This window comes from Eulemur rufifrons, chromosome 10, assembly GCF_041146395.1.
Source record: "Eulemur rufifrons isolate Redbay chromosome 10, OSU_ERuf_1, whole genome shotgun sequence".
In the NCBI taxonomy this organism is placed as follows: domain Eukaryota; kingdom Metazoa; phylum Chordata; class Mammalia; order Primates; family Lemuridae; genus Eulemur; species Eulemur rufifrons.
In genome coordinates, this window is record NC_090992.1 from 25,555,481 (window position 1) to 25,689,534 (window position 134,054).

Below are 134,054 nucleotides of genomic sequence, written 5' to 3' on the forward strand. Positions count from 1 at the left end.
ACCCTCCACCTCAAACGCGACTCATCCTTCCATTTCACCTACTCTAGAAAGGCTTCCCTGATTCCAACCCACCCACAGCGACCTGTTTCTTTTCCTGCTCATCACCTGTACCCTGACTAAGCACTGGGAACGTGCCAGCTGTTATCAGCAAGTATCTTTCTATGGAAGTACAACTTCCTGCTTCTTTATAGGCACAAACTGTGCCTTTTCCTTATCTGTATGCCACGTAGCACCTGATTGGCACAATCACTGCTCAAAAAATATTTATTGATTAAATGGCAAAAAGAAAAATTCACAGTAACTTCAGAGCTTGACTTTCAAAGGATCTATGGAGACCTTGGAAGCACACAGAATTCCTTTTCCTCAAAGGCCTATCTGATGGGGTGCTATGCCATTCATAGAAGGATTCTGCTTAGAGAGGCATCATTTTGAATTGCTGTTATGGTTTGAATGTGTTCCCAAGTTCATGTGTTGAAAACTTAATCCTCAGTGCAACAGTGTTGAGAGGTGGGACGTTTCAGAGGTGATTGGGTCATAAGGGCTCTGCCCTCATGAAGGGATTAATGTTGATATTGATATTATCATGGGTTCCTAGTAAAAGGATGAGTTCAGCTCCCTTCTCCCATACCCATCTTTCTCTGTCTCTGTCTCTCTGTCTCTCTCTTTCTTCTCACATATGCATGCACAAGCTCTCTCTCGGTTTTCTGCCTTATGCCATGGAATGATGCAGCAAGAAGGACTTCGCCAGATACCTGCACTTTGATATTGGACTTTCCAGCCTCCAGAACTGTAAGCAATCAATTTCTTTTCTTTGTTGATTACCCAGTCTGTGGCATTCTGTTAGAGCAGCACAAAATGGACTAAAACAATTGCTTTTGTTGTTTTTATTTTGTAACGGATTCCCATTTTATCACAGTATTATACATATAGTAACAATGTGTTTCTTCTACTTCCTCTCATGCCTAAGGCTAGTAACATTTTGTGGTGACACCCACATGAAATTTATTTTACCCTCTATCATGAGGGCTGGAATTGGGGTGACAGGTGGGAAAGAAAGAAAAGTGGGGCAAGAATAAGAGAAAGATGAGATAGTCAATAACGTGAGTTCACTAATAAGTGCAAATCTTTATCTAGAAGCATAGTTTTTAGCTGGGGGGAGATTCCCCTCCCATCCCATATGTTGCCGTAGTTAAATTCACACACTAAAAATTATTTTTTGTTTCTCTAAAATTCAAATTTAAGTAGGCATCCTGTAATTTTATTTGCTAAATCTGGCAACTCTACCTCAGGGGACATGTGGCAATGTCTGGAGACATTTTTGACAGTCACAACTTGAGGGTTCTACTGACATCAAGTAGGTAGAGGCTAAGGATGCTCTAGTGCACAGAACAGGCCCCCCACAGCAAAGAATGATCTGGTCTGAAGTATTAATAGTGCTACCATTGAGAAGCCTGATTTAGAAGGATGATTTTATCACTACAAAGTACCCAGTATCACTAAAAGCACAGTAGGAAAACAGTCAGTACACATACATATGTGTAAGCACATATTTGCGAGAACATGTTTGCAAAATTTCTTTTAAATCTACAAGTTATTATGAACTAGAGTTTTATAAGGGTAATTTCCACAACCCTGGGGAGATAGGACAAAATTCACTTCACATTTGGAGGGGAAAAAAAAAACAACCTCAGAAATATTAAATGATTTTCCAAGAGCCCACAGTGCCCTAAGGAAAATAGAATTAAAACTCACAACTGCTAAACATATTGCTCATTTCAATAAAGCCAACCTATCTACACACCTCTACTGCTCAGTTCTCACCATGCTTAGAACAGGGCAATTGCAAATGCTGTCGTTTTCAAGAGGAGATCAAAAGTTTTCACAACTGATTAGCATCCAGAAAGCACAGCCTCCTTTAACCTTGAGATGTAAATAGCCCAAGATTGTCAAGGGATCTGAAGGGCTGGAGGATTTGATGGAAGATCAAATTCCTGACATTTCCAGGGCAATTAGCTTCACATGCAAAGTCACAGGAAGGTGCCAGGCATCCTCCACAAGCAGTAAAGCTGTAATAAGACTCTGAGCTTTGCAAACTTGGACTAATTGGCCTGCACCCACCCAGCAGAGTTCATTATCATTATCCCCATTTCATAGGACAGAGGTGGGTAAAAATCTTTTCACTTCACCACCAGGCATGGGCCTCTTGAATATTTCCCACTTCAGATCACTATACATAAACTCCAGGCACCAAAGGTTGGAATTGCTGTGCTAATTGTTCATACTAGTGGAAAGGAAACTTCTGGAATTAAGTCAAATCTCTTCGCAGGTGCCTCTTAAAATTCCACTTGAAGGTGAGTCTTGGCTTCAAAAAGGTTTAAAACGGGCTCAGCACTTTTATCTAATGGTTAAGGAAACCAGGGGGGAAGTTGCTGTCAGTTCCAGCCAGGACTTGGAGCATGAGCTAAATTGATTTTGAAAGATTTGATTGCTAAACCGCTTTCCTCGCACGGGCAGCCCAGGCTGGAGCCACGGCTGACTTCTCTAGACGTGCCATGGAGGTCAAGTTCCAGCCAGGTGGCAGAATACATTTGGTGACTCACATGAAGCCTGTTGTCACAGTGGATTTTCCCCTTGCAAATGTACAGTTACACATGTCCTTTGTCATTGCTTGGGCTCTCTGAAGGGCAACATCAATCAGCATCCTCCAGGGGCCATTCAATGCTGGAGACTCTTCCATCGGGAGGCTCTGCCTGACTGACAAGGTGTATGACAACCCCGGACTCTCTAGGGCTTTCATCTCTGTGTTCCCATTCTCTACCACTGATGAGGCTTTAACTTATTTGAGGTGGCAGCCCGCTTTGTCACATCGGCCAGGGGACACTGGCTGCAAAGTCTTGCCCCAACAGAACGTGGCCGACCAGAGATGCTGGTGGCATCCCTGCTAGCAGGATCAACTCCCAACCGAGCAGCTCAGCACTGGCTTCCTCACCTTCTGGCTGTCCACTAACCTTTCCTGCAAAAGGTGGGGCTGCCCAGAGGCAGCCCAGGCGCTACAAATCTTTCCACCCATTTCCGCCTCTGGAGCAATTGTAATAATAAGGCGTGGCAGTTAAGATTAAGGGTCTGGTCTCTTCCACTTTACTAGCTTTGTAACCTTCCACAAAGTTATTTTTTAACCATAGTTTCCTCATCTACAAATGTGGGATAATAACGTTTAGACTGTGTAGAGTTATAGGGAGCAATAAATGAACCACCAGTACATGGTAAGGGCTGGATAATGTGCCCCTGAGTAGTGGTGGTGACGGTGTGGGCTTCCCCTGTCAAAGTCAGGGGCAGATTCAAGCCTTCAGGCCAACTCTGTGATAACCACAAAAATACCAAAAAAAAAAAAAAAAAAACCCACATGAAAAAACCCAATTGCCTTATTCTCCTGTTTGCCTTCTGTTGCATTTTAAAACCTCTGTCTCCACCCAATTTCAATGCCCTCCTGCTGCCCCGTTTTTACCGAAATCTGCACCGTCCTATTGACCTTGACTCAGACAACCCTCCCACATGCACCCTGGCACACAACATTAAAATCCTGCCACTCATTACATCCAAACTCCCACTGTCTCTGTTGCTTTGGTCTCTTCTGCCATCACAGCAGACACACCGGACCAGCCCCGGGCACTGGCAGATCACACTGCTACCTTCAAAGGATGATTTGGGGAGGGCAACAAGGCCATGCACATCCAAGGATTCCCCCCACTGGTCTGCTGCAGAGCCTTTCTTTCGTTCTTACTGGCCTAAAATGCCCAGTTTAAGCAACATTCTCCCCCATGGGCTGCTATAGAGATGTTCATTTATTACATGGGCAGCAAAGGAAAGCCACTTCCCTTACTAGGGACCCAATAAGCCATTAGTTCCCCCAAATTGATCAGATTAGTGCATTGAAAAGAGAGCCAGGTGAGAGAACTGGGCTTTAGATGGGGAAGTTTCAATGGAACCACAGGGAGAAAACATTTTACTGCATGAAAATCAGGCTGCTCTGGAAACCATAATTATTAGGGGAAGAATGAAGGCTCAACTGCCAGGAACTCAGCCGGTAATACACCCAAGGTTGTAGGGCAGAGCTTTAGAAAGGTCAACGCCTACTTCCCCTTCATGTAGCCTGGGCTCTGCCTTCCTGAACCAGAAGACTGCAGCTGTCTGGCTGGAAATACATATTCGCAGCTGCTGCAGACACGGAGGCGTGAATATTTTAAACCCTCGTCTTCTGCTTCTGTCGTGAGCTTGAAAACTTTTGCAATCAATCGTGGAAGGCAGGAAGTTTTGAGGGAAGAAATCATTACCTTCTTGGGCTTATAGAGCCATAAACATCTTCATCTGCAGGGACTGATGGGCAACGGATATCAAGGGAAATGGGTAGGGAGTATCCCATGTAGGGCTTTATCATGCCCCCATGGTGGGTCACCTTAGATGGGAAAAGAATCAAGGGTACAAAGAGCAATAATAAATGCAGAGACCAGAACAACACAGGCTTCTACAGTTTCCCAATTTATAAAGTCATTACTTTAGATTAGCTGAAGCACTTGAAGTACCAAATGTAATTTTTATTGACTTCCATGCATGCCATTAACATTTGGTATATACCTTCTCAATGCCTCCACACCTACAAATAAAAAGAAAGAAGAAAATAAGGTAAACAGATACATTCAGATAACAACTCTCCCCTCTCCCAAATCTCAGTGGCTTGAGAGATCAAAGCTTATTTCTCATTCTATCAAAGTCCGATGTGGGATGCAGTTGCTCAGGAGCCAGATCCTTCCTGTGGTTTCTCTGTATAGAACCAGCCAATAGGGAGAAAAAGGGAACACAAAGAAGGCTCCCCCGCACTTAACCAGAGGTAACTCACATGCTTCAGCTGACATGACATTGGTGGTACCTAGTCTGTGCCCCAAACTTAATGCAAAGTGGCTGGAAAACCATAGTCCAGTATGTGCTAAAAATGGGTTGGGGAAGAGAAAATGGATTGGTGAGCACCTGATCTCTTTCACAGCAAGCAACATTAACTTTGGCATCTAGTCGGTTTCACATTTGGTTTTTCTCTTCATTGGCACAATATATAAGGCAGACATGGCTGAGTTGAGCAGGATTGATATTCGTACGAGCCAGAGAATCCTCTTTCCTTGGATTGGTACGTCTTTGGTGGGTTTGCTGTCACTTCCCATTTCCTGACCATGTTGGGCACAGCTAATTAATCATGACATTCCTTCTTTACAACTCTAGTCACTGTCACACAATCCTTCTCAGTATAGCTAGAGACACTCAGGACCAGTGGATCAGAGTCAGCATGCAAAACAAAACCTAGCTACATCCCAGATTCTTTTTACCCCTTACATTTTATAGATGAGGAAACTGAAACCGAGGGAAGTAGTTTTCATTCATTCTTTGACAAAATTGTATTAGTTCCTACCATATACTAGACGCTATGCTAAGCTCAGACAATGTTATTAATACTTCACACAAGAGATAGGCCTGCCTTCCAGAACTTAAAGGAGAGTAAGAAGTCAGATGAGTACACAGGGAATTACAACACAGTATAACAAGTGCTAAGAAGAGATGAGGGAAGGGTGTTATGGGAAAACACAATAGCATAAAAGAAAAAAATTATTCTGACTCTGGTAAGGAAGACTTTATTCAAAAGACTATTTTAATAGGGTTTTGCAGTAGAGGAGAAAGATTGGGCACAACTCCAAATACAACAAGGAAAAGTGGGGATATATAGCCAAGAAGCAGGGTAGAGGTGTCAGTGGATGGGAAATTCCTAAGAGGTTGGGATAATTCTTGCTACACTGACCTAACAGGATTTTTATTGAAGGCAGGCCAGGGTGATCTATAGCGAGGGTTGAGATTCTTTCTAAGCTGACTGTCTAGTCCATTTTGGGTTGCTATGACAGAATACCACAGACTGGGTAATTTATAAAGAAAAGAGGCCGGGTGTGGTGGCTCACATGTATAATCATAGCACTTTGGGAGACCAAGGCAGAAGGATAGCTTGAAGCCAGGAGTTTGAGAGCAGCCTAAGAGTGAGACCTCATCTCTACAAAAAGTAGAAAAATGAGCTGGGTGTGGTGATGTGCACCTGTAGTCCCAGCTACTCAAGAGGCAGGAGGATCACTTGGGCCCAGGAGTTTGAGGTTGTAGTGAGCTGTGATGACACCACTGTACTCTAGCCAAGGCAACAGAGTGACAGGCAGTCTCAAAAAAAAAAAAAAAGAAAAAGAAGAGAAATTTGTTTCTTACAGGTCTAGAGACTGGGAAGTCCAAAGTCGAGGAGCCCACATCTGGTGAGAACCTTTCTGCTGCATGATCCCACCGTGAAAGGCAGAAGGGCAAGAGAACATGAATAGGAAAGAGCAAGAGGAAGGGGAACTCACTTCTATAGTGAATCCACTGCCGAGACAATGGCATTAATCCATTCACAAAGGCAGAGCCATCATGACCCAATCACCTCTTGTTAGGCCCCACTGCCCAACACTGTTCCCCTGGGGATGAAGTTTCCAACACATGAACTTTGGGGGACACATTCAAACCATAGCACTGACTTGGGATTCTTACTAAAATTGGGCGATGAAAGCCCCATAAGGTTGGACACTGGAGGTCATGGCCTAGCAGGCTAGAGGAGCCTGACTAGAGTAAGGTCAAGGAGCCTTTGCCAGTAGTGACAGCTAACCTAGTCATGACAAGGGTTGGGCAAAACTTGCTGGGGAAAGACATGTCTATGCTGAGCCATGAGAAGTGAATAAAATTTAGCCAAGCAAAAGGTGAAGCTGGAAGATAAGAGCATCTCAGACAGAGGAACCAACCTTTGCAAAAGCCAAACTGTGAAAATGAGAATGGCATATACAAAAAACAGCAAGAAATTTAGCCAAGTAGAGCCCACAGCATAGAGAGATGGAATTAAGGGAATACCAATTAGCTATTGCTGTGTAACAAACCACCCCAAAATTCAGTGGTGTAAAATAATAACAGCATTATTATTGCTCATGGTCTTTGAGTCAGCTGAGCAGACCTTGCAGTCTCAGTGAGACTCGTTCATGTATGGGCAGTCAGCTTAGTGCCGGGCAGGGAGTTTTCTCTTGCATGTCTGGGCATCGGCTAGCTGTAGACTGGTCTAGTATAGCCTTGGCTGTGACAGCTGGGCTGTCTTCCAAATAGGCTCCCATTCTCCAGCAGACTAGCCTGGCCCTGGGCACACAGCAGTGGCAAGATTCCACGAGAAATCAAAAGTACTCCAGACCTCTCGAGGCTTAGGCTCAGAACTGACATAGTGCCACTTCCAGTGTATTTAATAAGCCAAAACAAGTCACAGAGCCAGTCCAGACTCAAGGCATAGGTAAACAGACTCTACTACTTGGTGGGAGAAACTGCACAATCTTTTTGCAAATCATGTGAATACAAGTAGGGAGAATTTGGCCTTCCCTCCACCCCCCACATCAATGTACCACAGAGGGAGAGCAGTGGCAAGGAGGAAACCTGGACAGACAGACAGGCCCAAATCATGAAAAGTCTTATTTACCAAACTCAGGAGTCTGGAGAGGTGATGGGGAGCCAGGGAAGAGTGACATAATCAGACATGAACTCAGAAAGGCTTTGCTTTAACCCAAAAGATAGTTGATAAACACCTCGCTAATGGCAGGAGAGGTGGGATGCAAGATTCAGGAGATAACTGTGACCGTACTGTCTGTTGTGGGGATGAAAGAGAAACACCTAAGATTACACAACTGGTGGGTAGCAGAGCGGGAGTAAGGCAAAGTCTTCTATATTCCGATCTGATGTCATTGCCATTTCTCTTCTGGGTACAATATTATAAGTTCAGGGATTTTTTCCATCCCTCCCCTGCCAGTTGCTGTGTTTCCTTGGCTGCTTTCTGAATCCATCACCAGGAAACAGGCATACCAAGGCCATGCTAAGAAGTAAACCTCATTGAGATATAAGGCCCAGTTTATCACAGCTAATAGAGCCTAACGCCTTTAGACATAAGGAAATAAAATAGGCAATAACAACTAGCATGTCTACCTGGTATGGCTTGGACAGTCTTTAACCATTGTTAGAGAAGAAAAGCATTGCTGTTACACACCCAGGAGCGTGCTTCTCAGCGTTGTTTATGGGAGAAGCAGCTCAGTTGCAAATCAACACCTGCCATTAGGAGCATCCACCCTTTTGACTTTCAGCTGGGGCTCATATTTGAAACCAGTTTGTTCTCTCTGCCCACAGCATAATTCCTTGGCATGTCCTCCCAACCAGAAGTCCATGGGCCTCAGTTCAATTTCAGCTGCTCTATGGAATGATTCTCCAGAGCTCTGCACAGTGAACCACATGTATGCCAAATAAATGTTGCCTATATTCTGTCTGATCATTGCAAAAATACCTTCCAAATCAGATTCAATCTACCTAATTGATTTTGCACATCATGGTGACAAAGATTACTCCTGTTTATTTACAGTGGACGACTTTGACTAGACACCACATTTTTCTGTAAAGTGCTCAAAACACCGTGTGAATGTTATTGCATTTAATATTACACCCTTGGAGTTAGGTATGAGCCAGCTCTCCTTCCTCCTTTTTATTCTGGTTCAGTGTGGTAGTTGGTTTGTAAAGATGGCCTCAGTAATTCCACCCAGCCCTTGCATGTACACAAGTACAATCTGTTTCCCCACGTCTTTTTTTTTTTTTTTTTTTTTTTTTTTTTTGAGACAGAGGGTGGCTCTGTTACCCAGGCTAGAGTGCCGTGGTGTCAGCCTAGCTCACAGCAACCTCAAACTCCTGGGCTCAAGCCATCCTCCTGCCTCAGGCTCATAAGTAGCTGGGACTACAGGCATGCACCACTATACCCAGCTAATTTCTTTCTATTTTTAGTAGAGACAGGGGTCTCACTCTTGCTGAGGCTGGTCTCGAACTCTTGATCTCAAGCAATCCTCCCACCTCAGCCTCCCAGAATGCTAGGATTACAGGCGTGAGCCACCACACCCAACCTGTTTCCCCATCTCTTGAATCTGGTTTGTCCTCATCACTTGCTTGAAGCAATAGAATATGACGTAAGTGACATTAGTCAACTCAATAGGCCTTGTAGCTTCTGCTGTGGCCCTCCTGGAACTGCTGCTATGTTAACTAATGAGACCTTCCAGACACCAATGTCAGCCTGTCCAAGCTAGCCTTTTGGAAGGTTAAATGAGAATGTGTGTGCTGAGCCCCCAGCACGTAATAGGTGTTAACAGTAGATGTTAGTTTCTTGCCTCACTTTCTATGGCAATCAGTTTCTATCTAGGGAAGGCTGGAATTAAATTAATAACTTCTGTGTATCTTTTTTCAAGAATAAGAGAATGGTTTCTCCCTTTCCCTTGTTCAGAAATGTATTTAGAACCTGGCGTGATGATGGCCAGTTGAAGTGTGTCAAATATGATTACCATCTGAAGGACAGCAGCAGGGTTCTTCAAAAACCCTCTGCCCCTTACTGGGAGAAAGGGTTCACTTTGTAATACATTCGCAAGCAATGAGAACAGAGAGTACTTTGAGTTCTGAATACTAAGTATAGTTCAAAAATCCAACTCATTGGAAAGGAGAAAGGAAAATCACAGGTTTTACAACAAAGTCACTTTTCAGGTTCTCAGAATCACTTGAAAGACCTATTTTACTGTTTGCCTGCCAAACTTGAGTTTTTTGTCCTATGGCTGCTAACCACCTAGGTCTCCAGGGCCTCAGAAACGAGGGGCTGGGTTGCCCTAGCAGGAAAAACCAGTCAAACTAGTGGAGGCTGGTGCGGCAGGTGGCAACTCCTTCCTTTCAGTCCTTTGAGGTTTACAAGGAGAGAGGGGTGTGAGAGGTGGAGAGGGGAGGCAGAGAGGGTGCGGTGACATTCTCTTGCCAAGACTGTGTGTGTGTGTGTGTGTGTGTGTGTGTGTGTGTCCACAGCAGCAGCAGAGCTGATAACAGTCCAAAATCTGGGCAGCCATTAAAAGAAAAAAATATGGGGCCTGCTAAAATACCATCAGGAAATCAATAATCCAGGGTCGGCAGCCTTTCAAAGGTGCCCGTCAGAGACTCTGAAGCATGCCCTTCCGTCCTCTGGGAGGCAGGTACCAGCGACTGAGAATAGAGAAGGGAGGAAGTGATAGAGGCAGTGACACCCGATCAGGTGTTTTAGCTGGGGCGGTGGGTGGGAAGTTTCCTCCTTTGCCAGTTTTCTTTGGCATCTGAGTTGGAGCTTGCCAATACATGCACCATAACTAATGAATTGAAGCCTGTATAAAAGTGTCTTTAATTGAATAAAAATTGTGACTCAATACTCCTGGTTTGAGCAATGTCGCGTGTTCTTATTTTTCTAAACCCACTTTCCTGCCCCACACACTGAGGTTACGGAGAAGCATCGTAACTGCCGTGTTTGTGGCTTCCCCTCTCAGAACGTGGGTGCTGACGCAGTCTGGGGAAAATGGAAATGAGAGTTCTAGTCATCAGTCCCCAAACACCACTGCTCTCACCACTGCGCCTTCTAATCCACGTGCCGTGGGGGAGGGCTGCCCCCTCCGTTTGTGGAGTGGCTGCTGTGTGTGCTCCTTCAGCCTTCCTCTCCCTCACCCCGAGGACTCAGGCGCTAAGACCCTCTTTCCAAGAGCACAGCATCCACACAACCACCCTTTAACCAAGGGCCTGGAGAGCTTTGTACAAAAAGCAGCCTAGATTTTGGACGCCCCACCCAGAAGTCTACAATCCCTATCCCTTCCCTGTCTCTAAGAAAGGACTTCAACACAACCTTCCTTCTCTTGTCTGGAAAATGAAGAAAGTTGTTAACGAACTTGGGTTGCAGGGGCACCCAAAACTCCAGGTTGCCCACCCTTCCTCAGATATGGATGGGAAATTTACCTGTTTGTTCTTTGGCCCTGATGTTACCACAATGAATAAAGCAACGCATAAGCTAAATAATTGTTAATGACAGCCTGCCACACACGGAACCATGGCTGTTTCTCCCTCCTTCCACTTTTGGTAAAGAACAGTAAACTTTTTTGTTTATTGGTAGGCATAGAAATGCAAAGTTGCTTACGCAAGTTGTTCCTGCTTTCTTTGTGTAAGCCAGTGTGGTCTTGAAGACAGTAGATTCCCAGGGGATCATCACCACATGTTTACTTTTCAATATAATTATAGTATGATGCACAGGTGAGTCGTTATTTATGATAATCCCTTCTAATCATCATTGTCACCATCATTATCATATATTACCATTTATTGAGAGTTTATTTTGTGGTAAGCATTGTGTCAAGAGTTGTACATGTGGCTGGGCATGGTGACTCACGCCCATAATCCTAGCACTCTGGGAGGCCAAAGTGGGAGAATCACTTGAGGTCAGGAGTTCAAGACCAGCCTGAGCAAGAGCAAGACCCCGTCTCTACCAAAAATAGAAAAAATTAGCTGGAGGTGGTGGAATGAGCCTGTAGTCCTGGCTACTTGGGAGGCTGAGGCAGAAGGATCACTTGAGCCCAGGAGTTTGAGGTTGCTGTGAGCTAGGCTGACGCCATAGCACTCTAACCCAGGCAACAGAGCAAGGCTCTGTCTCTAAAAAAAAAAAAAAAAAAAAAAAAAAAAGAGTTGTACATGCATTACCTTGTTTTATTCCCAAAAACCCACTAAAGTAGGTGTTATTACCTCCATTTTCCAGTTGTAGAAATCAAATTCATGGAGATTAAATTGCCCAAGATCACCAGCTAATATGCAAAAAAACTGGGGTTAAGGACACGTTGACTCCAAAGCCTAAGCTGTGAACCTCTGTGATACACAGTCTTCCTACCACATACAGGACATATCCCAACATGCTGTTTTACACCTCAGAGTCTTAGTATATACGATTCCCTAGGCTAAGATCACGTGCTCCCCACCATATTTGCTATACAAATCATTCATCTCACACAAATCAGCTAAGCCAGGAGCTCCCCTGGGAATTCTTTGCCAGTCCTTTCCCCAGGCTGGTTGTGTCCCATGCGGCACCCTAGCACCCTCAGCATTCTTCAGTCATTGTCCTTACTACATTGTATTGTAGTATTTCCTGTCAATGTATCTGTCCTACTAGACTTTAAGCCCCTTCAAAAAGAGGAGCTATATTTTATAACTATATATATTTTTAAATCTCCAACCTTAGTGTATCACAATTACATATTATCTACTCAATCAATATTTGATGACTTGCATTGCTGATGATGTTAAATGAGTTTCCAAAGCCTATCTAAAAGTAGTATCCACTGCTTTGGAACAGTAGGTTTAAAAAAATCACCATTTAACTCAACCAATATTTATCACAAAGAGCAGGAAAGAAGGAACCTTAGAGAAAATTTAGTTGATAATGTACATACATGAAAGAGCCCAGAATATGGAGCAAGGAACTGAGTTCAAGTCCCTCTTAGCTTCTTTCCAGCTCAGGCAAACCTCTTGACCTCTCTGTGCTTTAGTGGGCTCATCTGTGGAATAGGGTTAATCGTGACTAATCTGCCACACGTGGTTGGTGTGAAGCTCAATTGAGATAATGCTTATGGATATATTTTGCATACTGAAAACACTGTAAAATGAAATTCTTTTTCTTTTTGCTTTTCATGAAGCCTAGGACATAGTAAATGTTCACTAATTGCCATTAAAATAAATTCATGATTCAACTCTTCATTTCCTGGTTGAGCTATTTATTGGAAAGCAGATTAAGTAATCTGCCTGAGATTCCTCCTAGACTGTAAGCTCCTTGAGAGCAAGTTTTTTATTCCCAGCACCAAACAGCCCATGGTAGGTGCCCCATGAACGTTTGTGAATGGAAGAAAGGGAGGGAGAGAAGAAATCTCATGTAGCTGGGAGTGATAGAAAAAGCCCAGGGGTGCTGATTTCCTGGTCATAGGTCTTTCCTGTGATGGTAGCGTTAGGTGCTGTAAGTCTGTGGCTCCCGAAGTGTGGGATCCTGCAGCAGCAGCTTCACTTGGCAACTTGTTAGACATGCAAATTCCTGGGCCCCACCCCAGATGTACTGAATTAGAATCTCTAGCGTGGGGCCCAGCAATCTGTATTTTAATCAGACCTCCAGGTGATTCTGATGAATGTCAAAAGTTTGACGTCATTGCCGAAGGTGAAACTCTTCATTCTCTGCTTACATTAATATTTGATAGTAAATAGGCAGAAAAAAGGTGGATTTATTAATAGCTTTTAATAATTTATTCTAGATACCTAAAGTACATTATTTTTATTGTCATTTCCTGCTAACTCAAAACATTTATGATACAAGGGGGATACATTTCTGTAAAGATTGCATCAATAATGCAATACGTTTTTGGTTAAAAATAACATTTACTAAATTGTTTTCTAAGGATAGAAGACTACATATTTATTGCTAATAATATGGATAATACTGAAAATTATAATGACATTTATATAGTGTTTGCTATGTGACAGGTACTATTCTAAGCACTTTTCCTGTCTTAACTAACTTATTACTCCAAACAATTCTATAAGACAGGTATAATTTCTATCCTCCCCATTTTAAAAAGAGGAATTGAGGCATGTAGAGGTAATGTAGTTTGAAAAAGATCACAGAGCCAACCAATGGTGGAACCAGGATTTGTATTCATGTGGTATAGCTTAAGAGTACATGAGATTAACCACTATGCTATACTATATAAATCACCCAGAATTTGGGATAATCACTGATGATTAATATTTATGGAGAATTTAGTATTTCCCTTCATGTTGGTAAATATATATTTATATATATAAATATACACATATAAAATATATGTTGGTAAATATATCTATTTATAATGTATTTACATGTAAATAATTTTCATGTGTTTTTACATTTTGTGCATAGTTTCTTGTTTTGAAATTTTTTTGAGACAGAGTCTTGCTATGTTGCCCAGGCTAAAATGCAGTGGCTATTCACAATCACAGCTCACTGTAGCCTTAAACTCTTGGCCTCAAGCAGTCCTCTTGCCTCAGCCTCCCAAGTAGCTGGGATTACAGGCACATGCCATCATGCCTAACTTTTTTTTTAACAAGTTTTTCACAAATATATGCATTTATAATTAAGGAAAGAAAGTCAGATACACACTGCTGTAGCTGAATTCTTTCCTTTAATAATATAAGCACATTCCAATAATGTTACAATTCTAAAATAATTGTAATATCTGTTCTGAATTTTCTTCTAATTTACTTAATTCTCTATTGTTGTCCAGTCAGATCATATCCAATGCTTTGTGTGGTAAATAGCACTGTAATGAACATCTCGGAACTTAAAGCACAATGATTATGCACTTCATTTTTAAAACCTTACATCATTCTTTAACATGAGCCCACTTAAATAATGAAAAATAACTCTGCACACAGTACATGTGATCTATAAACTTTCTCACTTTCATATTTTATGACAGTGAAACCAAGTTATACCCCACTATCCAACAGCAACGCTTAAGATAATTACACAGGTCATTTAAAAATACTTTGAATGACAATTTTATTAGCTTTATATTAAGGAAACCCCTGGTACTATATTATCAGAGATTCAGAAATGCAGTAATGGAAGAACTGAGTAGCAATAAAAGGTCAAAATATTTATGAAGAAAAACAAAAGCTTTCCTTGAATGTAGCTTCATCACATGGGCTAGACAGTGTCTAAAACACAGCCAATGTCTTGTGAGGGAATGAATAGTAAGGCCCAGTAAACAGATGAAAATACGAAGGAAACTAGAAAAAGGAGAAAAAGGGCCCTCTTTCCTGACCTTGCTGAGAAAGGCTATTCATTGCATGTGGCAAAGAACTTGAATATGATTCACACGCCAACTGCAGTGCGAAGTATAAATAGCAAAGCAACTCGTTTATACACTACCACATTCCTGCTGTAGACTTCTAGGGCCTTCGCATGTTTGGATTTGGCCTGCCTGTCTCCCAAATACATTTCCCAGAGACTTTGAAGGAAACCAAAATATTTAAGCCAAATTGGAGGGGCCCATGATGTCCGCTGCAAGCTAAAAATAATAAGATCTCTGTGTCCACACTTACTACAGGGGGAAGGAGAGGTGTAACTCTTAATACTCCAGACCCAATCAGAGTGTCAGCGCTGGGGAAAACGTTGCAGGGAGAAGATAGGTTGGTAGTACCAAAAGTTTCGGGCAACTCTCTCTTTCTCTGTGTGCTGTGTGACCTGGAAATCTGGAAAACGAAACACCTAATGGTTCTCAAAGTCAACGGACACTGCAGTACAGAAGCTGGGCCTTAGATTCTGAGTAGATATTATACATGAAATTGGAGAACAAAAAAACAACTGTTGAAATAGATGTAGACTGCTAAGAGCAAGCAGGTCCTTTTAGTGTCAGAATCTAAGGAGAGCTCTTTTCCCATAATTATCTCATTCACTTTCTCACCCAAGGAAGATTTCGTATTGCAGAGAGACAGGTTCTTCTGGCATAACTGATCCTTCTGGATCTCGTAACTAAACTTAAAGGCATGCCAAACTGTTGACTTAAACGTTTGAGAATTCCAAGGTGCTGAAGTTGGAAGGACTTTAGGGTTCAACAAATCTCATTCTAATATTTCTCAGTTGGAGAAATTAAGGCCCAAAAAGATGAAGTGACTTTTCCAGAATCACAGAGCAAGTCAGTGGCAGAGCCAAGACAAAGGCCAGAGTCTTGATTCCCATGCCTGGGCCACAAGACCATCCTATAGTCGTCCCTGTCTAGTGAATGGCACTGCCACCCGCCCACTGCCCTATGTCTGTGGCCTCCTCTGCAGTAAAATGACCTTCCTCAGGCATCAACCAACAAATATTATTTCACTCAATGCTGCTTCTTTCCATTCCTTAACTCCATTCCTTAACTCAGTGCATACTTACTGGGCACTTTCTACGCATCAATGTTCTAAATGCAGGTAAGAAAGTAATTAGCAAGATAAGTGCTTGCCTTCATTGCAGGGCGGAAACAAACAGATAAGAAGCAAGTAAACATAATAAACAAGATAATTTCAAGCAGTGGCAAATGCCATGAAGACAGTAGAACAGCATGATGTGGCAAGGGCTGTCTGGGTTGGAGAAAGACCACTGCAGGGAGGGTGGCCAGGAAGGACTTCTCTGAGCACATGACATTTGAGGTAGAACCCAATATAAGAGTAGGAGTTGGATGATCAAAAATCCAGGTGAAACACATTCCAAGCAGGGAAGAAAATAAGTACAAACCCCCTGAGGCAGCAGTTCCAGCTCCGGCTAAGATGGAATAAGCATATTCTGTCCTGTCTCTCCCAGGGGAAGTAGCTATAAAACCTGGGCAGACAGCATGGAGCTTTCTTCATTTAAACACTAAAAAGCAGATTGGAAAAGACCAAAATTTGAAGTACCACCGAACTAGCTGTGAATTTCCCATTTTTTTTCCTGGTGTCCCCAACCTCATTTTAAGACAACCCTATACTCAGAGGAGAAATCTGGGGGAAAAGCTCAAGTTCTGCCTTCAGGAGAGGGAAAGGGAACTCTTGATGCTAAGTAGAGTGGAAAAATTCTTTGGGCTTCTTCTTTTCCCTGTTCTCTCACATACCAGCTCAAAGCAATCCAGTGTTTGATACGGTGGAAATGACAGCGATGGTAATAGCAATGGGGGCTCCCAGGTGCCCTATGTTCTAAGGTGGAGAACCTTCTTCTCTGATCCTGATCGGAAGGGCTGTGGACCCAAGAAGGGAAGAACACCTGCTGCTTTTGTTTCTCTTGCTGTTCTGGCAGCACCTGGCTTCAGAGGGAGGCACAGTTGCAGGAAGTGCACCTCGGAGTGTTGTGTCTAAAGACCTAGGGACTGAGCAGGGGACACCAGGGACCTGAAAGGACTGGAGAGCACAGACAGGGAGGAGCTGGGAAAGGCACCCTGTAAAGTTGTTTATAATGGACCCCAGTCTGTTTGTCATTCACATGTAAAGAGCTAAACACAGAGAACAGACCAACCCTATAGAAAAATGGATGAGAGGTAGGAACAGAGGTGATAAAAAAAAAAAAGAAATATGAATGACTTTTAAAACACACAAAAAGATCACTCTTGAAGTCCAAAAACCTAATAGAAATGTATGTCATTGTAACTTGAGAAAAAGAGCAACAAAGTATACTCCATGTTAAGGGGATAAATCTGGATAATAAAATATCTTGGTTGTACTTAAAAAAAAAAGATCACCCTTGCTCATAATGAGAGCAATGCAAATTAAAGCCATGCTGAGATACATACCACTTCTCACCTATCAGATTGGCAAAAAATCCAAAAGATGGACAACATATTCTGTGATAATATTCTGGGGAAATAGGTCCTTTCATTTGTTGATGGTGGGAGGGCAAAATGGTACAATTCCTACAGAGGAGAATTGGCGATGTCTATAAAATTTTCACTTCTATTTTCTCTTTGACCAGGAAATCTATCCCCCAAATACACTTACAGAAATATGAAAAGTTGCATGTATACTATGCCAAAATATAAAATGACATTATTTGAAATAGCAAAGTACTGGAAACTGAATAAGCTGGCTGAATAAATAATAGTACATCCCTGCAATGGGTTCTCTAAGCTTTAAAAATGCTATGAAGTAACATCCAAGGTATTATAACCAGTGAGAAAGCAAGACCGAGAAAAGTTATTTTAGTAAGCTATTGTCTAAACATGCATGTACTTATGTATACATTACATGTATGTATATATACACGTGCACACACACAAATACATGTACATATAATATGCTTATATCTATTTAAAACAGAATATTACCCATTGAACAGAGTAGAGGTGATAAAGTGAGACATTAGACTCCTGAATATATTAATGACATTTTGTAGATTTGACTTTGAACCATATAAATGTTTAAATGATTAACTAACAAAAATAAAAATAGAAATACTCCTTAAGAAACAACAAATAAAACAAAAACTAACAGTATATTGAAAGGAATGATTTTGCATGGCCTTAATAATTTGACTACACGTCCCTAGAGGAATATACCCTAAGGAGAAAAAGAACTACAAAAACAATCTAAAACTATTTTCAGTAATCATACTGTTAGTAATATTGCCATTATTATTCCAAAGCTGTTCTGCTCATTGTAGGGTAAAGCAAATAAGTCATTGCTGTTGTTAAGAACTAAGATTTTCAGAATAAAAGAAATACAAATATAAAAATCAAAGTTTAGTAATGCTCTGTAATACTAAATTTTGAATTATTAAAAACTCATCACATTCCTCTTCAAAATTGAAAAAAAAAAGTATTTCCAAGCTCTGTCCACAAGAAAGTCCTGAAACCAATAATAAGCTCAATAGTAATGAGCATTGCTAATGGCCAGATCAGAGCCCTTAAATACCATTTCCTTGGGGAAATACTTGACTCTATGTTGGGACAGAAAATGTAGATGATCCTGGATAACTTGTCATGATAAAAAGCAAGGAAGCGATATTAAAGAAGACTTGTGTTGTATCAAAAGGACTCAGGAGCTGTGATGAAAAAGCTCACACTGGCCATAATTGAGATAATTTGAAGATCAAAAGGAACAATACTGTAATTGATTGAAATGGGTCAAATGTATTAAATTCCATGAGTTCATTTTTAAAAAAAAAGGAACAACCACTCACTTTTGCAAGATACTAGGGAACCAACATATTATTCTGAATACTGGTGAGTAAAAGAGAAGATTAAGCATTTATCCTTGCTCTAAGAGTTTCCAAATAGTCAATGACAGAAAAAAAAATTCTCTTTATAAAAGAATTTCATTTAAAAGAAATGAAAAGTTGTGGTGGCTCACGCCTGTAATCCTAGCACTTTGGGAGTCTGAGGCAGGAGGATCACTTGAGCTCAGGAGTTCTAGACTAGCCTTAGCAAGAGTGAGACACTATCCCCCAACACTATCTCTATTAAAAATAGAAAAATTAGCTGGGCATTGTGGCATGCACCTGTAGTCCCAGCTATTGGGAGGCTGAGGCAAGAGGATCACTTGAGCCCAGGAGTCTGAGGTTGCAGTGAGCTACAACGACACCACTGCACTCTACCCAGCACTACAGAGCGGAACTGTCTCAAAAAAAAAAAAAAAAGAAAAAGAAAAGAAAAGAAATGAAAAAGGAATGACATAATTAGAACATGACAATTTTTGCAAACTCCAGATAAAATAATGGATCTAGGAAATAATCATCAATGGCAGCTAATATTACTATAGAGATAACCCTACCCCATGCACCTCCTGATGGAAAACTCCGTCACCACCTGTCTTAGTCTGCTAGGGCTGCTTTAACAAAGTGGCACAGACTGGGTAGCTTCAGCCACAGAAATTTATTTTCTCACAATTCTGGAGGCTAAAAGTCCAAGATGAAGGCATTAGCAGGTTTGGTTTCTTCTTGGGTTGTAGATGGCCATCCCCCGGTCTCCACATGGACTACCCTTTGTATTAATAACTGTCCGTGTCCAAACTTCCTCTTCTTGTAAGCACACCAGTCATATTGGAGTAAGGCCTACCCTAATGATCTCATTTTAACTAAAATACCTCTTAAAAGACCCTATCTTCAAATATAGTCACAGTCTGAGGTACAGAGGGTTAGGACTTCAACATATGAATTTTGGAGGGAGACAATTCAGCCCAGAATACCACCCATGAAATATTCTTGCCAAAAACTAGAATGTGAATCAGAGCAAGCCCAGAACAAAATACCAACTCACAGGGAATATGGGGGAAGGGGAGAGAAAAACATATCAAGCAGCCCAATGGGAATGCAATCGGCAAAATTCAGAATTTGGAAAACTCTTCCAGATAGTTGACCTGTTTCTGTAACAAATAAATTATAAGGACAAAAAAAGAGAGAGAGAGAGAGAAATACCTGTACATTACCAGACTTCGGAACAACATGAACCCAATGATATGTGTGGGTCTTGTATGGATCCCAAAGAAAATAAATACATTTTTTAAAGACATACTTATGAGACAATTGGGAAATCTGAACATTGGTTCTGAATTGTTTTACAATACTTTGGAATTATTGTTATTTTTAGAAGTGATAGTGGCATTGTGGTTATATAAAGTAGTCCTGGTCTTTTAGAGACACATATTGAAATATTACAGATGGATGATTTGATGTCAGGGATATATTTCAAAGTAATCCAGTGGGGAAGGAGATGGAAGGGGTATAGGTGAAACAAGAGCAGCAATGAGTTAATGATTGTATCTGGGTGATGAGTACACTGAGGTTTATAATGTCATTTTCTCTACTTTTATGTATGTTTGAAGTTTTTCTTAATAAAATGTTTATAAGTAAATAGATGAATGAATGAATGGATGGGTGGCTAAGCCGTGCATCCCACTGGGCAAGAGCAAACCACTGAGATGAAAACAGGGAAGACCAATGTCCTAAAGGAACACAACTGGAAATGAAATAATAGCAGCTGCCCTTTGTAGAGCACCAGCTAGATTCCAGGACAGGCCCTAGGCAACATTATCCATCTATATTTATAGTTCCAAATCTCTATTGCATTTCATACATTCCTGAAGCAGGGAGAAAATTGGTTCATCCACATTTTACAAATAGGGAACCCAAGATTCAGATGCCTCAAACCATAAGCTGGTAAGGTCTTGAGATAGAGCAGCATCCAGAACTTTGGCCTACAACTTGTATGATCTTTCCTTCCCCCTCTCTGCCTCTGGGGCCCAAAGGGTATGAAATAAAGGCAGACCCTTGAATAAAGAGCGAGTGGCCTCAATCTGGAAATAAACCTTTTGGGTTTCTTTGTTTGTTTTTAAGGAAACTTGTTTTAAGAGTTTGCCTTGCCTTGTCTCCTATTTAGTGCTCTTTGTTCATGTATTTTAAAAATAAATAAAGCACTTAAAAATGGTCCTCATCCAACAGAAGTGCTTACGGTCACGTCTCTTCTGCAGGTTCACTTTTCCAGGAATGGACACCAAACCTGCTCTTTGTCCCTATGATGACACATGTGGAGTTAGGACAATGACATGCAAATGTGAAGGAAACACAGGCAGTGTGTAAAAACGTATGCATTTTTCATCTTCTGCGGTGAGTATCCACGTACTCCTCCACGGCAAAATGAAACTCCTCAGGCATGTTCACACGCTCATGGTACCTCAAATAGAATAACATCGATCTTTTTCATTTGGAGAGTATGCTTTGGTCCTGTTTTTTATTTTCACTCTGCTCTTTTTAATAATGTAGGAAAGTACACTCCATTTTAGAAAGATTTCCATCAAACAGATAAAAATGAAAGTCTCAGCCCAGGAGGCTGAAGCTCGGATCTCCGGCCATACTCTACAACCAGGCATTACTCAGGCTACTAGAATGCCAGTATTTCTCTCCCTGCAGATTTTTACCTCCCTCATGAATATTGGGATGAGAGTTTGCCCCTTCCAGAATCATCTTGTTGACACTGCACCTTCAAGCTGCTTATTCTCTGGCCATTCCTCCCTCTGCAAAGATTGGGGTGTGTAGAGGGAGGGGTGCAGGAGTAGAGGGGTGCAAAAGAGCCTTTTGGTCTGGTCTCTCATTTATGAAAGGACTAAAACTTTGCCTTTAAAGTTATTTTCAAACAAGATTATATATAGTTAATATATAGAAAGATAGGCTGATAAAACTAAATGTTGCTGTTCACCTTTCAGCTTTATGCTTGTATCCAATACCCGAGCTACAGTGTCTGCAGTACACAATTTGTATACTGTGTAATTGCCCTGTGAATAGTACAGCTTTGCTGCTTGTATCTTTTTGTATTGCAAGGCATTAATTTGTTATATGTAAATGTTTAAAACACACCACCCATATTTCGCAATCTTATTTTGTAATTTCCTTATTTTTTAATAGACTAGTAGCTCCAAAAAGTGGAAGTGTCCCTGACCTCTTTAAATATCTGAAAGTCTTCAAGAAAGATAATCTGAAGCTATCTCAACATCTAAAAGGCCTTCCTGAAGAGGAAAAGGAGGAGAAAGTGTTGAGGTTATTAACCGCTGCAACAACAGTTAACACGTACTGAGTGTTTTTACATGCCAGGCACTGGCAGATGCCCTAACTTACTTCACGTTCATTAACACATTTAACATGTACTAATTCATTAAACCCTCCAACAACCTTATGAAGCAAGTATTATCTCCATTTTACAGATAAGGAAACTGAGGCATGGCTGGTATGTAGCTGTATATCATCACACTTTACTGGAGTGAGGGAATTACAGAGTATGAGAGAAAAGGTCTAAAACCATATACAAAATATAACTTTTTGTGGTTACAGGGAAAAGCACCTACGAAGTTAAACTCGTCATAAAGGCAATTCCCTTCTGGAAGTCACATAATCCTAACCTCGTGTCTTGATCTTCATATTCTCATATAAGAGCACTGCCTTCCTCTATGATACTCTCTGGAAAATTCCACCCTTCCTCACAAGGACTGTTCTTGCCCCAGGGCCAGCCCTCTTCCTCTACCAAGTGAAATGTGTTCCCCATAAGTGAAAAACCTCAAGGTCTGAGTTATTCAGCCCAGAACAACACTGAGAAAATTGGGGGTAGGGAAGTTGATACTCCAGGTGTCTGGTCTTCTTTAGTGTGTCTCTGACATAGCAGGTGACAGTTAGAGATCTTTATTCTATCACAGCCTGTCAATAACTGTTGGATCATACCTGTGTCTCCCAGAGATTAGCATTAATTGTCAGAGGCAGTTGAGTTTTAGCCAACGCATAAGGATGGAGAGAAACTTCCCTAAATGCTTTATAATTTGCAAATGTGTCTTCTTCAACAATGAAGTTAGTGCTTTGGATTACTATGGTTAGTTTAATTGGCTCACTGTCCCCTCCCCTCAAACTGTGTTCTCTTGGACAAACCAGGAAGCTGCAGCTCCGCTCTTCTGCAATACCCTACAACCTGGCACTACTCAGGCTACTAGAATATCAGCATTTCTCTCCCTCCAGCCCTTTACCTCCTTCATGTATATTAGGATTAGAGCCTGTCCCTTCCAGAATCACCTTCTTGACACTGCTCCTTGAAGCTTCTTATTCTCCCCGTAACTGCCTGGGATGTGAGGAGGGTGGATGAGAGTATGAAGGCTCAGGCCTTCCAGCTCCACCACAATATAAAATAAGGTCACCTGAGATTTTATTAAACACTCTTCCTCTACAGTCTAAGTCATCAATACGAGAGACTGTGGTTAATATTCATTGGTCACATTCTAGCTCAGCACCAAAAGTATCAAGAACTCCCTGAGGGCCGGGTTGTTATTAAACACTGTAGAACTGCTTTCTTTGATGCAAGTATCAGGCTCTGGCCCTTACCCAGATATGTGGTGAGAAATCTCATGTTAATGTTCCATTGTGGTAAATATCACTTGGGGCTGGCCCTAAGGAGAGGAATATTGGGCACTATAAACAATTCAAAGGCAGTTTTTAGAATGAAAGCAAGCAATTCTCTATGAACTGTTCACAATGCCCAGAATAAAAAGTGTTCCAAAGCACTTTTACACCTACTATATTGCTTCAATCTCACAATAACCTAGAAAGGTCATTAGACTTGGCATCATTACCTACATTCAATAGACCAGGAAATTGAGACTTGGAGAGTTTAAGTGATTGGACAAGGTCACCCAGCTAATTAATCACAGAGTAAACCTTGCTTGCTGACATCCTAGTCCAACTCTTGCCAAAGCGTTGAAGTTTGCCTTCTGTGTATCTATAAAGCCTTTTACAACTATTCCCTCTAATGTATAGTTCTATCTATTGACATCAGGTGTTTTTTTTTTTTTTTGTTGTTGTTGTTGTTTTGAGACAGAGTCTCACTCTGTCACCCAAGCTAGAGTGCTGTGGCATCAGCCTAGCTCACAGCAACCTCAAACTCCGGGGTTCAAGCAACCCTCCTGCCTCAGCCTCTTGAGTAGCTGGGACTACAGGCAGGCACCACCACACCTGGCTAACTTTTTTTCTACTTTTTTTTTTTTTTTTTTTTTTTTTTAGTAGAGACAGGGTCTCACTGTTGCTCAGGGATCAGGCTGGTCTTAAACTCTTGACCTCAAGGAATCCTCCCGCCTTAGCCTCCCTGAATGCTAGGATTACAGGTGTGAGCCACCACACCTGGCCTCTACTGACATCTTTTAAACCTCACTTAATCCCCACAACCACCCTGTGGGTAAGTACTCTCATGCCCATTTTATAGACAAGGAAAATTTACCAAGTTACTTACCCATGCACTCCCATATAATTACACTTAGAGTGCCCTCCTAGCATCTTAGTATGTTCAATGTTGCATTAATCAAGATAACAAGCTTGAGATCTTGGAATGGTCTCTGAAACAAATGTTCTTAAAAGGGAAGGGGCGAAGGTTCTTGATGTAAACCAGGAGCCAGCAACAATTCTAGTCATCATTGTTGACATTAGGAATAACTTCTGAAGAGTTATCATTAGTTGGCCGGGCGCGGTGGCTCACGCCTGTAATCCTAGCACTCTGGGAGGCCGAGGTGGGCGGATCGTTTGAGCTCAGGAGTTCGAGACCAGCCTGAGCAAGAGCGAGACCCCATCTCTACTAAAAATAGAAAGAAATTATATGGACAGCTAAAAATATATATAGAAAAAATTAGCCGGGCATGGTGGCGCATGCCTGTAGTCCCAGCTACTCGGGAGGCTGAGACAGGAGGATCGCTTGAGCTCAGGAGTTTGAGGTTGCTGTGAGCTAGGCTGACGCCACGGCACTCACTCTAGCCTGGGCAACAGAGTGAGGCTCTGTCAAAAAAAAAAATAAATAAAATAAAAAAAAATAAAAAATAAAAAAAAAAAAAGAGTTATCATTAGTTGATTTTCAAGTACTAAAACAATTCGTTGGGGAAAGAATAGTCTGTTCAACAAATGATGCTGGAACAACTGGATATCCACGTGTACCAGAATGAAATTGGGTCTCTACTTCGTACCATGTATAAAATCAAGACAAAATGGATCAATGACTTGAACACAAGAGCTGAAACTACAAAACTCTTAGAGGACAATGTAGGAGTAAATCTGCAGAACCTTGGATTAGGCAATAGTTGCTTAGATACAACACCAAAAGCACAAGTAACAAAAGAAAAAAATAGATAAATTTGACTTCATCAAAGTTAAAAACTTTCACACTTCAAAGGACATTGTCAAGAAAGTGAAAAGACAACCCACAGAACAGGGGAAAATATTTGCAAACCATTTATCTGATAATGGACGTATATGCAGAATATATAAAGAACTCTCACAAATCAACAATAGAAGGACAAATAATCCAATTAAAGTATGGACAAGAGAGCTTGAATAGATATTTTCCCAAAGAAGACATACAAATGACAAATAAGCACATAAAAAGATGTTCAACATCATTAGCCATTAGGGAAACACAAAGCAAAACTACAATGAGATACCACTTCATACCTACTAAGATGGCTATAATCAAAAAGACATAACAAAAATAATAAGTGTTAATGAAGATGTGGAGAAATTGAAACCCTCATTCATCACTGGGAGGAATGTAAAATTCAACAGCTGCTTTGTAAAACAGTCTGGCAGCTACTCAAAAGTTAAACACAGACTCGGAAGGCTGAGGTAGGAGGATCGCTTGGGCCCAGAAATTTGAGACCAACCCGGGAAATATAGGGGGACCCTGTCTCTGAAAAAACAAACACCAAAAACAGAATTACCAGATGACCCAGCAATTCTATTTGTAGATATATACTCAAGAGAATTGAAAAAGCATCTTCACAAGAATTTGTACACAAATGTTCATAGCAGCATTATTCACAGTAGCCAAAAAACAGAAAGCACCCAAATGTACATCAACTGATGCATGGATAAACAAAATAAGGTATATCTATACAATAGAATAATATTCAGCCATAAAAGAGGAATGAAGCACTGATATGTGCTATAAGATGGATGAAACCTGAAAACATCATGCTTAGTGAAAGAAGCCACACACAGAATGCCAGGTATTGTATAATTCCATGTGTACCAAATATCCAGAAAGTACATGAGTGGTTGCAGGGGATGAGTGGAGAAAGGGAAGGGAAATGACTGCTAATGGATATGAGTTTTGGAGGGGAGGGTCATAATATTGTTCTGGAATTATATAGTGGAATAGTGTCATACCTTGTGAATATACTGTACTAAAAAAAAAATCACTGAATTTACACCTTAAGAGAGTGAATTGTATCGTATGTGAATTATATCTCAATAAAAAAATAGCTTCTGGCTTCTCACAGGTGCTACATTAAGAAAAACAAGTCATCTCATCCAGGGCACCTAAGCTGATCATCAGGGACCCAAGTAAGAAAAGAACAATGCTCAGCAAGTCATTAGGGAGACCAGATTGGTTGTAATAACTCTAGAAGTGTTCTAGTAGCACTCCATGCTAGTCCCTAGGGAGCATGCAGTAATGCTTTATACTATGACAAGCCACAAAGTGATACTGTGGCTGAAATCTAGCCTCAGGACCATGCTGGGTTTTTTCTCACTAATCTCCATCCTGTAATCTTTCAAGCATTTCCCCTGCAGCATCTGAAAGAAGGAAGGTCAAGTTTATAATTCATTGTCAGATAGTTGAACCCAATTCAACATATTTTTACTGAGCACCTGGGAAGTTCCAGACAGTTGCTAGACACAAAGAAATCAGCTGTGATCAGGATGGCCATGTCCTTGCTTTCATGGAGTTTATATTCTAATGCAAAAGGCAGGTAACAAAAAGTATGCTAGTTCTCTAATTTCTCACCCATCCCCAACCCATTCTATGGTCTTTTCTGACCCACTTTGTCTCCTGGAGAAGTTGACCTCTGTGAATTGTATCACCCAGGCCCTTTTGCACTGGCGTGAGTTTAGACGGCAGGGAAAGGTTAGGATATTTCTTCTGCCATTCCTTCCCTTCTTCAGCACTACATTTCTGGCAGTAGCGTTCAACTGCTACATCTCCTGCAGGACAGACCGTCCTCCATAGTTCCAGCACTTACTGGCAATTCTATTTTCTTCCTTTGCCTTTTCATATCTAGGCATGTGTGGTAGAGCAGTGGTCCCCAACCTTTTTGGCACCAGGGACAGGTTTCATGGGAGAGAATTTTTCCATGGACCACGGGTGGGAGGACGGTTTCAGGATGATTCAAGTGCGTTACATTTTATTGTGCAGTCAAACCTCTCTGCTAGTGATAGTCTGTATTTGCAGCTGCTCCCCAGCACTAGCGTCACCGCCTTAGCCCCACCTCAGATCATTAGGCATTAGATTCTCATGAGGAACATGCAACCTAGATCCCTCACATGCGAAGTTTACAGTAGGGTTCGAGCTTCTATGAGAGTCTAATGCTGCCACTGATCTGACAGGAGGCAGAGCTCAGGCAGTGACGTGAGCAATGGGAGCGGCTGTGAATACAGATGAAGCCCCACTCCCTGGCCCACCGCTCACCTCCTGCTGTGCGGCCCGGTTCCTAACAGGCATGGACCGGTACCAGTCCAAAACCCCGGGGATTGGGGACCACAGTGGTAGAGTATCTGCAAAGACAGTCACTAATGATTCATTTCAACCCTGTATGTACATGCTGCTTCTCTCCTCAAGAGGTATTTCACCTCCCCTTGGATCTGGACTTGCTTTGTGACTTGCTTTGACCAGTAGAATATGGCAAATGTGATGCCCTGTCAGCTCTGGAACAAGTCTGTAAGTGGTCTGGCAGCTTCCACTTTGACTTTCTTGGGATCCAGCCGCCTATTACGAGTTTGGGCTACATTATTAAATAGTGAGAGGCCACACAGAGAGGAAGAGAGACGGGCCCGGCCCACCCCTTCCCATTCCCACCACCCCAGCGGGGGCAGCAGCTGTGTGAGCGAGCCCATCTTGGATCCTGCAGCTCTAGTCTAGTTGTTCCGGCCAAGTCCCTGAGGAGCAGAGTCGAGAGGAGCCCTTTGTACCAAGCCCTGCTCAAATCAAAGAATTGTGAGCAAATAAATGATGGCTGTTTTTAAAAGTCATTATGTTTTGGGGTGGTCTGTTACACAGCGATGGAGAACAAACGCGTGGTGATGGCTTCCCATTGCCGCTAGTCCAGCTGCCTCCGCATCCTGGTTAATTCCCTTCACCCTAACCTTGACTCCATAAAGGGTCCCTTCACTTCATTCTGTTCAATGAAACCCTTTTGAGTTCTGTTTTCTGCTGTGACCCTGCCTAATACAACAAGTAAACAAATAAATCAAACAACCACAGGTTCTTGTTGGTACCAGGATGGAAATAAACAGGTTGCTGTGATAGGAAATGACAGAGAGCCAACCTCAGGCAGGGTAGTTAGGGAAGGCCTTTCCGACTCACTCTGCCTAAGCCAGTGAACATCTACAGCAAGGAGGCTGATGGAAGTATGATAGGAGAGGAAGCAAGGTGGTAGCAAACTCAGCAGAGGAATCCACTTCAGGTGCAAGCCATCCTTTTTTCAGACTCTCTGCCATAGGCCACTGAGCTACGGCTTGCAACTGCATTTGAATCTCTGTGCATATCGCTCATTTCATTCTTCCTACTAGGCTAAATATTTGGAGTAGAAGAAAAGCAAACAATGGGAATGATTCCTGCCCTGGTCACATGCCTTCCATCTTCCATATACCTAATGGTGCAATTTTGAGGGGTCTGTGCCGTATTGACCAAGAAGAAACAGAACGGAAAACTGGGAGAGATGTTCACAGGGACTTTACACAAGGTATGAAAACACAGCTTTGCTTCAATGATAAGCACTTTGAATTTAAGGCAACATATTTTTATCAATCCAATTGGCAAAAATTCAAAAGAGCAATAGCATTTAGTGCTGGTGAGGATGTGACAAAACGGGCTCTTCAATATGTTGCTTGTGGGAGTGAGAACTGCTCCATAACCTCTTTGGTCTACAATCTGCCAATATCCAATTAAGTAACAAATGCATATCCTCCCTGTGCCCGCTTTTGAGAATCTATTCTAAATATCGTATGTAAAGACACATATACAAAGTCTATTTTGTTGCAACATTGTTTAGAGTGGCAAAAATATTACAGAAATAAACTACCCATCAACAGGAGAATGTTTCAATAAATAGTAATCATTCATATTAAGGTAGTACATCATTATTAAAAAGAATGAGTTAAATCTATATTTATTGAACCAGAGGGATATCCATGATATATTATTCAGTGTTTTTAAAAGCAAGCATCATACATAACATGATCCCAAAAATAAAACCTACATATGTGCACAAATTTTGATTTCTATCTGTCTGAATATGGAGTGTGGAAAAATATATATTGAGCTTTTTAACAAAATTACCATATTAACTTTTTCTTTACACAGTTGTGGAGTATTTTACTTGTTAAAATGAGTGTATGTTACCTTTTTTTCAGTGTATATTACTTTTTTTCTTTTTTTTTTTTTAATTCTTTTTTTTTTGAGACAGAGTCTCACTCTGTTGCCTAGGCTAGAGTGAGTGCCGTGGCGTTAGCCTAGCTCACAGCAACCTCAAACTCCTGAGCTCAAGCGATCCTCCTGTCTCAGCCTCCCGAGTAGCTGGGACTACAGGCATGCGCCACCATGCCTGGCTAATTTTTTCTATATATATTTTTAGCTGTCCATATAATTTCTTTCTATTTTTAGTAGAGATGGGGTCTCGCTCTTGCTCAGGCTGGTCTCGAACTCCTGAGCTCAAACTATCCGCCCACCTCAGCCTCCCAGAGTGCTAGGATTACAGGCGTGAGCCACCATGCCCGGCCTAGTGTATATTACTTTTAATTTTAATTCTCCTGTTTCCACCCTTCCTACCTCAGACATGCATGGCTCTAAATTTTTTCACCTTGGATTAGTTTTTCCCATTCTAGAATTTTACATAAATATAGTCATAACTTTTTGTGTCTGGCTTCTTTCGTTCACCCTTATGCCTATGAAATTCATCCAGCTTGTTGCATATATTGGTAATTCATTCCTTTTTGTTGCTGAGTCCTATTCCATTCCAATGTATACCACGATTTGTTTATCTATACCCTGTTGATGGACATTTGCATTGTTTCTATTATAGTTTGTGGGTATTTTGAATAAAGCTGCTATGAACATTCTAGCATGTGAATTTTGACACAGCTTTTTATTTCTCTTGGATAAATGCCTAGGAGTTGAATTGCTGGGTTGAAGGGTACACAGATGAGGATGCATGAGCATCTTTTACTTTTGTAATAAGGAAAAACCTAGTAACAACATTTTAAAGAAAAAAATGTTGAAGAAAGAGAATAAATTTGTATGAAAAATAGTAATATTAATACTTGCTACCTTTTTCTCCACTCCCTCCCCTCCTGACACTCATTTGAATCTGTGAGATCTTGGACTTTTCAGGTCAAGTCAGTGACTTACTGCTTTTCAGGGTGAATCATCAAACATGGGGAAATTCTACTGGTAAACCTGCCCAAGAGGAACTAGGTTTTGATACCGCCCATCAGAAGCCATAAGACTCAAGTGAAAACTCAAGAGAACTGCTAGCACACACGAAAATTAGCCTCCGTCGGCAGACACTACTTGCAAACAAAATAAAACTCCTGACACTTGTATTCCATAATAACAGGGTGTCACCAGAATAGATACTTGACATTAAAAACAAGAAGAGAATATGTTCTGAAACTAGTCAAATCAACACAGCAAGAATGAGAATAGCAGAAGTAACCTCAGCCTCAGTGAGGGTTTGTAAACAGATTGTGAACCAAACCTTGGTAACTTCCAAACCTAAACTGAAAGTCCAAAAGTCCATTCAATACCATGAAGACCTATTCTTAGGAAGGATTCCTAAGATTGGCTGGAATGTAAAATACGGTGTAAAAGAAGAATGTACAGTAGCCCCTCCCCCACCTTATCCACAGTTTTACTTTCTGCAGTTTCAGTTACCCATGCTCAACTCTCGTCTGAAACTATTAAGTGGAAAATTCCAGAAATAAGCAATTTGTAAGTTTAAAATTGCCTACTGTTCTGAGTAGTGTGATGACATCTCATGCCATCCAGCTCCATCCCACCTGGGAGGTGAATCATGCCTTTGTCTAGTGGATCCGTGCTGTCTGCGCTGCCCACCCGTTGGTCATGGACGTTGTCTGCTCCTGACATCCAGCCATCAACATTGTCGAGGCTCAATGACCCAGGACCACCTGAAGCAAATGCTTCTCCTTCTGACAATATGTCAGAAGGTCAATAGTAGCCAAACACTGCATCACAATGCCAACGTCACTCATCTCACTTCATCTCATCACTTAGGCATTTTGTCACCTTACATCATCACAAGAAATGTGAGTACAGTACAGTAAGATATTTGAGACAGAGGGTATATTTACATAACTTTTATTATAGTATATTGTTAAAATTGTTCTATTTTGTTATTATTGTTGCTAATCTCTTACTAAGCCAAATTTATAAATTAAACTTTATCACAGGTATGTATATACAGGGAAAAACATAGTATATATAGAGTTTGATACCATCTGTGGTTTTAGGGATCTTGGAACGTATCCCCTCAGGTAAGGGGGACCACTGTACTGCCACACTGTCAATGATAGATTTTACCAGTAACTGCTGAGCTCATGGCCACCACCACCCCTTTTTTTGACAACTGGCCTTGAGTCCTAACACATCGGAGGGTCACAGTATCACTCTTTCCTCCTGCCTACAGATGTTTGGACCAGGATAGACACCTGGCAGATCAGGTTTGGATTCTAAGTGCCATGGGAAGCCATTGAAGTATTTTGTGCAGGTAGTAACAGGGTCCAATTTATGATTTGAAAAGTTTTTGGGGTATCTAAAGACATGATTATAGTTGATACTGGCCTCGGAGAAGGAGAAAACTAAGCCGCAGAGACCCCACCCCTCCAACATCTAGAAGCAGAAAGAGGAAAAAAAGTTTTCCAAGGAGCCTGGAATACAGGAAGAACCAGAAAACTATGGGGTGATGAAAGCTAAGAGAGCAGTTTTGAAAAGGAGATTTAGTCAACTGTGGCTTAAGAGACAATGAAGGCCGGGCGTGGTGGCTCACGCCTGTAATCCTAGCACTCTGGGAGGCCGAGGCGGGCAGATTGTTTGAGCTCAGGAGTTCGAGATCAGCCTGAGCAAGAGCGAGACTCCGTCTCTACTAAAAAAAAAAATAGAAAGAAATGATCTGGACAACTAAAAATATATAAAAAAAAAAAAAATTAGCCAGGCATAGTGGCACATGCCTGTAGTCCCAGCTACTCGGGAGGCTGAGGTAGAAGGATTGCTTGAGCCCAGCAGTTTGAGGTTGTTGTGAGCTAGGCTGATGCCACGGAACTCACTCTAGCCCGGGCAACAGAGAGAGACTCTGTCTCAAAAAAAAAAAAAGAAAGAAAAAAAGAGACAATGAAGAGGCCGGGTGGCTGGGTGGCTCATGCCTGTAATCCTAGCACGCTGGGAGGCCGAGGTGGAAGGATTGCTAGAGCTCAGGAGTTCTAGACCAGCCTGAGCAAGAGGGAGACCCCATCTCTATTAATAATAGAAAAATTAGCCAGGCGTGGTGGCACATGCCTGTAGTCCCAGTTACTCGGGAGGCTGAGGCAGGAGGATTGCTTGAGCCCAGGAGTTTAAAGTTGCTGTGAGTCAGGCTGATATCACGGTACTCTATACCATGGTACTCTAGCCTGGGTAAAAGAGTGAGATTCTTTCTCAAAAACAACAAAGAAGAGGAAGAAGAAGGAGAAGAAGAAGAAGAAGAAGAAGAAAAAGAAGAAGAAGAAACAATGAAGAGGGGCCCTTTTGTGAAAAAGACCTTCTGTTACAGGGAGCAGAGAAATGGGGCTGAAGCTGGGAAATGAAGTGACAAGGAAGTGAATAAAGTATGTTTATAGCTTCTTCTTTTTTTACAAGACAGCCTACGATTGGATGTTTATAGTGTCTTGTGGCATGTAAGATAATAATCTCAAAAGGCTGTGTCCTTAACTTGAAGTACAAGTCCATCCGTGTTTTACCAGTCAGGGTCCAGCAGCAAACACGGGCACACTCAGGGAGTGTAGCTAAAGACGGTGTAACGAAGGGACAGTGTATCACTGTGCGGGTGGGACAAGGAAATCAACAACGTTTGGGGCAGCATCCCGGGTTAGCATCGGGATAAACACATTGCCACCCCAAGCCTGAAGAGGCACAAGGAGGACACAGAAGGAGCTGGAGCCACCCAACACCAGCAGTGACCACAGAAGCACATGCCAAAGCAGGGACGAGGGGGAAGAAATACCATGACCTCTCTCTCTTCCATCTTCTGATCACCCCTCACAAAACTGGTAGAACCCAGAAGCCCTGAGACTGCAGGTCACAACGTATACAGAGGTCAGAATGGATGGAGCAGGATGGAGAGAGAAAATGGCTCGAGCAGGCAAATAGCCCGCACGCCCCTGCTCACCTCCCAGACTCACCTCTGCCTACGCTCCTCCTCTCTCTCCAGCCGCAGGGAGCTCCCTTGCAGGTTCCAGAACTTACTGAGTGGCTCCTACCTCAGGCCTGGGCACAGGCTGATCTGGCACACTCCTTTCCTCATCAACTCAAAAGGGCCTTCCCGCTCATCTCAAATGTCACTTTCCCAGAGAGGCCTTCCCTGGCCCTCGCCTCTACTTAGTCTAGGTGGTGAAATGCCACTGCCATATGCTCTCATAGCACCCTGCTCTTTCCTTGCACAGCATTCGTCATAGTTTGCACTTACAGATTTCTCGTGGCATTATTTGTTTAATGTCCATCTCCTCCATCAGACTGTAAACTCCATGAGAACAGGAATTGTGTCTCTTTTTCACGTCATGAAAAATAATAACTCTTGGTAATGGGTAAATGACCAAATACATATTTATTGAAAGACTTAATGATCCTGCTCTAACACTCTCTCCTGCATTGCCTGAGATCTCTGGATACAAACAGTTTAGCAATAATATATCTGATGTAATGAGTCATTTTTATATGCCAAGTGCTATGCTAGAAATTTAGTGTCTGTCATCTCATTTACTCTTCAAAACAACCTGAGAAGACAAAGACTCTTATCAGCCCCATTTTTCCAATGAGGGATCTGAGACCAGAGAGGTCAAGTCATTTAGCCAAGGTCACACAGCTCTGGTAGAGCCTGGGTTTGAACCAAGATCTTGCTGACACCAAAGCCGGGGCTCTGAACTCCTCCTGTGCACTGCACGGCCTCCTTAAATATCTCTCTGTGGTTTTCGTTTGTTTGTTTTTATGCCTATCTTCCATATTAGACAATGTGGGGACCCACTTGGAACCCCAGAGTTGGCATAAGGATTATTTTAAGTTGACGACATTTGAGATTCAACAGATGCAGAAAGAAACCTTCTCAGAGCTTCCCTTATCTTACTCAAGGCAGAAACTTCTCAGACATGAAAACTGCCATAAATTCCCTCTCCAGGGAAGCTTCTACTCCCATGAGAGAGACCAAGAGTAAAGCTATCATAAATCCCCTCTCCACGGAGTTTCATGACCCTAAAGAAGACAGAAAGACAATTCATACCTATATAGAAATACATCACAGACTCTCTTCGCTTTCATTTGTTCTCCTAAAAACCTACTTATCTTTCCTTAAGAAACCCATTTGTTCTTCCCACAGGAGCCTTTTCTCCCTGCTCCTCTTCCCCTATTAAGTTGGGTATATAAGCCCCGAATTCCAGTCACCCCTTTGAATTGCTCATCCCTGAGCACTCCTACTTACATGCACGTTGCACACATAAACAAACTCTTCCCTGCTAATCTGTCATTTATCAGTTTAATTCACAGGCCCCTGGGTAAAGACACAAAGAGGAAGAATTTTTCCTCCTTTACAACTATAGGTTCTTTGGGTAACATTAACTGTGTTTCTGTTTAACCCCACTGCACAGTGCTAGTGCCCACTCAATGTCAAATGTTGACTCTTTCCCACCAGGAGAGCATAGTGCTGACTTACTTCCCACCCCCAGGTCTTGAACTCCTGGCCTCAATGGATCCTCCTGCCTTGGCCTCCCAAAGTACTAAGACCACAGGGGTGAGCCACTGCACCGCCCATCCCAGCCCCAAGTCTTTAACCACATACATTCTGTTTAATAAAGAGCAGTGGTCTGTCTATCACACTCTTTTGAGCTCCATTGCCATGAGCTCTTCCTCTAGAGCACAATTCTTCTGATGAACTGATAGAATTCGGGGACCAGTGGAGCCTCAGAGTGAACTCTGGGCACATAAGGGCTTTCTCAGGACACTTGACCTTGGCTAGGAAGACCCTGCCTCAGAAACCAGCCAGCCCATCCTTTCTGACATCCACCCCACTCACCCTGAATCTGACTTGACTTTGCAGGATCGGTTCTCACAGTCACAAGCTGCCTAGTTGCTTCACTGACAGCACCTTGGCTTCCTGTGAATAGTTTTCAGAGGCCTAGACACTGGGAGGAGCACGGCCATTCTGGGCTCATCTGTTTCAGGAGACAGAAGGAGAGAGCGCACCCGGAAAGTCAGGGAAATGATTCCAAGAACACCTCTGCCTCTACCTTTTCTCCTTCCTGCACTTGCCCGTTCTCACGGAAGGACTATAAATGTGTTAGCCCTTTAGAGCACCTAGCAGACTTTCTGAATAGGCCTGCCTGAGCCCTGCTGACAGCCCTGAAAGGGGATTGAATTTCAGCCAAGAAAAGCCCAACTGTCGGCAGAGCAGAGAGTTAGCGAGGGCATGCCCTGGTGTCAGCTTACCTGCTCTACAATGCTGGCAACTCCACGGCAGCCTCGGACCGCTTACCTCCTTCCTTCTTCATTGCTTCTTTTCCTTTTCTGTCATTCCCCATGATAGTGTTTTCTGTTTCACCCCTCCCAACCCAGCTACCGCTGTGGAATTTGAAGAGCTAGAAAAGACCTGTGTCATCTAGCCTAGGCCATCCCGAACCCTGGCAAAATCACTCAGGAGGTTTTTTTCACAATTACAATTCCTAGACCCCACCTTACACTCAGAGCTGTAAACAACGTTTGCTTTTGTTTGCCAGGGCATGGCTTTCTTCAGAATTCCTTCAGAGGACTCTTCCTTCCCAACTCCATGTGGTTTGACTAGGGCTACCCACTCTGCAACGTGTGCCTCCCTAGAGGTGATTGGCCCCGATAGACACATGGTCCAAATGGCACCAGAGTTGCTCCCTGTGATGTTAGACTTGGGACGAAAGATCAAAGAAAGTGTCTCTTCCCCCTTGGATAACTAATTGAAAAAACGGTACTTATTCCCTGCACGGTGGTAGCCCTATTTCCTGCCAACTAGGAGAAACCTGTCTGCAACGAGGCAAAATGAGAACCAGAGAGTTCTAACAATATTTGCTAAGTTCTGAGGTAAACTCCCCAGTCTCTTATGTTCATAAATTCCTTTGCTCTGCTTAAACTAGTTTTAATCAAGTTTCTGTCACTTGCAACCAAGAGTGTAGGGAATAAACTGAAGCAGGAATTCAAGGGCTGGACAAGAGCATCTGAAATTTTTACAGATGTCCTCATGAACTTCTGATGTATAGCTAGATTTAGGATACTCTGATACCCCTCAGTCTATAGGGAAAAAGCTGAGATCCACATAAGGGCTTTGATATTGATGAGGTAGACTGTAGGACCCAATGTAAACAGAGGTACGTATATATTTCATTTGATCCTCAGCATGTCAGTTTGAGTTTACTATGTTTACTACATCCATTTACTTGTTTCCTGTGTCTGTTTTATCTACAGTTGTATATCCTCACCTATCACGGTGCTCAGAACACAATTGGAGCCAACTACATACTTGCTGAATATTGAATAAAATTCACAGATTAATATAATTACTACTAGTAGTAGTAGTAGAATAGTAGTAGCAGCAGTATCATTAACGTTTACGGAATGTTTATTTGTGCTAGGTACTGTTCCAAGTTCTTCTAAAATATTGTCTCATTTACTTCTCTGAAAAGGCCTGTAATGCAGGTTTCTATTATCCTTCATTATAGCAAGAAAACTGAGACAAACAGATGTCCAATAATTTCCCCAAGGTCACACAACTAGTAAGTAGCAAACCAAAGATTCAAACCCAGGCAATCTGGCTCCAGCGTCCCAGTTCACAACTATTACGCTACACTGGTTTAATTAACTTATTCAGAACAACCCAGCTGCTGAACAGCAGGTGGAGAATTTGGGCCTAGGTCTGTCTGACTGTAGAGTCTTCACTCTTCAACCACTACCCTGTATTTCCTCTCTGTGGTTAATTGTCTGGCAGTTCACAGCAGTCCTGCTAAATGGTGCCCCCAGGGTTGCCCACTAATCTGCATGGCTCTTTGTGGCAACCTGTTTACTATGACTAGAAACCAAGGATCCTGACTTCTAGACATGAGCAGTCAGGTGTGATCAAAAACAAGGCTCATGAAACTTGTCTGAAACCAAGGTGCAAATGTTAGCCTGCTGTGTCAGTTTGGGGACTGCAGGAAGCAGATGCCGAGATGTGTCGGAAGTGTCAGAGTTATTGGGGGAAATGCCTATGAAGGAATAAGGGAAGAGAGAGCAAGAGTAGGTGGGGAGAGTCTCAGACCACAAGGACGTTCCGATACCTGTCAAGGGAGAGAGGTAAAGAAGGAGGATTAGGTAGGAAAAGTGTCCAGTTGCAGCAAAGCTCTAAGGAAATCTGGGGAAGGTGATATAAAGCCCAGGTTAGTAATTGCTAGTAGAGGAGTCCAGCACTGGGCAGAAATGGGCCAGCTCCAGGGTACTTTGCTCAGTCATTGCCAGGAGTAGCCCAGAGGGAGCATGGCCTTGGCATAAATGATCCCAGAGGAGGACAGCGGGAAGTGGTCGGCCAACTACACTCCTCCCAACTGGTTCTCTTGAAAGGAGGTCTAGACGGTGCCTTTTCATGGCTGCCATACCTGTGTACTGTGAATTAAACTTCTCCTAAAGAAACACCAGGGAACCAACCACAGGAGATAAGTAGTCACTGTCCATTTTCTATACTGCTTCTCATATGTAATTAACAAAGCTGAGTATGTTTTTTTTTCCCCCTCAAAAGGTATTGGTTTGGCCTTACTAAAAGTGTCAGCTCATTTAGCGAAAAATATGTTTTTCTGAAGAAGGGTGGGTGGGGTATTTTCTCATTTACTTTTCTACTATGGACATATTTGCATTGCCACAAAGAAGTTACTATGGAAACTGCTCTCAAACTTGCAGGATAAAAGGTAAAAATGGAAGGATTTGTTGACAGGCAAATGATTAGTCTCTGGAGACCACTTTTTAACAAACTCTCCTGGTCTGGTTTTTCTGAGTCCTTTAGGGGTTCTCTTGAATTAAAGGTGGATATTTACATTCTAGATGGCCCCAGCTGACTGTGAAAATGCCATAGGTGACATCTCTGGAATAAGTCTAGGTACACCCAAACTTGGTGTCGGAAGGAGCAAACTAGACACTAACATTGTATTCTTTGGATAACTCTGGTGAGGCTGACTATGCACTGCTGTGAACACACAAATAGGCCAGGGCAGGGAAGGTGGATGTTTTTGTGCTAGGCCCATTCTGCAGGTGCACTCTGGACTCCCTTGTTTGAAAGTTAACTTGCTGAGCTCTTATTTATGCAAAGTAGTTTCTGTTTCTTATCTCCTCTGGCCACATGCCTTCCTTTGAATCTTGGGCTGGAGAGTTCTTTCAACATAAAACACAAACTTCTATTTGAAAGCCCTATTCCTCTACTAATCTCTGCTTATCTTTACCTGCCCCTCCCCACTTACCTCTCCAACTCACTTTGTCAGCCTAAGCACACCTGTCTTGACAAAGCTCTGTGAAAACTTTGTCTTGATTTCTGCTTTCTGTACTTTTTTGCCTGTCAATTCCCTCAACTTGCTTCTCTTGGGGCCTCAATCTCCAAGCTTTTCTGAAACCCCTTCCAAAACTTCTTTCAGTAATTAAGTGGATGTTATTTGAAGAGGTGGCTTAACTTGAGAGATCAGAGGTTTCTGGGTTTTTTGTTTTTGTTTTTTTTGAAATGTGGTCTCCCTGCATTGCCCAGGCTGGTAAGCTATCCTCTGGCCTTAGCCTCCCAAGTAGCTGAGATTACAGGTGTTCAGCTAGGAACCAGCTCCTAGGATCTTGATTTGAGATTATTATTACCTAGCTTCATCACTAGCAACCATCAATTTCACATCTTTGAGAATCAGAGTCTTCATCAGTTTCCTCTAACAAGAATGCTTTTCTTGCAGATCTTTTCGTATGGTCAGCTTCTTTGCTTCTTTTTATCATTCAAGTTTTGGTTTAAATACAATGTCCTCAGAGAGGCCCTAAACATTTCCTAGTGTTATTTCCCTTTGACATTATCCTCTAAATGTCATCTTGTTTCCTCCTAGCACTTTCTATCTGCAATTATCTCAAGTATTTCCTTGATTATTATCTGTTTCCTCCAATGACCTTTAAGCTCCAAGAGAGCTAGGGCCCCAACTGTATTCCCTACTTTTGGCACATAAAAGATGCTCAATAAATATTTGTAGAATGAAAAGAACTGTAAAATTTAAGCAGTTGGACCAAATGTCATTTAAGTTTGCTTGAAGCTTTACCATGAATATTGATAAAAATGAATAAGTGAAAAATGAAGTGATGACAGCCAATGCAACAAAACACTGAAAGCAGTGTGTATAATGTATAGAACCCAAACTTGTCAAGTTCTTGGGTGCATCATATACAAAATACACATACATGTGTATGTGCATATATATTGTGTTGTCTTTCTCGTTTCCCATGGAGCGTGAACTGAGTTTCTCAGGTTTATAATAAAGTGTCTAACAAGGGTATCTAGTAGGGGGTCTATAAAATCATTGTATCAGAATTAGAGTGGAAAGGATTTAGAATACAACTTATTCAATGTACAGCGCTGGAAACTAAGGCTTAGAGATTTAAGTATATTTGGACATTTGGAAATAAATACAGCATTGTATCTGTCAATGAGGAATACATACGCCATTCACACTTCCGTGTTATCATTACTAATAACAATACTTGACTTTTGAAAAGAACTCAGTGTGGCTAGATCCTACACCAGTGGTCCTGAAACTTGAGTGTGATCAGAATCTCCTGGAGAGTTTATTAAAGCACAGATCGATAGGCCCCACACCCAGAGTTTCGGGCTCAGTAGTTCTAGGGCTGGGGATGCGGAAAGCTTAAGGGAAACCATCCCATCTTGGCTCAGCAGATCCACTCTGGCAACTTAACCGGCCCGCCCACAACGCAGAGAGAACTACAAGTCCCGGCGTGCCTCGCGCGCAGCGGCGGAAAGCTAGGCACTTCCGCTCCACGCAGCGCCTCTGCCGCCGCGTCTCGACGTGTCACCGGCGGCGGGGCGGCTGTGGCAGGGGAAGGCGCTGACTGGGGGAGTTCGAGGCGGTGGGCGGCTGCGACCCCGGCCTGGACTTGCCCCGGCACGGAAGTGTCCCGGGGTCCGTGGGGAGCAGGAGAGGGAGGCAGCGGCCCGGCCCGCGCGGGGCACGATGTTGAACATGTGGAAGGTGCGGGAGCTGGTGGACAAAGCGTGAGTATCGGGGGCAGTTGTGGCCGAGGCCCACGCGGGGGAGGGGGCAAGGGGTGAAAGGGAGCTGGCCCTGCGCGGGGGGCTTTTCGCGTCACGCCCCCCGGTTCAGCCAGCCCCATCATGGCGGCTGCCGGCTCCCTCCGCGACCACGGGCCTCTTCCCCACGGGCGAGGCTGGGGAGGAACCCCTCCCTCATTTCAAAACGTCCTCTTAGTCCCCTTCCCTCCTATCCAGGCCTTCCTGCCCCTGTCCCTACCTCAACCCCTGGGTGCGGACGTTTTGGTCAGAGGAAAGGGCGGGTTGTCTGGAGTTGGGTCACTGCCCTGGCCGGAGGACTGTCTTGGCCCCAAGCTGTGAGCTTTGCCTCTTGGGCTGCTAGGAAGGTTTGAGGGTGGGGGACGCAATGCACCTGTCCCCTGTGTCCCTCAGGGTGTGGTACAGAGAGACCTTGGGCCTGGTTGGGGTATGTCTTTTACCTTGCTGGACTCCTTTTAATTCCTAATGAACCTGAAGTGTTGGAGTGGGTGATAGGTGTAACAAGTGGCCATTGTGGTCAGGCTGAAGTTACTCAAGAGGAGACTTATCCTTTGCTTTTCTAACAATAGTGAAAGTAGATCTTATAACTTCTTGTGGTTCTTTCCTCTGTTTCCCTTTCCACTACACTTCATTTTTGGTGGGCTACTTGTTCCATTCGGTTTAATTAAGAAGTCATTATGAAATTTCCCCTAAAGAAGAAAACAACCCAGGTTGACATCCTGTTGATCTGCCTTTAACTTCCCTGACAGGTAAAATGATCAATGCATAGTTGATTTCCTTTAAGACTGAAGTAATTTTAGTGTCTTACTGCACTAGGAAAACCTGCATTTAAATTGATTACATCAGATATATCAGTGGTTAAATAAGATCTTCTAGGTCAGCAGGAAATAAAGTTTAAAAATTTAACCAGTCCTTTTCCTTCTGGGTTTAAGTGATTATGCAATAAGTGTGGTGAAAAAACAGTTCATTTGTGCCACCCACCGTAACCTAAAATCAGGAAGTGTAGATGGCAAACTGTTTTCTTGACACCAGAAAACAAAATAATTCTCAGTGGCTTGGATAATACATCAGATAGAACTTAGAGTTTGACCATATTTTCAAGTTTTTCTGTGCTATCAAGAAGGCCGTAGAGTGCCTAAGGAGCATGGGTTTCAGAACTTGTAGAGCTGGGTTCAAGCTGGGTTCGGTAACCTTGGGCAAGTTGCTCGACCTCACAGTGCTCTAGTTTTTTCTGGTGCAAAATGAAAATACGATAATGATACCTAGCTTAGAATTTCATTGTGAGGATTAAGGGCTAAGAGTTTAGATTGCATATAAAGCCATTAATACAATATGTTTAAATCGGTGTACTTTTGAAACTATAGCAAATGTTCTGCATTTAGAGTGGGAAAACTATTAAGGGAGAAGCTCCAAGTTTGAAAAATGATTGCTTTAATAATTTTCCAACTATTTATTTGGCCATTAAGCCTTCAGATATTAATTTTTTTTTTTTTTTTTTTTTTTGAGACAGAGTCTCGCTGTGTTCCCCAGGCTAGAGTGCCGTGGCGTCAGCCTAGCTCACAGCAACCTCAAACTCCCGGGCTCAAGCAATCCTTCTGCCTCAGCCTCCCGAGTAGCTGGGACTACAGGCATGCGCCACCATGCCCGGCTAATTTTTTTTTTCTATATATATAATTTTAGCTGTCCAGATCATTTCTTTCTATTTTTTGTAGAGATGGGGTCTCGCTCTTGCTCAGGCTGGTCTCGAACTCCTGAGCTCAAACGATCCGCCCACCTCGGCCTCCCAGAGTGCTAGGATTACAGGCGTGAGCCACCACGCCCGGCCCAGATATTAATTTTTGACTATTTTGCTATTTATATACTCTTGGCTTTTGCTTACCAAAGATGAAATAAAATAATGATTCTTTTCCCAATCCAGGTTCATTGGATATTGTTTTAATATATTGTGTATAGACTAGGATACCGACCTAGTTTTTAAAAGTCCAGAAGACCTTACAGAACTACCTCTTTATTTCCAAGTCAGAGGGCAGCAGACAAAACCACCTTGTTATCTTAGAAGACTAGATTTGTGGTACCCCAAAATTTGAAGAGGCTGTACGTTTTTCAGAAGATAGAAATCAAGGCAGTATTCCTGCTCTTGTTGCTCTTTTCATATTTGTTTTTATTACCTATGTTACTAATCTTCAAGTACTTCAGGTTCAATTTGTTGTGTAAGTAGTTACCAAGTCATCTAATGGACAAGCTCTTGTTGAAAAATAACATCCATTTTCTTTTTTACTACACAACTTAGGATGTAGATTTGAACGAAGTTATTCAAGAACATATAAGAATGTTACCACCAAGGACTTTTTAAAGCTTTCGTGGGTGTCTGACACATATTAAGATTAGAACATGAGGTTATTTTACTGATGAGTATTCAGGATTTAATTTTTATCTTTCACTGGCAAGAAGAGAAGAAATTCTTCCCCTAAAATGTAAGCATCTTGCAGAACCATGTCCCAGTGGCATTGTGTCCAGTTAGACTGTGCAGCTTAAAATGCCATAATGGAGAGGAAGCAGATCCATAGAGTGGCTGCTCTGATTATCAAAGGAGTGAAATGATGAGGAAACTTGCAAATGAGGAAACAATGAGGTGATTAAGGATTGCTCTGATATTAATAGATATGAGGGCTCGTATGATAGGGCACTGGTTTGGGGGTTTGGATGTCTGGGTTCGGATTCTGACACTGCCTTTTAAACTAGCCATGTGTATGATTTTAGGCAGAATCACATGAATTTCCAGACTTTGCGTTCCTTATCTGTAAATGAGAGGACTGGGCCAGAATAAGACTTTTTGCAGCTTTGTTGGCTATTTGAAGTAATGAGTTTCCATCAAGGGGAAATATTTAGAGCTATTATTTCACAATGGCAGACAAATTTTGGAAAGTCATTATCCTTCGGAGACAATTTAGGCTGGAAAGGGAAATATTCTTAAAAAGTAGAAATCAATAAATATTATATTTAAATGTTTTATACAATAAATACAGCCCATGACTCAGGAAAACTAGGACTTTTAGTATATATCCCTACCCAGTGAGGTTTATTTCAGAAAGAAAAATGTACTCTTTCAAAATGTTTTTGTTGAGCCACTCTTAGATTCAATAGGTTAGCAGTTTTTAAGTATGTGTAATGATATATTTCAAACATTGGCTTTTGAAGCCTTGAAGACTTTCTGGAAGTGGGGGAATATTTTCCACAATGATTGCACCTCCTGGTGGTGGTAAATGGATCTGTTCTGCAGAACATTGTGGAACTCCGGGAAAGCAGATAAAGCCATAGGCCAGCCAGAGTTTGGAGTGCCAGTTTCTTCCCACTCGTAGTCAAGTTGCATAGAAGGCAGCTGTGGCAGGAAAGGATAAGTGGCACCACTCCCACCAACTAGGACTAACTTGACCGTTGTTATCCTGTGACCCGTTTCCCTTTATTTGAAGCTGTAATAAAATTGAACATGTTTAAATTTTGTCACCTCATACATGGTATAAATTGAAAGTTGCTGCAATTCTGTTTCATTTTCTTTCCAAATTTGGGGAGTGTAGTGAAGGTGACATAGTAGTAGCAGATCAAAACTACTTATCGTTCAAACCTAGCTAACCCTTCTCTTTCCTTGCATGGAGTAATATTAATGGTATATCCATTTTATCAGTAGCTCTTTTTCTTCTTAGGATAGTGATTCACACAGCTCTGGCTAGGTTCCTAAGGCAGCTGTTATAGATAATCCATTTTATAATAAGTTACTCTCTTCAGCATAGGTTGCATTTTTCCCCTATAAGTTGATTTTTGTTGGTGTATATTTGCCTGTTTTTAGTTCCTAAATATTTAGGTAATGTAATAGAACTGTAGAAACCACTGTTCTAGTCTATCTGACCTCATAAGGAGAACCTTTTATAGAGAATAATACATTCAGTTATTTCAACAGATAACACATTTATTTATTGGATTAGTACTCTATTTTCTGAACTTGAGAAGTATAATACGTGCCTTCAAGAACCTTGCTACTTTAAATATGCCACACCTTGAACTTATTATTGGTTTTACTTTTCTTTCACTCCTCAGATGTCTTTCCCCTTATTTTCCTTATCTTACAAGTAAATCTTTGTTCAGTTTGCTTCTTGGAACTTGAAAGCAAAGATAATGAGATGATTGTCAGCTTTCTAATCTTCCCATATCAACTTTTCTCTGCAACAATTGTATGTAATTGTTATTGCTCAAACAAGGAATTAATTATGCTTCTTCTTTTCTAGTAACTGGACACAAGTAGATATTAAGAATTTAATTCCAAAGAAAGATGAGTTTAATTTATCTTCTGCCAGCATTTCTTAAGGGTGGTTTTCGGTAGTTTAAATTAGTCCATTTAGTACTGCTGTCAAGGTGCTTTTAAAAAGCACTTAGCTGCCTCTTATGTTTTCCTTTGCCCTTTAGTATTAGTTTACAAGTAGTATTTCATCTGTTTACTGATATGGCCACTAAAAGTACTTAGCCTTTTTGATTTTAAGTACCACTTACTAGTACTTTTAATTTTTCACAGTATGGCTCCACTGTTGAATCTTTTTCTGTACTCCTGTATTATTTTCTTACCCATTTCCAATATTTATTTAATATTTTCTTTAAGAGAAAAGAAAGCATATAGGTTCCTATTTTAATCTTCTGGAAGCTTTGTTGTTTTACTTTCCATATTTAGATCTACCATCTAGCTGGAACTTATTTTTTTTTAGCTTTTATCATGCAAAATTTTAAATATATCCAAAAATGGATGGACTATTCTAATGAATTTCTGTGGACACATGACCCAGCTTCAACAATTTAGCTAATCTTGCCTGAGCCATATTCCCAACTACCACCCCCATTCCATATTTTGAAGTAAATCCCAGAAACCTATCATTTTATCTATTCAACATATCAATCCCTAAAAGGTAAGGAGTCATCTTTTTTGACCATAACCACAATACCATTATTGTGCCTCAAATAAAAGGTAATTCCTTGATATTAGATGTCCAGTCAGTATTCCTTTCTCACTTGCCTCATAATTCCTTTTTGATGTTTCTGACTGATATATCTCTTGATTTCCTCAATCTATAGGTTCAACCTCTGTCCTCTTTTTTCTTCCCCTTCACAGTTTATTTGTTGAAGAAACTAGGTTATTTGCATTTCTTTCAATCCGGATTTTACTAATTATATCCCCATGGTGTTATTTAATTGTTCTTCTATTCTCTGTATTTCCTGTAAAGTGGTAATCATATCTAGTAACGTAATCAAATTCAAGTTCCAGTCTTGGGGAGCAAGACTGCATCACAGATTCAAAGTACGTTTTTAGTACTTCTCATGGTTCTTATATACAAAAAGTTAACTCTTTTTAGTCTCAACTGTAGACTAATTTACCTTCTGGAACAACATATTTTACTGTTTATTCCTTGATTTTTTTTAAGGTGTCACTTCATATGAGCTTTTCTTGTTTAGCCTAATTATGTGTGTTTGTCCATCTTTGCATTTTTATAGTAATTTGCTTGTCAAATACTTTCCCACTATACTTAGGCACCTCAAGGTGGTATTTAATGGATCTGGAAAACTGGTTCAACAAGAGAACTGGATTGAAATCTTAAGTCCACTACTGAGAAACATTGATCTTGGGCATTAGAGTGTGTCTCTGAATTTCCCTATCTATAAAATGGAGATGATAATATTTATTTTGCATGGTCATGAGGATTAAGTGTGAAATGGTATAGCACCTGACATACAATAAACTTGTGAAACATGTATTATTACTGTTATACACAAAATCTAACACTAGAAAAATCAAAGGAATACAGTGTTTGAGAAAATATATATTGTTGTCAGACCAGATAATTTATAAGTATGTAAGAACCATGTCTTCATCCATGAACTCATTTTCAGTGGGCACTCTCTCCTAAAACTCTTACGCTGAACAGACAGCCTACATATAGGAAAACTCATTTAAATACCTCTGTTGTTTGTGCCTTGTATTATTTTTACCAAATCATAAATGGCTTCTACTTTAAGATTATAAAGCATATTGCAGAAATACTCTTTCGAAAGACATTTTGAGGAATAAAGTCTTTGGAAAGACATATTGCTGTTTCCATCTGCCAGTTCTTAATGTTTTGTTCAGCTTGTTTTGTATTTTCTTAGGATTTTAAAGTAACTGCTCGTGTAAAACATTTCTTCTAAAACATAAAATGATTTATTTTATGAGTACAAATTGAAGCTGACAGTTTATCCTTAAGAGACTGAACAATATCAAGGGAAAGAATCCACTAAAATATGCAATATCAAATTCAGGGTCTCTGACAATACACGAGCAGTATATACAATGAAAGCACATTGCAGAAAGGGCTTTCTAGTTACCTAGCCCATTCTTCCAAATTGGCAAGAAATTCTTTTGGCTTACCAGGGCCCTTTTGCCTGCAAATTAAATATAGGTAAAGGAACATAACATATTCTCATGTTGGAGCCAATTTGTAGCTATTTATGACTTGTAGATAGATTTGGCTAATGAATTATTAAATACGAGTGATTTTTTTCATGTGCAGTAATAGACATACATGCTTTGTACTTCACTTAAGAAAAGTCTAGTGCCTGTAGTCCCAGCTCTTTGGGAGGCTGAAGTGGGAGGGAGGATTGCTTGAACCCAGGAATTTGAGGCCAGCCTAGGCAATATGGTGAGACCTCGTCTCTAAAAAATAAAAAGTAAGAAAAATAAAAATCTGCTTAGCCAATTATTTTAGAATATTTTGACATGAATTTTGCTCAGTTTCTCAATTCTTAGGACAGTATTTAAGTTCTGCATGGTTCTAATATAAATAATTTTCTTTTTTTTTTTTTTTTTTTTTTTTTTTTGTTGAGACAGAGTCTCACTTTGTTGCCCAGGCTAGAGTGAGTGCCGTGGCGTCAGCTTAGCTCACAGCAACCTCAGACTCCTCGGCTTAAGCGATCCTACTGCCTCAGCCTCCCGAGTAGCTGGGACTACAGGCATGTGCCACTATGCCCGGCTAATTTTTTCTATATAGATTTTTTTAGTTGTCCATATAATGTCTTTCTATTTTTTTTTTTTTTTTTTAGTAGAGACGGGGTCTCGCTCAGGCTGGTCTCGAACTCCTGACCTTGAGCAATCCACCCGCCTCGGCCTCCCAGAGTGCTAGGATTACAGGCGTGAGCCACCGCGCCCGGCCTAAATAATTTTGTGTATAACTTTTGCACCAGCTCACCGTTATGTGGTAAATGTGCATACATGCTTGTGAAATGTTTCACTCAAGAATTTTCATTCAGATAGCCTATATTTTTATAATGGGAAAAAGACATGCATTGAAAATTCAATTTCTTGTTTTCTTGCCATTTGTTTTCATGCATTTCTAGTAAATCATTAAAGAACAATGCAAATAAGCATACTTAGCCTTTTCATATTAATTTTTCTCATATTCTTCATTTGTCATTTTTTAAAGAGGGTTAAGGTTATATGAATTAAACTATGTGTTTTAATATGCAGTTGAAACTACCCTGGTTAAATATGTAGTTTGATGTGATTGGCTTATAGTTATATTATAAATTTGGTACTGAATGGGCTTTTGAAGTGTGGCTCATCTCTCATGAGACCATATTAAATGTTTAATCATATGATCTATTCTCCACACAGCAGCAAGAGCGATTTTTTAAAAATACTAAATCAGATTGGCTCAGAACCCCCAACTCGAGTGGCTTCTCATTGCTTACCTGCCTGTTTGTGATTGGCTCTTCATTTCCCACCATTCTCTCTCACTCTCTGTGTTCTCTTCGGGGACTGCATATATTACATAGCATGCACTCATACACATCACTCTTCTTCCTTGTGCGTGTCTTCCTCTGTTTACACCTATTTGTCTGTTACCTCTGATATGTAAGTTCCTTGAGGGCAGGGACTTTGTTTACTGCTGCTGTGTTACTAACTTCTAGAACAGTTATGATATATAATAGTAGGTGCTCAATAAATATTTTTAAATGACTTAAATTTGGTAAGTTGATATTCATTACAGAGTATATCCTTTAAATCCAGATATTTCTAATTGTAAAAGCTAATAGTTATTGAGTATTTGCTGTGTGCCAAGAACAATGGTGACAGCACTGTTACTGTCCTCAATTTTCTGATGAGGAAACTGAGCACAGAGAAATACAAGAACTTGCCACAGGAAATGCATCTAGAAAATAGTCTAGATTTAAATCTAGACAATCTACTCTCAGAATATATATTTAACAGTTTTTGCCAATCTTTTACAAGACATTATTTAAACAAAAAATTGTTAATCAGGCAGTGGAGGTATTGCAGTTTGAATTCTAGACCACTGCAATAAAATGGATATTGCAATAAAGAGAGTCACACCAGTTTTGGTTTCCCAGTGCATGTAAAAGTTATACTATAGTCTATTAAGTTTGTAGTAGTGTTATGTATTAAAAAAAAGGTGCATATCTTAATTTTAAAATATTGCTTAAAAAATGCTAACAATTAACCTTTAGCAAGTCATAATCTTTTTGCTGACTCTATGTTGATGGCTGCTGACCAATCAGGGTTGTGGTTATTGAAGATTGGGGTGGCTGTGGCAATTTCTTAAGATAGCAATGAAGTTTGCCACATTGATTGAACTCTTCCTTTCACAAAGGATTTCTCTGTAGCTTGCAGTGCTGTTTGATAGCATTTTACACACAGTAGAACGTGTTTCAAAATTGGAGTCAGTCCTCCCAAGCCCTGCTGCTGCTTTATCAACTAAGTTTATGTAATATTCTAAATCCTTTGTTGTCATTTCAACAATGTTGACAGCATCTTCACTGGGAGTAGATTTTATCTCAAGAAACCACTTTCTTTCCTCATCCAGAAGCAGCTCTTCATTCAAGTTTCACTGAGATTGCAGCAATTCTGTCATATCCTCAGGCTCCACTTACAATTCTAGTTATCTTGCCGTTTCCACCACATCTGCAGTCACTTCTTCCACTGAAGTCTTGAACCCCTCAAAGTCATTCATGAGAATTAGAATCAACTACTTCCACACTCCTGATAATGATATTTTGACCTCTTCCCATGAATTACGAGTGTTCTTAATGGCATCTAGTAAAGTGAATCCTTTCCAGAAGATTTCCAATTTAATTTACCCAGATCTATCACAGGAATCACTGTCTGTGGCAGCTGTAGCCTTACAGAATGTATTTTTTTTTTTTTTTTGCATTCTTAGATATAATTTATTTTATTAAGCAAGGTATCCGTTATTTATTTGCCTTACTTTGATGGTATGAGAAGTAATTACATACATGACCACGGATCTGATAATAATTACTGTCAGCACATATTTGAAAACTATCACTTTGACAACATTATATCGAATTATATGTTAAGTCAAAGGATTTAAAAATGTGATTATTATAAAGAGCATATTTTTTATTTCAAGAATGTATTTCTTAATAAGACTTGAAAGTCAAAATAACTCCTGGCTCTGTGGACTGCAGAATGGATGTTTAGCAGGCATGAAAACAACATTAATCTCTTCTGTGTCTCCATTATCACTCTTGAGTGACTCATTGTCAATGAGCAGTAGTATTTTGAGAGAAATCTCTTTTTCTGAGCAGTAGATCTCAACCATAGTCTTAAAATATTTAATAAATCATGCTATAAACAAATGTGGTGTCATCCAGGTTTTGTTGTTCCATTCATAGAGCATAGGCAGAGTAGATTTAGCATAATTCTTAAGGGCCCTGGGATTTTCGGTACAATAAGTAAGCATTAACTTAAAATTACCAGCTATATTAGTCCTTAACAAAGAGAGTCAGCCTGTGCTTTGAAGCATTGAAGCCTTGAAGCCAGGCATTGACTTCTCTCTAGCTATGAAAAAGTCCTAGATGGCATCTTTCAAAAGAAGGCTTGTTCCATCTGCATTAATAATCTGTTGTTTGGTGTAGTCACCATCATCGATTATCTTAGCTAGATCTCTTGGATAACTTCCTTCAGCTTCTCCATCAGCAGTTGGCTGCTTTAGTTTGCACTTTTATGTTATGGAGATGGCTGCTTTTCTTAAACCTCATGAACTAACCTCTCCTAGCTTCAACCTTTTCTTCTGCAGTTTCCTCACCTCTCTCAGCTTTCATAGAATTGAAGAGAGTTAGTGTCTTGTTGTGGATTAGGGTTTGGCTTTAGGGAATGTTGTATCTACTTTGATGTTCTGTCCAGACCACTCAGACTTTCCCTATATTATCAATAAGGCTGTTTTGCTTTCTTAAAATTTGTGTGTTCACTGGAGTAGCACCTTTAATTTCCTTCTAGAACTTTTCCTTTGCATTTACAACTTGGCTAACTGGTACAAGAGGCCTAGCTTTCAACATGCCTTCCTCGCTAAGTTTTAACATTTCTAGCTTTTGATTTAAAGTAAGAGATGTGCAACTCCTCATTTCATTTGAACACTTAGAGGCCATTCTAGGGTTATTAATTAGTGTAATTTCAGTATTGTGTCTCAGGGAACAGGAAGGCCTAAGGAGAGGGACAGAGACGGGGAATGGCTGATCAGTGGAGCAGTCAGAATCACAACGTGTATCTGTAAAGTTTGTTTTCTTATACTGGCATGGTTCATGGTGCCCCAAAACAATTACAGTAGTAACATCAAAGATAACTGATCACAGATAACCTTAACCAATATAATAATAATGAAAAAGTTTGAGATATTACAACACTTACCAAAATGTGTCACAGAGACACAAAGTAAATACATACTATTGGAAAAATGGCACCGATAGACTTGCTCAATCAGGGTTGCCACAAACCTTCAATATGCAAACAAACAAACAAACAAAAAAAAAACAAAGCAGTATCTGCAAAGCACAGTAAAGCAAAGTACAATAAATTCAGGTGTGCCTGTATTTCACTATCATAAAGTTGAATTGCTAGTACATACCTTATGCAAATAAAAAATTACTTGGAAAAAATTCATAGTACTTAAGATTTTGAACCAAATGCAGTGAGAATGTTTATTCTTCTTTTCCCCCCATATGTACCTATCATAGAAGGGAGTTTTTCTGACCTCTTATAGTACTCTAAAATTGTCTGTAAATTCCCTCAATGAAAGGGAGGCAAACAGATGTTTCTTTGCATAGGTGAAATGGAAATCTTTGCTGTTGTTACAAAGATGCTCTCTGTAATCAACCCTAAAAATGTTGTAACATTCATGAGCTGTATTAGATGCTTCACAATCAGTGGTCCTTGAAGGGTGGGTGGGGTGGCTCATGCCTGTAATCCTAGCACTTTGGCAGGCAGAGAGGGGAGGATTGCTTGAGGCTAGGAGTTTGAGACCAGCCTGAGCAAGAGCGAGAACCCATCTTTACAAAAAAATAGAAAAATTAGCCAGGCATGGTGGCACGCGCCTGTAGTCCCAGCTACTTGTGAGGCTGAGACAGGAGCATCACTTGAGCCCACGAATATGAGGTTACAGTGAGCTATGATGAAACCACTGCATTCTAGCCTGGGAGACAGAGGAAGACTCTGTCTCAAAACAAAAACAAAGAATTAGTGGTCCTCTGTAACCAACTTCTACAACTTTTAAAAGTTTTGTAATCCTATGATCCATATATTGTGGTCAGTTTGATATGTCATGTTAATCTGTGATTTACGTACAACTTTTCCAATTTTTTAAATGTTTAAAATGGATGATTTAGGGCTAATTTTCCTTAGTCCTTTATATTCCTATCCAAGTACTATATTTTTGGCATAAGTTGTAAATATTTAAATGTTATATAGTAAACTACATTATTGATATCTTTACTAATCTTAGTTGTATCTTGTAAGGGTCCTTCAATGAGTGCTAATTAAATACCTACCATGAGCCCTGTAGAGTACTATAAGCCATGAGACAGACCTTAGGGTTCTGGTGGGCAGCTTATAGTTTTATAAAGCAAATGCATGTGAAAAGCACATGAAAAAGAAATAGAGAATGATACAAGATGGTATGATATCCAAATTTGGATACTGTAAATACTGTAGGAATTCAGAGAATGGAAAAGACAATTAAGGCTGAGCAAAAGCATTATGAAGGAGCTAGATCCTGGTATTTAAAAAATGTATACTTGCTGAGAGGAAGGTGAGGACAAATAAGATATCAAACATGGAGTGAAAAAACTGAAACACAGATCAAATGATGTAGGCTCACTGACAGCTCACTCCCAAAGGGTTCCAAGCGTAGAATGACGTCACTGAATACTTTCTTAGAAGGTAATTCTGTTGCAAAAGAAAGAAGGTCCCCAAATCAAATAGTCCAAATTAAATCATTGAAATCTAAATGTTTCTTTTTTTGAGAACTTGAGGGCAAATAAATTATAAAGGTTTTCAAAATTTCAGTAGTTATCAAAATTTCAGTAGTTAGGTTGTAGAAACAGTTTCCTTCATGTCAGAAAAGTTGAGTCTTGTTTTTGGGAGTTGGTAATGCATCTAAGGTTAATTGCTTGTGAACATGAAAAAAACTATAGCTTATACTTAATTTAAACAAAATATCAAGTATTTGAGTTTACAAAGAGGTGGTCTTACCAACTTAATCATTTCTGAGGTACAGGATTTCTCATTTTATCATTTTGTTGATTGGATTTTTAGAGTTACATACTTTCAATTAGTGTTTGATATTTGGCAGTACATCTGAATTTAATCAGGTTGAAATGAAAAAATTTATAAATGATATAATGAGACTGTATGATATCAAGCTTTTTTGTGTACAAAGATGTGATTTTCACATGTTGTGCCAGTGTAGGATGGCTCATTTTGTCATTCTCTTAGAAGGTTTTATGCCTTTTTTAAAAAGGTTAACTTAGTACTTTGTTTTAGATTTTTCTCCTGAAGGAATAAGATAATACATTTCATAAAATTACCTTAATAGTGTGTTTTAAATAGAATACCACCTATTTAAAAAGATGATTGTGAGTGTGCCAAAGTTGATCAAATTTCTTTGAGTTTCTATTTTATTTTTAAATGATGAGTAGGAGGGGTAATTGGAAGGGAGATATGAGTCAGGATACTTCCTCTACTGCTGCCATATAAAATGAGGGTAGGGTGTACCTTCTAGGACTGTTAAGAGAGTTAAGTGAGCTAACATATTACGAAGATGTTTAACATTGTGGTCAATAAATTCTTGTTTTTTTACTTTTGTTTCTTTATTTTAGTTTTGTCTTTGTGAGATAGCTTCAAAAGTTGTAACTCAAAAGCTAAAAGTTATAGATGAACAAAGATGATTTTTTTAGGTTAGTTCAAATTAATATTTTAAAAGTTGGCTAATATATTTTTATAAAATGTTAAACCCCTTTAATAGTGAAATGTATACTGTTGAAATTATTTTAGTGGCTATTTTATCATACCTGTGAAACTATTAATAGAATTGTATTTCTGTTTAATAGAATTAGATCTATAATGCAAATAAAACTCTTACACTGTACTAATTTTTGAATACCTTGTGTATTTGATCATCTTGTGAAGTCAGTCTAACATATGATACCTCTTGGCAAGAAAAACACCCCACTGTCCTTTTTTAAAACAAAATCGATCTAAAAAGCAAATAACCTGTGCAAGTGGTCTTAAGCAACTGCCAGCAATAGGAAAGAATATTTCACTTATACACAAAACAATGTGAGTCTGAAGGTGCTTAAAGTACAGAATAGGAGTGTTTTGTTTTGGTTATGAGTTATTGGATAGAAATAATACTCCTGTACTTTTAGAAAAATTCACCTTGGGAACTTAAAATATATTAGAAATTGCATTTGAAGAACTTTACTTGAATTGATAATGTGTACCACAGGATATACAGTTGAATTTGTAATGACTAGTGCTTGCAGAAAAGCAACTTTCAAATAAATATTTTATGTTAAATATTTGACTAAAAGTTTTTCTAGTAAGTGGGGATAGGATGAGTATTTCAGTTATTTAGAGTCATAGATATTCTATTACCCTTTATTTAAATATAACATTTTACTACCTTTTATTAACTTTGGTTATTAATTAGAATAATCGTAAGAACTTTGCAAATTTTAAGCTTCCTGGAGGGTGTCATTGGCCTATTTATTTGTTGAGTAAAATGACTTAAGGTTTTTTACTGATAAATACTTAAGACTGCTTGACATACCAACATGGTTTTAGGAGGGTGGGTGGTAGTGGGTATCCCCCCAAAATAAAACTTGTATAACTTACATAATACTGATTGTTCATTTTACAACAACTTAACTATCAAATAAGATGATGTTTATTACAAAAATCAGGAAAGCCTAAATTTTAAAATAAGTGTGTTTTAACTCTGGTAAACTTTCCTTTGTGTTAAAACTTATTCTGTACCTAAAAGCATAATGCTCTTGCTGCCTCTTAACTGTTCAATGTTTTAATGGAAGAGTGATTGCACTTGAGAGGTAGTTATTGCTTAGTTCAACTCTGAATAAATGTTCTTCAAATTGTAAAATCAAGAAAATGACAGCTCAAAATGAAAAGGAAATACCAACCAATCCTTTTCATGAAGTTTGATTTTGTTCCAAGTTATGTATGTTGCTTATTGAGGCAGATTTTTAAAAAATATATTTTGTATTGAGATGAAAGTCACATTACATAAAATTAACCGTTTTATAGTGTTCAATTCAGTAGCATTTAGTACATTCACAATGCTGTGCTATGAGGCAGATTTTTAAATAACTTTCTATTTTGAAATTAAAGTTTTAAGAATAGGAAAGCGAATACTTGTATATCCTTGAACCATATTCACCAATTTTTAAGATTTTGCCATATTTGCTTGTCATTCTTCTTCCGCACACTCCCATCTTTTTTTGTACACACACACACACACACACGCATACACACACACAACATTCTCTGATCCATTTGAAAGTTAGTTACGTACATCCTGCCCCATTTGCTTCAGTACTCCAATGTGCATTTCCTAAGAACAAAGATTATTTTCTTACATAGCTGTAATATAGTTACCAAATTCATAAAATTTAACATTGACACAGTAGTTTTATCTCTCTGTTGTCTGTATTCTAATTTTGTCAATTGTCCACTCCAGTACAGGATTCTGTCCAGGATTATGTGTTGCATTCAATTGCCATGACTCTTTAGTCTCCTTTAATGAAGAGTTCCTTAACCTTTTTTTTCTTTCATTACATAGGCATTTTTGAAAACTACAAGCCAATGTTTTATGGAATGTTCCTCAATTTAGGTTTAGCTGATGTTTCCTCAGGTTATATATTCCAAGCTGGTATTATTCCAAGCTGGACTGCATTAAGTGATTCTGTGTCCTTTTTCAAGAGGACACAGTGTCAGTATGCCTTTAATTGGTGATGTTAATTTTGATCACTAACTAGGTCAAGAGATTTGGTTTCTCTACCATGTAGTTACTGGTTTTCTCATTGCAACTAATAAGCAATCTGTGAGGCAACACTCTGAGCCCTCTCGTCATCAAACTGTCCCCTCTAGATTTAGCATCAGCTGATGCTTCTTGTTTGAACCATTCTTTACTATGATTGCAAAATGGTGATCCCCACCCCCAACTCCACCATTCTCTTCATAATTATCAGTTTACTGTAAGCAGGAGGCCTCATTGTTGTCTTCTTTCCCTTTCTGCATGAATTTTGATTTTATTCAATGGGTTGTCATCCATTACTGCCTTTAATTATTTTGATACTCAGATTGTCACAGATTAGGTCAGTGGGAGCCCAGTAAAGCCAGCCTGTGTGTTTTTGACATGCCTCACCTTCTTTTTCTTTTGAACACTTTCTCAGTTTCTGGCACAAGATGTTTCAGGCTTATCCTGTATTTTCACTGCTTCAGCCCTGGAATCAGCCATTTCTCCAAGGACCCCTGGTTTTGGTTCCATTTAGTGGTAAGGCAGATTTTTAAAATAGAGATTATATAGCTAATTATATATATATATATATAGAGAGAGAGAGAGATATATTTGTCATAATTATGACATGCTAGAACTTCTTGGTACATAAGATCACCTATAGTTCAAAGAGTTGGCAGGCAGGACAAAGCTCTTTGTAAGTATGGTGATGATATTTTTCTTTTGGATAATTAAAGTTTAAGATTTTGTTGTCATATTTTTAAATCTTAAGATAGTAAGATTTGTAAAGAATACTGTATTTCTGTTCTGTTTTCCCTATGTCCAGGAATGTAATTTGCTTTTCTTAAATCAATTAAGTATGAACAGACAAAAATTGAAGCATATGCTAGACAAGTATGTATATTGTAGATAATTATTCTGATTATGTTAATAAAATGCTCCCATAGAATGTATACTTCCTAATAGTATTTCCCATTAAAGCCTTCCACCTGTAATTCATACTTCTGTTATAATGCAACCCCATTTGGCATTTGAATTGTTTATACTAGTAGCTGATTACTGAGTAATTTAAGAGTCTTAATTATGGCAGTACGATTCTAATTAGAATGCTAGATGTTGGCACTTTAATTTAGCATACAGAAGTGTGAAATACCTATGTGTTCAAAATTTGTAGAGATAAATATTAAAGATTAATTTATCCGTGTATACTCACTTTTTAAAAAATTGATGTTGAGTCTTGCTATGTTGCCTAGGCTGGTCTTGAACTCCTGGGCTCAAGTGATCCTTCCCCCGGAGCCTCCCAAGAAGCTGGGATTTGTATATAATCTTAGGATGTATATCTTCAGTGTGGATTTATGCAGGCTTTACTCTAAAAGTAAATATATAATTCATTTGGAGTATGAAATCCTTTTGACCTAAATTGGAAAAAAACTGGCCATATGTTGAAAGTGGCATTTTTCCAGCAATTAAAAATAACTTATATAAAGAAACTGAAAAATTACACAATTTTAAATAAAACAAATACAAGTTCTTAATTTGAACATTAAACATAAAAGAGCTTGAGAAATTTGTTGGAGATACAACACTGGTTTTGAATTTAATGTAGGTAATATTCCTTTAGCCTTCTTGAAATTAATAAGGAGTAATTTGAAAATAACACACAATTGACATTTCTTTAGATTGATAACATTTCTCAAGTATGAGTTTTTAGAATATATGATGATAAACATCTTTTAGTGAGTTAAAGTATGTTCTTACTGCTTATATGATCTTTGATAAAGAAGAGTGAAATTATAGGTGTGTATCTCAGGTCAGATACACATATCCCAAGGGGAACAAGGTGTTGTAACAAGCAGTAATAGGAAACCACCTGGCTATTAATTTCATGCATATTGATCATCTGCGACTCTTGTAAGCACTTGAAATAGAGCTGTAAACAAGTTTTGGTGGAAAGAGGTAATTAAAAAGAACAAATAAACAAAATAATGATACATTCTGTGTTTTGAAGAAAAGAGGCTAAAGTAGAAAATAACGAATGGAGCTATAAATAGGGTGGCCAGAGGAGGCCTTTCTGAGGATATGGCGTCTACATTAAGACTGAAAAGTAGAATACAGAGAGGAGAGGAAAGAGTGTTCCAGGGAGAGGATATTCTGGAAAGAACAAGGGTTCTGAGTAGGGAAAGGGCTGGTGAGAAAGTGGGAGAGGAGTGTGGTAAGGAAGGGCATGGAAGAAGAGAGGTAGTTTCAGGGGTTGTAAGCCATTGCATGGAGTTTGGATTTATTCTTAGTGTCTTAAGAAGTTGGTGAGGAATTTTGATAAGAAAGTGAAATGGTCCCATTAATATAGCTTATACTTGGTGCTAAGTTGGATAATGGATGGGAGGGGAGAACGAGTAGAAGGGGATAGTGGTTGAAATCATGATTATAACACAGCAATTAAGAGCATGATCTCTGGACCTTCATCTTTGGGGTCAGACTGCCTGAGTTGAAAACTGAGCACACCACTTAATGGTTGTATGACCTTGAGTGAGATACTCAACCTCTTTGTGCCTCAGTTTTCTCATCTGTAAAATGAGGATAATAGTCTCTTCATAGAATTGTTAGGATTACGTGAATTGTATGTTAATAGCTTAGGGCAATGCCTGGCCCATTAGAGTTAGATGGTTAAAAACCAGTAAACAAACACGTATTGCTGGAATAGAATATGAAGTATGGAATAAAATGTGTTCGTTTGCCTCTGCTATTTGTCTTACTTTGGAGGGAACACACAAGATATACGGCTATACAGGCAGTCTTGGCTTTGCACAGTTCTTCTGTGGTAACAGATTGTGCAAAACAAGGACACAGTTCCAATATGTACAAGTTTCAGTTAACATGCCATGTAATGTGAAAATTGCTTATATAAAAGAATTACTCATGTATAGAAGTGAAATCCGTGCTGGCTTCCAAATCCATAGTTGACAATGAACATGAGTAGGAGGAAGTTTAATGTTTTTGATGTATTTTTTAACCTTAGATTTCATATTTAATTCTTAAAATCTTTCTGTGGGACACAGAAGTCTTATGCCAAGTTACCTTAACTTTTTATATCTTGCTTGGCTTGGGTTCAGTGAGTTAATTTTAGGGGAGATAGTAAAATTTAATTTTATTTAATTTTATTTTATTGAGATAGGGTCTTGCTCTGTCACTCAGGCTGGAGTGCAGTGGCATCATCACAGCTCACTGCAGCCTCCAGCTTCTGGGCTCAAGCGACCCTTCTGCCTCAGCCTCCCGAGTAGCTGGGATTATAGGGGAATGCCACCATGCCCAGCTAATTTTTTATTTTTTGTAGAGACACAGGGTCTTGCTATTGCCCAGCTGAGATAGTACATTAATATATCTTTTTAGCCATGTCCCCAGAAGACCTGGGATTGAAACATTAGTCCATCATAGCCTTAAAAAATTTGGTTTTTGTGAGGATAATGTTTATTATGTCATTCTCTGCGTGTGTTTGTTTGGTAGGGGGCATTTATTTCAGTCCTTCCTATGCATATCTTGGTCTCAGCTTCCTTACCTCCCTTTCATCCTCCTCTATTCTCAAGATATCATAGATTTCATTTATATATTCACTAGTCAGGTTTTTGGTTTTTTTTTCCTTTCTGGAGACAGAGTCTCACTCTGTTGCCCGGGCTAGAGTGTTGTGGCGTCAGCCTAGCTCACAGCAACCGCAGACTCCTAAGGCTCAAGCAATCCTACTGCCTCAGCCTCCCGAGTAGCTGGGACTACAGGCATGCGCCACCATGCCCAGCTAATTTTTTCTATATATTTTTAGTCATCCAGATAATTTCTTTCTATTTTTTTGGTAGAGATGGGATCTCACTCTTACGCAGGCTGGTGTTGAACTTCCTGACCTCGAGCGATCCTCCTGCCTTGGCCTCCCAGAGTGCAATGATTACAGGCGTGAGCCACCACATCTGGCCCACTAGTCAGTTTTTAAGTACCTGTTTTATGTGAGGCATTCATTGTTAGGCACTGAGAGGGGAAACAAAACTGCATGAGACATGGTCACTTCTTGTTATTTGAAGAAGTTATGTTTTAAAAAGTCACCATGAACCCAGAAGTAGCAAAACAAACCATTGTACCTAGGGGAAAACACAGTGTTAGGTTCCTGTGAGCCTCTGGTCACATTTTCTTCAGCCAATCAATAATTATTTTATGTGTGTTTTTATTTAAAGACATTTAATATATATAAATATATATTGTTGATTCATTAACATTGAACTCACTGTCAACAGCACTATAGCTCATGGCTGAACAAAGTTTAACCCATATTTCATATTTTCTCTGTAAGGCACATCACAACCTTCTTGAGCTTGGGAACACACTAGATAGCACTTAAACATTATGCTTGGTTGAGGGCCATTCCATACAGCAGAATTGCCAATGTAAAGCACAAAAATGAGAAGAGCATTATACTAAATAAACTATAGAAAGTTCACTTGTTTATAGTATGAGCACTGAAGCAAGAAGGCACAGTATCACTTTGTTTGACCTCTGCTGTTCATGTGTATGATGGATGACTCAATTCTTTGCTCCTCTGTATGCGTCCATGAATGACCATGAAAGCACCATGAATATTGATTTTGGGGTTACAAATGCATTTTAGTAAGTAGGCAAATTGCAAATATGGAGTCCACAAATAAGGCGATCACTCGACCTGGTTTTTTAAAACTTGCAATGTATTAAGGGAATTTCATACATAGCCATTGTACGAAGAAGAATATAATACATAAGAGTTATAAATGTAATGTTAGATTGGATCATAGGAAGGGGAGATTATGGGTTGAAAAGAACAAGAAGTCTTCATTTTTGCATCTTTCTTAAAAACCAGATCTGAGGTTGGGGACCGCTGCTTTAGAGGATGGGTTGGATTGATTGTGAAAGGTGTGGATCCAGAAATCTAATTTCCAGCATTGAGACTGATCTTTGTTTGGATTGTTGCTTATTTTGTTATTGCCTGTCTCTCCATGGATACTCCATGAGAATGAGTTTTTTTTCTTCACTGCTGTATCTCTGTACCTAGAACAGTGCTTGGCAGAGGTGCTCAATAAATGCTTGTTAAATGAATTGTTAGTTCAAGAAAAAACAAAAAACAAACAAACAAAAAAAACCAGATTTGAAAGGTGGGGTGAGGATTCCAGGAGCACACAGTCACTGTGATAAGCAAGCACAGGGCATGTTGGTGATGCAGTAATGTTAATCAGCTAGTAAAGCAGCATAATTATTCCATAAAGGAAATGAAACAGAAGTAATGGGAGAAAAGGCTAGATAGGCAGGTTGAGGCTAGATCATGCAGGTTTCTTCTGATCACCAGTTCAATTAGGACTATTTTTAGTCCTAAAGAAGCTATTTAAGAAAGAAGCTATTTAAGAATTTTAGTCCTTTTGTTCAGTTACTTAATAAATATTTGTTAAATACCTGGTGTTACCAAGCCTATTTCAGGTGCTGGGGATCTTTAAGTGAGCAAGATAGTTTGTGTCCTCCAGGTGTATTCAATCCAGAGGGGGAGACAGGCAAGTAAGCAAACATGCCTGTTAAAATACACTGGTTTTCGTTTGAGTTCAAGATAGTAGAAAGCACAGGGTGCTATGAAGAACATGTACACGGACCTCCAACTGCTTTGGGAGTTAAAGGAAGGTTTCTCAGGGTGAGTAGCATTTGAATTAAAACCTGATGATGAGATGGAGTTAGCTGGGGAGCAAGGACAGAATGACCAGCCTGTGCAAAAGGCCTAGAGGTGAGAATGACGCACTGATGGGACTGAAGAAGTAAACTGATATCTCACATTAAGGATCTTTTGTGTCATGTTAAGGAATTTGGACTTTATCTTGAAGGCAATAAGAGAGCCTTTGCTGAATTTAAAATTGTGTCTCAGGTGGGATTTGTATTTTAGCAAGAGCTCCCTTTGGCTCTAGCCTGGTGGGAGTTGAATAAAAGCAGAGACTGGTTACAAGACTGTTTGGTAATATGGTAAAAAATTCTGGTGACCCTGGACTAAGGTGGTGTTGGTGTGGGTAGGGGAGAAGCGTACAGACATATTTGAGAGGTACTTAGGAAAAGAACTGAAGAGACCTGGGAGTAGATTGGATGTTGAATGGGGGAGGAAGAGAGAGAAGTAATCAACAGTGATGGCTCAAACCGTCATCCAGGATGGTCCCGTCCACTGATACAGCAGAAGGAAGATGTTTGCGGGAAGGTGGTGATGAATTTGTGGTGGACTAATGTTAATGGCCAACACTAAGTATTAGAAAGACTAATATGGTCATGGTTTGGGAGATGAATGAAAAAAGATGATACACCAGAAATGGAGAAACTGTTAAATGGCTTTTGTAGGAATCTAGGCTAGAGGTAAAATGCCTGTGTTTTTAATGCAGAATTAATAGGTTTGGGAAATTAATGGGAGGTAGACATTGAGGGAAAAGGTCCCCAAGTGGATGACTCCAAATATCCCAGTGACTGCATGTAGCCAGCCCAGCTTTAAGATATGCCCTGAGATCATTTTTCAGGTAAAAAGTATTAAAACTACCTTCGTGTTGCTACTTCTCAAATAATAAATAAAAAGTAATATGTTATTGTTAAAAAGCAACTCTGATTTGTAAGAATAATCCCATTTTCACCCTTTTGACTCAATAAAGCTAATTTCTTTTGAGTATCTTGTATGTATGTTTAACTGGCTCGCATGAAAAATGTTACTTCTCCAGGAGGGGGCCCAAGGAAGTAGCTGCTGTTGTGAGAGCAAGAGTCCATGGAGAGAGGCCATCTCTTTCCCTGAGCTTTTTGCCCTGTTTCTCTGTTTGTTCAGCTATGCATTATAAAATAAGTAAAATATGAAGGAAAAAGAAAGATGTTTAACGTAAGGTTATTCAGTGAGGATTAAAACTTAAAGCTAAAAATAATTGAGAATTTTGAAGGGATTGAAGAAAAGTTTAATTTTTTTTAACTCCAGTGTAAGTAGGCACAAAAAGTAAAACGTGATTTAAAATAAGCAAGGTAGGAAACAAAGATCAACAGTAAAAACCAAGATTTTTAAAAATGAGATCTAAAGCAAGATAAAGTTAGTCAACAAGAGTTTAAAAACATAAAGATAAAAGACTAAGGAAAAGCTATCCATTAGGCAGAAAATAAGAAATAACAGATACTAAAAACAAGGGTGGTAAGATGAAAAGTATTATAAATTAACAGTGTTTTTGGAAGTTTGAAGAAAAGAGTAGTCTTTTAAGAATAGCATATACCAAAGTGGATTTCTTGGGACACTTAGAAGATGTTCCAGGAAAAAAAAAAAAGTTGTCTCAAAAGTTTTAGAAGTACACAGTATCCCTCTTGGAGATTCACAGTATACCATCAGAATAGTGAAGTCTCTGAGAAGTGTTGCAGTAATAAAGTTGCCTTTGTTTAACATTTTCCAAACCTCCCCATGGAATCCTTTTCTCACATAGTACCTATATCGTGTCTTCCAGAATATTTTCCACAAAACACCACTTAGACTACTGTTTTAGAAGAAAATCAAAATGAAAATCTTGAAAGTGTAGAGAAACATTGTAAAAGAGAAAAAATCAGCTGGAAATAGAAAAATATTCGTTTTGGGTTGGGGCTGACATTCCTGGGGAATAGTTTTCTTTTAAAGCAGCATTGTTCTGCATCTAGCCAAGGGGCAGGGAGCAACTTGGCACCCTTACCTTTTGGTTCTTCCTCTGCCCAAAGCTGTCTTTTCTGCTTTTATCTGTGCAGACTGGATTGGACATTGATAGAACACAGACTGCTGAGGCAGGGGAGTTGGGGGTGGTCTCCAGTAGAATTAAATTAGCCCAGCCACGGGACACTTCCCTAGCAATTGGAGAGAAGTTTTCAGACAAGCACTATTTTAGTTTTCTTTTCCTTCCTTTTCTTTTTTTTTAAAAAGGTTGATTTTTTTTTCACCGTATAAATAGAAAATATTTTAAAAATTTCAAGCAAAAGCTCCCACTCCCACTCTACTTACCACCACCCTAATACAACTGTTTTCATGTGGGTTTTTATTGTCCTTCCAGGCTTTGCTTACATGCACATGTGTTCTTATATAGTTGTTAGTATTCATACAATTTTGTGTTGTGAGAGCTTTTTTTCTGTGGCCATGGAAGGAAAGGAATTTTCTAGTGGTAGCTGCCTCTGCCTTCTGCCTGTTGCTTACATGGTTCCAAATATCATTGCTGCCACATTTGGAAGCTACTTTGCGTCCTACTTCCCTTAACCACACAGTTTATTCTTCTCTCTTGCTTGTCATAAAACACCTCCCCCGATCTGACTGCTGCCAGAGTGCCTCTCTGGAAAATAATAACTCCTTAGCGTCATGGGACTAGCCTATGTCAAGACAGCTTTTCTGTAAGCCTGTCATCTGCTGCCCAGGTCATAATAGCAGCAGCACCTGTGCTAGAGAGGGTGAAGAAGCACTTCCATATAAACCATTAAGACCCAGTCATCCAGCCATTTCCTAGTGTAATGGTTTTTGTTTTGTGGAGGAAACACAGTACTGAAACTAAATATCATGGCCCTTCTCCCTTTTTGCAGCCAGACACCTCAGAGTAAATTCTATGGACCTTATTTTCAGCATGTTGAAAGCTCAGAATTCTGCTTTTTGTATTCCTAAATTGTAAATATAAGCTTCATGCTAGATAATGTCCCTTCATGTTTTAATAATTTAAAAGTCTTTATTTTTGGTATAATTTGCTATGAGATATGCAACTCCAATAGTTGATGTGAATGAGTTACTTTAGTGAATCCAAAAAAGTTGGAGACTTTTTGCTTATTTTATCAGACTTAACCACTAAATGAGAAATTGCCACTTAATATAAAATAAAACCCTTGCTCACATTTGGTGGTGCATCAGATTATTAAGGAGAGTGAATTTCAAAATATGAACTCTAAGATTTTCTGTGGGTTTTTTAAAATTCTTAAAATTTATTATTTCTAGTTATATTTTAGGATAATTTTATACTAATGAAGAACATATCAGTTGTTAGGAGTTTTCTGTGGTGTGACTTGCATTAATAGATTCTTGCCTTTAGTAATATTCATTTTCAATTCTTCAGCCATTTCTTAAGCAGTAGAGTCATTTTTGCCTTGTTGTCTAGTTCTTTCCCTGAAATCTTAATTTTATTGTCTGTACTGGGTCAGATAGATGACTTGTTACCATGACTGTAAAGTTTTGCAATGAATAAAATGTGGGTAAATAAGTAGTATTGTGCCAGTTGACTCATAAGGGGCCATATTTAGGTTGATTGTTTTCAACCCAGAAATAATAGCAGAACACTATATGTGCTAAATGCTTTATACATATCATTTTATCTACTCTCCATAGTAATAGTAGTACATAGAGACTTTTCAGATAAGGAAACTGAGGCACACAGTGGCTGATTTGTCCAGGGCTCAGAATTAGTATATGCTAGAGACAAGATGCAGGCCCTAATAATCTTTAATAAATTATTGATCAGTAATACACATATTACTTTGTTTTTATCAAAATAGCCATAATAGATGAAGCATTTTATGAAAATACATAAATGTGCAATATTTTTCTTTAGTGTGGCCTTGTGTTTTGGAACAGTTCCTGGGGTCTAGGCCCATTTTAATATCTGAAAATGGGCCGCTATCAAATAGGTTATTTTATTTGGTATTGCTAACCACTGAAGTTGTAAGGAAGAGGAAATAGTTTTATAGTTTCTTCCTCCCACAGGTCATAATTTAGTTGTGGACATCAGGATGTTTTTCTTGGCTTATCTTATTCATGCAGTTTTCCTTGAACATCTGTTACATAAATTACTAAACTATTTTGGAAAAGTTGCCAATTTAAGTCATGCTTAATAGCGATCAAGAGGTTGGTACCTTTTGGAAAGAAGAATTAAAGAACAGACTTTAAGGAGCAGAAATCCCGCTATTATCCTGTTTTAAGTACTTTTGGATCAATCCCTATATTTTTTGAGGCATTAAAATAATTATATGTGATTTTTAGCATTTCCCAGAAGATTATATGTTGGGCTATAAACATTTAATGACCTTTTATATAAAATGAGTTATTTAGTCCCTGCTTCTATAAGTTTTATTTCTTTTTAATGATAAACTTATGTATACATTGTAATGCTTTTGAAAGGATTATCATTTGAAGCTAAATTTAGATCATTTATTTTGTATAGTCTATTCTGACCTTGAATGCTATATAAACTGTAAAAGAATGATTTTGGGAATTTTTTGGGAAAAAATTCTTAAGATTTATTACTTCTGCTAATTATATTTTAGGACAATTTTATACTTAGGACAGACACACCAGTTGTTAGGACACTCAGAAATTCTAGGTGTGAGTTTGGTTAATTTTGTCCCAGCCAAACTGATACTGAATTAATACTGGAAATTTTCCTGGAATTTTATGTAAACTCTAATATAACCAAGAAACCAAGTATTTCTTTAATGTACGGTTTGAAATTGTAGGGATTTGAAATGCTGGCTTTTAAGCTTGAAATTTTTAGATAAAGGCTATTTGTAATACTGATAATCTGTAATGGGTATTTTTAGAAATTAGAAGAGAAAGTATGGTATAAATTGTTTAATGTTCCCTATTAGATCAAAGTTTTCAGATTAAATTTCTTTTGCATTACGTTTTCTGTTTATCCATCCTTTCTAAAGTACTAGGTTCTCGATTGATTTTTCTGTTCAAAGTTTTGACTTTTAAAAACAGATCCAGAAATGTTTTTAACATAAAATAATTTATAATTTTGTTATGACCCAAATCTGACATGCATGTATGGGAACAAGTTGCTTAACTAAGCCAGTCATTGGCATCTATCTCATAATTCAGCTTTGTTCTCCAGCTCTGGGGCTGTGGTAACAATTTAATTTCTTTGTGAAAAAAATAATTCAAGAAAAGCCAAACTCTAGTGCCAGTAGTGAATGTGGTAGAGTAAGAAAATGACAGTCCAAAGACAGAAAGTATTTTATATGTATATTTAGAGAGGAACACATTGAGTTTGGCAGTAGCTTGACCTGATCAAATCTATGTGGAATCAGTATATGAAAAGTGTTCTGCTATGCAAAAGTTTCTTACCTGAGAAATAAAATTTTGGTGACAGTACATATTGGTTACCCTGTGGTGAGGAAATATAATATGCACAGGATACTTTAACTTTTGATTAATTCTGGGCGATTGTCAGTCTGTACAGATTTTTCATTTTCATAATTTTGAAGATACACAAGAATATTAAGGGTTGTTTTTTTTTTTTTTTTTTGTAGACAGAGTCTTGTTCTGTCACCCTGGCTAGAGTGCAGTGGCGTCATCATAGCTCACAGCAACCTCAAACTCGTGGGTTCAAGTGATCCTCCTGCCTCAGCCTCCTGAGTAGCTGGGACTACAGGCGTGTGCCATGATGCCCGGCTTGTTTTTCTATTTTTAGTAAAAGCGGGGTCTTGCTCTTACTCAGGCTGGTCTTGAACTCCTGAGCTCAAGCAATTATCCAACCTTGGCCTCCTAGAGTGCTAGGATTATAGGCATGAGCCACCGCACCTGCCCTATGCATTTATTATATAGCTTTATTTTTTTCTACTTGTAGGGTATTGTTCAGTGTTCATTTGCTCCCCCTTCCTTGTCTGCTTTCATTCCACCAAAACTGAAAAATGCTTTTCTAGAAAACAACTTTATAATACTTATCTTTCTACTTTATCTGTAAGCAGGACAAATACAGTCTAAAAATATGAGTTAAGATTATAAGAATATCGAGCCATAGCAATCAACAGTGTTCAGTAGTAGGAAAACACCAAGAGTGATTAAAATCTGTGGTTCAGTTCTTTGCCCCCATGATAATACTGGATTGAACTATTTACTGAAATTGAAGGCCAGCATTTGTCAGAATGAAGCAAAGAATTTAGTAGTAGAATTGATACGAGAATGGCATTTGGCTTAGAAAAGAGTACAGTCCTTAATTATTTTACAGCTCCAAAACAATTAGAATTTCAAAAATAGTTACACCAATTAGGGGTATTTTTCTATGGCCTTACATCATGTAGGAAGGGAACAACTGGAAGTGGTGTTTTTGAAAATTAATACATTTTTTGTGGTTTTACTGTCACAGACAGACAGCTTGAGTTTGGACTTAGGCAGTTTCTCGTCTGTACCATGTTTTTAAGATGTTTTAGGTACCCGGTTATAGTAACCAACTTGATCTTTCTTTGTCCGGAATTATTCTAAAAGTAGATTTAAAAAGGACTATGGGTCTCCCCTCCTCCCTCAAAACCTGGCAGTAAGCTGCTCTTTTATTTAATTTGATCGTAGTATTTTTTTTGACTGAGATAGCTAAAGGATGAGATATAACATTTCAATGTAAATTTTTGATGGTTATTTTGAAAAGCAGAAAGTTTCATGTTTCAGCATTTAGAATTTTAGTGTTCCCTCTTGAAAAGTAAAGAGAGAAACAGAAGGTGCATAATCCGGCATAGTCCTCTGTGTAAATAATTGAAGTCTTAAATAACATGCACATGAGCAACCCACATACATGTTATATCATTGGATTTGAAAAAAGGTTAGATGTTTTTTAAGAATCCAGGTTACTCTTTTCTGAAATCTTGTTATTGTAGAACAGATAAAGAGAGCCTCAGATTTTAGATGTTTCAGATTTCAGTTTTTTCCTAATCAAATGGGTGTTTTCTTTGCTTTTAACTGTACATGTGTGAGGTAAGAGAATATTGGTTTCCTCCATTTCAATTGGATGGTTTGTATTAGTGTTTACCAAAACCAAAAAATGTAATTTCCATGACTGAGAATATGTCTCTTTTCTTAATGTTAGTTCAACATTTAGCTCTTTTAGTAGCATAATTTATGATGTTGCATTTGATGTCCTCTTACATACTAACTAATAGGCCTTTTTATTTAGATCTGATAATACTAATTCTCTAATTTTAGGGCAGTGTGGCATAATAGAAAATGGACTTTGGAATAAAAAGACCTACTAAGTTTAACATCTGCCACTTACTAGTTCTGGGATTCTAAGTGAGTTTGTTTCACTTCTCTACTAAGGAGTTGCTATTGCATATATTTTTCCTCTCTTCTCACTTTTTATTTACTTAAGTATATCTTTTTTGATAGAGAGGGCAGCATTAGAGAGAAAGCAGCCAGGTTTAGGGTTGTATTTGGTTCTTCTGTACTTTTCTGAAATTTATTTTATTGGTTTTCTTCTTATGATATGGAGAAAGCACTGTAGTTTATTATTGCTTTAGCACTAAATATAATATTTGCTGTAGCAAAATTAACTCTTCTATTATTGAGCCATGTTGTCACTTGTGGTGTTAAGATAGTTTTTGTTGCTTTGTGTTTCATTTTCAGATCAATAAGACTTTTTTTTTTTTTTTTTTTTTTGAGACAGAGTCTCACTCTGTTGCCCGGGCTAGAGTGAGTAAGACTTTTTTTTGATGGGTAATAAATATCTATCCATGTGGACTATCAGTTTTTCCACCTCCTCACAGCATTTCTATAGAGCCTCAGATTTTCTGCTAACAATGAAAGTAATGTATTTGTTGAATTTAGCAGTAGTAGACTTCTTGACTGTTGACCATACATTTGATACTGTTCACAGGACTGTAATGAGATGTAACTTGGTTTTAAAATATGAATATTAAATCTATAAAATGTTCAGCTTGCAAATAAGGGTAATGTGGTGAAGGTCATCCCCTGATTAAAAAAAAAGAATATCACAAGGTCCATTATCAAGCTTTTAGAGTTACTCTCAAAACTATTTCTCTAATGTTTTGGCAAGGAACATAAAAGAAAGAACAAATGTTTCCAGCTTAAGTGACTTGTTACCTGAGGAAACTTTCTTCTTCACTGTTCATTTTATGGGTGTTTTATGGTTTTAAAAGATTTTTTTTAATTCATACTTCATAGGGAGCATAATTATTTTACGAAACTTCATTATAAAAGTATCTTTTTTGAAATCTTTGTGGCATTGAGGTTAAGGGATAACTTTTAAATACAGGTTTTGATGTCAAGAATCATTCTTCCCTAGTAGTTTTTAAAAAAATCATGTTAATTTGAAAATTAGGTACTTAAATTGTTCCTTCTGGTTTTACACACATAGCATTTGGTGTACATATTTTAGTACATATGCATATATTTTAGTTAGCAATTTGCTGTACTTAGTAGCCTGATAAGGTATCGGAAGTACAAATAATATTCATGTAGTCTTGCCTGTAAACAGTTAAAATCTAGCTAATGATTATATAGCACTTGAGTTAAATTTTTAATGGTCTTTATTGGTTTTCCCTTGGTTACAGTGTAATACTCATGGGAAAAAACTTGGAAAAGACAGAAAAATAAAGAAAAAAATACCATTATTTAAAACTATTGCTTGGGACTAAGTTATGTTTGTGTCTGTCTCTTGCTGTTTTTGTCTCTGTGTCTGCATGTGTGTATGCATATGTATGACAAAACACATTTAAAGGTCGCAAAGAAAATATTTCCTGATCTCAGGGTGAGAGAAGTCTTTATAATAAGCTTAAAACAAAAGGAAGAAACCATATGAAAAATATAGACTCATTGGACTTCATTTTTTAAAAAAAGAAAATTAAAGAGGCAAGCTGGGAAAAATACTTTTTACTGCATTCATCTGTTTCAGTTTCCTTACTCCTTTATTAGCAGTCAGGACCACATTATACCTATATGTTACCTTTTTTCTTGCTGTATAGTTTTGTTTTAGCAAAGCATATTTTTGAGCTTTTAAGAGGAAAAAATGTCAGTAGTAAGGACTGCTTGTTTTTTTCTTGTTAATCATTTTACTCATTATTCTTAATACAGAAGAAGCGTTGATTATCTTAACCAATTCTATCTCTAAAAGCTGGACCCAGGTAAAATAACGTGGTATTTTATCAGTATCGAGTGGTCAAATAAGCAGAAAATAGAGAATAAAGAGGAGGGCCACAATGAACACTAGTAGCTTACAGACTGAATAATCGACCCTTGACTATTTGAGTGTTAGCTGTGTTTACACAGCTATAGAAGCATGTGTGCAGAACTTAAGGATGGTGATTTAGCAGTTGGCATTAAAGATCCAGTGGTGCTTGGTTGTGTAAAGTCCTTAGTCCTGTCCTACCTGTTGCTGGGGGTGTTGTGAGGAGCAAATGTGAAAGTGGATAAAAGCACTGTGGAAGCAGTGAACAGTTTTACAAATACAAACAATCATGGTTGTATTTGTAGATTTTTTCCCTTGTATTTTTCATTCTTTGGTCATTCCCTCCATCTTTGCCGTTCTTTCTCCCTTTTCTTTTTTACCTAACATTAGAGTCCCTCAAGTTTTGATATTTGTTACCAGTTATACTGCTTATTGAGTAGTAGTAGTTACTGTTACCTTTAAACAGTGTGATCTTAATCATTATCTGTCATTATCAGGATAGAGAAACCTCTTCTTCCAGTCACTCATTTCAAGACTTCTGTTTTCAGCAAAGAGAAAATTTACATATTGAATAAACCTAGAATACACATGAGGAGGGCTCATTTTGTGCTTTCTGGTGACTTCAGATTGTTCTCAAAATTACAGATAACTTTTTAATGCTAGTGAATAAATGTCAAAAATATAGCTACATTTATTAAAATTATTTTTCTTCCTTTACTTTTCCCTTCTCCATTATTACATTCTCAAGTCTGTTTATGTTTGAGGAAAAACCTAGAGATAAAAGATGGTTATTGGTGGTGATCATCAGAAATAATTAAAAACCATTAGACATTTTTGTGGATTGAGTCCTTTTTTGATACCAGTGTTAGGCTGGTTTAAAACAATACGCAGAAAATTTTTTTGGTGTTTGATCAGAGTATTCTTGGTTGCTTTCTCAGTGTTATAATTATGAGAAAGGAAATTTAAGTAGTAAAGTCCATGTCCAAAGACTTTGAGTCTTTAACAAAAGGTCTTGATAATGGTTGCTTTGTATTATTCTTTTAAAACTGAGTATAAGGAGATAATTTTTAAAATTTTCGAGTCAGGAATCTCAGTCCAGGATTGGTGAAAGTACAGAAGTCACTTGTTTGACTATAGTATTAGTCTAAATGGTGTGAAACTTATTGGTCTTTTTCTATAATTTTGTTTTCAGAACAGATTCTAGACTTTTGTCTGGATTTTGTGTCTGTTTAAAAAACCTGTTGAGAGAGCTCCCTCTAGTGTCTGAAATGTCCAGTCTTAAGACATTCATGTCAGTCATAGGAAGTTTTAAGAATTAAACTAGCTGTTTTTTCCTTTCACATCTGGACATAAATTTTTTTATTTTTCTTGGAGGGGGAGGGGATTGTTTTTCTTTTTTAAAAAGGTCACTGGAATATGGGTAGGGCATGGATTAAGGGCAACAGAAAACATGAGAAAGGAAGGACCAAAATGCCATTTCTACCTTTCTAGAAATACTTATTTTTGAAATGACCTGGAATACGGCCAAACTACACAGTGTTGTTTTGTTTTGTTTTAGTTTGCATTTGTTTCTGAATTAAGTGAAGCTTAAAAATACTTTGTTTTGGAACCATCAGATGTAATCTTAGAGTTCTTTCCAGTTTCTGAAAGCAACAATTTCATTAGAATATAGCTTTAAAATAAAGCCTGATTCTCTCCATGGAAATGTTCTGTTATTTTTTTTGTTGTTGTTACATTAATATTAATAGTTGCCATATCCTTCTGTGGATATACTTTATAACTTGAGTATGTTCTGATGGCTCCCATTGTTTTTCAACCAAAGAAATAAGGAGAATCTTAAATTATTGGCTCTCTGCCACCTCTTCCTCTAAACACACAGCATTCAAACCCACAGGCCTTCAGCTAAGAATCTTGTGAAGGGTTACAGAAACAAGACCTTTCTCATTTGACCCATGGGCCTTTGTAGCTGGAACAAGGAAAGTAGTATTCTGAAAGCTACAGCATTTATGAAGGCTCCGGTAAAAATATTTCATGTACATGGGCTAGAGATTAACTCCTTTCATCTTGTTCTCCAACAAATTAAACAATGCAAAGAGATTTGAAGTGCATTCTTGGTAATGAAATGCTTGGGTGAATTATAATCCTCATTGCTATTGTTCATTTTCACAGCTGCATTTTTGACACTTTTAACTGCCTAAGCCACACATTCTTCAGCCACCAGGATAAATAAAAGTATTCTGAAATCCATCATTTTGTGGCGTCATAAATTGCTAATCCTAATCCTAATTGTTATTGGCTGCCTTGGTTTTATTTCGGCTCCATTGTTGATAAAATTTGGGGAAAAATTATTCTTCTACATTTATAAATAAAATAATTGTCAGTAGAACCATTATTGGGTTTTTGTGAAAATTCATTCATTAGTAGTCTTAAATTTTGAAGGGGGGCAGTGAGGATTATGGATTTATTTTAGTACCAGAGAAAGAATTTGTATTTATTTTATCAAATTAGTGGATATTTTAAGAGGCAGCTTTCTCTGAGATTTGAAAGAAAATAATAGGATTTGACTTTTTTCATAGTAGAACAGTGTTCTGATTTTAAATCTAGAAGCCAGATTTATTCAGTGATTTGGCAAGTCACATTTATGTGAATAATGGTTCCTTTAAATTTGACCCAAACCTGTTTATTGGTTTTTTCTTTAAAGCTAAAGAAATTAAAGTGCTTGCAATAAATTTGAAATTTATATTTAAGAGATTTGAGTGCCAATTTCAACCAAACCTTTGTTTTAAAAATAGAACTTTTTGATGGCTGAAAAAGCATATAGCAGAAGTGGGGTATGTCTAAGTAATAGTTACCCATTTCTAAGATTTAATTTTAAGTGGAAGATTTGTATTACCATATTCACAGGCATCTGTTTTAACAGTTATTCAGTAATAATTAGAATTTTAGATGTCAAATGAATAGTACTAGAGTATGTCACATTTTTCCAGTATCTCATTTCTTCTCAGAATGTCTTTGATTTCTTAAATTCATATAAGCATGAGAAATTCCATTTTAACAACAGGATTTTTAACTATCTTATATATGTTAAAGTATTTTTTCCAAAGATTATCTTTTCTTATAAAATATTTAATATTTTAAAATTCCCCTAATAGGTGGTTATTATACTTAATAATAATAGCTAACATTTATTATTTCCTATATGTCAGAAACTGTGCTAAACACCATTTGATAAGATATCCTTTGAAGGTAGTATTCTAACTTATTCCCATTTTATGTTTGAGGAAACTGAGATTAAGATAATTAAAATTAATTTTGCCAAAGGTTATAAAAGGAAGTGATTGGAATAAGATCTTTCTGACTCCTACCACCTATGTTCTTGATCATTGCTGAAATCTTTAGGGAAAATTGAAGACATTATACAATCTTTTGATGGAATATTATGTGGCCAATAATAGTGAGGGTTACGGTGACTATATAATGACATGGAAATTTATAGAAAGTGCTATAGGAAGTGAAACAAGACTAAGAGATTACAAGTAAATGCTCATAGTGGCTCTATTTATCATTCCTTTTTTTGAAACATGATATCGATAGTGTTTAGCTGTTATATAATTTTATTTAATTTACAGAATTTCTGTAAGCAGAAACATAAGCCTGATATAAACCAGGTACTGACCACTTAGTTTTATAATAGACTCTAGCATGTTCAGTTTCTTTTTAATTTGACCCAAAGCCATTTTTTACTGGACTTAATGTCAGCTTTAATGTAATCTCTCATCTGTATTCTTGATGGCTAATGGAATAGTAAAATTTTCTTAAGGATAACTTAAATGTGTTATATAGTGTCCTTGGGGTAGCTTGTGCACAAAAGATGTTTTCTTTCCCACCCTGTAGAGGTAGCTCATTAGGACACCCAGTAGTGTCATTATTAAGTTTTCATGTGTTTCTCAGTTTTGATGCTAATCTTTGTGCGTATGTGCGTGCATTTTTTTTTTCCTCTGCAGCACCAATGTGGTTATGAATTATTCAGAGATCGAGTCTAAGGTTCGAGAAGCAACGAATGATGATCCTTGGGGACCTTCTGGGCAACTCATGGGAGAGATTGCCAAGTAAGTGATAATTTGACTCAGCAGTGCAGGAAAAAAATCAAAGTATCTTTAGACAGAAATGTGAAATTTGCTTTCAGTTTTAAACTATTTAGCTGCCAAGTATAAATTTTGCATAATCATTTAAGATAATTTAGAAAGTTTTATGCAAGATCCATTCTCCTTAAAAACGAGCTCAAAAAACAGAACAACATCATTCCTTTTCAGTGATTGTTTCAAGACCTACTATAGCTTACCATGTAAAGTTTTGACAAATGAATATAAAATAACTTGAAGTTACAAAAATTTTTTCCTAATGAATATCTGGGCCACTGTGCTAGTGAATGAAGAGTTTGCAAAGTATATTAATCAGTGGGACTTACAAATGCGCTAGGTAGTGTATAAAATATAGGAAAAACATTTTCCAGAAAGTGTATCATCTAAATTTTTTGAATTAAGCTTATTAATTTTTTAAAATTCTTTGGAGAAGCACAGTAAATTAGAACAAGCCTGCCATCTACTGTCAAAATTAATATATTGCAAATTCTTAAAGAAAATTATTCCTTTTTCAGGGCCACATTTATGTATGAACAATTTCCAGAACTTATGAACATGCTTTGGTCACGAATGTTAAAAGACAACAAAAAAAATTGGAGAAGAGTGTATAAGGTATGGACATAAGTCTGTTTTAATTACTTGATGTGTTGAAAACAAATGATTAAAATTTAAGGTTTATATACATAAATGGTTTTTGAAGCACATTAAATCTAGAATAGGATTTTCTAAAACAAATGAAAGAAGTAGATTTTGTTATTCATGTTCTGTTTTCTAGTCATCACAAACAACTATTTTTAATGGAAAATATTTAAAATTAATAATACTTCTAAATTTTGAGTATTTTTATTTTATTTAAGATTTTTCCTACTAAAATATATTTATGCTTGTCAAAAGTAATGAATCTGTAATAGTATGCATGTTTAGTGTATGAGCAGTTAAGGTGAAAACTATAGTCTAATATGGTTTGTCATCTCTATATAAAAATTTACCTAATTTATAATAGTGTTATAGTATTCTGCACTCAAAAATGTTAGTTCAAAATATAATTAGAAGATCCTAAAATATATTAGACTTAAATTTCTAACATTTTAAACTTGTGATTGTGTACTCATCGGATTCCTTTCATTTAGTTTTGATCTCGTATAATGCAGAATTCTAAAACAACATAGTCATCTGTTCTTCTGTACCCACCATATTTTCTTGCTACTCAGAATAAGTTTTTCTGTTTTCCAAAATGGCATAAAACATTTATAAGTAAAACTTTGAAAGCAACATTTCTAGCTTTCAGGATTGACAGTCTATCCTTTAGTTCCATATTTTTTATGTTGTTTGTTTCCGAAAACATTCGTTGTTACTCCCTCAGCGTGTATGGTGTGTGATGAAATCATTGAAATTTCTGTAAATTAAATTTTATTTTTAAAATTAGAGTTTGTTTTTGTTTTTCTTTTTTAATTCTTGGGCAAATTACTTTTTTAAAGAACACAGTCAAGCACCATATAAGGACATTTTAGTTAACAACAGACTGCATATATGACGGTGGTTCTAGAAGACTATACTGTATTTCTACTATACCTTTTCTATGTTTAAATATGTCTAGATACACAAATACTTCCCACTGTGTTACAGTTGCCCACAGTATTCAGTACAGTAACATGTTGTACAGGTTTGTAGCCCAGGTATGTAGTAGGCTATACCATATAGGTTTGTGTACATTCTATGATGTTACTACAACAACAAAATTGCCTAATAACACATTACTTAGAACATATCTCCATCATTAAGTAATGCATGACTGTAAATTACTGGTAGGATAAGGTATTGTGCCCTTCAATTTCACCAAACTAGAGTTTTGTATGCCTAATCATCTTTAAGTGAGGTTTGTTTCAAGCAAGGTTAAGTTCAAAATGTGCAATTCATGATTTGTAGCGTATTCACAGAGTTGTGCAGGAGTAACTACTGTATGATTTCAGAACATTTTCATCACCCCAAAAAGAAACTCCATGCCCATTAGCAGACATTCTAAATTCACATTTTAACAAAATTTTCTTTAACATTAAGTTTTTTTCTTTTAATTGTTGGCAGCAACCTTTAGAAACAAGATCCACATCATTAATCTCAAAATTAAATTTGATCTGGGGAAAATGCTATAGGGTCAGGTAATTACCAAATAATTCTTCTGCTGTTTCTAGCAATTCATACATAGTTCCATAATGCTCAGATAAAAAGTAAACGTTGAGGCAGCTTTCTAAAACCTTATTGTTCATTTATATCATAGACTCAGATATTTTTGAATATCAGAATTACTGATTTTTAAAAATCTTTTGACAGTATCTAGTGGGCAGTTTATAATTATTTACTATGCTTAATATAAGAGGCATTTCAGATTAAGCATTAGACTATGTATTTAAAGTCTAAGGTAAGGTAAAGAAACCCTCCACTACCACCATGAAGATTGTTTATTTGCTAATGTTGGAAGTATTTTTTTTAACCATTTACAAAAGCTCTACCAGAATTTATTTCGTTAAATCATTTGGTGCTTTGTATTTTTACAGTCGTTGCTGCTCCTAGCTTACCTCATAAGGAATGGATCAGAGCGTGTTGTTACAAGTGCCAGAGAACACATTTATGATTTGCGATCCCTGGAAAATTACCACTTTGTAGGTGAGCAATAGAAAAACCTTATAAGCAAATTAAAACAGTAGTTGGAGTTGTCAGTCACCTGAACCAGCTTAGAAGCTTCTCTGCTCTAATTAGAATGTGACTGTTGCTGGTTGTGTGACGACTGCAGAATCCAAGACGTGGGGCCCTAGAGTATTAATTAGTGAAGACAAGAACTTGCAGAAAAGACTGGCTAATAACAACAGAACCAACACAACATGAGTGTTCGGGTTTATATTAAAATATGCACTGGAGACTGGTCCCCTGTGGTGTCCATAAAGGAATAGCTTTAATCATATGGGAAGAAAAGGTTAGAGCTCCAAAACACACACATCTGTTTGAAGCTGGGCTTTTTTCCCTCCCACCAAATAATATTTACTGTGCAAAGGCAGCAAGGCCAGAGTGTGTTTTGAATGTGAAAGAGGCTAGAGAATGAAGCACATTTCATTTTGTAGTGTACCCCAGTTGTGTGCACTTGAAAATTTCAGTTTTTGAGCCTCACTAAAGCTTATTAGTAGTAATTAGTGTTCCCAGACTTGTACTGGGGAAACCAAGACATTTTGGGTGCTTTTGAGTTATGAAAATGTTAAAGTGGTTTTTGTTAAAATACGATAGAAAAAGTAACATTTATGAATATGTCCATTTCCTATGGTCATCATCAGTGATCCTTTTTTAGTGGTTCTTTAATTGACCTTGCATAGTGCCATTATCTGTCGTCCTTTATAGTTCATCTTGACATGCTCTTGTAAGCCAAAATTTCATTTTAGAACTTAGTTTGCTAAAGAGAAAATGACAGAGTTAAATAGCACAATTTGCCTCTTTTTATTATTTATTAAATATTGAGGTTGGTTTTTTATGTTGAAGTTTTTGTATCTGTGTTTCCGTCTTAAAGACGTAATTGTCACATATTAAGTAAATTCTTAAGGTTTTGTTTCTCCCTTACCATCCTCACAGATGAGCATGGCAAGGATCAAGGTATAAATATTCGCCAGAAGGTGAAAGAATTGGTTGAATTTGCCCAGGATGACGACAGGCTTCGTGAAGAGCGAAAGAAAGCAAAGAAGAACAAAGACAAATATGTTGGGGTTTCCTCAGACAGTGTTGGAGGATTCAGATACAGTGAGTATCAAAGACAGGCTGACACCTATGCATCAGCGTAGCTTCTTGGGTATGTTTTAAGGATCACTGAAATACCAAAAACCAAAATGTTATTTTCTTTTTCCAGGAATACATAGAATGCTAAAATATACACAATCGTCATTTTGACTTCTATCACATGGATCTTGGGATCTATTTATTTTTAACTTTTGTGGATTCAAGAATATAATTTTAACCATTAATGGCTCATTAAATGACTGCAAACTTTGCAATGACATATGGAGAATAAAGCAAATGTATACTGTATACTCTTCCCATTAGGGTTACCATCTTTTAAAAAAGAAGGGGAAAAAAGATTTCTATAACTCACAGTTTTAGAACATGAAAATGTAAAGTTTGATCAAGAGAGCATCTTTCTGATTTGAAACCAATTTTTGGTTTCCAACTTTGGTTCCAACTTTATTTTTGACCCAAACTGACTTCTGTAAGTCAGTCCAGCCTCAGTGTCTCTTCCCTTATTTAAGCAATGCAGAATTTAACATAGAAAAAGGTGACTGTCGATACCATCAGTTTTTCATCTGTGCCTATCACTTTATTGTTCCTAACACATTTAACAGCAACTAGAACATTCATCTCTTATGTTTATTTTTAATGTAATAATAGAATGTAGTTTTTCTAAAATAGGGTACTAGGTGCTTGAAGCAAATTACATAAAGCAAGAACTCTCTGTCTCAGCATGTCCCTTTGGATTCATTCTTGTCTTCTGTGAGCTCTGACAATCTCCTGGTCATTTTGTGTATATACAGACAATACAGTGCTGTGTATCTTAGCAGCTGTGAATTGGAGCTCCCCAGCTTTCCCTACCTGTATCTAAGTTTGTTTATATTTGAATTAGGTTGAGACCTTGTAACTTCCTCAATAGAGCTATGTAAAAATCTTACATTATTTTGTGATTACCTATAAAATATCTTTACTTGTTTGCTCCTCTGCTTTCCTACCCTGAAAGAAAAAATACTGCACTTAATTAGCTAGTTAAGGATGTTTCTAACAGCAAAAAACATTCCCTTTTTTATGTTGAAGCTTCACGTAAAAGTCAGTTCTTGAATTGGGCAAGAATATTTCTCTTAGAACATATAAATATGTTTTAGGGTTTTTATTTGTTTGGGGGACTAAAGTTTTTGGATTATTTACCCAAGTAGTTATTCTTTAGCTTTTTCAAAGTACCTATAACAATTTAATATGTTTTTGAATAGAAATTGCTACTTGCAACTTATTTTCCCATTCTACTTACTTGTATCCCTCTTTTTCCCAGCATATTTAATTATATCAAATAAATTTAGAAAATTGAGTAGGTTTTCAGAGTCAGTCAAAATGAACTACCTGCACCATCTGCATTAGAGGTAGAGTTGAACATCCCATGTGTTTGTATCACATTCTTTGCTAAATTATTGTCCATGTTTTATATTATTCAGACTTAACTAAGCAACTTCAGTGATTTTGTATGTTTTTTCATTCTAACATTAATAATGTTTTACAAATGTCCAATATCTTTAACACTAATTATGATGCCCACCACTCTAACAACTTAGCTGTTCATTCACTTTTATTTTTCCTATAAGTTTCTTTTCAAAGTCTAGTTCATCACATTGTTGTTGATATATATATATATACACACATCGTTGGGAAATCATTTATTTTTTAAAAACCATCCTAGTTTAAATTTTGTATAGAAAACTTCATTGTGCCGTGTTTTTTTTTAAGTTGATGGTCATTTCCAGATTCAGTAGATATATTTTAAAATCCTTAAACTCTTACAGAAGAATTTTAGCCTTGCAATTTTAGCAGGCAGTTCAACAAAATGGTTTTATTCAATCTCCAAATGCCATGTGTACCATCAGAACTTGTTAACAAAAGTTTAAAACAAAAGCTCTGTTTGCCCCCTTTTGATTTTGTTGTTCCTCATTGTCCTTTTCCTTTTCTTCCCAATTTGCCTTCATTTTCAATGTTTTCTTTTTTTTGAAAAAAAAAAAACAACCTCAGGTAATTCCCCTGTATCTTCTTCCACTCTTGCTGCTTAAGTTGAATTTGGACATGGAAGGGTTGCATTTTGTGTCCATAATTCCACTCTCTCTTTAGGTTCTTAAAGGCAAGAACTAAAACAAATCTTAACATTTTGGGTATTTTGTTCACTGCTATGATTCTCTTCGTCCCCAAATTCACACGGAGGCTCTGGTTTTTCTAGTCTCAGCATATATTTCAAATTGGTGTTTGAGTAGGTTGTCACTATTCTGAACTGCTTGAGCATACTTCATCATTCTAGCATGTGTGGTTTTTGGTATCAATAGTTAGAATATTCTTTTCCTTTTACAGTAATTACAAAATGCTTTCCCATTCCCTGAAAATCCATTGAATTATTTTTCTAGTTTGATATTAAAGAATAACAATTACTGATTCTTTTCAGCTTATTGGGACATGCAACATTCAGAGTGGAGTTCCTTTAGTTTGAATTTTTTAAGACATTGTTGCTATCCAATATTTTTCTAAAAAGTGAAAAATCATTAAAGGACAGGAATGAAATATAATGCATTAAATGACTTTTGTGAAAACAAGAAGATTTTCGTTTTTCTTTTGCTTATATAGCTTGTGTTGGTTTTTGTGTTTTCCGCTACTGCTTTGAATAGCCTTTAACTTCCTGATATGCTGTGCTTTGCATTAAGCTTGTGTAAGTTTTCATAAACAAAAGCTTTTGAATCTGCATTCCTGCCACTTAATGACTGGCATTACATGCTGTGCCTCGCTGTAATTGTGTTGATTCAGCACTGTGGGAGCTTTCTGTTTTCCTTTGAAAACAATTTTATTATGAGGAAAAGCCTCAGAAACAAGGACTAGGACTGTAGACACCTTCTGAATTTAATGTCCTTTGAGTTGCTTCTTTTTTTAATGCTTTATATAGGTGAAAGATACGATCCTGAGCCCAAATCAAAATGGGATGAGGAGTGGGATAAAAACAAGAGTGCTTTTCCATTCAGTGATAAATTAGGTGAACTGAGTGATAAAATTGGAAGCACAATTGATGACACCATCAGCAAGTTCCGGAGGAAAGATAGAGAAGACTCTCCAGAAAGATGCAGGTATTAACACTTTGCCTCCTGGGTCTCTTAGAAAGCGTGCTAAATTTATGTAGCTAGGTTTGGGGGGTTTTGTTGTTTTTGTTTCAGAAATTAGAATTACCTGAAGTTTGGTTTCTTTTTTTTTTTTTTTTTAAATAGACTTTTTTTAAAGAACAATTTCAGGTTCACAGAAAAATTGTGGCTAAAATACAGAGAGTTGCCATGTACCCATCTCCCTTTCTTCACAGTTTCTCTTGTTATTAACATCTTACATCAATGTGTATTTGTTAACAGTTGAAAAACCAATATTGTTATACGATAATTAACTAAAGTGATAGTTTACATTGGGCCTCACTGAGTCGTACAGTTCTATAAGTTTTGACAAATGCATAGTATCCACCATTACAGTATCATATAGAATAGTTTCACTGCTATAAAAATGCCCTGTGCAAAAGTATGGAACAGTTTACGAATTTGCAAATCATCCTTGCACAGAGGCCACGCTAATCTTCTCAGTATCATTCCAATTTTAGTACATGTGCTACCAAAGCAAGCAATGTGCAGCTGTTTTTAAGATGCTAGATCAAACATTATTTGCAATTAGTATTGACATACCTTCCATGTTGCCTGTGTCCACTTATTTCTAAAGTTGATCATGTGTCCTATATATTTTTATTCAGGCTGTGTAGTCGTTCCTTGGAATATTTTTCCCCAGTAAAAACTTCTGCAGATTATTTTGCATTTGGACGTTAGATGATCCAGGGATCTAAGATACTGTTGAGGGACAATGAAGTTTATGTATTAAATTTAAACAAAAGTTAAAGGATTTGAAATTTAACTCTTCCTATGATATTTCATTATGATTCTGTGCTAGTGTGTACCAGAAAAACAATCCAAGTGGCATAGGAACCACAAGTTTTTGAGTGTAGACCTGTATTTTTATTAACTACATTTTCTGATGGCAGGGCACTTGTATTTAGTTTTACATAAAACAGTACTTGGAACTTTGCAGCATTAACCTTTTGTTCTTACCTACCAATATAGCTATTAATATTAATTGATTTTTCTGCCAATTTAAAGGGCAATGTGTATAATGCTTAATTTGCAAAGCAAGTTTTACAAGGCCTTGATGAATTTGTGCCTCACAATATCTCTATGAAATAGGGTAGAGCAAGAATTTTACCCTTATGTTTTAGAAGTGAAACCTGAGACTCAATCAGACCGTGTGGACTTACCTGAAGTAAAGCAGTTAGTGATGGAACCGAGCCTTCAAGTGAATTCTTGTAACTAAATATCATCTCTTCCCTCCCCCACCAAATATCTTAATAGTTAATGTTTAGGGATCATTAAAAAAAACCCAAAAATATAATTTAAATTTTTTGTCTTTTCAGTACGTTTTCATATTAAATCCCCAAAATGCCTCTTTTTCAAGACTATTTCTAGAATGTGATCTTTGAAGAGCCAGAACTTATTTCTAGCACTTCAATTTATCTATTTTACAACTACATTTGCAGCTTTTTCATACTGAAAGACTATGAATATAATAATCATAAATACTAAATGTTGGGGAAAATGGTGCCTACTTCAAATATTCTGTGCTGTTTTTCCCTCATTAATGTTTTTGTAGCCTGTACATGTAAGTTTTTGGCTTGGTTTGTAAAACATAGTGGCTGTGTATTCTGGCCACTCTACTACGTATTTCCTGCAGAAGTCTGGGAATCAGGTAGGGTAGACGGGTTAGAGATCACTATGTATATTCTTGTATTGTTACTTTCTATCCTTTGTCCTTCAATCCTCAGTTTTGCTTTTCTGGCATTGTTTCTCTATTCTCTTTTTTTATTTTTCTGTTTCTCCCTTAATTACTTTTTCTATGTTGCCTCTAAGACAGGATCTCCTAGAGTTTCCAAATCTTTTATGTAGAGTATTTAAGGTTTAAAAAAAAAGTGACGATATGGTGAATATGATTTATCATAGTAACAATAGGACATGTCAGGAACTTTTCATCTTGGAGTATCTGTGATAGAAGAGTAAATTTTTAGACAAAGTTGCATGTGACCTCTCTGCATATTACCAGAATTTCTGACTTTTTAGTTCATTGTTAGATTTAGAAATTCTTAAACATTGATCAGATATGAAGCTTCCATTTCATTGTGTACTAGTCAAATTTATATTTTCAACTTATAAATTATGTTATACTGAAATAAAATTGGATATCAAAAAGGTAAGACATTTCAGTTTTACTTATAGGACTGATAGTGGGAATCTGTAGGTCATTTGTTTTTGAGAAATTAGGGCTTTTGAACACTTATCAGAACTTGTAGGTTCCTTAAAAATGTATTTAACCCCTTTGCTCTGTGTGGAAAGTCATTCTTTTTGATCCTTGATTTATACAAGTTCCAAATTGGTTTATATTTAAGTAAAAATTGCTTTAGATTAGTCTAAGTTAAATTGCATCAGTAATAGTCATAGTTTAAAGGAGAATTTTAAGCATTTTATTCCAAGATATTTATAAATTAAACCACCTACTCTAAAATTAAGTAATATAGGTAATGGAACATATTTCAAGTAATTTCTCTCTCTCTGTCCTACTTGCACCAGAAAAAAAAAAACCCAATAGCTTATTACTGGTGAACAGACAAGTACTGATATTTTCATTCCTAGCATATGAAAAACCCAGTTTTTTACTCTTCAGTTTCTTTTTTCTTTTACACTATTAAAAAAAAGAAAGAAAAAAAATTTTTTGAATGTGACTGAAAGGGAATTACTTAAAAGACATTTTAAATGTAGTTAAATTAAGTTTTTTATAAAGTGATTTCCATAGTTCTGTAAAAGTTTGATCTCCTGATACTATGGTAAAATAAAGCTCAGTTGTAAAGTGCATTACCTCATATTTTTCTGTACTTACAGGCGAAAGTTTAATCATTTGAATTCAGATAGGATAATATTTTTTAAAGTACTCATTGAAATTATAGTATTATGTATGTGCATTCATATATGAAAATTGATGACAGAATTGTGTTATTAAAACGGAAATGTAGCCATTTACACACAATCCATTTCAAGAAAATGGTCATCAAATGCATATGTTTGAACTACTAGGGTCTTATTAGTTGATTCTGACATAATAATCCTGCTATTTTATTTTTAATTAAGCTTTAAATCTATACTAAACAAAAACTTACATTATTTCAGACATTTTTTATTTGTACACATTTATGTAAATACTTTTTGTAGCACTTTTTTTAGACTTACCTACAGGAGAATTCTGTGTGTTCCCACTTCCCCTCCCCAACACACACGTATCATTATTCAGACAGCTTAGTACATTCTGTTGATCCCTGTCAAATAGTCAAAGTACGGAATTTTGGAGTTACTGCATTTGAAATTCTTTGAAATCACTGAGGATTCCATTTTAAAATAATCCCAAGTCTTATTATTTTGCTTCATTTTTAATATCTTTTAGCGACAGCGATGAGGAAAAGAAAGCAAGAAGAGGCAGATCTCCCAAAGGTGAATTCAAAGATGAAGAGGAGACTGTGACGACAAAGCATATTCATATCACACAGGCCACAGAGACCACCACAACCAGACACAAGCGTACAGCAAATCCTTCCAAAACCATTGATCTTGGAGCAGCAGCACATTACACAGGGGACAAAGCAAGTCCAGATCAGATTCCTTCAACCCATACACCTCAGTCTTCAGTTAAGGTGGGAAGTGGCAGGAGTTTTCACATTATACATGGTTTTATTTTTATAAACTACTTTTAGAATTCCTGCAGTTAGTAGGCTTGGGCATTTCCAGGCAATCATATTAATTATAGATCATCTGTCATGTATTACTCAGAGTCATTAATAATAAGAAATCTCTTTGGGGGAAGAAACGTGTCCAATTGCTGAATGGTTGTCTGTGCACTTTCTGTGAAAGTGGAAATGACACTCTTGGTTCATTCAGGGAAGGTTGTGAATCAGAATGTAGTGCATCTGTTTCCTTCTAGACACCACCACCGATTACCAAGCACAAGTAGATTCACTAAGAAAAGTATTCGCAAGTATTTGGAAGTATTTGCAAGTTTTAAGAAATGACAAAAGAGGGACTAAAGATATAGAAGGGGAATGATTTCATTTAACATAGCCATGATATCTCTAAAGGGAGGCTTATTTGCCTTGCAGTCATTGCTGAGCAGTATCAGGAGCACTGCCTCTTATACCACCTTTGTTTTTATTCACCACAGAAATGAAATCAGCCTTCTAGGTAGCTAGCCCAACACTGTTCTTTTAGACTGAAATCTGCCAAAGAGGGAAATTTGCCCCAGAAAACTCAATTATTTTTATCACTTTTCCCCCACTACTGTTTATCTAATTGATGTCTCTGCAACAGAAGTAGCTGAAAGCTGGGAAAAAGTTTTTAATATACCCAGCAAATTGTAGGTGACTCTAAGAATAAAGCTAGGCTCGCTGAGTGGCAATAAGTACTGTGTCACCTGCTCTGTTGCACAGGCTGGAGTGCAGTGGCCTGATCATAGCACTGTATTCTTGAACTTCTATGCTCAGGTGATCCTACCACCTCAGACTCCCAGGTAGCCAGGACTGCAGGCATGTACCACCACACCCAGCTAATTTTAAAAATTTTTTGTAGAGACGGGGGTCTCACTGTGTTGCCCAACCTGGTCTTGAACTCCTGGGCTGAGGTGGTCCTCCCACCTTGGCCTCCTAGAGCACTGGGGTTACAGGCATGAGCTGCCACACTTGGTCATGATGTGAGCTTTTTAGTTTTAATGAAAATCTCAAAATTGTAACTCAACTTTAGCTGTAGTTAAAGAGGAAAAATGGCTTTGTTATTTCTTTGTGGTCTTAGATTTCCTCTCCTGTAGACACAGTGAGCTTACTGGTGGCTGTATAGGGTCTGATAGATAGTCATAATGACTATCATAGAGAACTCATGTAAGGTTGCATAAGGAAAATTATCCAAACTGTGTAATTTTTTTAAAAATAAGACTTTTATCTCATACCTTAAGGGATTTAAAATATCAATTTGTAGTATAGTTTGAATATATTTCACTCTGCCATAAAGATTTTATATTTGTAATATAAACTTTTTATTTTTTATTGTTAAAGAAGTATGTAGAAGGCTGACATTCTTGAAAAGATTCCCAACTACTTTGTATCTCTTTTAGTTTAAAGGTTTTTTTTTGGACCACACTGTAATATTTTAATCAAAGCTTAAGTTAACATGCCTAGGAACTTACAGTGTTTCTCTCTTGCCTAATAATTGAGTTCTAATTTAACATGTTTATGTATTGAACATATAGGACATAGGTGTCCACGGGGCTTAGTACTATGGAGAAGACAAAAATAGTATTACAAATACAGGCCCCACAGTTTAGTTAGGGAACTAAATATGAAATAATTAGATGTCAAAGTATATAAGACAACATAGAATTACACTAGTAGTATACAAACAATAAGTATTGCTAAAGTTCATGGAATTTTAGAGCTGGATAGGATCTTGGCCTCTAATCCAGTGGATCTCAATCCTTGGACTGATCTGGGGAGCTCTGTAAGATTTTAACAGGCCAAGGTCTCATCGTGGGCAATTATGACTCAATATATTATAAGGGGCTGAGGCATATTTTTTTTTTTTAACTGCTAGGGCATTTTTTTTTCTTAAATGATTCTAATATATAGCATAAAGATTTGAGTGGGATCTGGAAGGTATGTTTTTAGAGTGGAATGCAGTATGAAAAGAAATGAGTTAGGAAAAAAGAGTGTGAATGTTAGGGATTTTTACACTGCTGGAAATAGAATGACTTAAAAATGCTTACTGTCTCTCCATTCAAGGTCGGTACTCTTCCCCCCCCCGCCCCCAGAAAACTTAATCTATCCTTATTAAGGTAATTATAGGTATTTGTGTCTAAATTGGGAATTAGAGATGGGTAGAGCTGATTTTAGAAAAAATAGTAGGAATGTTTCTAAGCTTATTAGTTACGTGTTTGTTTTCAGACTTCAGTGCCTAGCAGCAAGTCATCTGGTGACCTTGTTGATCTGTTTGATGGCACCAGCCAATCAACAGGTAAGCTTCCATATTGGCTTTTTCTTTTTGGTAACATGGTTTCATAGTCATTTTTAAAAATGCCAAATAAAAGATAAAATGAAAAATAAAATTATTTATACTAGATTTATTTTTATGTGAATTTAGTGAACCTTGAGCTTTATTTTGGGGGGAATTGTTTAATTGCCTAAACTAAGGGAGAACAGTGCTTAAAAATTTGATATTTGGTAATCTCTGTCTCTTAATTTGCCTAGTACCTGTGGTCTTTACCACTCTTTGGAGCTACTGTGTTGTTATTTTTTGTTTATCTTTTTCATTTCTGTAAGTTATCCCTTAAAAGGAATACACTGTTTTATACCTTTTTCTGAACCTCAGACCTAGCAAAACCTTATGGTAGGTAGTCAGTAAATATTGGGGAGTAGTAATAGTATTCTCAAATCACTGTAATGCTTACATTTTAATGACTCCTTATTATCCGATGTAGTGCTTCTTCCCTAATTAATAATAAGTGGTATTTCAAGGTGTTGTATACTTTCTGAAATTTTCCATGATCAAAGATTTTGGAGTCTGTAGTCCCACTTTTAATTTCTTAAGATTAACTTAGAGAAACAAAAAATTGCATTAAAACTGGCTCCTTTGCTTTCTTTATAAGCAAAATGTACTGCTCTGCACATTTTAACTATCTTTCCCTAAATCTTAATTCTGGCTGTCAACATGGACATGCCTAGAGTTCATTTAACTTTTCATTCATTTATTCAGCAAATATTTGTTGAACCAGGCACTGGTCCGGGTGCTTGTAAAACACAACTCCTGCCCTCATGGAAAGGTCAAGTGGAGGAAGTAATCATTAATCAGAGTCACAAATGGTTACCTACTTATCAACATGCCCCGTGCTTTGGGCTTTCTGTGAAAGTGTGTAACTACTAGCAAACATGTTTTATGAAGGCTACAGCAAAAGAACAATTTACCACAATTTTCTTGTAGATGTGATTGATCATTTCTTCAGTTTGATTTCCAATATGTGCCAGATTTTATTTGAGTAACTCCTGATAAATTGTTTTCAAGAAAATTGATATTTTTAGGGTTGCATTTGATGATTATGGAGTTTTAATAATCTACTGTGCTATATGTCAGAACAGCTCAAGAAATACAGCTTGTGTTTAAAGACAGTCTTTCCAAGCCTCATTTCACATTAAAATGTAGACAGCAAGATGGAGGTAAAACTCATGTGCAAAGTAAATATGTTGCTCCCAGTTATGTGATGGTTTTTCAAAGGTGAATTGTTTTTAAACTTCTAAATTAGCATTTAAGTGTAAGTCAGTGATGGAAATTACTTTTTGTTGATAGTATAGTATATTTAATTAATATAATATATAAGTCCCTTAATATTTCTTTTTCTTGCCTACTATCATAAAATTCTTAGACTGAGAATGAACTTTATAGGACATCTGGATTGAGCTACGTTCTGAGATTCTTCAATCCTCTTCACCTTTTTTCTGTAACTGTTCCTAAAATTGTTCTTTAAACTTTATTGGACTGTAATGCCTAAGGTTACAAACAGTTACATTAGTTTAACAATTTATGTGATGTCTTTTTGTATGTTTGAGATTTAAACTGTAGAATTAACTGGTAGTTAGCATGTTGTAATATAACACAGACACACACAGACACAGTGTCACAGAATATTAACTATTTTGGACTTCTGGCATGAAATATTAAAGGACTCCTTTCATGCATTTATGGAAAGTTTTAATGGAGCAATCAGAGAAGAATTAACTAGGAAGGTCAGATGAGTGAATGTAACTTTTTTCCTTGGTGATATCAAGATTGCTTTGAACAAACAGAGAGAATTATTAAATACAAACATACTTCCTTTGCTTGGCGAGAAACCTTTGAGTGGTTTTTCTTCTCCAGTGCAAACAGTAGATTGACTAAATAAATAGAAGTAGCAATTAATATTAATATAGTAATTGAAACAAACTTTGAAATCTGAAAGGTTTCTTGACTTAAGGTGTATTTTATCTTAATAAAAAGCAGTTGATGTGGATTGACATCAGAAGTGTTTTTTAAAGCTTTCTCCTGTTTGAAACAGTATATTTAACTAGTTTGTGCAGATCCCCCTCCAGTCAGTATATAAATTTAGTTACCCCCAATCTCTTTAAATATTTTAATAATATATTTTAAATTGAATTCAGCAGTGAAAGAAAATTGGATATTAAATCTTTAGCACCTACACATGAGAAGGTGTAAGAATCTACCATATTAACATTGCTATTTGGTATGCCATTTGGGTGTCATTTGCCAGATGTGCCCATATTTATAATAGTACCATCATGCAAGTAATGTAGGCACAAGCTGTAAAGCTAAGCAGATACTGCATCTGTACACTCACCAGATAAATACATCCTCTGAGAAAATGCTCACATTTTCTTCTTTTGTATTGTTACATTCTTCTTATTAGCATCTTCAAAAATATATTTGATAAAATCTTTGTAGAATATCTTACCAAGTTTAAAAATAGGTATGTGAATACCAGAGAAAGAGTACTTGGGCAAAAAAAAAAAAAATATATATATATATATATATATATGTATACATGGGAAACCTAATCATTTATCAAAATTTATTTCAGACTATCTTGATAAATGTCCCATTGTGGTGATATTCTTCTAAAATCTATACTCAAATGATATTTTGGTAGCTTTTACATATAGTACATTTTTAAGTAAACATTTTAAGAAATGAATAATTTAAAGTGCAGTCATCTATTGCATAATGATGTTTTCAGTCAATGATGTACCACCTATACAACCGTCCTGCTTTGAGATTATAATACTGTATTTCTGCTGTACCGTTTATATGTTTAGGTATGTTCAGATACGTAAATACTTCCCATTTTGTTACAGTTGCCTACAGTATTCAGTACAGTAACGTGCTGTACAGGTTTGTAGCCTAGAAGGAGTAGGCTGTACTATCTAGGTTTGTGTAAGTACACTGTGGTGTTCACACAATGATGAAATCACCTAATGCATTTCTCAGAACTTAGCCTCATCGTTAAGCGATGCATGACTATATTTAGAAAAGCCAATTAGAAATAGAATGCCAAAAACCATTCTGTTTCTTTTTTTAGTAATCTCCTTTAAAAAGAAGTCCAGGTTGTCTCCTTTGTCTCTTTGTAATTAAGAAATTTAGGTCTAATTAACATACTATTATCTTTGTTAGTATAGTAAATGAAGTTGAAAAGAAAATACAACATAATCAGTGCAAATAGAAATACTTGCAATATATTTTGAATTCTTTTCTTAAAAAAAAACATTTAAAAGGATTAAGGTAATGAAATCCAAAATGTTTATTATATTTACATTTGAACCTGTTGCTTTGTACCCAGTACTTTCTAGTTAGTTGAGGATATTTACATAACTAAATATGTTATTTAGTGGAGTACTGTATTTACATAAATATGTAAATATTCACCTTGTTACATCCTCAACATACCAACTTATATATTAGAATTTGGATAGGGTCGCCTCTAGTTTTAAGCCAAGTTTACTAAAAATAAAAATTTTAAAGTATATGCTCCTTTTCTCTGATAATTAAAAGTAAAGCATGCTCAATTTGGTGGAAAAAAGTGATTCACCATAATTAAGGCACGTAAAATTAGCTATTAATTACTTTGATGAATATTCTTTTTTGAACAGATTTTCTGTATATTCAGTCAGTACATTTATTTAAGTATTTATTATGCGGCAAATCTTTTTCAGGCTTTTAGATAGGGGCTTGTTTTTTGTTTTTTTTTTTAAAACTGCTTCTCACCCAAGATCTCATGACCATTTCCTTATGATAATTGGTGTTCTTTTACAAAACTTTTCATTGCTTTATGATCTTACATTATATGTCTATACTATAATTTCTTTAAATAATCAGTCCCTTGTTTTCTAAAGATTAGGTTTTGTTTTTTTTCCAAAATTTTCTCTATTATAAATAAAGTAGCATAACAGCACCTTTAAAAACTTCCCAGTTTGGTAAGGAGAAAATAGTATTTCATCTTATTTTGTATCTGTTTGATGAGTGAGTTTGAACTTTTCATATTTCTATAGGTCAGTTGTGACTTGTCTGTTCATGCCCTTTGTCCATTTTTTCTATTGAGGGTACTCATCCTTATTGATTTTTTAAAACTTCTTGTATATTATAGGTAATAATTCTTTGCCATGTATTTTTAAATTCTTTTGCATTTTGTCATTTCTTTAATTTTGTTTATATTAGAATTCTTCATGTAAAATTTGTTTTTCTTAATGTAATATAGATCAGATTCTTTGTTGAAGAAAATTTTCATTTGTAGTTTAAACACTGTCTAGTGTAGCTGTATTTTCTTGTTCACAGTATTGCTTTGGAAAATACATGTTCCCAGCTGGTGATTGTAAATAACCTCCTAGCTGCCCTGAAAAGGCAGATGGAAATGGTTCATTTATAATGACAGCTCTCATGTGGGAATCTTGAAGGATAGCTCTTGTGAAAATTAGCAGTCTTCCACATGTAGCAATTTTTGGTAGACTCTTTTATTTACATTCCCTTAGATAGAAGTTATCTGGGAAAATGCTTAAGTATAGAAAATTTCTTGGGAATTTGGTATGAATATCATACATATAGATATGGATAGTCCTAGGAGAGAGAAACTTTTCCTAAATGAAATAAAGAGAGTTTGAATTTTTGAGACAGTTTTCCTTCCAAGTTGAAGATCACATTGTGTAAAGTACCAATAGAAACATAATATGTGGCACTTAAAAAGATTAGAGAAAAAAAACTACATCCTTTTCCAGAAAGGCGCTGTTTATTTGTAAAATACCTGTGTGTATGTTTCTGTTCATTATTCCTATTGTTCTTAAATTAGACATGTTGAAATCAAGCTCACTGTAGTATGGGTGAAGAGGAGTACATATATGCTGTAGATAAATTATGAACACCATATAATTTCAGTTTAGGTAGTGGAAGGTGGAGCAGCAAAATAACTAAAGTGGGTATTTACGTGCTATATTAAATTGAGGATATTTCAAAAACAAAATTTTTTACCCATTTTGCAGTTGTGATCTACAGCATTCAGTGCTTTTATCCTCAACATGAGTTTTCTTTGTGGCCTAGACTGTGTAAGAATTGAAAATCCCTAACTTGTTTAGCATAATAAATTACATATTGATGTTTATTCCCTGCTTGAGTGAAGGAAGTTAAAATAATCCCCAATTTTTAAATCCATTAATGATGTAATTGATTTAACTATCATTCTATTACCCAATAGTATATTTTGACCATATTTTTAACTTGAAGGAACATTACAGAAAACAACTTAAGAATAGAAACATTCATTTCTGTGCTAGTTTTTTATTAATATATGTACTTATTTATATAGTTTAAAACCATAGTTCATTGATCTTTTGTGCTCCTTGTCACATTTTATCACAATATATGTACTTTATGGAAGAAAAACCAAATCACTGGGATACTATCTTTTAGGTGATATAAAATTTTGACTTATAAGCTATAGTGTTAGTAGAACTGGAAAACCTTTGCTTTGGTTGGCATTAGTTCTCTGGTGAGTGAGGATATATATGTATGTGAACATGTGCATCTATAATGTGGTAAAGGAATGAGGAATTACTTATGCCTGCTGATAGTTGACTACAGTAAATGTGCATTAAAAAGAAATACCAGGTACACATGTATCAGAAGCTGATTTGTTCCTTTTATTACTGCTGGCCATTTATTAAGAAGGGGAGATGGTTCTAGTTTAATTAACCCAGTTGAGTGTAGCAGATGGGGCAGAATGTCTTGCAGCGATAAGACAATTCAGAAATGGCACCAGATGTTGGAAGCTGTCCCTGGTGGTGTTTGAGTGCAGCCCAGATGTTCCAGTCCCACCTGGCTAGTTTCTAAGCACTGCAGGCTAAGCATCTGTGATGTAACCTATATAATGTTCACATAACACTAAAAGCACCATAATTGAACTGCTGCTGTAAACTTCTAAGGTTGTGACTCTTAAGAGGTGAAATCTTTAAGGACAGACAAAAATAAGGACAACTATTTAAGGTTTTTAGATCTTTGGCTGTTTCATTGATAACTGAGCTGGAGAAAATGGAATATTAAAGCTTTAAATAATGTTATTGTTCAAATTGTAGATAAAAGTAAATATTCTTACCCATGATGTAGTGTTTACAAATGAAAATTAGTCTGAGAATGTGATGTTATGCACACAGATTGATTTGCAGACTTATGATTGGGATCTAACCCCTTTAAAAACAACAGTCTAGAAGTAGCAAGAAGCTATTATTTTTCCATGCATTTAAAACACAAGTATTTACTCTCATGGAGTAAACAATAGGAGAATAAATAATCTACCAAAATCATTGATTTTTTTTCCCCTGTATCCATTTAAATTGATTTTTATACAAATGAACTTCAAATTTGTTCTTCTAATTTTTTATTTTAAACAGAAAATTTGTCCCATTTTATTTATCTCTCACTCTCTAGTTCTTTTTTATTAGTTGTTTATCTTGTTTCATTGGTTTATTCTGTACTGTTTGTGAGGAAGTTGGAAACATGACATTTTTCCCCCAAAATACTTCTTCATATATCTCCTTACAAGGACATTCTCCTTTATAATCATAATATAATTACACTTGAGATTTAACATTAAAATATTCATGTCTAATATATGACCATATTCAAATTTCCCCAATGTCTCAATTCTGTCAGAATAGCACTTTTTTTAAAATCCCATGTCCTATCAAGGATTATTCATTTCATTTATTTGTCTTGTAAATGTCTTATTCGCCAGCAACATTTTAGTCAGGTTTTAGCATCCATTGAAGATTCTTTTTTTTTTTTTTTTTTTTTTTTTTTGAGACAGAGTCTCACTCTGTTGCCCAGGCTAGAGTGAGTGCCGTGGCGTCAGTCTAGCTCACAGCAACCTCAAACTCCTGGGCTCAAGCGATCCTCCTGCCTCAGCCTCCCGAATAGCTGGGACTACAGGCATGCGCCACCATGCCCGGCTAATTTTTCTATATGTATTTTAACTGTCCATTTAATTTCTTTCTATTTTTAGTAAGAGACGGGGTCTCGCTCTTGCTCAGGCTGGTCTCGAACTCCTGAGCTCAAACAATCTGCCCGCCTCGGCCTCCCAGAGTGCTAAGATTACAGGCGTGAGCCACTGTGCCCGGCCATTGAAGATTCTTATAAAGAGTATAATCAGCTGGATAAACTGTATTCACGTTACGTTCGTGAAATATTGGCGAGAGAGAACTTTAACCACAGATGTAGTGTCATTTATTAGATATAGAACTAAGGATCATAAGAGTCTGTGGTAGTTTACAGGGAATATAGAGATATGAAAATCTAGGTCGGCAAACTTAAGCTTTTATGAAGCATGTGAGGCCTCTAATATTGGTTATTTTTTGTGTAGTGCTAAAATGGCTCCCTGAAATTGTTTACAATTGTTTTGTAGTTCTAACAGTTTAACTTTTTCCTCATTCTTAACTTCTAGGAGGATCAGCTGATTTATTCGGGGGATTTGCTGACTTCGGCTCAGCTGCTGCATCAGGCAATAATTTCCCTCCCCAAGGTATGATGTGATTTGATTGGCCAGAAGGTATAAAGGTTGTCAAAACAAAAAAACTCCTTACCCCTCAAATTAGCTTCTTTTTTACTTTTTTCTTCTCTTTACAGTATTTATGATTCATAATTCCTAAAGAATTTATTCACAAGGTATTTTATTAGGCAAGTGTCTTAAATGTGCCAAATGAATTAATATGGTTGCAGACTACACAGGTACTATCTAAAGAAAATTGTCTGTATTCATAAGTGACTTGTTTAGCTTTGGGAGGGGGATGTGAATAAGTATAAACTCAGCATCAAGAATATTAATGGTTTATATTTAGTTTTTGGCTTATGATTTTCACAAATGAAAGTTGGGGACATTGCAATTGGGAAAACTATCTTACAAAAATTCATTCCTTTGTAATTTAGATATCTTAAGAAGATTTTTGTGAAAAATAACTGAACTTCATTTTGACATACCCTAAAACAGTGAGCAGTTGAACCTCCCAAAACTCTCACACTGTGTTAAATAGAAATTTTTTTAAAATACCAACATTCAAGTAGAATATAGACTTAAACATCAAGGATTGAGGTGAAGGGTTTGTCTTCTTTCCTTTTTGAACAATATTTTTGTTTTATTACCTCTGCCATACACTATGGTAGCTGTTTAAGTTTGGGAAAGCCTCCAACTTTCTCAAACTAGAAATAATGCTACTTTTCACAGTTCTTTATGAGGGTAAAGTAATGTCTGTGGAAGGATGTAGAATAGGGGGTTAAGTTCATTATTAAGTATCTTTTTTTTTCTTTTTTAGGTAGTAAATGGGTTGTGGTGTTTGTTTTATAAAGTCTGGTCAGTCTGAAGTTTGAGACATAATATTTTTAAAAATTAGCTATCTTAAACATGAGGGGAGAAGGATGTAATTTAACTGAATTAGTGTTATTTATTATAAGTAAAATCTATTGCTATTATATTAAACTAGATTAAAATTTATATTTAGTAATGTCTGGTTTAGGTTTGTGAGGAGTTGGGAAGAAAGATGCAAAGCTTTTAATGTGGTTTGGGGTTATATCAACAGCCTACTTTTGTAAATTCTAAATACTTCCCATAAACCAGAATTGTTGAGTAATTAACTGCTTCATTTTGAAAGTATGATTATGCCTTGTAAGGGTTGATACCTTACTTTAGGCAAATCAAAGTGGAAGATAAACATTGCCCTAATTTTATAGACTTCTTACGTAATTCTCGAAGTTTTTATGTATGTAAAGTTGCCTACTATGGAAATAATTTGAACATATTAATGTTGCCTAAGTAATACATCTCTTCATCTGTATGCATGTGATTAATATAACCTGATCACCATTACGCAGGGGGCTGGAACTGCTGCAACAAAGATTAATCATTTCTAAACAATATATGCCCACTAGAAATCTCTTCCTTCCATGATTAATCATCTCAGATACCAAGTTTTCAGATGGGGCAACACATTTTGCCCCAGTTTCCATTGATATTCTATTTAATAGATCAAGCAAATAGAAAATCAGCATGAAATTTACTTTTATCCCGTAGCCTTGCTTAAATTAATTTAAATTGTTTAATATAGAGAATTGTAAAACTCTTAACGCAGTCTCTTTTGTAAAGAAGATCAAAGATATGTTTTAGTACAACCCTGAGGTAATGAATATTAGCCCAGTTTTTATATTAAATTGTTGGTAGAGCGTGAGGTTTCTAAATGAATTAGAATTATTTTCCCTTTTGAGGGTGCTTATATTTTAATGTAATTATAAAAGAATATAATTTTAAAGACTTCATGTTATTGTTCTCTTTTGGTATTTAGCGTAATGAGACACCGTATTGCAGTGATTGGTTACCTTTTAGGCTAGACAAAAATGTATTTCCAAGTTGTAAATGAACATGGAATGCAAAGAGATGGTGTTAATTAACTTGGAAATACATACTATTTGCTTTCAGCTGACAGGTTTTTTTTATAGCTCTTTCTTCATCTTTTGCTTTTTCAACTTCCATTTATTCATATTTATCTGTTTGTCCCTTTTTTAAGGAAAGATTTATTTACTTAGATATATGTATAGCCTAGTGAATTTTTTTTTTTACAAAAATATCACTTGCCTTTATAATCATTGTGTTCGACATAGTTATTATTATGAATACAGAATTTATAGAAGCTTGACTTACACTTTTATATAGCATACCTAAAGGAAAGAGTGCAGTGCTGTGGCTCTCACCTGGGCTTTCACAATAAATTCAAAGTAACAATAACAAACTTTAAATGGCACTTACTACATATTAAATTATTTAATCCTCACAACTTAAATTTTATAAGTGAGGCACAGAGAGGTTAAGTAATTTGCTTAGGGTTACAAAATTAGTAAGATACAAAATCCATGCTCTTAACCAGTGTGATCTATCAATTAATTCTCAAAATTTTTGTATGTGTAAAGTTGCCTACTATGCAAATAATTTGAATATGTTAAATATTCAAATTAAATTATACTTAATGTATAAATTAAATATCAAAATATAAAAATTGTCAATTTTTGTATTGAATTCATTCAACATTAAACTTGTTGTAATTATACTTTAAAGTATAGTGATATGGTTTTGTTTTTTAATATTAGCATGAGTTTCCTTCCCCTCTTTTAATTTAAATATATTGAACTAGTTGAAGCAAGCAATGTACTAAGGTTACGTCGTGGCTGTAGCCATTGTGTTGGTAATGGAAGCATGCCAAAATGAGGGAGAACTTGTTAGAGACGTTTACTGACCCTACCCTTAATTTTATTAGGTCTTTTCCTCCATGCTTTTCTGGTTTTTGTGGAGTTTTTTAAAAAATAAATGTAATCTCATGAATTTGGGGTTTTAAAAATTACATGAGGCAGTATAAATTGTAGTTTGATTTCTCCTGAATCTTTCCAAATAATGAATGAACTAAATGAGTTGAGTTCTTTGATTTTACTGAGTATCTCCTCACATGAGGATTCTGGAGCTCCCAGCAAAAAGTTTAACCAGTTTAGAGTTTTCTTCTTGCTTTTCAGAGTCCCAGGCTAGATCCTGTCTGTTCAGGTGGAAGCATATTTGTTATACAGACTTGGCTGAAGGGAAGTTTTTATGGTAATTTCTATATGTCACCTACAGACCTGCCAAGAGATGGGTTTTACTTTATATTTAGGAGAGTTTTTTTTTTTCTTTGCCACCTTGTTAACTCTTGTGTAATATTCATGAGAAAGAATAACGTCCAGATGGAGATGGTACCTGCAGATGTTAATCTGGATGGACTCAGATCAACTCTAATTTGTTTCAGTTCATAGATTGTTACATTTGTTCTGTGCATTTCAGAAAGTTTCTTACTCTTACAGTTCTTTCTGTCTTAGTAACAGCAACAAGTGGGAATGGAGACTTTGGTGACTGGAGTGCCTTCAACCAAGCCCCATCTGGCCCTGTTGCTTCCAGTGGCGAGCTTTTTGGCAGTGCCTCACAGCCAGCTGTAGAACTTGTTAGTGGCTCACAACCAGCTTTAGGCCCATCTCCAGCTGCCTCAAATTCTTCAGACCTGTTTGATCTTATGGGCTCATCCCAGGCAACCATGACGTCTTCCCAGAGTATGAATTTCTCTATGATGAGCACTAATGCTGTAGGGCTTGGTTTGCCCATGTCAAGATCACAGGTAAGTTGTCTGCTTCCCTTGGAAATTGCGGTTCATAATGTTTGAGGTGCCTTAACTCATCTAATGATAGACTCACATAAAACAGAAAGTAAGCAAACCATTGTGTGTACCACTTTAGCACATTGCATTTACTTTACACTCTTTCCCCTAGTATAGTCATTTGAGTTCTAGAGGGCAAGGCCTTCTCGCCCATCTTCTAGTCACTGTAAAGCCAAGCATGGTGCCTTACACAGAGGAGGGACATGCTGAAAATTTATTGAATTGTAACAAATTGGTATTTAATAGTTGTTAAAATTGTTTTTTAAGAGAAAGAAATAGAGATAATTGCTTCATCCATGTTAACCATTCACTCAGTAAAGTTTCTGGTCATGTCCTTAAAGAACTATCAATCATTGCTAGTCAGCAGTCATTGTTGATATAGAAAATCATTCTTTCAAATGGTAACTGTTCCTCCCCTTTCTGGGTCTACTCTGTATTATATAGACTCTTCTTTTAACTCTCATTTTCATAAAGGAAAACAACCAAAATGGGAGTTTCTTCATTCACTTTTTTATAGTTTAGTCCAAATTACCTAATATAGAATTTGAACAAGTTCAGGTTTGGAAAATATATGTCTGAGTTGTACCAGGAACTTGCTATTTTTGACTCAGGGTATTGAGAATATTGGTTGATGATGCTAATTGCTCATTTTAATATGTAGATTCTCCTCTCTGAGGTGTTAGGATGAAGGAAGAGAAGAAAGAAGCAGAAAGGTGACTGCTTTGTGTAACAGAAATTAAGCTTAACATACAATTTAAGATTTATAAAGTCATTCTACTTTATTTGTGGTCTTAATTGTAACTATTATGTTTCTTTGCATTGCTACATTTGTACTTATTCTTCCTGTTCCTATTCCTTTTTTGTATCCTTTTGACAGTTACTCTTAGTAACCACCAGGAACCTCTGCTTCTTTCTCCTGAATTTCTTTTTTCTCCTTAATTGGTCCCTCAAGTTCTACTAGTGTTGCTCACTTTAGGCAGAAGTATGCACAGGATAGGGAAATGTCAGTCAGAATATGTGAAATATAACCTGCTATTTGATGGTTTGGCCTTTTTATAACATGAGAAGTCATATCCAGAATTTTATTCTGTAAGAATAAATTTCCACTTGTATTATCTCCTTAAAGCTGTACTAACCTGAAGGTGGTAGTTGCCCTGGGCATTTGCTAGGGGTAGTGGCTTCTAGACTGTGGGTGGTGGGAGAATAACTGTTAGTGTAGACATATTGTTGGTTTTTTCCACCTCAAACCTGATTGGAACTTTAGAGGAACCTCTCTGGGAAGCTTATGATTCACAGTATTAAAGACTTTTACATAGAACTAGCCTAGAACATTTGTGGTTCTTTTTGGTCTCAGAAGTTCGTTACTGTGATTAAATTGCTGTCTGATAAATCTTTATAGAACAGATGCTTAATTTTTAGAGCATTTTTCTATTTTTCAGCCTTTGCAAAATGTTAGCACAGTGCTGCAGAAGCCTAATCCTCTCTATAATCAGAATACAGATATGGTCCAGAAATCAGTCAGCAAAACCCTGCCCTCTACTTGGTCTGACCCCAGTGTAAACATCAGCCTAGACAACTTACTACCTGGTATGCAGCCTTCCAAGCCCCAGCAGCCATCACTCAATACGATGATTCAGCAACAGAGTAAGTTACCTCAAGACATCCCACTTTTTTGTGTACTTGTAATCTTTTGCCCTGATGCCAGGACTACTACAGGCTATGAGATAAAATAATGACATGGACTATATATAACTAACAGTTGTTAACTAAGATCTTTTCACATAGTACTCACTTCATATCCCTCCTGGCACATTGAATTACTTTGTATTCTACCCTTGGCATGATAACATTTATTGTATTGTGGTGAGTTTTGGGGCCCTGACTACTAAAATAAAAGTATTTGCTGTATACATTTTTTTAAATATAGGCAAATATGAAGAAACAAAAATCATCTGAATTCCACAGGCTAGGGGTAATTAATACATATTTATTTCAGCATTTTCTAAGCGTATTTTTAATACTTGTCATCATTCTGTCTCTATTATTTTGTTTCTTGCTGTTGTCATTCAACATTAAATTATAAGGCCAGGAGAGGTGGCTCACTCCTATAATCCTAGCACTTTGGGAGGCTGAGATGGGAGGATTGCTTGAGGTCAGAAGTTTGAGACCAGACTGAGCAAGAGTGAGACCCCATCTCTACTACAAATAGAATAAATTAGCTGGACATGGTGGCATGCACCTGTAGTCCTAGCTAGTGGGGGGACCGAGGCAGAAGGATCACTTGAGCTCAGGAGTTTGAGGTTGCAGTGAGCTAGATTGTGCCACTGCACTCTAGCCTGGGTGACAAAGTGAGACTCTGTCTCAGGTTAAAAAAAAAAAAAAAAAGAAAGAAAAAAAACATTAGATTATGATTGTTTTTCCTGTGTTGAGTGTTCCTAGGAAAAAATGATTTTTAGATCTTCATAGTTATCCATCATATTAGTGTGCTGTTCCTCTTACCAGTTATTTAAATTGTTTCCAGCCTTTTGTTCTTAATAAATAACTTCAGGATTTTGTATAAACCTTTGTACTTTTTTTTTTTTCTTAATGTAATGTTCTAAAAACAGAGTGAGTCAAAAGATACAAACTTTTTAAAGGCTTTGATATACAATTAGCTCTTGACAGCTTGTTAGGTAGGCTTTAACAGTAGAATTTTTAAGAATATTTTAAACTGGCTCATGTTTTTCCCCTAGCCCACTCCTACTGCTTCTACATCTCTGGAAAACCAGGGCCAAGAGCCACTGAATATTTCTCAAGAGTAACCAGTGCAAATTAATTGACTTCTCTTATAAAAATCACTGTAAAGGAATTTTGCTGGGGCTAAAGGTATTGATGGTCAGGAAGATTCTATTAGTTTTCTGCTCTATGCCTCTAAGAATTCATTGTGGTAAAGTTGTCTGTTTTCTTCTGGTAGATATGCAACAGCCTATGAATGTGATGACTCAAAGTTTTGGCGCCGTGAACCTCAGTTCTCCATCAAACATGCTTCCTGTCCGGCCCCAAACTAACACTTTGATGGGGGGACCCATGCCTATGAGCATGCCCAATGTGATGACTGGCACCATGGGAATGGCCCCTCTTGGAAATACTCCAATGATGAACCAGAGCATGATGGGCATGAACATGAACATAGGGATGTCAGCTGCCGGGATGGGCTTGACAGGCACAATGGGAATGGGCATGCCCAACATAGCCATGACTTCTGGAACTGTGCAACCCAAGCAAGATGCCTTTGCAAATTTCGCCAACTTTAGCAAATAAGAGATTGTAAAGAAGCAGATTGAGGAATTTTTAGCTGTGCAGATAGGTGATGTCGGGATGGAAAATGCTAATCAGCTCCCCTTTATCAGTTAATTAAAATAAACCTACATAAAGAACCAAAAAGGCTGTTTTATAAAAGTGAAATATCTAGTATTTTAGAAGGCCAGGCAAGAGCGCTTCGGATGAGGCAGTCAGAATCATTTTTTCCGGTGAGAACAGACCACAATGGGGTGGTGAGACCATTGAAAGCCTTTATAAATTGAAGAACCCATTTAATATCATAATTTGTGGGAAAACTGGAATAGGGCTGAATAAATGTGTTTGAATCTCTAATTTTATACTTTCTTTTCCTGAGGAACTTGATTTTTCTGTCCCTGAATCGCCTTGTCATAATTGGGTCTGTTCCTTTTAGTACCACTCTTGAGTCCATATATGAAATCATTAAAGTTGGATGATCAGTTTTTTATAAAAATATATATTTTTGTCCAAAAAAGGCATACATATGTGATTATGGCTAAATCAAAGGTAACTGGAATGTATATATACTTTTGCTAATGTTCCAGCAACACTGCTATTATACTATCCAAATTTTTATTGTAACAGAACCTCTTTAAGCAATTGGTGATAGCTGTGGGACTTTCCCCATGTCTTCTGCTATAATTATCCTGTGCAAAACTAGGAAAAAATATTTTTTCAGGACTGCTCTATGGTTTCCTTTAAAAGAAAAATAACCTCCAGTATTTTTGTTTGTTTTCAGCAGTCATTATTTACAGTTTGCAGTGATTAACTTGGCAAGGCTTTCCTTCCGTGTTTATCCCTGTAGCCATCATTTAAATCAGGAACAGTCAAAAAAGAAAAATATTTATTTTATTATTATTTCTTTTTTTGGTGTCTGAAAAGGTAAAAATCCATTAAAACCTTAAGTTAAATATAAATGCTAGAACCCAATGTTCACTTTTAGGTTTTATACTGTATTTGTTTTGTTTTGGTTTTGAGTGTATATAATATGGCATTAGCAATATGGTTCCAATAGAGAGGAGTTAAATATGTATTATTAAAGGAGACCTGTAGCAGTCAAAGATTTTATTGATTTAATGACAAATAAAGGAAATTAATTAAAATGTTTTTGTTTTTCTGCTGTAATTCTGCATTAAGCTCACATGAAAATCATGATTCTAGAGTTTGGAATGCAAAATTAATTGTCTCACCCTCAAGCTGGGAATATTTTTCAAAATAAATATTATAATATAGATATCAAATTATCACCTCCCCACTTTATGTTGAAATTTTTTTTATTAAATTGATAAAACTTTGTTTCCATTGTATTCATAATGTTCTGTTATACATAACATTAAAATGTTCATTAAAATCAATGTTGAGCTGCATTTTCTTTCATTCTGTTAGACATTTGAGACCATTTGGGGAAAAAATAATTATGATTTGGGCAAAGTAATTTTTATAAATAATTTAAAATTATTTAACGACTTCTCTATTCTTTCCTATCATACTCTACTGTTAGGAATTAAAAATGAAGCAGCAAAGATAACCTGACCTGCTCCATTCTTGCTAATGTTCCATCTACAACATTTCTAATTAGGCAGAAATTCATGTACTTCAGCTAAGTGGTAATGAAAAGTGATTCATTTGCTGAATAAGAGATGAGAGGGAGTGTAATTAGCTGACTGCGGTTTTTAATCTTTCAACAATTCAATGTGTTTAAATTAGTTTCAAAGAATAGGAGCTTTCAAGTGTTGTTACTTCAGAGCAATCAAACCAACCTCTGGTGGCAGCATAGTAGATTATCTTTCCTGATATTTAAAACCTGTAATCTTAAATAAATTTTTTTCTTTAAATTAAGAAGAATATCTTAGAGGAAGTAAATATTTTATATCTAAGCCTGTGTTTAAATTTTTTTTCTCAGAAGATTTATCTCTAAAGCATTTTCTATATCATGCTGCCTTTCTACATTGTATCTCCTTTTTTATTGAACCTCAACATTACACCCAGGCTAAGCGAGAGGACGGGTCATCCAGCCATGGAGAACTACACACATGAAGACTCCACGTGGAGAAAGAACCGCCAGAAGTTTAGTGGCTGTGGCTGGAGCTTCACGTAGGAGTAGAATGGGGGGAGGCAGGAAAGGACCGTGCTACAGTTGGTGTTTAGGATGCTAAGTAATTGGTTCACTTTCCTCAAAAATTCCTCGGAGGGGACTGTCACCACCAGAAATGGAATATTCTGAAGGTTCCGTTTGCTTTCCTTGCAATGGTTGTCACACAGGGCTTGCTTCACTTGGACTTTAAGAAACTGGAGTGGAAAATTGTATGGCAATGGTGTGGTATTTACTATTGAAGCTAAAATGCATTAGCAGCTATTTTATATGTGAAAGATATAAATTGTTTGCATATCTAGGGGCCATTTGTAAACGCAAATTGCATATTTTAAACAGTGATAACTTGCCTTTGCATATTACAGCTTACAGAGTGGATTCACGATCATTTCATCTCTGGTCTTCACAATAACCTCAGCTACGAAGGTAAGACAGTTACTATCCATCCCCTTGTTACAGATGAAGGAACTGAGGCTCTGAGACATCGAGGTCGTTAGGAAGGCCATGTGTCTTAAGACAGGACCTTAGAATCCGAATTCAGTTTCCTTCCACTATTCCTTCCACTATTACCCCTCAATTAACATTTCAGACCTTTGAATTTAGAGTTTGCCATACAAAGTGTCAGCTTTTCCTTGCGTATCCCTGAGCTCTGACCATGTTGTCTCCAGACACCATGTAATGTTCCACATGTAGTAGACAGCTAGTAAATGGTTGTTAACTAGTATGTTTTTTAAGGAAGCAATGTTTATGTAATCTATTTGCATTTTCTAAAGGTCAACAGCAGGAGATAAGCCACAGAGCAAATAAAAACTGATCTCTTCTGAAGGCTAAACCTTTCTGTTTGTTTTAGAAATGGTGATACAACTTAGCATAAGACATTAGCCAAATCTTGAAAGCAGAAAAAATCCAGCAGATTTGGAGTAAGTATGACACAAAGGCACCTCAAGGGATCAAAAGATGGTTAAGAGCAAGCCGAAGGCTAACGGTGGGTTGTGTGGTTAAGGAATCCGTTTCCAAAAGCGCAGTGCTCCATTTTCTAAAGATTGTGTGCTCTTGACAATTCTTCATTTGCTCCTGCGATTCTTGTGCTCGAGAAGTAGAATTGAGATTCCCAACCACCAAATAAAAGTCGAAATGGAATTGCTAGATGTAAGGTGCTCTTAAGGGATTATCTGAATTGACATCTTCAGAATAGGGTTTGAAAGGACATTTGGAGATACCTGGCATTTTGAAAATTCTTTGATTGCCAATAGTTGAACTTATTTTTGATGGGGAAAAAATATAATCTTTACTGGGAAATATAAAATGAGATTTGAGGCATAGGTTACACAAAGAACCATTTTTCAAGTCCCCTTTTACAGGGAAGTAATAAAATTAAAGAAATATTAAGGTACCTTAATTTTAATTAATTTACTAAGTTTATTAGTGTTGTCCTTTAGACCTAATTCCTGCAATGAGCCAAGGAAAGGACACACTTCCCAGTGTGGAAGTGTATGTATGTGTGTCTCTTCACATACAGTATCTGCCTATATGTAAAAATATACAATAAAGATTGGCTCTTAAATACTGTCTCTTCACCAAATTTTTCAGACGTCCCAAGAGTTCTCAGATTTGAATGATAAAAAGGGTGGCATAAGGTACCGCTTTAGTAATTAACTGGTTCTTTAATAAGGCCTCAATTACTTTGTTTCATGATAAGGAAAAAAAAAAATATGTTCCAAGACAGAGTTACATTCGACATCTGGGAACCTCCTAACAGCTGGCTACCTAATGAATATGCATCTGCTTAAGAGGCTGTAGACCATTAATAAACCAATAGATGTAAAGCAGAAACAATCTTTGTCAGCTTCAAATGAGATTGGACGCAATGTGCTGTGAAGTGTCACTGTCACATTGAATTGAGTTTGGGAGGTTAACAATCAACTGTTAGCTCCTCATGTCTTTGTATCTCTGCACTTGTGCTAACACTCTTCCCAAACTGGTGGCCATGTTTCTGGGGTACAGCCTCTTTTTCTCGAGTGCCTGATGTGAGGCTTACAATGTCTGCGTTTCAAAAATGTCTTCCTTTCTGTTTTACTAAACTTCATGTTCACCAAGGACTCCTTAAAACAAAGGAGTCATCTCCAGATGGGAAGGGAAAGGCAGGAAATGTCAGGATCAAGATGGATGTCCAGAGAATTAGAGAATGAAACTTCTCAGAAGGAAACTTCTGTGTTTCCAGGTAATTTGGGAACATTATTTGTTGGGTCTTTCTGAGGAAACCTCTCACTTCCCATGCGGGCAGCCATGCTGGTGTTGATAACCATTCTAAATTGGACCCCAGAGTAACAGTGCATCCATCTAACTGTGGCGTGATTATGACCAGTTTCTTGGCTGAGCTGTCTTGAAGGACATATTCATAGGAGCCTTGTTGGAGACTATATCCTACGTGGGAGGAGGTGAGACCTGGAAGAGCCCACACTTTCACAGCCAGGCACGTACCCGTCATTGTTCTCATCAAAGTGCTCACAGATATGCTTTGGGAGAATATTAAGGGTAAGAAGCCAGACTGGAAATTGAAACCTGAGGGAGTTCTTTCAACTACTTTCTGTGCGTTACCTGGCTTATCCTTTGAAATTGTGATAAAATACACATACTGTATTTTAAGCATCTAATGTGGTAAATGCATATGTATAAATGTGGTAAGATAACATAAAATTTACCATTTTAACCATTTCTAAGCACACACGTCAGTGGCATTAATACATTCATATTGTTGAGCAGTCATCACTGCCATCCATCGCCAGAACTTTTCTTAAAAAATGTTATTTTTTGCCATCTTACTTGTATTGAAAATGATACGAGTTCTATTGTCTGCCTGAGTATGGCCTTGGAATTCCTTCAAATAAATGTCTCTTCAACTGCTCAGGATTAAAGAATATTATTGCACATCCAAATATACAATTTCCTATTGGATTGTTGTGCAGAATATTGTCATATTTACATGAATGATACAATCCGTTCTTCCCTACAAAACCACTTCTGTCTGTCATCAGCCAATCCATCATTTTAAGTTTTTAGTGTTTGGCCTTCCATCTGTAATATGAGCATATTAGAAAAGGTGGGAGTTGTGGTGGTAATTTTTTATATAGTTTTGGGGGTAAATGGATCATACATATCTACAAACATGGTAACGATCTCTGCGCAGGTATTCAAGGTGATGTTTTATTTAACAAAGGAGTCACTCACAACTGAGGCTCATGTGCTTTCACAAATGTATTTGATGCCATGGGTTCTTCCAGATAACCGGAATTCTCAGCTTGTGATAGAGCATCACATTTGTTATAAACTGCTTTTCTTTTGTGGGGAGTAGGTGGGCTTTAATTCTCATTTTTTAAACTTATTCCCATAATGTGCATTTTTGTTTATTTTCCAGCCATGAAATAAGAAAACAAATTAAAAAGAATGAAGTCCAAGGTCTTCCTGGACTTTGCTCTTGAGAAGGCCAAGAGGAAATAATCGAATCTGATTAAAGGCCCGATGTCAAGGTAAGGAGACAGGAAATCAAAAATGAGCCAAATCATGATTCTTCAAAAATTAAACATAGAATTATATGATCTAGCAATTCCACTTCTGGGTGTAGACCCAAAAGAATTGAAAGCAGGGACTTGAACAGATATTTGTACACCCTCGTTCCTTAATACTAGAGAATCACTGGTACACTCCTTTCACTTAGATTCATGGTTTGGATCCATTTTGGTTGGTTAAGAAGGAAAGAACCACCATAGTCCCTCAGTACCTATGGGGGTCTGATTCTAGGACCCCTGCAAGTTCTAAAATCCACAGATGTTCAATTCCCTGATATAAAATGGCATAGTCTATGCACAAAACCTACACACATCCTCCTGTGTACTTTAAATCATCTCTAGATCACTTAACAATACCTAATACAATGTAAATGCTATATAAATAGTTGTTATACTGTATTTTATTTGTATTATTTTTATTATATTTTTTACTGTTTTTTTTTTTCCCCAGAATATTTTTAATCTGTGGTGGGTTGAATCTGTGGTTGCAGAACCCACAGATACAGAGGGCCAATTGTATTCATTTGAATTTAATGGGACATCATTCACCAAAGTAGTTATTCATTAATATAAGTGTCTGCTTATATTTAACCTTTTCTTGTCTCATTTGAAAAGAATGTTCTTTACACACCTCTGAGACATAATTCAGCTTGTGCTGGGAATTGGGTATATGCTGGTCCCCACAAGTATAAAAAAAAGTCCCAATAGCCTGCCAGACAAGGGGTCTAGGAAGGGAGGGGGCACACTTTGCTGGAACACTGTTTAGTTCACAATTAACAGATGATAGGGGCTCTTTCTGATGTTTTCCCTTAACAACCCAGGCAGAGCTACACTTTTCTACATCCTTGAGCAGCATACACATTGGATTTATTGTTTGGGCTAGGTTGCTTTTCCAAAGAACTTTGCGTCCCTGGGACAATGAGGAAATTTATGAATATTTTAAAGTTCCATCAACACATCACAAAGGTGCTAAAACAGATTGGAAATACATAAAACATAGCTGTTACCACTTGCAGACCATGACAGTGGCAGGAAAGAAGTAAGGGATGAGAAATTGCCCTCTCTGCAGTTTTTCACTTACCTGGACACAGTAACAGCAAAAGGCACACAAGTTCACGCTGTAGGCTGATTGCAAGCAAGTGCCCACATTTGCAAAATGACGATAACGAAAATGATGGTGACATAATGATGCCATCTCCCATTTTTTTCCCTCTCTCTTAGCCACCACACCCAGCCTCCCTGTCTCTCTCTTTCCCTTGGCTGCCTTCCCCATTCACTCACTTGAAAAGGACACACAGCAGAAAATAACTAGTACAACTTGGGGAAGAACAAGCTTTTCCTTGTTGGAGACCCTCCTGTCCATTTGCAAATGTCACTTTCTCAGAGAGACCTTCCCCTATGGCTTCCTCACAGACAGCTGCCCCAAACAGCCTCTATCCCAGTCTCCTCTTTCATTTTATTTTTCACATCACTTTGCATTGTCTAAAGTTCTTATTTAAATTTTTTTCCTTGTGGACTGTCTGTCCAATACAAGGTAAAGGCCATGAGAGTGGGGAACTTGGGTGTCCTGTTCATCCAGTGTCTCCAGTGCCTAGAACAGTGCCTGAAGGGGCTTAGTGAATCAGTGTTGATGGAACAAATGCCCTGAAATATATAAGATACAGACGGGGAGGAAGTGGGGCCAAAAAAATTACAGAATTTAGAACTGGAAGGAACCCTAGAGAGAGTTATTCAGTGGATTTTGATATTTGTAAGGATATTCAAGGAGATAATACAGGTAATCAACACAATGTCTGGTAAGCACATAGTAAGCCTTCAATAAATGGTGGCTATTATGTTTTTTAAATTTTAGTATTGTTAGCCAGAAAAAGTGACCTGGCCTCTAGCATTTGACAGTGTTCTTTTCCAGACCAACAAAAGGATGGTGTTCTTCTTTCTTCACCCCAATCCCAGAAGTAAAATTCTACTCTCGGGCTGAAAACTGCCCCCCTCAACACCTGCCACAATAGTCCCAGCATCTCTGTGCATTAGCAATGCAGAGTTAGAACTATGCTCTACAGACTCTTTTGAGAATATTGGGTGGAAAATCCTTGCAGAATTAGCCTCAGCTTTCTTTGTTCACATTGTTTGCTTTGAAGACCTTAACACAGCGCTGAGAAATCAATAAGCAGGGACGCTGCTGACCCAGTAGGGGTCTCCTTCCGATTCTCCCCCGGGAGGCTCGCCTCACTCCAACGCACTGATAAGTAGTGAAGCACCCACCTCTGTCTGCAAATTAAGGCCCTTGGAAGTAATCAAGGAATACCAAGTTGAGCTTGCTGTGGATTTTCCATCCAGACTGTCATTAGATGAAACGAAAGTACACATTACAGGTTTGCGTAATGAGCAAGCCTCAAGTTAGGTTTTCTGTGATAGGGTTATCAGTCATTGCACAAATTAATTATTTAGGAAAGCACTTTTGCAGTGGGTTTTCATTTAAGTTTTGCCCCTTGATGTATGTATATAAAAATGACTAATCCATTGGACACTGCTATTGTGCCTGTGCATCTATCACTATCGGGCCTTTTTTCGTAATTGGTTTATTAATTATAGCATCTTAATGATCTGTTTAAAATAAATAAACCATTTGCACCATTTCAAAGGTATTTTGTGAGGCTCAGCTGATATTAAAATAACACCAGCTTTATGTGCTTTTTCAGCAAGTGACCTAATTAGTTAATAAAGTAATTGAATATTAAAAAGGATGTTGCAAGTGATTAAAATTTAAGAGCCTTCAGAATGTTATTAAAGCTATAAATCATACATCACTGTTTTAATTTGCATAGCTACAGAATTACTAATGGTCCCACGTGCACAGGGGGCTTGGCAATTAGTCCTTTAACAAAATGTTGGTGATGTTGAGGTACCAAATTCTTTCAGCCTCTTTTGATAGCTACATAGAAACCTGCTTTTGCCAAATTAAATATCTAACTGTTGAAATTGCTGCTCACTCCCTGTGGCAGGTATATATATTGCTCCATCCAACAAATATGAAAACCTGCTGCGTCCAAATACTGTGCTGGTGTTGGGTCTAACGTTGAGCAACACAGACACAGTCCTAATGGAACTTACATCCTGGAGTTGGACAGAGACGCTTATCATGTAGTTTCTCAATTCGTGGAGAACCACAGACGGTGATAAGGGGCTATGAAGGAAAAGTATAAGATGCTCTAAGAGGATTCTGCTGGCAAGATCTGACCTAGTGGGCTGGATTAGCAACTGAACATTTAATTCCAGGTGAAGGAACTGGGAGGTTACCCAGTGGGCTTTGGAGGGCTCTTGTTCAAGTAGGACGTGTTAGGTGAATCTGCCAGTGCTGCGTAGGAAGAACTGGCCAAAGTGGTTGGTTGTTTACCCAGCAGCCATCTTGCCTTCTGGGTAGGAGATTCCCAATTCTCTTTGGCTATAGGGCCTATAGCCAAAGAGAATGGAAAATAAAATCACGAGCAGAGCTGAGGCATTGTGGACATAGAATCAACAGAATTTGGCAACATTTTAGCTATCCAAGGTGCCAGGTGATAGTAACTATCATTCATTGAACATTTCCTACATGCCAGACAGTGTTCTAGTGCTTTTCATGCAGTATCTCATATAATCATTTCAACAGCTCTATGAAGTACTATTAATTGTTACCACGATTGGACTCTGTTTCAGTTGTGGCTTCATATCCCAAGTCAAACCCCAACAGCCTCTCCCACCACCAGTGGAAAAAAGCAGATGAGTTTCTTCATAGTCCTCAGATTCCCTCAGACAGTTGCTCTCAAGAGTACTGTTTCCAACATTTTTGCTTCGCAGCACACGTGGAAAATGATAATATTTTAAGTTATACACTGGGATAAATTGGAAGGGATTTGGGGTATCTATATGAGACTTGGTACAGATAAACATCTATGCATAAAAAAAGGAAAGAGGAAAAAAGAAAAACGGAAAAATAAAAAATAACAAAAAAGAAATAAAAAATATATGGGACTTGGCAAAGCCCTCATTATTCTTCATATTATATAAGAAAATAAAGTTCAAAATTTCTGGAAGACATTAAATACTAAATTTTTACAAAATTCCCAAAAAATAACCTCTTCGATTTTTAATGAGAAATTTGCATTTATGAACACAGCTTTTTAATATCAGGTTTTATGCTTGAAATAGCAATTCCTGATCAGACTTCTAAAAATCCCATCAAGATTTTTTAACAATGGTCTCTCCAAGTTCTTCATAGTCATCATTAATGACAAACTTTGTTCACACAAGTGATCTGAAAAAAGTAAAAGATTCTTTGAAACCATTCCAAGTTTTACAACATCGGAGTCGCATTTAAAGAACCTGATAGTTCTTCCTTTGCTTTCATTGACAATTGCAACGTTGTAATTCCTTGCAAATGTCTGAATGACTTTCAAATCTTATGGAACTTTCTCAAAGTATTTCAAAATAATGACTGTTTTAATTCGTGGACTGGGACACCATAGAAAGGGCATGTCAGTCACAACCAGCTGCAAGAATCCAATATATGTGAAGGCAGATTCAGTGCTGTGCCTGCCAAGAACCCGCCCCCTCCCTGGCACTGCTGAACTTCCGACTGGCTCCACTTTGGCCTGGTGCTGTGCTTCTCGCAGGGCTGGCTTCATGGACACGCAACCTGTATAATTGCACAGGGCCGCACGCTTAGAAGGACCCCATGCTCAGTTTAATATTCTGATGCTTCCATCTTGAAATCCTTAATAATTTTTGAACAGGGGGCCTTGCATTTTCCTTTTTTACTGGGTCCTGAAATTTGTGTAGCTGATCCTGACATCTTGGACAACTGGAACACGACCTGCTTCAGTAGGTACCCTGTACCTTTGCTCATGGTGGACAGTGGCACATGCTACCACTGGCATCTGCGATGGGAACTTCTTAGTGGCTGCCCTCAAGTCATTAACATGGAAGATAATGTGGAAGTCATCGGGCCCATCAGTTTCGATGTTCACAGGACCGTGGGCCACACCTTTGTACTTTGCTCCATTTGGTCACTCTTGATGGACCCTGATGAAGCTGGTGATGCTTGGGGCTGAAAGTGACTGATGCAGAGGTTCCAGTTGCCCCGAGAGCTGAGGCATCAATAACATAACTGAGGGTGCCATGGCTTACCATTTGGGCAGTCCTATGTAGGATGTATCCCCAAGTGTGTCCCTTTCTGGTAAGATCTCTGGGGCCTAGGATAGGTCCACCGGGTCCTGGCTAAAATGTGTTTCAAAATGAAGAGTAAGTATTGGATTTTGAATGTCTACTCCGTGCAAGAGAGGGATGATCACTGAGTGTTGTATATGAGGACTGAAGTGGAAGGTAGAGCTAGAAGGAAACATTCACAATCATCCTGGGCTCCTTAACTGGCATGTGAGGGTTTAAAAGTTTCTCCCAACCATTTTTTAAGTTGGACTTTTTGTATCATTCTTGGTTTGATATCATAACTTCACTCTGTTCTCTATTAAAATGGCATATATATGTATGTATAGATATGCTTGTACCTATTTTATTTAAATATAAGTAAAAACAGTGCTAAGCCAGTAAGGAGAAATGACTCCCAGCACAGGGCAGCTCCTGCCAAAATACTTTTCAAGGTGCAGCAGATATGCTCAGATTGGCTCTGGGGTCAGAGGAGGCGGCGGGAGCAAGGAGACTGGGCTGGGGCATAACTGGACCCGGCAACAGTAGAGAAGAGGCCACAGCAGCGGGCCTCAGATTCCTCACGCAGAACACCAAATTAACTCTCCACTTGCCGCACTCAGGAGGCATAGATCGCAAGTACTTGACAGTCTTAGATCAAACCCATGCCTACAGAACCCTAATGGATTCTTTTTCAGTAAACACTGTCTTTATACCATTTTACATAAATACATACACAACTCTCCTAATTACACCATCTTACTGTTCCAGCAAGTATCATGCAATAAGAACTTTGTAGCTGTTAACGTCGTGGAGTGCTTTACGCGCTCGTCACTGTGTGTGCGCATGTGCAGTCATTCGCGGTGGTTCTTGTGGTTAAAGTAGTCATCAAGTTCGCGAGCAATGGAAGAAAAGCTTTAACTACTTTCCCACTACTTAACATTTTGATTTTACAGTCTAAGAAATTCTTCTGGCACTTAGAAAATAGCCTAGTCGTCTTGCTACCAATTAGTGGCTTTCCCAAGATGATGAGAAAGCTAGAAAAGTGGGATAACCCAAGCGGCAACGAAATGACAGGAGTGGCTGCTGCGAGGATCCATAAGGTAAGAAGGGAAGTGTAGCTATTCACCTTCTGGCCCTTCCACACCCCAGACGACTTTGTGTCTGCACATTGCCAAAATGTTCTGTTCCGCTTTGTGGAATATTTGAGCCCAGATCCGTGTTAAAGGCAAAGCTCCTGGCGGGGGCTCATCTCTGGGCCTGGGGGAGGGGAGGGAGGACCCTTTGGAGTTCATGTTCACAAAGATCTCACGTACACGCTGTGGCTCACACTCAAATGAGGCTGCGCACCCAGTCACAGACACACACACACAGGATTAGGAGCTGTCCATCGTTCAACTTGAATTTTAAAAATATACCAGCACTTTTACAACTCTGCTTTGGCATTGCATTTTTTAATGTATTGGAGACCTGAAATAATGGAAGTGGCTAGGCTTTCTGTCCATCTTGAGGAGGCCCAAGTGTGTGTGTGTGTGTGTGTGTGTGTGTTTTCATGTGTATTTGTCCTCCAGTGCACATTTTCATAACTGGATTGGATGTAACAAGTTCAGTTAATTAGGGAATACGTTCTTATTCCCAACACTGCTATTGGTTATATCTTGATCTCTGTAAGGAACTGGCCAACCAGGCAGATGAGCGTGCACTGGCTCATGACTGGAGGGGGACGAAGGTATTGTGCAGCGAACACAGCTGCTTCGCATGTTTGTGCTTTGTTTATCATAAAACGGGTGATAATGATAAAGATGTGTAAGAAGCACCTTGCTAATAATGGTGCCAGTGGAGAGTGCGAACAAAAGCCATGGCTGTTGAACAAAAGCTAGATGTAAATTAAACCCTAGTTTGTTCAGAGGTTAGGTTTTATTGCCACATATTTAAGGCTATTAGAACGGCCCTTGGTGTGGAAATTCCTGCAAGAATAATAATTTCATCACTTCAAGTGTGAAACTCCCCAGTCACTGATCCCAACTCTTCCCACTAAAGCAGGTGTTTTATGATACTGTTTTTGCCGATGGTACCATTTTATTACCAAACAGTATGTATGTTACAGAACACATGTAGATTCTATAAGTGCAACGTTTATTAACACAGTACATTGATCACTGTGGCATAGAATCTGTTTGCAGATGGCATGAAGACACTTTAATTTCAATTGCCATATATTTATGTTAATGTGGACTTTCGATTTAGGGAAAATTTCCCAATTTTCCATTGATGGTAGTGATACACAGCTTCCTTTTAAATGTAAGTTTAAAAGTGAGTCAATTTATAGAATGATATTGAATACATAAAAAATGCACTGGTCTGCTTGGGCAAAAATCGTGAAGGTCCTCTGTAAATGACCCAAGTTTTGGAAGCAGTAAGCTATGGGATAATAAGAAGGAAGATATAGGGTTGGGTTTCTGAGGGTGATGATAGCTACACAGCCATCCTGGTGACCAGTGCCACACACGTGTACGCTGCTGCCTGATGCCCCAGGAGCGCGTCTTCCACGTGACACTAATTGGCCCACACAGGAGAGAAACCGTGACCCTTCCCTCATTAGCCACATGCTCAGACCAGCTGAGCTAGCTCGCGCTGGGTCACTGGGGTCCCATGTAGGAAATTACCATTCCAGTGCCCCATGGCCCCCTCATAACCCCAACTAATGAATGTCCCGTGGAGCCTAATGTTGTTCCTGGGGGAGCACACAGCTCTCCCAGCAGTGGAGGAGCTGATGGCATTCTGAAGTTTTAACCCATGGAGAGCCAACTGAGGACGCTTGGAGAACTCAGGAAGCCTAGAAACAATCTTTCAAACACCTGTGTGCTGGACAAAAGGAAGGAAAACAACATTCTGCTCTATCCATTTGTTTGCCAGGTCTGGTCTCAGGACACAGAATGGAAGCACAGGGAAGGTAAGAAAGCCGCTGGCAATTCACCAAGTATAAATGATATTGACAACACTTGCTGTATGAGCCAAGCACTTTACATCAACAAAGCTAGGAGGCAGGTGGTATTATCCCTATTTTAGAGATCAGAAAACCAAGGCTCAGATGTAATTAGTAAAAAGAACCAAGGATCCTCCCAGGACTGCCATAGTCTGGAAATTAACACATTCAGTTAAAGGGCAATTTTGTAAGATGGACAGCTTGCCTAACCTTTTGGTGTGTGCCCCTTTTTAGATCTCAGGAGAGAGACTACAGGCCTTTAAGTGATCTTTGTTTTCTGTAGCTTTGGCACCTCCATAGTTTAGCCTTGAGAGGAGTTTCTTAAATTAGTTGAATTTGTAGATAAGGCCAAGAGAAAGCATCCTTCCCAGGTAGTGGGCAATATTGGAAAGAAAGGGATGATGGCCTTTCTCAATGCATACTGAAGAGCTGGAATGACCACTAGTTACCCCACCTTCCTTTGGATGAGACTAGTGGATCAATATCCCCTTCCAGGGCTAAACTAACTAGTGGGCAAAATACCTCCTGGCATTCACTTGGCAGCTACTTTCCCCAGAGCCGCAGCTGGCCTGCGGCCCCTGGGGGTCCCCACCTCCCTGGTTCTCTCCACAAGCCACAAAGCCCTGTGTGCATGTGTGTACTCCCACCCAGCCAAAGAACAGTGTGAATCGGAAGAGATTAGACACTTGAAGGAAACCACCAAGCAGTATTTTAATTCAGCCCTCTGATTTCTGATGAGTTTAAAGGGACAGCTCAGCTTACTCTCAAGATTTCCTGGTTAATGCCTGAGAAATTTAATATTTTTAAGGTGCAGTCAGCTAACAATAAATGTAAGAGTCAAGGGAGATCTAGATAGAATCCTGAATTCACCCTGGATTAGAAGAGAGACGTTGGCAAGTTACTTAACCTCTTTGAGCTTTCGTTCTCCCTTACATATATAACAGTGATAAAATCTCATGGTGGTATCTGAACACGGTAATACATGTAATATGCTTAGCATAGGGCTGAAATGTTCAAAATGACAATATTTCTTATTGCGTGATCTATCCTCTGCCCCTTCACATAGCGTGATTGAGTGAAATGTGGTATAAGTTGCCAAGGACCACACAGACGTGAGATAAAGCTTTGTATTACAACTGTATTTTCAGTTATTCATTTGAAGACTAGTATCTAGTTATTATTTCACATACAGTATTCCTCCTCACCATAGACTGCTGGAGAACTATGCTTGTGATAGGGAGGGCATGTCTTCGGGAGGCCTTGGCACGGTGTGCAAGGAGACTGGCTAGCGCTGCCCACCCCACCCCTCTGCCCTCGGCATCCCAGCCTAAGGCAACAGGCTTGTCTGTTCGTTACAAACTTCCCTCTCACTGGAGAGCTTATTTGCGTAGTCTTGGAGTAGAGGCTCAACTGTGGTCACAGAATCATAAAAGACCTGCAGCCTTTCTCACAAACGGGCTTTGGGGCATCCACGCTGGGGGGAACGGAACTGTTTCAAAGTTGCTGAGAAACAAGGGCTTCTTGCCAGCAGGTGGGAAGAGGCTGGACGGCGTTAGCAGTATCCTGAGAAGAAATGAGGAGCCCCGTGATGTGAGAATGGTGACAGCCTCCCTACAACAGCAGATTCACCACCCTCCGCAGCACATTCCCTACCTGAATGCCATCGGTCAGGCTTCCTAGGCTTCAAATTAGGTAAATTCAATATTGAAAAAGAAACGTGTATATTGCCATTTAGGCTGATTACAGCTTGTTTTTACTTGATTAACTCAGTCCAGACCGGTGAGCATTTAAGGATAAATTGTAGCAGTAACTGGAGACCCGGAGCCTCGGGTCCTTCTGGGACCGACCGCTCGTTAAGCAGTTTTCTTTAACCCACTGCCACCTAGTGGCAACTGAGCAGACTGAAGGAGAGAATTCCTTGCCTCTCCTGTAGGAAGCACAGGAAAAGTGGGATAGACGTGTCTCAATCCACTCCCCTGCCAATATTTAACTGTCACTGTACATTTAAAATGTCAGACTAGCTGACTCATCAGCCTTTATTTTGATTAATGAGGGCATTCTCATTTAATCAGAAGTCTCTGAGATAGAAAACAAACAAGCAAGGACCAGACCTAGAGCATGTGGGTCCCTCCTCCTCCACTGTGATAATTAGAAATTTCACATGTGTCAGGTGAGCTCAAGTTAATGTATCCTTTCAAGTGAGGGAACTGGGTTAACTTGAGGTCTCTGCCTCTAAGAATCAATGTGATTTTTATTTGTCTACCTTACCAGGTGATTCAGTTCTGGAAGCGCACAGAAGAGATCAAATCATCCATGTGGCAAATCCTTGGGCAACTCAGCTTCTTGTGCACGCCCAGAGGAAAGCTGTGGTAGATTCACATATTTGCAGAAGCATGGGAGGATCACTTCGCCAAATGTAGTAAAACACTCAGAAGGGAGCAGAATCAATGGTGATTTCAACAGATTGTGAAGAGAGTGGATTAATGCCAACAAACTATGAGGTAGAATAAACATACAGGGCAACAGGAGTTCGAGATTACAGTGATCTATGATCCGGCCTGGGTGACAGAGCGAGACTCTGTCTCTAAAAAAATAAAAAATAAATAAAAATTCACAGGGCAATTACAATTGCTTGTGGCTTAGAAGAGAATAATTCATAATATGGGCCAAGTTCCTTTTCTAAAGCAGGAACTTCAAATAAACTTGGAAGAAAAAAATCTACCTCAGGGATGGTGATCTAGATGTGTGCACTTTGGTAAAGAAAAAAAGCCCAAGGTTACAATAATGAGACGCAGAAGGCTTGAAATGTTTTAATTTTCTAGGTCGGTGTCTTCACTTGGTAATGGTGCCTCCTTCCTGCCACCCCCCCCCCCCAAAATCAGCAGAGACAAAGCAGCCAGTAAGTACATGAATACAATCGTATTTATTACAGTCTTCAGACTCCCATATGACACATACCTACAGCAGAACACTGCAAACTGACGTTACTAGCAGCAATCTTCCATAAACAGGAAGGGTTTCAGTTAACAATTAGGAGTAGTTTAGAGATGAGATTACAAGTTATGGTTTTTCTTTTAGCAGCTGGTATGTGAGTAGTGAAACTAGAGATACAGAGTCACCCAGGCTTAGCCTTGTCTCAAAATACATTAGTAAGTTACGGTGCAGAGGAGTTTATCCCCAGGGTTGCCAAACAGAAGGCTGACGTCTTTAGATGTCAGTATGAAACAGGCAAATCGCTTTCCAAGATATGGCTTCCTATCAGCTTTACTGTCAGGACAGTAGGAAAAAAGTGGACAGCTGCCCTAGAACCTAGCTCACACATAATTCAGTCACATAATCATCATTTAAATAATACCCCTCAAAATTTTTCAGACATTTTTTTATCACAGCTCTAAAAACATAACATCAGACATAACATCAGACATTTGCTCCAAAGGACTACAAATCAAAAGCAATTGCAACGTATTGGGAATAGCTTTTATAGCTTTCCTAAGGGATAGTTCCCATCTTTTCAGAGAGTGTTTTTAAAGAAGCACTGACTCTGGTAGCTTATCAAACTACTTTTTATTCTAAATAAATAAAAGACCAACTGAAGGTCTCAGGTGTACTTGTTTTTCTTCCCCTAGATCTTCAAACTATCCAAAGCCATTTCTTGACAGAGAGCTTTCATTTTTATTAGAGTGCAAGAGAACTTACAAACATTTGAAAAATACTCAAAACACTGAGAGTAAAGGAGGCCCAACCCTTCCTCAGAGCCCAGAAAACTGAAAGGAACCCCAAAGGCTTATCTTAAATCCATCTGCTCCATTTGCCAGAAAGTAATGAGGCTGCCCACCTCTGCAACACAAACCCAGGTAAGACTTTCTTGCTTTACAACCACGAAGAAAAGCCTTCTGGGAGAAGAAAAACAGACTGGTGAACATAAATTACTGAAAAGGGGTTGACTGCATTCTATATCCGGCACAGGAAAAGAGAAATTAAAACAACTGTGAAACCATTATATTGATACCAGGATACTCTTCTCTTACATGGTGACCTTCCTACAGCAACCACTTCATTCCTAAAAAATACATTAAAGATTGGAAAGCTTTGGGGCAGCACCAGTGACAGCTAGCTGTCGTTGAATAATTTTAATTTTTTCCTAAAGGCAAAATTTGGAGAAAATTTAAGGAAGCCATTTTTATAGAACTGACTTTTTTCATGATTTTGCCCATGTCAGCTGCTATGAAAAGAGTGCAAACAGAAATATAAATATCCATTCTGTATCAGGTTAGGTTTCTATTTCTTTTTTGTCAAGGGGTAGAAGGTGGTATACCTAGATTTCTGTAAGGCTTCTGAAATTAAGGACAGCTCATAGCTCATGACCTGGCAATCTCTAAAGGTGCTCCTGGACTTGTTCACTACAAGGAGAGATGGAACTGCGCTTGATCCACTAACAGCTCATAACAAGGATTTCTATGCACCTAGATTTTAATGCTATGGTTTCTAGGCTTTCTGACTTGACATGCACCATGCACAAAGAGCAAGGTACTGATTCGTCTAAAGCCAACCTGTCTCAGACACTAACTCTGGCTAACCATCTCATAGACAGCCTGCCTCTGGTCATCAGATGGTCCCTGAAAGGAAGCATAAATACTTCCCAAATATCAGAACAAACTACCTAAAGTGCAAGTTCTACTAATGGTACGGAAAAGAATCACCTCTATGTACAAAGAATGGCATGTGAAATTGTTCTGGATGTAAAACCATTTCTTCTGTTTCTTAATCACTTGTTATTGTCTAACAAAGGTGGATATTTCTGAGAAGACTTCAAGTGCACAGGTATGTTCTGTGAATTGTCATGAAAACATATTCCCCTGCCTAGAGATTTCTTTGAAGAAAAGTTGGATGTTCAAAAATAAGTACTATTCTTGTAAGTTTCCCAAGCCCCAATCCCTGGAGAATACTAGAAACCAGTTTTGTTTTGTAGGGCCCCTCTTAGATGAATTGGTGGGGGCTTGTGGGACTCTACCAATACTTCCCACTTTTCCTTCCTTCTCCCAAGGAAGACTTCAGTTATTTCCATAGCAACTTATGATAATGTCCTAAATAATCACATTTTTTTGAATAGCACATACCTTATTGGAACTATTTTTTTCTTCCTTTTAAAAATTTTCTCCAACAATAAAGAAAAGGCAGTAATAACGATCATGCTTTGTACAGTAGAGCACATTTACTAGATAGTATTCATTCCGGAATCACTGTCCAAACCAAACAAATAAATGGGGGCAGATAGCACATAAAATAGATCATACACAGTTTAGAAATAATTTTCATAGCCAGAGTTGTCATGTTGGGCAGAAAATAGTAAATCAATCCTTATATGGCTATATGAAAATTATACATAAACATAAAAACAGGCCTGTTTAAAATAAATCAGGTTAGATTTTAATCAAGCACTGGAATGATTGGAAACTGTTTATATTCCTTTTGATTTCTACATTATTGGGAAAATACAGTATCCATTATAGCTACTAGCTGGGATACAAGATAACAGACAGATGAGGACAGCCACCCAGGGAGACTGAAGACATATAGGCAACACTGCCTGACGATTAAACACAGGACACTATTAATTTGAGAACTGACATTTCCAACACTCTATTTAGAAAAGAATTTAGACTGGCAGAGGCCAGAGATAATTGTTCATTTGAGTTTGTAACCTGGAACCGCTATAAACTTTAGTGCATCTGATCTGGCTCTAGAGTATGCTTTATAGTGCATTTAAAAATAAAAACAGGCCTCACACCTGTAATCCTAGCACTCTGGGAGGCCGAGGTGGGCGGATCGTTTGAGCTCAGGAGTTCGAGACCAGCCTGAGCAAGAGCGAGACCCCATCTCTACTAAAAATAGAAAGAAATTATATGGACAGCTAAAAATATATATAGAAAAAATTAGCCAGGCATGGTGGTGCATGTAGTCCCACCTACTCGGGAGGCTGAGACAGGAGGATCCCTTGAGCTCAGGAGTTTGAGGTTGCTGTGAGCTAGGCTGACGCCACGGCACTCACTCTAGCCTGGGCAACAGGGTGAGACTCTGTCTCAAAAAAAATAAAAAATAAAAAAATAAAATAAAAATAAAAACAAGTAAACAAAAAAAAAAATTCCACAATTTTCCCTTTGGGGATGGTCATTTTTAGATGCTCACTCTATTTCGTACTATCATATAAACCCCTTGAAAAGTTTAGGGGATGCTTCCTGATAGTGATCAGAAAAGGGTGGGGGCTGGGATGTGGAGGGAGGAGCAAAAACTGGTAACTCTCCTTTTACTGAATACACTCTGCTGACAACTTCCATTGTCCCTTAGGAGGAAGGAATGGAATACAGAAAACGGTTCCTGAAGAGGTTACTGCCTTCTGATGATAGTTACAAGATCATAATTATGACACCTATGAAGATTGCTTTCTGATGTAGCACCTGCCTTGCTCATAGGACACAGAATTCTTACAAAGCTACGAAAGAGTTAGTAAAAATTACTCATGGCACTTAAACATGCTTAGAGACTGTAAAATGCCTTCCTAAAATTCTTTGACTCAATGCCCCTGTGAGGTAGGTGTCTGATGGGGAAAAGCTGAGGCACAGAGGGGTGGAGTCTGCTCACTGTCCATGGTAGGACGGGCCAGCAGCAGGGCCAGGCGGCCCAGCTCCCTAAACTTGATTCGCTTGGCTTCGCAGAAGGCTTAATTAAGTTAAACAAATACAGCAGGGGAAAATTTTCTTTTCATACATTTTAACTAGTTACCTATTTCTTATTCTCATGTTGCACATAAGTTATCTTAGAACCAAATAAAAACAAAACAAAAAATCAGTATTGCCTAACAGTCAGTGTCAAGACTATTCTGCACTGGTGATTAAAAAAAGCACAGAATATGATTCAAGTAGAAGCATTTGTGGGAACTACGGTGTTCCTGTTACTCAAGCCAGGCTGTGAGTAGTGTCCCTTTAGACACTTCCCACTGTACTTTGTGAGGACTTCTTTGGCCTGACAAAAGGGAATAAAACTACCACCCCTGTTTCATGGTAAAATCGTTCCGAAAGATACTCTACACAAGGCTGGCCCCACCTAGGAAGGGAGCTCTCAGCCATGTGATGTGTGTATTACTGAGTTCACGCAGAACTCTTTGAAGCCGGACACGAAGGTCGAAGTCTCTTGCCATAATGCTCACAGGACAGTTCACACTACGGACAGAGGGGCAATACCACAGGCTACATGCGCTAGCACCATGCCACAGAAGTTAGAGAGAAGAACAAGAAGCCACCATACAAGCATCTTATAATCCCATCTGGTATGCCATTTGCAGAGGGTACCTCTGGTAAGGGGAAACTAATGAGGTCCTGAATTCCCTTCCATATTAAGGAGAGGGATCAAAACAGAGCATTCATTGCTGGCTGCTTTGAGGATACCACCTATCCAAATTTCACCGTGGCATAAGTTGGCACCTTTCCTGGACCATGTAGATATCCATAGATAATAAATATTAATACAGACACTCACCCTCCCAACACCAGTCCTGCCCTTGAGTTCATCCTGCAGAGGGCTGAGCCTGCTCTGTCCTCTGCACACGCAGGACCAGAGGGAATCATTCCAAATCAGAGTTTCACTGGGATACTAGGATACAGCATAGCAGCGATTCATGCACTTTATTTCTAAAACCCAAAGCTCAAGTGAGGCTGAGCTGGTCACTGTGCAAGATGAACCAGCAGGACATTCTCACCTCGAATGAAAATCTGATTTATGTGTCGAGTGAATACCTGCTGGTAATCCACTTTGGGCTTTCGTTTTTTCTTACGGGTCTGGCCCCTGGAGAGGGTGGTAGCCCTGGATATGGTACCTCCCACACTGGACCCTTCTGTCCGTGTAGTCCTCCCTGACAGCTCTGACCTGGACTCCTCCCGTGCCGAGGCCTGCAGGGAAGAAGGGACAGAGCGGGAACGCTTGCGTGAGCCCCGGTCAGTGTCTCCTCTTCCCCACACTGAAGCCACCTTCCAAGTGGATGTCTGGGAGTATCTGGACAGAGTGGAGTCTTCAACTGCAGACTTAGAATCTGCTTCCTTCTTGGAGGAATCCTGAAGTTTCAGCCGATCAAATAGCTATAAGGAAAGCAATGACAAATATTAGTCTTTTCTTTAGCCTTCAACATCCCTCTTTCAAAATACAGAAAAAGAACAGAATCCTCCATTATGCTTTGTGGACTCCTTGCTTTGCCATTTTTTAAAAGTTAGTAATGAATTTTATATTTCTGGCCATAATGCAGATAAACCAAAAAATATGTCAAGGGAAAAGGCATCTAGCTTATTTCTGTGGTATAAAGTGGAAAGACTTAAGTCTTGTAAGAGATGGCTGGGTACGGTGGCTCATGCCTATAACCCTAGCACTCTGGTAGGCTGAGGCAGGAGGACTGCTTGAGCTCAGGAGTTTGAGACCAGCCTGAGCAAGAACAAGATCCCATCTCTACTAAAAATAGAAAAATTAGCCAGGCATCATAGCGGGTAGTAGTCCCAGCCACTTAGGAGGCTGAGGCATGAGGATCACTCGAGCTTAGGCATTTGAGGTTGCAGTGAGCTACGATGACACCACTGCCTTCTACCCAGGATGACAGAGTGAGACCCTGTCTCAAGAAAAAAAAAAAAAAAAGAGGTAACTTGCTACTCAGGTTAGAAGCAGGTTAAAATGCAGGTTAGAAGCAGACTCATTTGAGATTGGCTGGAAGCATAAGAGAGACTAATTGAAGACCTTGGTCGGGCATACCTGGTTACAGCAATAGGGATTTCCCTTCAGGAAATCCTTGTCAGTGGGCTCACGCATCTTAATTCCTAAGCTGGAAAACATGATGGGTACTCAGGAGGTCAGGGGAAACTCCTACCCTAGTGAGAGTCAGTGAAGAATCCCGTTCGTACGCTTTGCCTAGAACAGGTTTTCGGTAGGTCTCGTCCACATCAGTAAGTGCCTACAAGAATAGCCCAAAGGGAGAAAACAAAAGATGAAGAATATTATTTTTATAGCTTTTTCAGGGGAAAAAAAAAAAGGCAGACTAACATTTAATCAAAGCAGAACTAAACTTGGGTGACTCAGCTATTGGGCAGAAGAAAATGGTAATACCTTCTATGTAGGATTTTCAAGCTGTCAGTACCATATAAGATGGGTTTCTTTACGGATGGTAAGGGCTTTTATGAATGCATGGTACAAGTCCTTAAATTTCGGTGTGCATAAATATCTAGGAAGTTTATTAAAATGTAAATCCAAGGCTGTTCTCCTAGAGATTCTGATATAGCAGATCTGGGATGAAGCCCGGGACCTCTTGTTTTAACTAGAAGCCCTGGGTGACCGTGACGCAGGATGGCGTCAGACTACGCTTTGGGAAACACTACTCTGCCGCCGCTTTGCCCTCCTCAGTTTCTATGTCTTATGTCAGGAATTAACAGAGATTAACCAGGGCTACACACAGAATTACTGCTGAGTTCTCATCACTGACACCAACCGCACAGGATCAAATGAGACTACATAAGAGAAATTACTTTAAAAGTGTAAATCACCGTATAAATAAAAGCCAATAGCTTATATAAAAATATAAGCTTATTACCACCATCATCAAATTCTCTTCAATCCTCTCCTTCAAAGGTAAAATTATAACACATATACAATAATTACACATTATATATAATACACATAATAAATATTTTGTAATAAAATGTTTTTTCCCATATTTTAGCAATGAGAAAACTGAGGCTCAGAGAAATTACCTTGCTTACGGTCACACAGCTACCAAGTGGTGAAGCTAGGATTCAAATCCAGATCTAGGATTTGAAAGTAGGATTCAAATTCCAGAATGGCTGAAAGCATGCTGTTAGGAGTCACGAACATCCAGGCTAAAGTCTGTACTTCCACTTAATAACAGTGTGATCTGGGACCAGTCTTCCAATCTCTCTAGACTCAATTTCTTCAATTGTGAAATGGAACAGTAATACCTACACTCATCCATTGAGATAATATACAAAGTCCCTAGTATAGCATCTGGTACATACAAGGTACTCAATAAAGTTAGCAATTATTGTTTTCATCCAGAAGAATGCATGGATGGGGACAAAGCACATGAAAAGGAAAGTTGGAGATGAAAGACCATATAGAAAAGCAACACTAGAAAGCCCTGGTGGTGTTTAACTACGTCATATTATAGTTGTATTATAACATATCCCTTCCCTCCTATGAATGTCTAGAAAAGAGACAGTAAGCCTCTAGAGGGCTGAGGGGGTGTGGGACACTCCTTCATAAGGAAACACCATGCAAAGTGCTTTGCTTAGTAATGTCTACTTCACCTCTATCTTACCTATCTTTCCAAATACTGCAGAGTGAAAGTTTCTTTCTGAAACTTCTGTACCTGGCACTGAATTCGGCCAAAGTGGGGAGACAATAAATGAATGAAAGAATGGATGGTAGAAAATCAATTTAAAATTATGAAATAGATTAAATACTTATTCCTTAAGGCTGGGTTTCTCACCCTTGACACTAATGACATTTTGGGCTGGATAATTGTTTGTTGTTGGGGGATTGTCTTGTATATCATAGGATGTTTAGCAGCATCCCTGGCCTCTGCTCACTAAATGCCAGTAGCATCCCTTCTCACAGTGGTGACAATCATAAAAATGTCCCCAGACATTGCCAAATGTCCCTGGAAGGGAAAAAAGAGCAAAATGAACCCCATTGAGGGCCACTGCCTTAAGGAAAAGAAAGCAATAAAAAGACCTTTTTTTGTTGTTGCCCAAGACAAGAGTATACAAAGATTCTATTCTTCTGAGAAGTTATTCTGTAGGTTTTGCTTAATAAGGTTACTCAGATCCTTTAGATATAAGAAGATTTAATCTCTAGGAGGTATTCCAGTCCCTTGAGAAAGGCTTAATTACCATATTCCAGAACTTGTCAAATGCAACGAGGAAGCCTGTACAGACGCCCCGAAGTCCCTTGAAAGTGCGGATGTGAACATTCACCTTCACCCCCTCCCGGATACAGCGATGGAGTTCACCCAGGGGGCTGCCTTCGTGCACTGAAACAAGAGAACAATCAGTACTGCATGGACATCTGCCCCCATTGCCAGAATTAACAGCCAAGACCACCCAGTCACATCCAGCAATACAAGGCAACATGCTGCGGTGACAACTTCACTGTCAAAACAGGAAGGCTTGATGGACAACATGGCAAGTACAGTCAACACGCTGGAATGAGACCAGATTTCAGCAGAATATGGATATACTGTATGTATGGATATCATCCAAATGTTTTACTACCTATATATCTTTTCTTCTATGATGTCACTGATTCTAAGATGCCCCATGATTTTAAAACTTTTGGGGGCAAAAAAATACCACATTAAATGTACACATCAGCAGCCATATTCTTCTCGATTTTGTTCCTTAAGGCAACTCATGAATCACATACCCAGTTTGAGCCTTCCAAAGAACCAAAACCCTTGTTCATGGTGGCAGGAAAATAACTGTAACACATTTCCCCTTAACATGTGCCATCCTCTCAGAGAGGATGTCCTCGGGCCCCGCCAATCTGAGTACTCCACGCACAGGCTCTCTGGAGTCACTAGTGCCAACGTACACTGTCTTGACACCAGCAGGGAAAGTGCTGGTTGTTTTCTAGGCCTTGACGGTGTAAACGGCACCCGCTGAGCATCTGACTCCTAGGAGATTGCTAATACGCATCATGTGAAAAGAGCAGTATTAATGATTCACAGGAAGAATACTGGGACTATAAGCTTTTATTACAAGGGATTCTCCGCAGAGCCTGGGAGCAGAGGTGAATTTTATTTTTCTTATTCCATGTTAACTTACCTCTCATAATATGCTAGCTATAGAATATAAAACCTCCCAAAAGAAAACTACACATACACACAAACTCATGCATACACAATCTCAGTCTTTCTTTCCCACGATTGCAAGGCAAAATTCTATCGACAGCATTTGCTAATGACAGTAAACTACTAAAAAATCTTTCTCTGCTTTGTTTCCAGTGGCATAAGAGAGAACAGTCCTGCACGTCAGTTTGGATGACTAAGTTGGTTCCTCTTGGCCACCTTACCCGTCATTCATGGGCTGGCTTATAAGTGATGGCTGTGATAAATTAACAAAGGAAAATACTCTTGGAGGAAAATGATTTAGCACATGAGAAGTAGTTCACGTCAGATTGAAGATTCAGCAATGAGGCACAGTTGGAGGCGAAGTGGCAGAAACAACGGCCCTGGAAAGGAACTCGAGAACCTTGGTCTGACCTTCATCATGTACCTCTTCTAGCAATATTTTAAAGTCCTTTGAATCTTTGGTATGTAAGGGTGTGTGTATATATGCCGACATGTATCTGTAAATGTGTTGTGTTTATAGGCTGTATTAAATCAAGCACTATAAACAACTTTCAGGTCATTATAACTAGTTGTGTGACCTTGGTGAGTAACTTTTTCTTTACAAGTCCAAGTTTCCTCATTCATAAAATGAGGTTAGATTAATTTGTAGATTAATTTCAGGGATAAGGCCGGGCGTGGTGGCTCACACCTGTAATCCTAGCACTTTGGGAGGCTGAGGTGGGAGGATTGCTTGAGGTCAGGAGTTCTAGACCAGCTTGAGCAAAAGCAAGACCCCATTGCTACAAAAAATAGAAAAATTAGCTGGGTGTGGTGGTACAGGTCTGTAGTCCCAGCTACTTGGGAGGCTTTGGCAGGAGGATTGCTTGAACCCAGGAGTTTGAGGTTATAGTGAGCTATGGTGACTCCACTGCACTCTAGCCTGGGCGAGAGCAAGACCTCGTATATAAAATAAATAAATAAATAAATGCAATAAAAAATAAATAAACAATAATTCAGGAATAAGTCTCTATAATTCATTTTCTTAGAAACTGATCACAATGCCTGGATTATTCCCTTTGCCTACACATATACACTGCCTCCTGCCCCCCAAACATACGTGTTCACACAAAGAATGGAAAGACCATTCTAATTTGGAAAAACAGGGGCATTACTTCTTCCTCTGCACCCCCAAATCAGAGAGAAAGGGCAAGCATGCATCTTAACAATCCCTTCTTCTACTTCAGTAATTGGCAAACTTGGGTCTTTCAACTCTCACATCTGTACCTTTCTCTTGATTTGTTTCTTCCAAAGATTTACTAAGGTATAATTCCAGGCAGCATTTTTCTCCTGTGTGATCAAAAATACAACACTAGCACCACCTATCAGGGCAAACTGCCAAGGCAAAAATGAGCTCCCCATTCTGAATCAGAATGCACATTTGCTTTCAGCCATCTCTGTGACAAACTCTAAACAGATACGAGCAGGGCTTCTAAAACTTAGTATAAAAAGAATAGCATATGCTTTCTCTTTGAAGAAAGTTATTCTTACAAATCCCTTCTCTGCTGCCATTATTCTTGGGGCCACACCCTTCCAAAGACAGCTCCACTCTCCCTTCTCCCTGCTGTGGCCATCACTAAGTTTAGACAATAGATTCTCAATTACTAAAACCTGCCCTTTCCTTTTTCTTTCCACAACACAATCTAGGGCAGAGCCTTATCAGATGACTGGTTTACTACAGTTTCCCAGCTCCCCTCACTCATATCCACATCATCATTATCATTAGGACCCTGTAGTAACTTTAACTTTGCATATTTTATTTTATTTTATTCTCCTAACAAATAGGTACTATTCTTTTACCTCTGAGAAAACTGAGGCTCAGAAAGATATAAGTAATTTGCTCAAAGTCATTTATCTAGTAAACACTTGATATAGGCTGGTCATACACATTCTGACCTGGGGATTTTCATTATGACAGTCTATAAATAATAACCACAACAGTGACATTTACCATTCATGGAAAACTTCCCTATGTGCTAGGGAATGCTGTTATAAATGCTTTAAATATGTTAACCAATTTAATCCTCACAATGACAGGTAGATACTATTACTAACCTCATTCTATAGATGAAGAAACAGAGGCCCAAAAGAGTTTAAGTAACTTGCCTAAAGCAAAACAATTAGAAGATGGAGGAGCCAGTGTTCAAACCTAGGCAGACTCTATACATGTGTCAAAACTCACTTAAAAAGGGTGAATTTTGCTATATGCAAATTACATCTTAATAGCCTGATTTTGTTATTATCTTCAACCATGCCCTTCCTTAACTTCAAAGCCTAAAACTTACCTCTCACAGGAACTCTTTCTTGAATAAATCTAATCCTCACCCATGTTTCTGTTGTTTTCTTGCTTTCTGAAGGTCAACTCTTTGTGATGTCAACCCATCTCCATCAGGTACACCCAACTGTTTCCAGCGCCATGATTAAAATTTTCAGTGCACGTCCTCTAAGATCTTGGTTCCAGGTGAGTATTTAATCACAATCAGTCGACAAAGCTGGTCTCCATGCACTCTGTCATACTAATACAGTAAAGTGCTCCATAGTAAAGCTAAAACCACCCACCACATAGGAATATTTCTTTCCCTTGACAATCTCGGTAGCAAAGCAGTAACTGGTAAAATGTTATAATCTGAGACTTGGAGTGCATTTCAAAGACCTAACAGTGGCAAAATGTACAAACAAAATAAGGTCCCCCAAACTGCTCTCATTTTAGGAACATGCATCCCATCTTTGTGTTACTGCTGGGCAAGCAAGCTGGGGTAATTCCTAGCTGGGGCAGGGATGCCATGGCACGGTAAATCATCCAACAAAGGCACCCATAACAGCACACAGCTTTTTAGGATGTTTCTCTCTTAATAAACAAATTTCTAGGAATACAGCAAAATTTGCCCTTGCTCAGCACACCCCTCCATCCAAAGCAGTGATTTTTTAAATGTAACAATTTAATTATCAGGATACAGATGCTCTGAATGGCTAAGTAGGTCATTGTGTTCACAGGGCAGATGTCAGACCTGCTTGCCAGATGACAAAAGATATAACCCTGGGCTGTTTTTATTCCAGTTATACAAGACCTAACTCACACATTAGAACCTCTGTTGTTTACAGCTTTACTCTAAGGATCTCTTAGGAGGCTCCAAGAAATTCCCTTGTGCCATTTACACCTTCAGAACTTAAAATAACCTGTGCATATGGTAATATGAACCTGACAGACACAGTCCTGCACCCAGCCAGGCAGAGCGGCTGTAAAACAGCGTCTGCGTTTTAGTGGCATTTTGTGCCTGCTACATTCCAGCACTTATGATTTAGTAATGTGAACATATGTGTATAAAGACTTTGCAGCCCTTCTCCTGCTATATTGCACATGAGAAGGAGCTGTCACTTAATGTGCAGGGGTTATGACATGTCCCTTGTGCTATATGAGCAAATCCCCCTAGCTCCATCAGATCATGCTCAAATCCCATTACCCACTCTCCTTTCCCTAACACTGGCTGTGCTCTCCCCGACAACTCCTGTATGCCCTCACCCCCCTTCATCTCCATCTGTGGTCTCCAAGACCTCGCATCACCTCTGCAGAACTCCCTGTGTCCCCCACACTCTATAACCGTTTCCGGGCCCCACCACTTCTCCAGATCGCCATCACTTCTGCAGACCCTCTCTGCAGGTTCATCACGTCTGTAGACACTTCCATGGCCCTCATTACCTTTGCAGACCTATCCCACGGCATCTTATCACCGACACAGCCTTACCACTCTCCCCTGTTGCTCCTGCAGACCCCCCCTTACTCACTGCGACCCTCCCCAGACCCTCATCTCCCACGGTCGCTGATCATTTCTGCAAACCTTCACCAAGACCCTCCCCAATACGTGCAGATCCGCGCCAAGCCACCAGCACCGGCAAACGCCCCCTCGGCCGCCGGCTTCCGGACAGCCAGCCGGTCCCTCCTCCCCGCCCGGGCCTGCCGGACTCACGGGGCATTCGCGTGAGCACGTTGCGCGGCGCCTTCCTGCTCCGACCCGGACCCCGCCGGCGCGCTCCGGCGGCCCCGTCCTCTTCCTCTTTGGCCACCATGAGGCGGCGGAGGCGCTGGATGCGTTCGGGGTCTGGGGCAGGGGCGCCCGTGCGCCGGCGGGTCCTGCCCGAGGGCCCGGCAGCGGCCGCGGGGCCCCCAGAGCCTGCGGCCGCGCCTCGAGCCCGCCCGCGCCCGCCGCCCCGGACGCCGGTCCGGAGGAAGCTCTCGTACTCTGCCAGGTTGTTGAAGCAGGGGGCGTTGGGGTAGGGGATAGGAGGCAGGCGGGGCGCGTACAGGGCCAGCAGCGGGTCGAAGCTGTCAGAGCTGACATCCAGCCGCGGGCTGGGCGGGCGCGCGGGGCTCCCGGCGCGAGCCGACCTCGCCCCCCGCTCCCGCTCCTCCATGTTTGAAAGGCCCGCAAGCTGAGGCCGATGGGAAGAAGGAGCGGAGCCGCCAGAGGGCGGCACTGCGCAGCCGCGCGGGGGCCGCACTGCGCCGGCGCGGCCGCTGGGGGGCAGCATCCGTCCGCGCTCTGCCGCTGCCCGGGGGGCGTGACACGCGTCTCGGGCCAGCCGGGCCTCGCTCCGCCTTCGTGCGCAGGTGACAGGTTAACACTATAGCTGTTGCTTAATCTGCTGTTATTCAGCTGTTTCTCTGTCTGTATTATTATCACTTAGAGTGTTTGTTAGTACTCCGGATTCCCCAAATGTGGAGCCCAGGATCCGCACTTTAACGTCCCCAGGTGTTTCCCTGCTCTCTGACAGTGGGCCACCTATTCCTAGCTGGAGCTGGCAGGAAGGGGCGGGGAGAGGGCAAAGAATGTCTCAATTTGCTTTCATGTTGAATAGTACTCGGGCGGAGGTAGTAGGAGGGTTAGCCTACTTGGCTCAAATTATTTAGTTTCTCTGGGCCTTTATTGTCTCATCTGAAATACAGTAAAAAAATGGTGCCTACCTCATAGAATTGTCCTAAGGATTAAGAGATGTTGCATATAGAGCACATGATAAATGCATGTTAGCCAATAACGGTTAAGTGTACAACAGAACTATGAAGGATGAGTGGATCCCAGTTCTCTATTTCCTACACCCTATGCATAAATTAATTTCCACTGAGACTGGAGAGACCTTAGTGTCAAAGAAAATTCATTACATTACTGATCTTCTAAGCATTGCTAAACAATTGGAGGAAACAAGGAGCCACTTCTTGGAGGACAGGATGGAAGATTAACAAGACCGGATCATATCACTTGTTACTGTACAGCCTCAGTTCAGCAAAATACTATTTGGTTTTGATGTTAACATGAGAGTCTACTCTAGACTGAAAGCCCAGATATTACCTCCTTGTCCAGCATAGCCATTCACCTACAGACCGCACATTATCACCTTCCTAATTGCCACCTCTCCCAAACAGCCATCAGCTAGTATTAACTCTACACTAGTTGCTTTTGCATACATCTTAGTTCCCTTAAGATTTGGAAAGGAAGCCCAACAGAATACCATAGAGTACCTTAGAGAGCAAGATGAAAATATACAACTGTGATATGTACATCGGAATGAATACATACTATAGTAACAAGCAATGGCTTCTAAGTAATAGCATTACAGGTTTAATTCTGGCACAGTATTAAACCCAGTTTATCACTTTGTTCAAAACCTCTCCCCTCAAGAAAAAACTCAAAGCTGAACTGCCAGCAAGTCAACAAATAAGTGCTTGTCCTCTTATCTTATGACAAAACTGATAGCCCCTACAGTATCACATAATATGGACAGAAAGCACA

General features: G+C 38.4%; 2 protein-coding genes and 1 non-coding gene across 5 annotated transcripts; 1 reads left to right on the forward strand and 2 right to left on the reverse strand.

Annotated features, from left to right (window-relative positions):
• The first annotated feature begins 40,287 nt into the window (after nt 1-40,287).
• CLINT1 (clathrin interactor 1) lies at nt 40,288-104,368 on the forward strand. Of its 3 annotated transcripts, none has more exons than XM_069484300.1 (12): nt 40,288-40,503; nt 74,842-74,946; nt 75,495-75,591; nt 77,532-77,640; nt 78,592-78,756; nt 81,689-81,866; nt 85,309-85,555; nt 87,848-87,917; nt 95,428-95,505; nt 98,868-99,160; nt 100,693-100,843; nt 102,153-104,368. In XM_069484300.1, exons 1-12 carry the CDS (start codon nt 40,463-40,465, stop codon nt 102,497-102,499), a joined length of 1,881 nt encoding a protein of 626 aa, XP_069340401.1. In that variant the 5' UTR covers nt 40,288-40,462; the 3' UTR covers nt 102,500-104,368. The 3 variants fall into 3 exon arrangements, with proteins under 3 accessions (XP_069340401.1, XP_069340400.1, XP_069340402.1); XM_069484299.1 differs by having other exon boundaries at nt 40,288-40,480; nt 100,639-100,843; XM_069484301.1 differs by having other exon boundaries at nt 40,291-40,503; nt 100,639-100,843; nt 102,153-103,723.
• Nucleotides 82,296-82,398, reverse strand: LOC138393347 (U6 spliceosomal RNA). Its single transcript, XR_011235166.1, has one exon. It is a non-coding gene; the product is annotated as a U6 spliceosomal RNA (small nuclear RNA).
• An 18,814-nt stretch (nt 104,369-123,182) lies between the features above and the next one.
• LSM11 (LSM11, U7 small nuclear RNA associated) lies at nt 123,183-132,681 on the reverse strand. The gene is made up of 4 exons (XM_069484302.1): nt 132,237-132,681; nt 127,277-127,416; nt 125,242-125,325; nt 123,183-124,468 (listed from the first exon to the last, which is right to left on the reverse strand). Exons 1-4 carry the CDS (start codon nt 132,679-132,681, stop codon nt 124,058-124,060), a joined length of 1,080 nt encoding a protein of 359 aa, XP_069340403.1. The 3' UTR covers nt 123,183-124,057.
• Between the last annotated feature and the right edge of the window lie 1,373 nt (nt 132,682-134,054).

Coding starts and splice junctions, on each gene's coding strand:
- CLINT1 (XM_069484301.1), top strand. CDS start 40,463: ATGTTGAACATGTGGAAGGTGCGGGAGCTGGTGGACAAAGC. Junction 40,504..74,841: donor CGGGAGCTGGTGGACAAAGC/GTGAGTATCGGG, acceptor TTTCCTCTGCAG/CACCAATGTGGTTATGAATT. Junction 75,592..77,531: donor ATTGGAGAAGAGTGTATAAG/GTATGGACATAA, acceptor GTATTTTTACAG/TCGTTGCTGCTCCTAGCTTA.
- LSM11 (XM_069484302.1), bottom strand. CDS start 132,681: ATGGAGGAGCGGGAGCGGGGGGCGAGGTCGGCTCGCGCCGGGAGCCCC. Junction 125,326..127,276: donor TTGACAAGTTCTGGAATATG/GTAATTAAGCCT, acceptor CTATTCTTGTAG/GCACTTACTGATGTGGACGA. Junction 124,469..125,241: donor CTTCACTGACTCTCACTAGG/GTAGGAGTTTCC, acceptor CTTTCCTTATAG/CTATTTGATCGGCTGAAACT.